The following is a 144179-nucleotide window of genomic DNA, read 5'->3' on the forward strand; positions in this document are numbered from 1 at the left end:
TATGTAACGACGGACGATAATATGTACCGTAAAGGTATGTGCAAAATGTGGTGGACAACAATATTACAAGGCTTGTTCGAAAAATTATTGAAATACTCGAAGTTTTCCGCTTTATAACTGACGCTGTGAATTGAAATTTGGCAAAGATTTTAAAGCAAGATATCTCTAGAAGGAAAGATTTGAATAATTTTGCCGGTTGATTAAACTATCGCAGTTATGAGTACCCAGCGCAGCTGTGAAGAATCAAGAGAATAACGGTATAACTGTCATAAAAAGTAAGAGAATGCGGAAGAATACATGAATGATGTAATGGTTGTATGTTTATTATAATGATATAACACCGTAAGGAACTACAAAATATAATAATGAAGTTGTATAAGTACTATGACATGTCAAGCGTGTCAATATTTGACACCCCCCCCCCCCCCCATTTCTAGTGCATATTTTTTCATTTACATTGTTCATTTGCATTGTAAAATATCATTTATATTGTATATTTTCATTTGTATTCTATATTTGTTATATGTAGTCACTGTGTCATTGTTCAGTAGTGTTGTATTCGAGGGATTGTTATACCCCCCGCAACAAGTTGTGGGGGGGTGGTATACTGGAATCAGGTTGTCCGTCTGTCTGTCCGTCCGTCCGTCCGTCCGTCTGTAGACGCAATGGTTTCCGGGCTCTAAAGCATTATCCTTTCCACCTACCGTCACCATATCATACATATGGACTACCCATGGGATGAAGATGTTCCCTATCGATTTTGGGGTCAAAAGGTCAAAGGTCAAGCGCACTGGACATCGAAGTAGCAATATGGTTTCCGGGCTCTAAAGCGTTATCCTTTCCACCTACAGTCACCATATCATACATATGAACTACCCATGGGATGAAGATGTTCCCTATCGATTTTGGGGTCAAAAGGTCAAAGGTCAAGCGCACTGGACATCGAAGTAGCAATATGGTTTCCGGGCTCTAAAGCGTTATCCTTTCCACCTACAGTCACCATATCATACATATGGACTACCCATGGGATGAAGATGTTCCCTATTGATTTTGGGGTCAAAAGGTCAAAGGTCAAGCGCACTGGACATCGAAGTAGCAATATGGTTTCCGGGCTCTAAAGCGTTATCCTTTCCACCTACAGTCACCAAATCATACATATGGACTACCCATGGGATGAAGATGTTCCCTATCGATTTTGGGGTCAAAAGGTCAAAGGTCACGCGCACTGGACATCGAAGTAGCAATATGGTTCGGTTTGTCATGTCATTTGTTTTTTACACTCAGAAAAGAGGTAGTTTATACCTATTACCAATACCCTTTGGGAGATTGGGGTAAGCGGGGGGTATTCTTAGTGAGCATTGCTCACAGTACCTCTTGTTTACTTTGGCTTGTTACAAAGGATTTCATTGGTTTAATCTGGGGTGATAATGTCTTATCTACCGAATTATTTTTTCTTATATTCAGACGTATATTCCTTAAACTGATTGATTTAGCTGATGGTCAAATTGTATTGTTTATCTAATGAACACTTAACATGTTTGTATTCTCTGTTTTCCCTTCCTTTCAATGACAATATTGTGTGTTATTAGACTAGAAGAAGAAGAACCCGTAAGTTGTAGTATGAACCTGTTTCTGGTCCTCTTGTGTATAGTACATGTATATACAATAAAATATGTCGAAATCAATCTTAAGTTATCGTATATCGCACTGTATAATGCTGAAGGTAGTTTAGATACTTTACATGAAGTCCAGGAGCCATATTTCGTAGGAAAGTACTAGTATATTTGGAAAAAGAGTACCAATTCATTTCCCATAGACCTCAACACAAACCTTTGGCCCTCTCACTAATTAAATTTTACACAAAAAGCGCAAACGTTTCAAAGTTCATTCCAAGTGCTGATAAAATAACAAAAATTATATAGGGTCCCGTTGCTTTTTTAGGCCATATTTGTATCTTCTTTTTTTTTACAACACATACCCGTAAATCCGGTTATTTTTGCTCTCGATTAATTTTTTGCGTTTTAGCGAGTCAGTTGGATTCGCAAAAATATTTTTCTCATAAATAACTCTACCGTAAAAAAAATTCTAGATCTTACAACTCGATGGTCAGTTGCATTAAACTCCCAGGTGTATAAAAAGTGATCAATACTGGCGATTCATTTGATATCACTCGTACATAACTAATCTGGCGGGTTATAGGTAGTTTATTGATGGTCAGTTTTAAGGAGGTATGCTACACCAGAAAAATTTGATGTAGATGAAAAGTGGAGGATATGTGCAACAGTATTTTGAAGTTGAAAATTTTCAAATTTACTTTATTTTGTCAAAAAAATACAGTTTTAGTAGAAGGTAATTGGGGGAAAAAATTTAAAAACCCTGCTGGACTCGAACCTGCGACCTACAGTTCATCAGTCGGTATTCTAACCTACTGAGCTACTCGGCTAGGTATTTGAATAGAAAAGGAAAAGTCAAATATTGCTGATATCGATTTTTTCATCCATGTTTTTAAAGGAAGTCGGCCATTATGACGATGTAGAATACTACCTTAACTCAGATTTTTAAGCCACAAGATGTCAATTTTAAAATACTTTAATAGAAAGGAGCGGCCTGTGCTTTTGACTGAAAATGCAAATAGTATAACAAGAACGCTGGTGAACGAGGAGTGAAAGATTCTACAGTTCGCCAAGTCCTAAAAAAAGGGGGGATATACACGATTTTAACAGATGAAATGAGAGCCAAAGTAGCCAAATATGCATTTGAACACGGGACACAGAACGCTTTGCGACATTTTAGTGATTTTAACTTGAAGGAGTCTACTGTGCAGCACTTATAAAATTATAAAACCGAGTCGTCCCGAAAAATTATAAAACCGAGTCACCCCGAAAAATTATAAAACCGAGTCGTCCCGAAAAATTATAAAACCGAGTCACCCCGAAAAATTATAAAACCGAGTCGTCCCGAAAAAGGAGACTAAACTTGACACAGAAGTGACTGAATTGCCGATGAAAGACGTGGTCGCCCCCTTATGGTAGGGGAGGTACTGGATAACAGAGTACAGAAATAACAGGGGGCATTATAAACACTCGTGCTGTCACCAAACTAAACAATGGGCTCTAACACTTCTTAAGTGCATGAAAATGGTCAAGCGACGTGGAAGTTCGACAGTGAAAATCGAAGTAAAAAAAAATTGGGGGAATTAAAAACAAAATTCTTGTCAAAATTTTCGAAGCTCGTCCAAAAGCACCCCCCCCCCCCCCCCCCTCAGCTTGTCATAAACTAAAATCATAATGGGTGCATCTGTTACCTGTGAGTAGATGGACTATGGCTGAAAAGGGTACCGAAAAGTGTCCACCGTCGGTTTGGATGACGTGAAATCACAGGTATGTGATGTTTTCATATACAGGTACATGCCCATCTGAGCTATAATTGTTTGTTTTTATCGTATTTATCGTAGCTCCAGCATAAATTCGCAAAAAATAAGAAACGCAAAAATAAATATATAGGCTATTTACTCAAATTTGCAAAAATAAATCGACGCAAAAATATTCAGATTTACGTAGCAATCTGCCAAATACAAAACATCTCGCACATACAAATTAATGAGAACAATATTATGAACCAGTCAAAATTAATTTACAGATCTATGTCAAGTATTTTAGAACCAATGCCACAGACAGAGTTTGTAATCCTAGGCAGACAACTTCTTACCGCTGCGACCCGAGTTCGATCCCCGTGATCGGTAGTGGTTACCCGCTCGGACACGTGGGTTTCCTCCGGGTACTCCGGTTTCCTTCCACATAAATGACCCCTAGCGCAAACATCCGTGCATCAAAGGATCCCATTGGAAATAAGCTTTCGAGCTTTCATGGGTTGTCTTTGATATCAATGTATATGTTTGTATGTATGTATATGCCGAATAAACATTTTTTTTAACTTAGGAGGGGGGGGGGGTAGTAAGTTGTTAGAATGCAGGGCCGTAAATTACATGGAGGCGGAGGAGGCAGCTGCCTCTTCCAACTTTTGAGCCAAAAAAAATTAAAATTTAAAGTTCATTAGAATTTATGTTGCTTCCAATAACTAAGAACATGATACCTCCCTTAAAAAGCATTCCAAATCTTTCTTTTAGAATGAGTTAGTCAAGTAACATCTTAGAAGGCCCTAGAATCAAGGATTTTGCACGAAACGTGTTCAGTGTGCACAAAATGTGCTCAGCGTCTGAGGGCCTGGGCGGCCCCCAGACCCCCGCCTAATTTCCTGCCTCCTCCAAATTGAAGGTTAATTTACGGCCCTGGAATGTGTTCCCAATCCTTTTGATTTGATCAATAAAATATGTTAAAAACAAGATAATAATTATATTCTACTGGAGATATCAAACACGCTACACTATATACAATTATATTCAAAACTTGATGAACACACAACAAAGAACGATAACTCTAAATGAAACTTGCATACACTATTTAAATATCAGTGGTGTTATACACTCTCAGACAATGCAGACAAACAATTTGGTAAATTACGAACCTTTGCACTATTCAAAACAAGATTCTGTAGAGAAAAATATTTTTCAGTAATTCGTAATCCTCATGTTTTGCAATGTTTCACAAATTTCAGAATCAGTTCTCATTCTTTGGCTATTGAAACTGGACGTTACACACAAACATATATGTAAATGAGAGAATATGTACTGTCTGCAAGTCTGACTGTGTAGAAGATGAATTCCATTTCGTATTTGACTGCATAGCATACCAACACTTAAGAAAACCATTCATAGAGTCCATGAACTGTGCAAGAATTTTATAAACCTGTGTAATAGACAAAAATTTATCTGGCTTATGAGCAACGAATGTAACAATATTATTGAAAAAATTGCCAATTACATATATAGCTGTTCATTACTAAGAAAAGTTGATTTATCATGAACTTGTAAATTTTATTTTTCATCTATCTTTTGGATAATCAGTCTTTTATGATTTATGTATATGAACTTTGTATTCTTTGTATGCCCTCTGGGCCCAAAATTGGAAATAAATTACTTACTTACTTACCATGTACTTCCATCAAAATAGTGAATAAGCAACGTACAGATTGAGATAGCAAGGCAACTAACATATATAATTATACACTCTATTGTAATATATATATATATATATATATATATATATATATATATATATTACATGGAGTGATTGGTTATAGATTCACTTTCGAATCTAGGACACAAAACATTATTTATAAGATCTTATTCTCATGACCACTTGATGTCATGATGCATTTGTTGGGAACTTCGATAACTGCAACTTTGTATGAGCATGCATTGGGCGCGCGTACACCATCTACATCCTGTACAGAACATGTGTAATTGCACAATAAAGTTTTTTCTCTCCTTTAGCTCTAAAGTACATATATGTAGGCTATGCGCATTAAAACTTTTTTTTAAAGAAATTTCATTTGGGGGAAAAAATTCCATAATTTTTAGACATTAAGACAATGAAAATATTATGTCAGTGAAATTTTAGAATATGTCTTTTTAAACTCTCAAATGATATTATGAATTTTTTCGTATAGTGCAAAAAGGTCATTATTTATTACCATTTTTTAAAACTGTATTGTTAAAAGACATGATTAGGTATCTCATTTTATGCAACGATTGATAATGTGATTGGCACCAACGTCGCAAACTACGGCCAATATGTCTCCCATCTTTGTCAGTGGCCTCTTTGATCTGGTTGGGGTATTTTGAGGTTCACATACATATGAAGTTCTTTTTTAAAAGTCCCTAATAATATCATCTCGTTCAGCTTTCAGACAAGGTATTTTCGTTCAAATTTCCTCGCTGGTTCGGGTTATTTTATTGCATTTATTTATGCAGAATTTCCCTAAATACCCGGTCCCCTTTATGTCTGCTTCTTGTAGTATGTAGGTAAATCTGTTATACACATCGGTATGATTTCGGTCGGTTTTCTTTTCTCAGCATATCAGACTATGCTTTGACACTGCCATTGCCATCCATTAAACTTTCGTTTCATTGGTTAAAGATGACGTCACGCGTCGTTCAAGCAGCCACAGGTAGGAGAGAGCTGTGACCGTGACTTGAGACGATGGGTTAACACGAACAGAGAAAGGTCATGTTTGGAGCAATGTAGCTCAATAACAAGCATTGCGACCCCAGTTATTTTGGGGGTTTTCCCCACTTTCTTAATTCTCATTCAATTAAAAATATACTTCCCAAGAAAATGACATTACTCCAAATGTCAACGATCCTCTTCATTTTCAGCTTCTCTCTCACTCACTCGTGCTTTGTTTATTATCTAATTTTCACCTTTAGGTTTCACCTGCGTATGAGGCAGGTTTCAAAATTCTAGGTTAAACTCTGACTAAATGTCAGGTGAGCGAATGTGTTATATTCTGATCAAAATTTGTCTGTCGTCTGTAACCACCATTGCTCGAAATAGCAAATATATACAATTATATATGTACATCTAATTAAGCATTTTGTTTATGTAAAATGTTATTTTGTATAAAATACCTTCTTTAAGACTGTTTTAAGATATTTTTGTATAATAATTATCTAGGTTTTATATTCTAGAAATAATAAAATTTATCATTATAAAGAAAAAAGACCAAATGTAATTATTTTTTTATATGCAGTGAAGTCTAGTGGTTTAAATTGATTATTGAAGTTGTCGAACGTAGTTGAGCGACGTCGGGATCGTGATTCATGAGGCTACCTGAAAGGAGAACATGTTTAGAAAGCAATCGGGAATATTGAACATTGCGTTGTGTAGGAAGAAGCAAGTCACATGGTTAAAAAGGTTTTTTTGGAGTTTGTTCTCCTCTTGTAATACAATCAATTTCACTTTGTAGACGATGCTGCCATTTGAGTGAGCTCAGTTCTACAGTAGTGCCAGATCATAGTACACATGTATACATATTTTGTAAAGTTCATGCTTTGATCAGGTTCAATTTAAACATTACATGTATCTACTTGCCAAATACTCGGTACATGAATGGAATTAGGCAGCAGAATCAGCTCTCCTAGGGTCATGACAATAGAGCAATATATTAGGTACTTGCTAGATTTAGATCACTCTAATTTCTAAAATATCAACCATTATGTTTGTAATGTACTATATATGCATTTATTTCCAAGCAATTGTTGCTTAAGTTACACTCAAAGCCATCCCTGGTAGACCCTTAATCAAGGGGTGAGATCAAAAGTTCGATGTCTGACAAAAAACTAAATTCACATAGTTTTCACCAAGACACCCCCCACCCTCCACCCCACCCCACTTCTCCTTAAAACTAAATATGATGAATGTTGAAACTAATCGATTGACAAGTAACGGTTATAAATAACACTCTATCTACTTTTTCTACTATTTATTCACAAATGAAAATGTACATTATAACTTTTTCATGAAATGTAATATAGGATTCCCCCCACCCCTAACTGTTTGAATTTCTATTTTTATCCGACATTGATCCTTTGGAAGTAACCTTATATAATGTAAAATTTAACTATCTTTATTCCATAACCTATGTAAAGGATATAAGCCAAAAACTGTCCATCCTGTGAAAGAAAGAACTGATCGAGGCCCGTAGTTCTTTCTCTCACAGAATGGACAGTTTGAGGTTAAAACATTTCCGTTAAGCAATCCTTTGTCTTTTTAGGCATTTATATAGAAGAAAGTCCACTTGTAGTGAAAAGATTACCTGTAGGTGTCCAATAAGTTGACAATTGCTGTCCATTATTTTTAAGAATGGACAGATACTGTCCGTTCTTAAAAATAATGGACAGTAATTGTCAACTTATTGGACAGTGCCAGGTAAACCCAATAACTTATTAGACATCTACAGGTAGACTGAAAATAAGAGAAAGACAATACATTTGTCAAAGAGATACAAATTTAAGTTTGAATTCCCTACAAGTAAGAATCAACACAGATATCGGAAAAATCACTGAAACACAAAACACATTTCCCCTTAGTAGAATTCTCTGCTCCAACTTTAAGATTCACAATTTTTTAAATTCCATTGGGCATTATTGTATCGCATCAAAACTTAAATCTGAAAGACATATTTCCATGCTGTATTTGAATTTCGCTGGAGACACATTCTGAAACTTCTTCACAACACTTTTTTATGTTTTCTTTAATAACATCCTATTTCTGAATCATTATTTTCGCTTTCATTAATCATTTCACGAGATAGGCGAATTGGGTTCTTTTGGCTAGCGTTAATTATTTCCTTATCCAAATATTCGAAAACACAATGCTTTTCAGATCAAAATTTGACTTCATAACTTTCTCACCCTCCATATCCAGAATATAACACTCATTAAGATAATATTTGCAATACTTTCATTATAATCCTTAAACTTTGATTGTGCAATGAAAATGCTCTCCTCATCAGAGGATGACATGTTGATATGGCTCAGTACTACATAGTGAGTGAATATAAAACCTGCAGTACAAGATTACTTACGTGATACTGTCAAATAAGTGAAGAAAAGAAACAGACTTCTATGCAAGATTGGTTATGTTGTCAGACTATTCAAAATAGCTTTATTCATAATCTGACATCATTGTCAATGTATGGGTTTACCTGAGCCTATCCATTCTTAGAACAAAAGATGTAATGTTTTAATGGGGAGAAGGGGATGAGGGTATTTTTCTCTGTCAAGGCATGATACACTAACATTGATAACTTCTCATACTTGTCGTGCATTTCAAATTTTTTTTCTATATGTGAAATATTAGATATCAATACATTTTATTTGTTTTGATTAGTATAACTACATTCAGTGACATTGAATTTACCATTTAAAATGATAAATAAAATACTGTACAGTTCTTTAAACCTTGTAAAAGTCTTATAAATACCCTAGTCATAACATTGCATTTAAAAAGAGATTTAATTCCTTACTAGATAAAAAAAAAAAACTCGGTAAAGTTTATCATAAAATAATAAAAAAATAAAACTATTGGACATCAACAATACTTGACAGATTCTGACAGATGTCGATGGTGTGGCCAATAGATCTCTTGTAGTATTTTTATTTTATGGTTATTTTTAATATTATTTTAAGGAGTGCACTGAAAAAAACCTTATCCACGATGAATGATTCCATTTTGAATGGCTACGATGAAATCCAGGTGGCGCTGATGGAGGAGAGGTGCATATTGACAGACCAGAATGACAAGGTCACAGGCCCTGCCACAAAGAAAACCTGTCATTTAATGCACAACATCAACAAAGGTGACATATTAACAGAATTCACATACAAAGATTTACATTTACAATGTTTTTGTCTGTGATATCTCATCTCTACAAATTGTAATGATAGCCATTTCCTCATGAATGTGTTGCAGTTGAAAAAAAAAAAATCCTCATGAATTTCAGAGAAATTCTAATGGTAGAGAATTCTGACAGAAGTGAAAATGGAATGTAAATATAAGAAATAAACTACTTCATGAAGTATACCAGCATAAAATGTCTGACTTACAAACTATGTCACGTGAATAATTTGTGTACAGGAAGACAATCTTTATAGATATTTAAAACGCCGAGTGCTTGTATTTTTTTATGCAGATCTGGTCTTTTAAATTCTATATACAGAGAGTACAAAAATGACAAAACATGTTGTATGTCAACATTAGGGTTGTATATACAATATGTTTACTGTAGAAACATAGACATTAGTCATATGTGCAAGAAATACACCTTGTTTTACATTGTTATTTACATTTGTTATTTAGGTATGCTGCATAGAGCATTTAGTGTGTTTCTGTTCAACTCAGAAGGAAATCTTCTATTACAACAGAGATCTGATGCTAAGATTACGTTTCCAGGTACCAGAAGCTTTCTCTGTCATGGGGTCAGTTATCGCTGTAATCCTTACCTGTATATAATAAAACACAGTTACAGCGGATCTCCAGAGCCAGCAATAAATAATTCGGGACTATTTTTAGGTCATTTTACGAACACTTGCTGTAGTCACCCACTGTACACGACCTCCGAACTGGACGGGGCGCTGGGAGTCAAACGGGCGGCCCAGCGGAAACTCCAGCATGAACTGGGGATTGACCCGATTCAGGTGGGTTGTTATGGACATGCTCTGATTCCTTTGATGCTGTTGATTGACTTTTAGTCAAAAATAACTTTATCTAGTTTCATTACCCACAGTATACTGCAGTTTGTCGTATGATACAAAGATTTGTAGAGTGTCAAATTTAAAGGGGTATGGACACGAATTGAGCTAAAAAAATTCCAATTTTATTGTTTACAATGTTTAACTAAAATATTTCTAATGGTCAATCAAAATTTTTAGATTTAGTTTTTAGTTACACATGAAATACAGCACTCACAACTCTTTGTTATGTAAACAAGGCTCGTGCCATGTTTTTGTTTTCATATAAATTGTTTAATAGAAAATAACATGCTTAAAGCAAAGTGAGATGTGCTTAACACTAGAAACTATTTAACTGTGTTCAGAATGAATTTGTAAATTGAAGAATCTGCTTTAAACAATCTTTTACTAATATATTTGTAAGACTCTAAAGTGCGATGGTCGCTCCAAAGTGCGATGGTCACGCCAAAGTGCGATGGTCTGCGCCAAAGTGCGATGATTTGTTAACGTTACAGATGCCAAAGTCCGATCGTACATAGTTCAGTAACATTTGTGACGTCATTCTTAACATCTTTCAAAATAAAACTGAAGAAATGCAACACGGACGACAGCAACAGCAAAGTATGTACAAGGTTGAGGATAGTGAGAACGGCAAAGTACATTTGTTGTCGAACTATCTACTTCGCCCAAACATTGTTTAATTCATGATCATTTATTACTTGTGACGTACACGTAATAAAATCCCGGGGATATGCTATAATGCAAAACATTCTTCACGATTTCGCGTTGGAAAATTTTGTGTTTAATAACATGACAACTAGATGGGGTAATGAAATAAGTTGAACTTCTTATTTTTATGCATGGATTTTGCACTGATATTTTGGTGAAACAACACACAGTTGGTACAGTCTGTACCACAACACTGTGTCGTTTACAAACCAATGGATTTCGGCGTGTCACACCATCGCACTTTGACGTGTCAGACCATCGCACTTTGGCGCATGAGTGTGGACCATTGCACTTTGGTGTGTCATACCATCAGGGTTTGGCGCAGACCATCGGGGTTTGGCATGACCATAACACTTTGGAGTCTTACATATTTAACCTATGTAAATAAAAACATGGCACAAGTCTTGTTTACATAACAAAGAATTGTATGTTCTGTATCTATCATGTACCTCAACAATTGACTTTCAATTTTGATGACCATTAGAAATACTTTACTTAAGCATTCTAAACATTAAAAATGGAAAAATAAAATTTTAATATTTTCAGCTCAAATCTTGTCTATGTCCCTTTAACAAGTTACCCTAAGTTGCTTAATGGCATAAAATGACAGACTTAAAATTTATTAGGATTTAATTTTGTTACAAAAAATTCAATTCAATGAATATTGCTCTATATTTTATATTGCAGTGATAACACCAGTATTTAATTATTTCAAACACTTTTTAACCTCATGATTATGTGATTTTGGTGATTAGATAATTATTGTCTAGCAAGATATAATTCTTCCCTAAATACTTTTTTACATTAAATAAGCGGTTATCTAATGTAGTTTTATAAGGTTTCTCTTGTTTTTGTATACCGGTAAAATAAATGTTTTGGTTATTGATATATATATATTCCTATGCCATTGAGATATTTTGAGAATAAAATGGTTGCCATCACTTTCACAGCTAATTCTCCTTTAATTTCTCTTCTGTGTCAGCTAAGGTTAAAAAATTCAAGTCTTGCAATATCATCTTTTTACACCACATTTGGAACGGCATTCTATATAGTGAATTATTTTTATACCCCCCGAACGAAGTTCTGGGGGGGGTATATAGGAATCACTCTGTCTGTCTGTCTATCTGTCTGTCCGTCTGTCCGTCTGTCTGTCTGTGCAGATTCGTGTCCGGGCCATAACTTCTTTGTTCTTTGACTTAGGCATACCATATTTGGCACACAGGTAGATCACCATGAGACGATGTGTCATGTACCTTCATGACCTCTATATGACCTTGACCCTTGACCTCAAGGTCAAAATTAAAGGTTTTTTACAATGGATTCGTGTCCAGGCCATAACTTTTTTGTTCTTTGACATAGGCATACCATATTTGACACATGAGTGTATCACCATGAGACGATGTGTCATGTACCTTCATGACCTCCATATGACCTTGACCCTTGACCTCAAGGTCAAAATTAAAGGTTTTTTACAATGGATTCGTGTCCGGGCCATAACTTCTTTGTTCTTTGACATAGGCATACCATATTTGACACATGAGTGTATCACCAGGAGACGATGTGTCATATACCTTCATGACCTCCATATGACCTTGACTTCAAGGTCAAAATTAAAGGTTTTTACAATGGATTCATGTCCGGGCCATGACTTCTTTGTTCTTTGACATAGGCATATCATATTTGACACATGAGTGTATCACCATGAGACGATGTGTCGAGTACCTTCATGACCTGTATATGACCTTGAACTTTGACCTCAAGGTCAAAATTGATTATAGGGTTTTGACATAGTCATACCATAAGACATGGGTGTATCACCATGAAACTATGTGTCATGTACATTCATGACCTCTTTATGACCTTGACCTTTGATCTCAAGGTCAAAATTATAGGTTTATGCCATAGATTTGTGTTTGGACTATATCTTCCATTTTCTTCTACAAATGCATACCATATTTTTACACTCAGGAAAGAGGTAATTTATACCTATTAACAACACCCTTTGGGAGATTGGGGTAAGCGGGGGGTATTCTTAGTGAGCATTGTTCACAGTACATCTTGTTATATTAGCCATATTCTGAGGATATTCATAAAGCACAATATTAACAGTAACCGTTTGTTTTACAAAGCTTTCATCAAAGGACCTCAAGTTTGTCACAAGGGTTCATTACAAGGCAGAAAATGCCCCGAATCCTGGGACGTGGGGCGAACACGAAATAGACTACATTCTCATAGCTCAGAAAGATGTAGATATCAAGCCGAATCCTAACGAGGTCAAAAGTCACCAGTATGTGGACAAACGGCAGTTACTACAGATGATAGGTAAATACTATTACATGTATTCTAGGAATATTCATGATACTTTTATTTTCTTGTCAATTCGCAAGATTTTGAAATTGTAGAATATTGCTTGTCACCCTAGTTTTATTGCTCTCTTTATGTTTGTTAGCTTGGTTAGGACATGATCGACTGTTCCAAAACTTCACGTGTAGATAGATAGTGTTAATTGTGCAAAAATAAAGTCTCATGAAAATTTCTGATAGTGCTGTTTTGTACTGGTGTGAGAATTATTTTTGTTCTGTGAGTACTATTTATATTCTGTGAGTACTGTTTATATTCTGTGAGTACTGCTTATATTCTGTGAGTATCGTTTATATTCTGTGAGTACTGTTTATATTCCGTGAGTACTGTTTATATTCCGTGAGTACTGTTTATATTCTGTGAGTACTGTTTATATTCTGTGAGTACTGTTTATGTAACCAGTCCTGAGTACTGTTCATGCACTGCTAGTACTGTTCATTATACAGTTGGACTCCTGGTATCTCGAACACCAATATCTTGAATTCCATGGCTGTGTCAAAGTGATTCAGATGTCCCAACCTCTTATTCTTTTTACCCTTGATATCTCAAATCCTCCGATAAGAAGTTTTTCTTGGTCCCATCGACTTTGAAATAACAAGGTTTCCAGGGGCGTAGCTTCGTTAGGCTCAAGTAGGCACGTGCATACACATTATTTTTCTTTATTTTCAAAACACATTTTTGTCCGTAAATGTTTGCAAAATATAAGTTGTTCATATATATTTCTAGTATTTAAAATCAGATATAAAATTATCATTCCGTCAGACCTTTTCTTTTTATAATATATTCTACATAATGGTTAAATATTTTTTCTAAGCTTTGGTGATCACAATGACTCGCTCTCGAACTTAACAGTTTAAATTTTTCAAAAGTTGTACAATATTTAATGTCTATTGCAATCATTTTGATGCTCAAAGTAGTACAAACGAGTCCTAATATTTCAAATTTTTCTCGGGGGTGACCTGCGACCCCCACGCCCCTCCTGCACCTACTCCCTCAGCGCTTCGCACCTCGGTGAAACCTTCAGTTTCATCTTTCGTGCCTACACATTGAAACAGTCCTAGCTACACCCCTGGTTTCACTGTATCGTGTATTGAGTCCAGAGTCAGTACAAATGTACCATTGTTCAGTACATCATATATTGTCTAAGTACCACCAGTACTATTTATTGACCATGAGTACCGTTTAAGTACCACAAATACTGTTTATGTAACACAAGTCTCATTTATATACCTGTGTTTGCTTACGCTCTTTATTCAATTTATAGGCACTCTTTTCTCACATCTTTATCACGATCTGGCATTAGAATAGGTCCTCAGTACCCCTTGCTTGTCGTAAGAGGCGACTAAATGGGGTGGTCCTTCGAATGAGACCACAAAAACTTAGGTCCCGTGTCACAGCAGGTGTGGCACAATAAAGATCCCTCCCTGCTCAATGGCCATAAGCGCCAAGCATAGGCTGAAATTTGGAAGCTCTTCACCTGCAGTGGTGATGTCTCCATATGAGTTAAATATTCTCGAGAGGAACGTTAAACAATATAAAATCAATCAATCAACACAATAGACAATGTCTGACCTTAAAGCTTTCCTGAGACCAGTAAATAATCAAGAGGATCTATATCATCATCTGTCCATTTTGTCAGTTGTTTAGTTAAGGCCAATTCAACTTAATTAATAGATTATCATCCAGGGTCAGCAAAAGGTATGGGGCAGGTGGGAGGATTTTATTTTTTAATTTTTATTTTCTGAGAAAAATATTAATGACAAACAAGTTTTTGTCAATGCCAGATGGATATCAATCTATGCTTATTTCACAGACGAATTCCAGGTTAAGCTTAATTAATTTCAAACACAGAAAGATACCAAACTTCTTTCAACATATGAAGAACATTAATCCCTTCCTTTCATTTATGCGTGTAAGAACACGAGAAATTAAAAAACCATATCTATTTCCTACACGTGGCTTTTCACGTTGCTATACCGGAAATGTAAATAAGAAGTGTAAATACCGGAAACTGCAAGTTTCGCAAAATAAAAAAATTTGGGGCGGGAATGATAATCTATCAATTAAGTTGAATTGGCCTAATGGGGGAAAAAACAACACTTGCACCCATAATAGAACAAGCAAAGAAGTAAAATTGAAATAAATCAATAGAAATGATTTCCAATTTCATTTTTACAAAAAGATGTTGTAAGAATGAAATTGGAGACTTGCGTCCCAGTATACCCACCGTGTACCTAATGATGTTTTAGATGAAAATTCTGATGTTATAGATGATGATGATGTAGAAAATTTAGAGAAAGCAGGGGTGATGACACGGATTTCTCTTATTATGACCCAGATTTATCACTGTCTAATGTTTCTGAATAAATCAAAATTCATGATAAAAACTTGCATTTCAATACATAAAGTTAAGTATATAATGCATTACATTTTATCTTAAGGCACTAGAAGGACATACAAATCCAGTACAGGACCAGCTAAGTTTGTATAGTTACCTGTATTGTGAACCAGTGAGTTCATAGTTACCTGTGTTGTGGACAGTGAGTTCATAGTTACCTGTATTGTGAACCAGTGAGTTCATAGTTACCTGTGTTGTGGACAGTGAGTTCATAGTTATCTGTATTGTGGACGGTGAGTTCATAGTTACCTGTATTGTGGACAGTGAGTTCATAGTTACCTGTGTTGTGGACAGTGAGTTCATAGTTACCTGTATTGTGGACAGTGAGTTCATAGTTACCTGTGTTGTGGACAGTGAGTTCATAGTTACCTGTGTTGTGGACAGTGAGTTCATAGTTACCTGTATTGGGGACAGTGAGTTCATAGTTACCCGTGTTGTGGACAGTGAGTTCATAGTTACCTGTATTGTGGACAGTGAGTTCATAGTTACCTGTGTTGTGGACAGTGAGTTCATAGTTACCTGTGTTGTGGACAGTGAGTTCATAGTTATCTGTGTTGTGGACAGTGAGTTCATAGTTACCTGTATTTTGGACAGTGAGTTCATAATTACCTGTATTGTGGACAGTGAGTTCATAGTTATCTGTATTGTGGACAGTGAGTTCATAGTTACCTGTATTGTGGACAGTGAGTTTATAGTTACCTGTGTTGTGGACAGTGAGTTCATAGTTACCTGTGTTGTGGACAGTGAGTTCATAGTTACCTGTGTTGTGGACAGTGAGTTCAGGGTTACCTGTATTGTGGACAGTGAGATCATAGTTACCTGTATTGTGAACAGTGAGTTCATAGTTACCTGTGTTGTGGACCAATGAGTTCATAGTTACCTGTGTTGTGGACAGTGAGTTCATAGTTACCTGTGTTGTGGACCAATGAGTTCATAGTTACCTGTATTTTGGACATTGAGTTCATAGTTACCTGTATTGTGGACAGTGAGTTCATAGTTACCAGTGTTGTGGACAGTGAGTTCATAGTTACCTGTGTTGTATACAGTGAGTTGATAGTTACCTGTATTGTGGACAGTGAATTCATAGTTACCTGTATTGTGGACAGAGAGTTCATAGTTACCTGTATTGTGGACAGTGAGTTCATAGTTACTTGTATTGTGGACAGTGAGTTCAAATACTTAGAACAAGGTACAATTGCGTACATAAAAAGGCCCAACATTTAAAGCTTAATCTGTGTTTTAAGCAAGTTAATTAAATATATGCCAAGTATACTATCTCAACTTAAATCAAAGTTGTTGCTTACTTGATAGCATTACTATGTCATAAATAAGACTTTGTGCCTTTTTTCAACAAGAGCGTGAAAACTTAAATTTTATCTAGATTATTGTTTAGGAAAAGGTGTGCCCATCTGTCGAGCAAAATGAAATTAATATATTTTGTGTGTCAATAGAAGATGAATAATGTAAAGGTAAACGCTTTTTCTGTTGTTTTCAGATAAATCTCAGATGGGAGATATTTGGATAACACCGTGGTTCAGACTGATTGTGGACCAATTCTTGATGTACTGGTGGGAGAATTTACACAATATAGAGCAATGTAGTGACCAAACTATACATAGACTGCTTGATTAATTATGTCAATGAGTTAATTAGGACCATATATATTGTAATGATATTACATGACTGTGCAATAAAATGTTTGGATGCAATTTCTTCTTGTTTCTTCAAACCTTATAACATTTTAATTTTGTAAAATTGAGCATAAGAAATATGAAAAGAAGTGAAATCTTAAAGACCAAGCACCTGCTTCTGGTTTTTATTTTGAATTGTTAAAATTTTGATTTTTAATTTCTTATTCTTGATATAATATCATATAGCTTGTAATTTGATGTCAGAATAATCCTTTTATTTCATTAATATTTTATTTTTATTCATTTATTTATTTTTTTGGTGGGGAGTCAGCTGTTTATTTTAGTGTTTGCTTTTATTTTCATAACGTAACGCACAATTTACAGACACATTCTGAACTTTGTGATGCAGGGTTGGAAATTAACCATAGACCGAGTCTATGTCAAATGACAATTGTAATTGGGATAGACCAAATTGTCTATGCCGATTTTCTAGGTTTAAAGCAATAGAGTTATCCCAAAAGTCGACGTCTGATAGACATTATGGGGAAAGGAGGACATTGTTATGGAAAGAAAAAATGCTTTCTGAAATAAATAACAATGTTTCAAATTTGTGTGTTTTTTGCTGGTTTTTTTTTTTCAATGTTGCGGTCTATGCCAATTCGATGAGGTCTATGTCATCTTGTTTTGGCATAGACCCGTGGTCTATACGAAGTTTTAAACCAATTTCGAACACTGATGTGTTGCATGCAAGCACCTGTTTTCTCTGGTCGGGCAGTAAAACAATAAAACCGAGACGAAACTTTTAAAATGGAAAAACTAAAATATGTCAGTGCTGGGACCAGAAACAGTCTGTTAATTTCTTCCAAACTTATCAAAAGATTGGTCATTCGAGGGGGGCAAATGTGGCTCGTGCATATACAGAATTATTCAAAAACTGAGCAGAAGAGAAGTTTTACACGCTTTCGCATATCGGCACATAGATTAAATATTGAAAGAGGCCGATACCAAGGCATTCCTAGACAAGATAGACACTGTACTAGATGTAATACCAATACGCTTGATGATGAAAAACATTTTTTACTGTCATGTTCTCATAATGAGGGAGAAAGAAATGTTTTATATGAATTGGTGAATAACTGCTGTAAGAACTTTTGTAACATGAAAAGTTGATCTGGCTCATGACAAATGAAAATGCACAAATACTCAAACAAATCAGTAAAATGATTTTAAAAACAGGGATATAGAATACTAAGGGTTGTATAACTATACTTGTATGTATAATTTACTCCTTGTCGCTTTCAAATAAACACATCTATAAATAAGCTGTCTCAAATACTTGGGGTACAAGACTGCCAGTCTGATTGACTTGGCAAAGGCACTGTCCCTTGGTACCCCCTGTATTCGTGACAACATTTTATAATATTGTTTTATTTTCCTACCCATGTAACATCCTTGTTTTACATCGCATTTTCAATCAGTACTATAAGCCAACTCAAGACAAACATCAATGTAGAAATGGTATACATCTGTATATCGTATTGTGTAGTTCTGTTTAATTGTACACAATACTCAAGTAAGCTGTCTTGAATATATAACATCTGTATATGGTATGCATGTGTACATATTGTGGTATCATGTATTTATTTTTGTGTATACTATAAATAAGCTGTCTTAAACACTTAGGGTACAAGACTGCCAGTCTGATAGACTTGGCTCAGGCACCGTCCCTTGGTACCCTCTGTGCTTGTGACAACATTTTATAATATTGTTTTACTTTAGTTCCCATATAGCACACTTATTGAGTGAATATTTAGTGCAAACTTTCAGAAAAAGAAGTGATGCTTTAAAACTGCAAAAATCATTATAGTTTATTATTCATATATTGGTATAATACTGATACTGTCCATCTACTTGTATATATACATGATTAGCAATTCATATATGTATGTACTTGTTTCCCCAACATGCTGCATCCACATGCAGTTTGCAATCTATGTAACCTGTAGTTAATGTGGTAAACTTTCTTTCTTTTTTGAATTTCCTTCTTTATAAACTGTCTTACTGTTATGCCCTCTGGGCCCAAAATTGGAATAAACTTATCTATCTTATCTGTACAGTACATTTCCAATCAGTATTGTGATGAGAATTCAATACCTATGTCAATGTAGAAACCCTTAACATGTATATGGTACACATGTGTAAATTGTATCATGTAGTTATAATGTTTAATTGTTAATTTGTATATGCCCCCAGAGGGCCCTTGATTGGTATGTACATGTATCGTGGTGAGAAAATCTATCTGAAACTCTACGAACTCTACGATTTGTGCAATCCACTTCCGAATGATATAATTATTTCACTGATATTGTTTTAATTACCTGCTATTAGGCAGGCTTCAAAATTCATAATATAACTCTGACTATAAGTCAGGTGAGCGAATGTGTTATATTCTGATCAAAATTTGTCCGTCGTCTATGAATTCTAATGCGTTTAGAATGGTACCAACTACTAATAGAAAATATATAATAAATAGTGTTTAATTTAAATTATATCGATAAGTAATTAAATTTTTCTTACAATTGTTTATTTTAACCACATATACATATAATAATATAGGATTTTTATTCTTGTGTAATGCGTACATTGTTAGGATAGACGGGAAAACGGAATACTTTTTGTATTATATATTGAAGTATCCATTGTTAAATGGGAAGAGGAATTGAGTTATCGGACGTTGCTTGTGTTCTCGGTGCTTTACGAATAATGGTGTCAAGGCATAAGGTTCCTGACCTAGATTTTGTTTTAAATTTTCACTGTTCAAATAAAAAAAAAAACTTATTGAGAACTATCTATTCCACACAAAAATGGTTTTCATTCAGAATTTCTCTTTGACATTTGGAACTATCTGCATCTTCTTAGAGAGTATCAGTTGTGCTATCCCTATAGAATAAAGGAAGTCTGCGAAGTTTGGATGATGAGTCAAAGAGGAACTTTTAGATTTATGAAAAAAAAATCCTTATACATGAAGTATCGATTTAAAAACAATAATAGATTCTATATTTATACATTTAACTTGATTTTATTGTTTTCTTTTCCGAGAAATTCAAGCCTGATCTCAGTTGAAACCATAACTGAAGCTTAGATTTCAAATCTAACTATCAAAACAAAATTTTCAGTACATATCAACATTTATATGTATATATATATATATATATATATATATATATATATATATATAAAGCACAAACAAACAATTATAACACCCAACCTTACGTTTACCCCTAGGATCTAAACGATACATGTGAAAATCAATTAATTAATATATAAAGCACTAAATAATCCAAAAATATCAACAATCCCAAACCACCGGCATATTTTTCCTATGGTAATCGTTTTCTGAATATAATTCATACCAAACTTAGACACACATGTATTTTGAATTACGATCTATATAGACGCAATATTGTTGATTCTCCGTTATGTTCCTGTGGTATGAAAGAAGACGCTTATCATTTCTTCTTTATTTGCAGTAAATATTCAAATGCTAGATATAAATTAATGGATAGCTTGCTGAGGTTAAATGATCTAGTTATTATCGATGTCCACCTTCTACTTTGGGGTAATAATACTTTATCTTCTGAGTTAAACAAGTGTATTTTTTCTTATGTTCAGTCGTTTATTCATGAAACCAAAAGATTCAATTGATGTTCAATTTAAAATGTTTTGTACATTAATTTTCTACAATAATATATTGTTATATTGTTAAGGAGAAGAACTCGTAAGTTATTTGAACTTGTTTCTGATCCTTTTGTATATTATGTATGTACAATAAAATATGTTCAAAACTAAATAATCACAACTAGGTACTGAAAATTTTCTCCCCAGCCCGGGGTCGAACCAGCGACGTACGGCACCCACCGCCTAGCAAGATTACGCACTGGTTTGACAATCTTGCTAGGCGGTGGGTGCCGTACGTCGCTGGTTCGACCCCGGGCTGGGGAGAAAATTTTCAGTACCTAGTTGTGATTATTTAGTGTTTTATATATATATATATATATATATATATATATATAACCGGCAGTGTTTTTAAACATCTGTACAAGATACATCATCATAATCTTATAGTCTTGAGTTTGGGTCGTCTCAATGTGACGACGATATGAGAAGGGGGTGGTTTTAATCAGACCGTGCTGTGTCTTCCGTCAAACTTCATATTCGCATACGTGGATCTAGGGGTGGAGGTCCGCCCACCCGGCCGCCCCCTCCCTTCCCCTCTGACTTTGCAAAGTATATACCATCATGAAATGTGAAAAAAATTTTATTACATTTGTGCGGTAAATGATAACAGAGCCAAATGACAAAAGTTAGGAAAGTTATACTAGATTGATATTTGTTTGCTATATATAATTTTTTTTCATTTACAATTTACATAAATAGCCTTTGCCATTTTGCCAACAACACCACGCATGCCAGAAATGGATATATAGAAGATGGAAATATTAATATACATTCACTATATACATGCACACACGTAATAAGATGTAAGGTATATATAAATGTTATTTTACTTATATAATGAAAAAATGTATATAAGGTCTGATTCAAACTTTTTAATTCGTTTTTGAAATATTCTCAATCAACAATATTCTTAAACAAAATAGAAATAAGCATAACTTTCTAATACTTTAAATATTCTAATTTAAAATAAAAATGCATAACTTCAGTCAATATTTACAATGTTTTAAAAAAATCTCTTCATGAATTTTTAAAGATATACTCTTTTTAGTTTGAAAAATGACTAAGTCCTTAAGAAGAAAAAAGCCTATAAATTGAAGAAAAAATTGTCCACTCAATATGAAAATATCAGGTGCACATCTTCATATGGTGAGTAATGAGTGTACAAATTTTCAGAAAAAATGCATGCACTAGTAATTCTTACAATATGCACGGACAAAATCATGTCCACAGACAGACGGACGGACAAACATGCTGATTCCAATATACCCCCTAATCTTCGTTTGTGGGTGTTATAATGATAAAAGTTTCCGTTTCTGACTTCTGTTAATTATCCAGGTATTTAGGATATACTCTGTGGGTTGTCAACTTCCCATGCATGGTGTTTATATCTTTCAACTGATTCGATACGCAAGAGCTTGTTCAGCGTATGATCAGTTTTTAAATTGAGGCAGGCCACTGACAAACAAGTTGATGTTCCAGGGGTTTCAACAGTTTCGTTTAAATTCAGCATCTTGCAAATTCTATTAGTTATGATGATCTAGTTCGCCAATACAATATGTCAGTGGGTCTAATCCTGTCTGACGTCATACCAATTGTTAGGCCGTTCTTGGCACACTGATTTTGATTACGGATTACTCAGTTTACCTGATCAAAACATATGACGGGTCGACAGGGGATGCTTACTCCTCCTAGACACCTGATCCCACCTCTGGTATGTCCAGGGGTCCGTGTTTGCTCAACTCTTTTTGTTTCCCATTTATAGAAATTTCTGGAGGATGGATCCTCCCCTTCAAAACTGAACTGGAAGAATATGGTACGTGGCAGAGTCATGACCTCGCATCTGTTTCAGCGTCAAATACGAATGTCGCGGAACCGGCGTGAATTTCTTTCTTTTATACAAATTTTCTCGGACTCAAAGCCTTAGTCTATGGTAAAAGCGAAAAACTACATGGAAATTAAACTCTGTAAGTTCATATGCAAACTGTGTACCAATACGTGCTCAATGGACCAATTCCAAAATTGCTCTCCGTGTGGAAGTTCTTTCTCTAATGTGTTTCAACTTTCATCTTGCGCATGTCCAGCAACTGTAATTATTAGGAACAATTGGTGGAACGTGATCACGAACTGTTTCGACATACGTCCATGCATGTACAGAGTTATGCGGATTGACAGAAAATAAAATGTTTCGTGTTCTTCTGGGGCGGTATACAATACACGAAACAGATAATCAAACCTTCCGCTTACTGAACTTCAATTTTGTTGAAAGTGCAGCTGCGCATTACCAGAGAGCTCTGGCTCAGTTACAGGTATCGCCTCCCTAGCTGCCAGGGTATTATATATATGTTTATTCTTCTATATTCGTTTTGTTTGTATATGTGTCTGTTCAAAATGCAATATTCATGTACATGTATATGTAATTGTATGTTAACTTACATTGCAATATCTCCACATTGAGGAAATAAAGAATGAATGAAAACGTGTCTTGTACTCACTGGCGGATTTAGGGGGGGGGGGGGGGTTACACACACATAGTGATGGGCAATCGGGAATGAAAAAAATAATCGACGATCAGATTAATCGGATCCACCTTTTCGATTGATTGATCGAAAATTACTCGAATTTCACTCATTTAAAATTTATGGCATAAATATATTAATTTACTTTATTTTTTACCCTAAATATTAAGTTAATTAGAATAAAATCATTAGATTTATTGATCTATCTTGTTTAACCTCTCTCTCTCTCTCTCTCTCGATCGATCGATCGATCGATCGATCGAGAGAGGTCTAAAATCATTAGAAATTTGAAGTTAATAATCCGATACTTTCGATTTGGTTTTCCCGGGATAGGGATAGATCTCTCGACTTTTGTTGTTGTTCTTGTGAGATCCGGGTTTGAATAGAGCCCTTCTTGTTGTAAGAGGCAAAATCCGAGGCCCGTGTCACAGCAGGTGTGGCAAGATAAAGATCCCCCTTCTCAAAGACTGTTTACAAGCGCTGAGCATAGGCCTAAATTTTGTAGCCCTTCACCGGCAATTATGACGTATCCATATGAGTGAAATATTCTCGAGCGGGACATTAAACAATATTCTAATTCAATCTTATCGGATGATTCAGTTTCGTCAGGCATTTTGATTTTATTTAAGTCAAGTCTGTTATTAAGGTCTTCCGTAACAACGGAAGACCTACTGATAGTGCTGGTTAAGATTATTCTTACCCCCCCCTCTTTTTCCTAGACGCTTTGTATCTTTTAACCTAAAAATATTTTGTTAAGACGTGTAGAACAAAAGTTGTGCAAAATGTCAAGAGCTTTCTTTGATATCCCTAAAAAGGGGCTGGCTCCTTAAATTAGGGATCTGGGTGGCTTCAAAGTTTTTACGCTTTATAACTAAAACCATCGAGTGTGAACCAGGGCATGTACACAAAGTAAACATTGCCGTCCTAAATATAACACAGAATGTCTTTACGGGGATGTATATGCTTGTTTATACGTCCCTGGTCTTACGTTTGATTTGTTTTAAATTCAAAACTCTAGAGCATTGAGTCAGGCATCAATTTTAAAATCTGCAATTTAATATACAGTTCGTTTTTCAATCATGTCTAATTGAATGTGTGTTTAACATCGGAGATTCATCGCTGCTGGACTAGCGATCTGTGATTTCACACTACTTTAACTAAACATACAAGCTTTACTCAGATTTTCATGTTAACTGAGGCTGCATTAGGACCTGACCCAAGGACATATGGTCAAGTTCAAGGCTTTTATGTCACACAGCTTTGCAACGAGCTTTGCTCTAGTTTTTTTCCTTTTTCCTAGACGCTAACTTTGAAGCTTCATATCTCGCTCATTTCTGCATGGATTTTGCTCAAATTTTCAGGGTTTATAAACTTTACAGAACAATTTTAAAATCATGTACTACATTTCAGAAATTCCCTTCTGTTCACGAGTTATTCCCCTTTGAATGAAATTTTAGGGGCTTTGGTTTCCAGACAAAGGCTCCGAGACTGTATAAGCTTGAGCAGAAAATGCATTAAAAATGAAAAGTAGGAGCATTGTAGTTGTGCACATCGTTTTTTGATTACAACGTTTGAAATGGTGGTTGACAGGGTTAAAAAATTAGGACGCCTGAAGGAGCAAAAAATTACACATATTTTCCTTTGTATCTTTTAAACTAAAAATCTTTTGTTAAGACGTGTAGAACAAAAGTTGTGCAAAATGTTAAGAGCTTTCTTTTGATATCTCTAAAAAAAAAAAGGGCTGGCCCCTTAAATTAGGGATCTGTGTATCTTCAAAGTTTCGCTTTATAACTCAAAAACGATAAATATTTCGATATGGCTTTCGCTGGAAAAGTTGTTCTTTCACATCTTATTGATCTCATAAACATAATATTTTGCTCGAGTATTGTGTTATATATGAGTAAAAAGCTTGACCCGCAAACAGGTAACCGTATCATTAGGTAGGTGAAGGGGGAAAATATGCGTATAACTTAAATAAACTTGCTTTAATTGATAAATCTGACTTCATGAAATGCTACATGCATATGAGCACCTGTCAATCAACACCACTCGATTTTGTGAACTTAGTCTGGTATCGCGGAATCCTTTCCCACGTTATAAAGTTTCCATATGATCAAAGAATATATCCTGGCCTTGACCCATGGTCACATTGTCAAGTTCACTTTTTAGAAAATACAAACCCTGTCCTGGCCATATCAAGTAATGAAGAAGCATTTAGATTTCATACTTACAACATATTTTCATGTTAACTGAGGCTGCATTAGGACCTGACCCAAGGACATATGGTCAAGTTCAAGGTTTTTATGTCACACAGCTCCGACGGAAGACCTCTCGTTGCTTTGCAACGAGCTTTGCTCTAGTTTTCAGGCAAAGCATCAGATAATTTACAAATACAGGTCTCGGCAGGAATATTCGTATTCTCAAAAAATATATCGACATCGGCGATTTACTATTTTCAAAACGACAATCGATTATTCAAATCGTTTCAGTTATAGCGACCGACAATCGAAAGTCGGCGATAATCAGTACAACACTACACACACACACCAAAAATTTTCAAGCTAGTTTAGGTTACAAATCAGTGCGTACTATAAAAGTAGGGAATATCAAATCATATCTATAATAATTGATTCTAAAAGGTGAATGTCTAATTACATAAAGTCCCTAATTCCGAATGTCATTGTGACGTCATTTTTCACCCAGTCCCGTGGGGATTAGGGTTAGAATAGGTCCCCAATACCCCCTTGTTTGTCATAAGAGGCGACTAAATGGGGCGGTTCTTCGGATGAGACCGCAAAAACTGAGGTCCCGTGTCGCAGCAGGTGTGGCACGATAAAGATCCCTTCCTGCTCAATGTCCATAAGCGCCGGGCATAGGCCTAAAATTTGCAGCCCTTCACCAGCAGTGGTGACGTCTCCATATGAACGAAATATTTTCGAAAGGGACATAAAACAATATTCAATCAATTCATCCTGAAAATCTGCAGTGAAATGCCGATAAATTATAACAGTCAATGCAAGAATATGTCAAATACAAATAACAATGAAGTACTATGTACATAATCTATTATATCCATCATTTTAATGTGAAATCAGCAAGCGCTTCCCCTATCATGCGTTATCCATCGATTACTGTGTCACAGCGACAACACGCTTATCATCCGACAGCCATTTCATGAAGGTCTATATGTCAAGGGTTAAAGTTGATGTACCATATTTAATAATGTGGCTAAAATATTTCAATTTTCGACTAGATTTGCCCTGATGCACTATACGTCTAGTCGGAAATATCTGTCGTTTTCCCGACTGTCGATACTTATTTCTTAAAATACAATTTAATACTTTTTTCAAATCTTAAAGAATTGTGTTCTCTGTTTACAAGTTTGAGAAACAGGGACCCCCCAAAAAATGTTTAGGCATGAGGCGTAACATGTGATGAAATGAGGTAAACGCAGGTGACTTAAAAAACAAAGTAATCAAATTTCTAAGTCCAAGGGCCATAATTAAGTGAAAAAATCAACGGACCGAGATGGCAATCGAACTTGAACTTGTTATGGCAAAGCAATGCACCAAAAGTCAAGTAAATATCTCTTAATTCTTCACTGACAATTCTCATATCTACCCTCCTTAATTCTTCACTGACAATTCTCATCTAACCCCCCTTTTCAGGTTTGCAACAACAGGGAGATAACTCTCGATATACCGCAGTGCACTTCACGCATTATGACGTCATAATGAAAAAAATGTGTATCGAGGGAATACGTCATAATATTTACTTGTTATCTACTTCCGCTGACAAGTTTGCGTCGTGTAGTATTTATACCACTAGTTGGAATAATAACAGAACTATTGTTTTTTATATTAAAATTTTTTATTATGTATTGCCCAGAAAAAACTCTTTCTGCTGTAAACTCCTTCCAGACAATAGTACACATATATTTACATAATATTAGCATTTATCATGCAAAACAGAAGGGAATTGTGTTAGCATGTCTTTTGTCACACACACACACATACACACGCACGCACGCATACGCACACACAAACACTTTCAGAAATTATCCAAGAAAAAAAAAATTCCAAATAACAAATACAGCAGCGTTTGTAATTAATTGGTATTCAATCTCTGTCAGATCCAATACTTCATCAACTGCAGTACAAAAGCTGCATCTTTTGCTTGGAATACATACTCCTATCAAATACTTGTGTAAACTACAAGGGTGTAATAATATTTCTGTAAGTTCCTCTGAAAACAAAATTTTAAATGCACATACAGGCATCACTTTGTGAAGAACCTCAAAGAACTATATGCAGCATTGGTCGGTCCTTGCCCTAAATTAAAGTTGGTCAGAGACCACTTACAGGGATCAACAAATTTGAGAATTCCGAGAGGAAATATGGTATTTCAAGTTGTTTATTTTTTAAATAGGTAACATCGATTGCTCATTATCATGTGTTCTAGAGGAAATTGGAGGTGGAAAATGCTGACAGTCTTTATTTTTAAAAAAGAAAATCAGGAAAAAGTCAGATTTTTGTCTAGTGTTTGAGCAATTACAGGAGAAGAGGGGTCAACTATGCGACATCATTGACAAAATATAAACATAAAATGTTTGCCTATGGCATGGTTTTGCTTTTGACATCGATTTCCCCCCTTTAAACGCAATCTAGCTTTACACAACAACAATTTTCAATTTATATTTCTTATGAGGAGTGAGTGGGTGGGAGGGGAGAGGTGTAAGTCCTTTTTGCATATAGTCCTTTTTTCATTCCCCTAACATTGCAAAAGTGTCCCTTTTTTATACAATGCATAAGATCCAAATGAATACATAGAAACTCTGTGATAGCTGAACCTTAAATCTGAATTTTAATATCTGGTTATGACATTCACTGAATATTTCACTTTAAAAACAGTATACATCTTTGATAACTGTGCTCGCATTCTACATGGTTAATTGAGTGAAAAGGGAAAAAACTCCAATTGTGTTTTAAAAGTTTAACAATAAGTGTAATGCATGTTATATTTTCCTTCTTCCAACTCTACTGCATAATTACAACACAAAAATATAATATAAAGAAAAATAAATTATAAAATAATCACAAAAGCACATGGAATGTAAAATAAACAAAATCTGAAAACTGATAAATTAACACGAAAAGGGGAACAGTTTTTAAAACAACAATCACTTACAGTATTCAAGGCAACGGGTCAAGCCAGCTAAATAATAATAAATAAAACTGAAGACACCAATCTAACGAGGAATTTAATAGACTGTGAATTCAACACTTAACAAATTGGATACTACTGATTGTCAGTGAATTTACTAAATAAATGAGCATGCAAATTTAGTTCCGAGAGTAACTTTGATGTCTTAAGTCACATATTCTCTTTTTGTTCGAGACCAAAATAACAGACTAAATGTACTGCCACAGCTATCCACTGCTTCGCTTCCTGAGGTAGTTCCGTAAAATGTGAGAATACCATGCGTTTTCTCCACAGCTGTTATATATTTTTGGTGATCTCTAAGTGTATATTAACTTCAATGGAATTTTTTTGTCAATGTCACTTTTAAAAATTTCCTAACCAGTACTGAGGAGAGCTAATAAATGAGACATGCTTTACCTTTAAACAAAACTTAAAACAAAAGATTTGCAAATTTTTTAAACAAAAACTTAAAACAAAAGGTTTTCAAATTGAAGTCAGTTTTAAACGCTGTTGAAAACACTGACACCAGAGTGATACATGCACAGGCTGACGTCAGATAAAACCATGAGACTTTCAAACTCCGTTAGAAATAAACAACAGCCAACCATACACGATTACAAACTTTAGCACAAATGAATGCTTATTCCATTGACAGTAGAAATAAACCATGGGAAACACAGATTATAACTAACACCATCCCTCTCATTCAACAACAAAGAAAAAAAAATACTTTAAAATGCTTAGGTAAAACCAGTGGATTTAACAATGAGAAATAATAATGTAATAACTTAACACAAGATATGCAATTAAAATACCCCACGTCTGCCCTAGCTGAAGAACGAAAAAGTCACTATCTTTTCCATTTTGTTTCTTTCACAAAGGGCAGGTGGAAATGCTTCACAAATGCTATCCATGTTCCCCTGACACAACCACACACATTAAGGAGTTTGAAGCGTTCCATACACAGAGAGCACATTCCACAGGACCAGCCAGGTGCAGTGACCCTGGATCACAGACACCGACGGTCTCTGTGCCACCTAGGTCTGCAAGTGGAAAATGGATTTTTCTCTCAACATAGTTGAAAATAGATTATCCCACACTGAGAGTGGATTTCTCTCCAAGCAGAATCTCTCTCTTGGGGTCGAGCAGGACTTCTCCATTTTTCTTTGTTGTATTGGATTAAGTTGTTCAGATTTCCAGAAAGAAATATCCATCTTCAAATTTCACCTTTGGTAGTCTTCTAAAGGTTTCACAAGTTCTTCTGTAAAGTACAATAGACAAAATCACTAATGTCACATTCACTGAAATTTAACACGTCAACAGATCAACACTTTCTTAAGAAAATATCTGACTATAATTTCTCATCATCTTAATTGCAGTCAATTATTTCTGTGTGTATAGTCTCATTTTTCTGGATTAATGCTTTAAAAAAATTGTTATACACCAATTGCCATTTTAATACTACCATAATGTGCTATAACTATCAAATTGTGCTGTTACTATCAAAATGTGCTATTGTTTACTATTAAAATGTGCTGTAACTTACAATTAAAATGTGCTGTAACTTACAATTAAATTGTGCTGCAACTTACTATTAAAATGTGCTGTAACTTACAATTAAATTGTGTTGTAACTTAGAATTAAATTGAGCTGTAACTTACTATTAAAATGTGTTGTAACTTACTATTAAAATGTGCTTCAACATACCATTATATACTTTCAGGATAGCTTCACACACAAATTTGTACTGTGTCTGCAAGACAAAGAATTTTCGCAATAAATTTGACCAGTTTCATAATAACTGTACATATTATAGAATGTGAATATCCTCCAAACGATATGTAAATAAATATTCTGTAATCTGGAGTATTTTTCCTCATCTGAATGAGTAAATTAAAAACTGGGGGAAATTAAAATTTAGTCACTATTCCAATATTGTAATAAATAATCTTTAATCAAGAAAGCATTGACATTTATTTTTGAAAATTGACTAAAAAAAAAAAAAAAAAAAAAAACTAGTTGCAAGGTTTTTGTAAAAATTGATTTCTCTGTCCTTGGTATAATATTTTCAAAATTGAATGTGTCTATACGTACAGCTGTTTGTATAAGCATGGCTCTTTGGTCCCTCATTTGGCGGACTATAGACAGGGGATACACGGGCTGGTTGGCTTCGATTAGACACATTGCAGTCTCCATGGTAATTAATACTCCAGTTCTACCAATACCCGCACTGAAAAAACAAAACAAAAAAAAGTTGCTTTTTGTGAAACGAAACAAATACAATGCAAACCAGTTCTGTTTAATACAATATTTTAAAGTTTCATCATTATTTATTGGAAAATAGAAAAGACCTTAAAAAAAAAATCAATCAAACAAATCACTCTAAAAATGTGATGAATTACTCTTTCAAACATTTCTATTGAAAATAATGACCATGTCTAATCTTGAACCACACTACCTCTGCAGAACACTGTCAAAACCACATCTACTGCATCAGGTTATATTTCTTTACAATACAATTATTTTAGGAGGCCCAAGACAATCATTATACGAGGCCCAAGAGCCCCAATGCTCAGCTGAGTCACCTTGGCCCTGCTTTTCTTCAGATTTCAAAACTGTTTTTAATCCTCTTTATTCCCATGTAAATTTTTTTCTTTTATACCCTGATTGATCTTTTTCATTCAGCAATAAAATTGGAGGAAATTAACTTGCGGTACAAAAGCTGATCCGAATTTTCAACATGCGTTACTGTATTGGGAACAGGTAACTGATAATCATTCCAAGATGGGAAAACTGTTTACCCGAGATACCTGTAAATTATTGGATTTTCCCCATCGCAGGAACGTGAAAAACAAACAGGTCTGTTTTGCCTCTACTGTGTTCTCGTGTACGTTTGTTTCCCTACTGTCTCTTTTACCCCTTGGGATCATGATTTGAAGAAATTTGAATCTGCACCACCCAAGGATACTTGCATATTACCTAACCAAAGCCTTCCTCTTCTTTAGAATGGTTTTTAAAAAATTATTTCCTTTATATTCAAATGTAAAACTTTGATCCCCTATTGTGGCCTATTGTGGCCCCATCCTATCTCCTGGGGTTATAATTCGAACAAATTAGAATCTTAACTTTGTCAGGAAAGTTTCTTATAAGTTTCATTTTTTTTTAGTTAAGTGGTGGTGCATGATTTTTTTTTTTAAATGAACCCACCCTATTTTTACTTTTTCTACATTATCTCCTTTTGGAAAGGAACATGGAAATTGTCCCAGTGGTTTTAGAGAAGAGGTTGAAAATGTTATAGTTTACAACCGGACAGATGGACAGACTTGATCAGAAAAGCCTCACTTGCTCAGTCGAGATGAAAATAAAAATAAATCATGAGAACGTAGTCCTCATAATCAGGAGTTTCTGATTAAATCTGCTTCGCTTCAGGGGCTAGTCTATATACATACCTACAATGGACCACAGTGGGCTCCACCATACCCATTCTTCGCTGGCGGACTTTAAGAACAAATTCCAAGAAATCGGCAGGGTCGTCCGGGACATTGTGGTCTGGCCAAGCTATGTACTGCATGTGTGATATGTGCCGTTCTTCACTTGTCTGCAGATACAAATTCAAATATTGTTATATAATGGACAGTTTGCAAAAATTGAAATCTATGAAGTTTGCCACATCATCATTCTGTCATAAAAATAACTTTTCACTCTGTTAATGTTTACAAGCAACAGGAGAATTCTTATCCAAACAATTCATTACATATTTTTTATTCATGACATTCACCTAAGCAAAATTTTTAGCGAGGATTTAATTTTGGCATTATTAGCGAGAGTGATGAGATCACCAAAACTGAATATCACTAACAATTTATTCCACATCGGAGGTAATAGTTTTCTTTCTGGGAATGATAAAGTCGCTAAAATTAGCTCTCGCTAAAGAAAAACAAATATCGCTAAATTTGTGTATCACTAAAAATTCCATTTCTACGGTATTTTTATCATCTCCAGACAATTGAAAACAATTTGTTTGGTATCACAGGGATCCCACAAAAACCTGCTCACCTCTACATGTGTTAAATTAAATTCCCTAAAAGCGAATGACGGGGTTTCCTCCTCTTTCACACAGGTGATTTGTAACAAGCCGTAGTCCATCGTCTCGTACATTTCCGGCCAGTACTGGTGACACTTAACGCGACCTTTCTCCACCTTGGTAGTTAACATAACTACTAATGATGAATGTTGTTCCCACACCATCTGCCAGAAGTCTGTACAAGTTTTTGGAAGCGGCCCTTGAGCAGCGATGTATCTGTTCACAATCCCACTCCCTGGAATTTCCATCTGAAACAAGAGACATCTGTGTATACAAATTTGGGACAAGATACTCGGAGACTTTCAGGGGTAACTCCCGTAAACCACCATCCCCCCCACCCCGATGTGAAAAATTAAAGAAATCTTGATGACAGCAGCAGACCCTACTCTTATCATGCCTGAGAGCAGAGACAAATAAAATTTACAACATCTCCAACCAACCACACAACATGAAATGTCATCAATGATGTGAAACCTTCCATATCAAAATGGCCACTGGAATTAGGAATTTCTGTGACTGACTTACGTTAACATAGTTGGCGTTGATGTAATCCCCGCCCGAGACATTCTGCTCCTTCAGGATCACTCGGGTCTGGTCATCTGAAATACAAGACGTGTGTTACATTCAGAGCTTTAATTTCATTCCTGCTGCAGACACGTACGTCCACCGGAATATTTCCTAACAAAAGAGGAGTTGTTTTGGGGTTGTTTTTTTTCAAAGGACTTCATAAAAACTTGTTTACTCGAGTGACTAACCGAGGCTTTCATGCTCTGCTTTCTGCAGTGCTCTTGTTTGTGTACATTCAATTCTATGCTGAAAACCTGTAGAACTTCCCCAGTCCCTGCAGTGCACACTTATGAGACAGAGTCGTTCTTGACTTCCACTACTTTTTAGTGGGTTCTACTGTATATACTCCTTTATAAGTAAGATTCTGTGGAGGTAAATTTTTGCTCAAAACTCTATGTCCGACTTATAAGCGAGTCTTAAAAAGATATTTTTCTGAACTGTGTATTGATTGATTGTATCTAACTTGTTTAACGTCTCTCTCGAGAATTATTCACTCATATGGAGATGTCACCAAGACCGGTGAAGGGCTTCAAATTTAGGCCTATGCTCGGCGCTTATGGCCATTGAGTAGTGAGGGTTCTTTAACGTACCACACCTACTGTGACACGGGACATCCGTTTTTAAGGTCATCTCTAGGGACCCGTGACTGTAATGTAGCACTTTTTAAACAACTCCAATTATGATGATTATCATTGTCTGGATATATCATATCTATTTTTTCTAAGATTATGCATAGTTTGAGTATTTACATATTTAATAATTTTATTTTATCTGAAGTGTATATCATTTATTTTGGATATTATTTTAACATAACTAATTCATTTAATAACTTGACTTACTGTAAATCTATCATTTATCAGTAAAACTGAATTACGAACCAGATTTAATTCATATGTACTGTCTAAAATATTTTTGACAAAAAGATTTAAAAATTGTTAAAAGATAAATATATAATTCACTGTCAGCTCGGGGTACATGTCACTAAGTAAACACAGGGTCAGGTAAGTAGTAAGTAGGGGTACGTGTCACTAAGTAAACACAGGGTCAGGTAAGTAGTAAGTAGGGGTACATGTCACTAAGTAAACACAGGGTCAGGTAAGTAGTAAGTAGGGGTACGTGTCACTAAGTAAACACAGGGTCAGGTAAGTAGTAAGTAGGGGTATGTATCACTAAGTAAACACAGGGTCAGGTAAGTAGTAAGTAGGGGTACGTGTCACTAAGTAAACATGGGGTCAGGTAAGTAGTAAGTAGGGGTATGTATCACTAAGTAAACACAGGGTCAGGTAAGTAGTAAGTACGGGTATGTATCACTAAGTAAACACAGGGTCAGGTAAGTAGTAGGTAGGGGTACGTGTCACTAAGTAAACACAGGGTCAGGTAAGTAGTAGGTAGGGGTATGTGTCACTAAGTAAACACAGGGTCAGGTAAGTAGTAAGTAGGGGTACGTGTCACTAAGTAAACACAGGGTCAGGTAAGTAGTAAGTAGGGGTACGTGTCACTAAGTAAACACAGGGTCAGGTAAGTAGTAAGTAGGGGTACGTGTCACTAAGTAAACACAGGGTCAGGTAAGTAGTAAGTAGGAATCTGACAAAAAATGTATTCCTGTCCTCCTTGATCAAAATGCATAGTTGTAAAAAGCCTTACATGGCGAGATGTCCCTGTAGCGATTTTTAGCGATGTTGATGTCCAATCGGGCAGCATTCATCGTCATGCCTGGCTTTTTTCTGTAAAGTTGCTGCAAAACAAATGGAGTCAATGACATAGTGGATCATATAGATTTTGCAGTTTTGTTGTGTATTTCGTTATGGTTTGAAAAATCGTTAAGAGATACCAACAAAATCCACGAAAACCCCATGAAAGCAAATAATTACACAATATCTCACTTGTGACTTTAACCTTTGTTTGACCCCTACCTCAAACTGTGCCAGAGCTGCTCCACTGTCCAGACTCTCCTGTAGTAACATCAGCGAGGCCTCCAGGGCATTGGTCCCGGTTCCCTGGGGTGCAATGATCTGGTAATTTTCTGGTAAATACTCCAAATTGGGTTCCTCGGGGGGCCCTTCTTCTCCAACATATACTGAAAATGTTATGTTTAGTCAGTTACCTTAAACATTGCTTCAATACATACAGCATGCATTTCAAATTTGGATTTTGTTTAGTTTAATTCAGTTTGCTCATTGTAAAGACGTGGTGGACATCTTACCATTGGGCCTAACTATAAGCACTAGTTCTCCTGAATGGGTTTCCCGTGAAGCACGGATAAACATCACAACCTGGAATTTAAATATGTCGGGGGTAAGATTTCAGTCCCGTGAAAAATACATGTACCATAACATATCATCATACCTGCCACACATCATATGTACCATGATATGCAATAGATATGACAAGTTTATAAACTTCATTGGAATTTTTTAGTTTTGTTGCTTTTTGAGTGTTTAACATAAAAAAACAAGAGGCCCATTGGGCCACATCGCTCACCTGAGTCACCCCAAACTGCATACTCGTATTATTCATATTCAGTAATCGACTTTATCATTTAATTTCCTAACAGACTGTCTTTAATTTCATTAAAATGGTCACATAGTTTACACATTTTAATATGTCTGGTTTCGGGTTAATTAACAGAAAATGTGTCTTTTACCTACACTCTAGCATACACTCAAAACTTTCAAAGTTTGACGAATTATTTCCTTAATAATTTTGCTTTACAAAATTCACAATTTATATTACACTCTCCAATTTCCATTTCCCATTTTTACATATTTGAGCTGTACCTGATCTTCGAACTTAATTGCAATACCTGTTCGTGGGTATGCTGGGACACATCGCGTCCATTTATAAATAGCACTTGGTCGCCCTCATTGAGGCGTGGGATGGCTATGTCGGCTGGTGTCCCTGGGGCCACCCTAGATACAATAATGGGCATGCCTTGGTCTGCTCCTCCCTACAAGAACATTGTACAATGCATTAGGTTTACATCATTGATTTGTTTGCCTGTGATCCTTCTACCCATTTTCTATCTTACAATTTCTATATGATTTAACATCTGTCAGTAATATTTGACAGTTGTCAGCAAGATTTAACATCTGTCAGTAATATTTGACAGTTGTCAATAAGATCTAACATTTGTCAGTAATATTTGACATTTTGTCAGTAAGATTAAACAGCTGTCCGTGAGATTTCAGTTTTCCATGAGATGATATAAAAAGTTCTGTGTTTCTTTTGATTTTCCTTTGCCTACCCTATTTTTCGATCCCCGACCATATTCTTTTTTAAGCTTGAGATCAAAATCCAGTTATCATAATTACATCATCTGCCCTTGCTTAACCAAAAAAAAAAATGTTGATGAAGTACTCTAGGAAATTTAAGCAACCATCATACATTTCTTGTATACAAATACTCTCTATTAAGTGCCAAAGAAAACAAGAAGTAATGACTGAATATCTTAAACAAGCATACGATTTACATACTATGTAAGTCTCTACACACAAGGCAGAATCTGTTGTGATTCTGTTAAAAATTTAAATTGTAACCGTAAACAGGTGTAAAGGTGCACTTTCGGATGGAAAAAGGAGTGGGTTCGATTCCTTCGGTCAGTCTACCAGTTGAGTAATCTATATTCCTCTAGAAATATTCAATTTTTTCCTTATTTTACTCTTATCAAGCTCGAGAAATATTCAATGTTTTCCTTATTTTACTTGTATCAAGCTCAAGAAATATTCAATGTTTTCCTTATTTTACTCATATTCCTCTAGAAATATTCAATTTTTTCCTTATTTTACTCATAATCTTCCTCTAGAAATATTCAATGTTTTCCTTATTTCACTCGTATTCCTCTAGAAATATTCAATTTTACTCGTATCAAGCTCGTCTGCTGCTGAATTCTACACCTTTCCTTCTACATTACTTAATAACATATGTGCACATAAATCATTCAGTTTAAATTTTACTATCAAACTACAACTGTCGTGGATATAACCCAGAAATAGCATATTTATACTGGGGATATTGGATGTAAAAAAGCAGTGAATGGAAAAAGATTTAGATAAGTCATAGAAAGAAAAAACAAAACAAAACATCCCTTTAGCAAATTTAAAGCTGTTTCCAGTATTGGGGCCATTTCCAATATTGGACACAAACTTGTCAGTGTGGAGTTTTATCAATATTTCAGTGTACATGGAAGGACATATTTAGATATAAATCACAGAGAGCAGACAAATAGGACTGCTTGAAGGCAATATGAATATCACTACTTCCCGTACACAGGAAATCAACAGCTTTGTTTTTTAAAACAACAAAATTACAAATCAGATTTCATTCAATGTTACATCTATTTGCCCCATTTCTTTTCTATTTATAACTATACTGACCTTGACATTGAATCCAAACCTTCCTTCATCGTCAGGCCTCATCCTGATGGTAACCAGACCATGTCCATCAGAGTGACTATTGCCGTTAGGCTAAAAATAGAAGCACATCCAATACAGTTTGATACCCTTACATGTAAACCACCTACTGTACAAAATGGTCATGTGTAAAATTAAGAATGCTGGACTGTGACATATATCCACACAGGCCTGAATCTGAGGTTTGAAAAGAATTTCAGTCAAGGTCAGTCCAAGGTCATCTGATGTAAAATATTTCATTCACCTGAATATGAAAACTAATAATATCCATCAAAATCAGTTACTTTCATATTCAGCTGCACATCATTCCAACCCTACAGAAATATTGTATACAATGACCAGGTCATGTATAGTACACAGTTCACATCCTGTATAACTGTTTATTTCTAGTGAGTGTACAAAATATTACTGCACATGTAATATTAATGAAATTGGTTGAACAAGCAACAGGATAATCCCATCATTGATTAACCAACTTGGAAGTATTAATGAACTAATCAACAGTGACCATAAGCAGATCCATCTGGTGTTGATGTTGTTGTGGTGTGCTGAAACAGATGCGATCATTACTCCGTTACTCCGCATGAAACTAGGAACTGTTGTACACATCACAGACAGTGCACGAAATCTTATACACATAGAATTGGCAAGATTACTTCATTGTACTGCAGATCTAGGAGTGAGGCTAGGGATAATATTACTTTTTGTATTTCATTTCTTTCCCTACCACTCATACATCTAAAGTGAAAAAAAAAACCACAGAAAAATACAAATATGCAAAACTCCTCTAAATAATAATTAGTAGAAGTCATATTAATTATTATTACTCATAAGAAACATATGTTTCTCTATAGCAATTCAAAAGAGTCATTATAGCTACTCTGCCAACCCGACCCCCCACTGACCAACAGACATTACTATAGTCTTTGTTGTGGACCATGATACTCTCTGGTCATTAAGACAACTCTACATTGAGTGTGTAATCCTAATTTACAATTCTTTCAACAAAAAATCATAATCTTGGGACAAGAATTCAATCTGTTTGTGACCTTCAAGTACTGGTTCCAAGACATTTACATACTCTCTAGTTTATACACATTTAATTACAAATTAATTAACTAATTACAAAGTTAAGACTATAAGATGGACAAGAAAATTAATCGATTTCCGCACTTTGTAGAAGAATTTATTTTCATGGGAGTTAAACTGTCATTATTTCTATGGTATGACCATATACCTATGAACTTAAATCCTTCATGAACATATTGTAGAAGAATTTCTTTTCATGGGAGTTAAACTGTCATTATTTCTGTGGTATGACCATACCTATGAACTTAAATCCTTCATGAACATATTAAAATGAATTACAATCATTTAGAGTCAATAAAGGGAAATTCTTTTCCACAACATGCCCTCTTAAAATAGTGTTTCGTGAATAGGAGAGCAGTACATCTATCACGGTTTATTGGATATTTATAATCATCAGGCAGGGTGGGGTGTAGGAGGGATAAGCACTTAATCCAGCCTTTCATCTTTTCACAAAAACTCCATTACGCAACATTACAACATAGTGTCTATAAACCAATTAATTCTCAACACAGAGGCTCTTACAATGAAAATTACCTGATTAGATGGCAAATCCAACTCATTAAAAGCAGTGAATAGAATCTCTTCATAATTAAACATGGAGCCTTGATCTTGCTTTCCTGGGGCTGCAGATGCTATACTTTCTGCGTGGCCTCCCACCTCACAAGGAAACTCGAACTTAACATTTTCCTCAATCATCACGCAATTGTCATTCCAACGGCATTTCATTGATATCCATCAAAACATTTAAAATATATTCACAACTACGACACTGCTGGACCGAGTGCCTGGAATAAGGGTTTCCAGGAAAAAAACCTCGTCAGGTAATGTCACTCCATAGAATTTCTCAGAAATTTCAACATGTGGTAAGTTGAACAAAATAATAGATCAGTGTTCTAGACAGGCCTGTATTACTACACGATATCTCACATTGAAAAAAAAAACCAACAACGAAAATCTACCTGGCAGTAACCAAAGTCTTGATGCCAAAGACTCAAAGACCTCAATTTAAAGTCATTATCAAGCACTAGTCTCCTCTTGTTACACACAGAATCACTGTAACCACATGGATGCATCCGATGTGAAATATCTGTTTCCAGTCCTTACTGTGAGTGCATGTGTACCTCCACATCACAGACAACAACAACCTAATGTATTAAGTTTTCAGTGCTTTCCTTCAACATGTCAAACTTTACGAATTTCCACACACATTATTCAAATAAAATTACTATGTCACCCAGATTGGAAAATCAAAAACAAAAAATAAAAATTTAGGAGTTGTTACGACAAGTTGCAAGTTATTGCAAAGAATTTTTTTTTTTTTCACTTCAAGAAACACAGTTTTAATCCAATCAGAGGGAATTCCTGTCACAGAGGGAGAAACAAAATGTAGGTTTCCTGCGCCCACACAATTTACAGATGTTGTAAACAAGGCCTCCAAATCCTACATCCATGCATTCCATGACAAAGACAATCAATTCTCCAAGTCCTTTCAATTTTCCTGTTACATGAGGCAGAATTTTCCACAAGTCAATAATGAAACTGTTTTAATTCACTGTGAAAAGGAAAACAGCTAGCAACAGACACTCCCCACAATCCCATTCCGTTCCTTTCTCTCCCAAGAAGCTGACAGATACCCATGTAATATCAAACACAAACATCCTCTCCATCTTCTTCATCTTCAGAAGAAACAAACCCCTCATCCCACAATCAATCCGCAATTCATGGCTTTACCAGCCACGAGATGTTTTGACATATGCAAGATATCCCTCATTTTATGAAGGTGGATTTCACAGGAAATGAGCCCATAAACAATTTCCAATGATCCTGGGCCTAATGAGGTTAAACACAAGTCCAGTTATATATGTGTGGTAAATATATGACAGGTGTAAATAGGTGTGTTAATGCTGGTTAAGAGGTCAGCTTGGTGGGTCATATTGAACAATAGAAAGAGAGGAGAGAGGGGAGAGAGGGGGCACAGTGAGAGAGAGAGAGAGAGAGAGAGAGAGAGAGAGAAATAGACATCTGACAGTAATTATAGTATATCATCTTTCAGCCACTTCATACCTTCACAAAATACCAGCTGTTAAAGAAATAATTAAACTATGGTTTAATTCGGAAAGGAATACTTTAATGCTAATCTAATAAAACCCTAATTAATTAGATTTCACCCACTGCCAAATAATCTATCCAATCTGAAAATATAGAATTTAACTGTGGGACAGGATTATAAATGATATCAGTCCCCATAGCAGAACACAAAAGTTCCCCTACAGGTACAGTGGGGGGGGGGGGGGGGGGGGGGGGGGGGCACCCCACTCCAACTTTATACCTCTAAGTATCAGCTTCTTTCATTCTTTTTTTAACATTACCGATATAACATTCAGGTACCAAGTGTTATTGGAAAGACATGATCATGATAAGTCAACTCTATAAAAAAGTATCTAGAAGTTTGAGGCTTCCTCTAAAATATCTTAAACCTTGTGCAAGAAAATGATAGTCAATGAAATGTCATCACTTTCATAAGACACACAGATGAATTACGAACTCTCCGCTTTTGAAGGTAAAAAAGTACTTGCATCAGACTTTCCCAGAGGTGACATGAAAGGAATGTCAACAATGTTTATGTTTATAGCAGAAGAGGCAGACATAGTGGAATCTGATATCATGCAAAAAAAAATTAGTAACTCATCCCAAACAGATTTTCCTGCTCATACAATAACATATACCAAATGCACGATTGCCTATTTCATAACTGTTCCTTTTAGTCTCAGATGGAATGTGTGCATTTCCACAAACATAATCAAAACACAGCATTGAGAGGGAACAATAGGAATTTTGTCTGCTGTTCCAACAGACTCGGAACCATTGTAGTCTCCAATATCAAAATTGTAAAAACCTTATTTCACATTAGGCTGACAAATAAATGTGCCACAATTAGGCTTCATTTTCAAAGAAAATATATTAATAATATTTACCAACCTCCCTTTCGAATGCATCCACCCTCATACAGAGAAAGGATTCTGAATAATGGGTCTACATAATTCACCATGTCAGAAGGAGGTCCACTTGCAAGTCAGTTTTACTGTGTCTAAATGCTTACTCCTAAGTCCCCCAACAGACATTTAGTAGTTGCCTTGCACACTTAATCAGATTTACAGATTAGTGACGGGGAATGGTCCGTACAATGTGCAGTGCAGGACAAGATTTAACGAGACTTCTACTGAATTATACGCAGCAGACATGACAATCATCTTCAAAAGGTCGCCATTACATAACACTAAACACATAAAAATTAATGTATGAATACCATGGATGAATGCTTCAGTATACCTGAGTGTATTACTTATTTTCTGGTTTAAAATGACAAGTCGGAGTTACTTACACTGGTTTTAAGTTGCACCAATCCAAATGCCAGGTTGGCCCCGATCAGGCACTGCCTCAACACAAGGGCACCTGCACCGCCAGATTCCGATGCTGTCTGACTAGCTCTCTGGTCATCATCAGTTTTCTCCCCTTTAATGGGTGTTCTTGAATGGTTATGGTTAATGTCTCCTAGATCTGATCGTTGAAAATCTTTGGCACATGCTTTGTCTTGTCTTCTTGGAGTGTGTGGATGATTGGGTTTTCTGTCGTTTGGGGTTTGTGAATTTAGTTTACTGTCACTTGGACACTCTACTATTCTACATGTAGATTGAAATTCTTTGGCACTTTGTAATACAGAGTTCTCTAATGGACCTCCCTCCACGGCTTCAGAAGCCCTACTTTTCTTTTTTCTGCTCATAGACAGTTGGTTACTTAACTTGCGTTGATAAGCAACAGCAGAAAACTTAGCAAACTTTTCTTTTAATCTACTGATACTGCTTGGGTGCTCCTTGGCAGCACGAAAAAGGTCTGTTTTGTTCCGACTGAGAGTCGACTTCTTTCTAACGATTTTGCTTGAGCCAGGAGAATTGGGTTTGTCCGGTTTGTCATTGTCCATCTTCTCAGCAGCTGCAGTTGTCTCAGGCATTCGTTTGATTGATACACCCAAGTCCCCTTTATCATTGCTCGAATTTGAGCTCCCCTGCGAGTCATCATCTTTCTCCAGTGTCCGCGACTCTGACCTACTGCGCAGGGACCGCTGGAGGACGTCATCCGACCTGCCCCGGTCGGACCTCGGATCCGGCAGCAGCATCACACTGTTACTCCGAGGATTATGCAAACTCTTGTGCCGGACAATACTGCTGGACCTTAACTTGTACAAAATCTTTTCTGAGTCTGTTATGTTGACCAAGTCTTCACGAGAATTTTCCCTCGACGATTTTTTCTTGACTATTCCATTATCATTACGATTATTACTGGAACGCCTAACAGTATCAGCAGATCTTCTGTCACAAGCACTGACACCAGTTTGAGCAATGGTTTTAGGATGACTAGAGCTTTGTAAGCCTCTTTGCCTACTTTCATGGTTACATATACTGTTCTGAGTGCTTCCTTTTCTGAGTGTACTTGTTTGAGATCTACTGTAGAGTTGCTGTTCACGTAATCTCTCAGAGTAATGTTCATTGTCCACTCGGATTTTTGTAGTTTGAGAAGTCCTTCTTTCACTATAAGATATTTTCGGTTCCGAGTGCTCTTTCTTTTTTAGATTAGCTCCCTTTGTTCCAGTGGACCCTTCTGGTTCCAAATCTTCACCTGTAGAATCACTACTCTGCACTGAATTTTTATTTGTGAAAGATTTACGTATCCACTCCTCCAACTCCACAGTCGAACACAAACTCCTCATTTCCTGGTCCAAGAAATGACGGGGAATTTCCTTTTGGTTTCCAATAACAATGGCCTTGATTCTCTCCTCCAATGAGATTTCTTGTTCCCCACCTTCAGCTAATCCATGTCCCATTGCAAGAGCAAGTTCTTTTGGTATTTTCTTGGTCTGGTGGGATTCCTGACTTTCACTCCGTGTCACTCTACGACGACGAATTTTACTGTGAGGTTCAAGTACGTTCGCAAGCTTCTCCTTATTTCTCCTAAATCGAGGTGAAACAGGAGCAGCCATGCAAACAACCATGACAGTTCGACTGCATAAGAAATTAAAACACTATTACACCACAGATTGAATAGTGTATATTTGAAGAAAAATATCTTCCTTGACCCTATAAAAGCTCAACAGTCACACTGCACTTGATAATTTATAACCACCGAATTCCTTTCAAAATATAGTCCATAAATTATTCAAATAAGTTTCCACATGCAGTATGAATTTTAACATCTTTCAAGACTTGATCACTTTTGCTCTCTGAAGTGTGACAATATCAGAAATATAAACCTGAAGTTCTGGTAAAATAAAATCCAATTCAGGAAAAAAGGAAAGGTTTCCTCCTTCACAAATTCCAAGCAAGAGAAATACACCTCAAGATTAAAAAAATCTTGATTATACACTCTTACATTACACACTTTCTTTTTAATCCAAAAGATAAAAATTGGAATCCATCTTAGTGGAGAAATAGGTAGAATATGCCCTCTAACCACGAGAAAAAATTCACACTTGCACAACTTGATCCACTTCTTTTCTTCTAATGACTGAATTACAAAAGATAAACCTCTCCCCTGAATATCAATTTAACGTGTCACGTCCTTAAATTCCAAATTCTGGTGTCAACACATCCTCAGCTACCATGTTAAAACATGAGATTGGTGTTTGGGGTACGACCAAATTTTTTCCCCGTCTACCAACCTGCACTGTTAGGGCTATCCTTTAATATTCTGCCAGGGTTCAAATTCCTCACTCAAGCGTCATGCGTATGAAATATGACATGGTGTTGAAAGAAAAATTAATGACAAATTCTCCTCACAGACAGTTCATAGCTCAGGTAAAAAAAATACTGTATAGAAATTAGGCAGTAAGGATTTAATGAATGCATCAAGAACTTTTATAGCAAGCACTTGAATATATTCAAATATATTCCTTTTTCAACACACTGAAGACAATTCACCGTTAAACATTGCGGATGTGATTTTTCAATTTTGTTAAACAATCCTGATTGATGAACTTTTTTTAAAAATTGCACAATGAAAAGTATGTTCACGCCACCTTGTCATTTTCTGTGATTGCTGTTTTATCCCGAGGTTTCAATATGATCAGGAACTCTGGTTTTAATCATTGTTCCCTCATTGATTAAATACCTTGCGTTTGTTAAAACCCTGTACTGTGCATTCCAATCTTGCTTTGCAGATAATGCATTGAATATTGGGAAGTTTATTTTTTTCTTCTTCTATCCTACGAGTGTGACTCATCCGGGTGAAAACTACTTCTATATCTTCCTTTCTTCAAATATGTGTAAACAGCCCCTCGCTTTTTAAATCTCTGTCTGCATGTATAGCATACCTTTAATGTCTTTTTAAATCCCGAGATATTAGAACCAGTGCAGCACACATTTCATCCTACTCTCCGACACCGACTCCAGAATGGATATCCTTCTATTCTCTGTGAAAAGCTATACAGAGTTTCACCTGGGAACAATAGTATGCATCTGACCTGCTACACAAAAACTGCTGTATAAGTTATTGCTGTTTTTCACTTGAAACAGACTCGATAATCCTCCAAACCTCCTTGATTTAAATTTCATCCAGACACATCACGTGGAAAGAGAGAGAGAGACCATGCAACAGATATTTCAGAAATTTTACCACATTCCCTTCTTCATCTTTGTGTCTCCCAGTCACGGTCCTACCTCGAAAAATCCTGCATATTTAATTAAATGCCACATCCCCAGACATCCAGAGAATTTTAATTTGAGACAATTACCTTGTCTACCTGAACATTTAACCCACTTTCATGGCTTATTTCAGAAAATTTCTTGGAAGACCATAAATTCTTTTTATAAACATAAATCTACTTCTAATCAGTTTATAACCCTCCATCCAAGAATGAAATTCTCTCCATAAGCTGAGAAAAAAATTCTCATCTTCTTTTGAATTTCACTGTAAAACATCTATTAGGCTTATCAGCAGAAAATATCCACACCAACGCCCATCACCTCTCTCCCCCACTAAACAATGCGTTTCTATGTAATGCAGTGTTTTAGCATGTACATGTAAAAATCAATGACTCAAAAATCCACCAAACTTTTGTCTTTTATCAAAAATGGTGTTTTACAAGGTCAGAGAATTTTTTTTTTTTTGATTCTCCATTGCCAAATCTGTGACACCCGGCTATCTCTAGTTTTTGCAGTTCAGTAATACAATCCATTTCTCCTTGGTGTCTGAGGTCTCCACTTGCAAGGGGTGTTACGTAGTATTTACATATCTATCGAGTCCACGAAACTTTGCATTCCTTTACATGCCCTTCATATCGTACAAGAGATTTACAAGAGTGTTTACCAACCCATGTTCCTGTTTGTAATTTACTGTCTTAATTTATTCTCACGTGCAATTCATACTTGGCTCCCTTTTCCTTTAAATTTAGTTTTCTCTCCCACCAGGTAAATCTAATAATATCACCAATCAGAAACTCGAGCTTGATTCTGTTCTCCAAACAATAAATCCCTACTTGGAGTGGTTGAAGCGGATTTCATAATTCCCATATTCCATAAAAACAATGAGCAAAAGTGATCTCCCCATTTCTTGTTGTTCCATAATAGCATTCCTACTCATAGATTTACTAAAAGATTCACTCCAAAGTACACCCCCCCCCCTCGTACGCAAAAGGCATGAATCCAAGGAACCCCCCCCCCCCCCCCTCAAACCTTTCATTAGATCTGTTGCTTCATATTTGAGAACTCCCATACCTGTTAGTGTGCAAAACAGTTGTATATGTCACATCCAGAGCAAACAATTTCCGGGGGAGGGGGGGGCAAGCAAATTTTCACAGATTATTTTTACCCTATGCATCGATATATTTATATAGTAATCTGTTTGACAACTAAATCATGACATTCCTGCTCCTTTTCAGTTTTGTAGCCTAGCTGGATAGCTGAGTGAATAATCACAAGTTTTGAGTCCCAAAGAGGTTCAATATATTTTTTAAACACTTCCCCCACCACTGTGGCAAAATTAATTAGAAATATATCATTTGGGGGGGGGGGGGGTCCAGGGTTTGACATTTACTTTTTTGAGCACTAGACCAGTCGGGCTACTTCAAATGATTTTTACTAGACCTGACCTTGCATCTACTAGCCCTGACCAACTTTTCACAAGGAAATTGATAGTTTCTCCATATTTAAATACATGTACTTGATTCAAATGACAAACATTAACTTTGAACTAAAATGTATTTCATTGTCTCAAAAAAAATCTTTAGTCTCCTCATTCAATTTGGTGCTATTTAATTCAAACATTTTCCCTTTGCTTAAATTCTATATGGCACAAAAATTCTTTGGTCCAATTAGAATAAGATGCCCTGAACCGTTTTTTTAAAAGTTCTATTTCATAAGCCCTGCTTTGTTTCTTCCCAACCTTTTCTTTTCTTTTCCACTTGGGACATCTTTCCTTGAGGACGAGATCGCGAGAAGTCGTATTTGAATATAGATGGAGACATTCCCACACACATGTCAACATCGAAAAATGGCTGTTTACGACGTAATTTATTAATTCCATAAACACTTTTGCAAATCATTTTTTTAAAATTTGAAATGAATTCAATTTATATATATTTATCTGAAACATAACTTTTCACACATTAACATCGAGTAGATGTTGTAAAAGACCACTTCCGACCGCGGCCAAACTAAAAATAGAGATTATGTCATCACGCGGTTCAACTCTTTAAAGTTATTACATAAATAACTTATTATATTAGTTAAGAATAAGATATCTTATGGTTTTAAACTAAAGTTTATTGTTTATTTTTTCAACACGACCAGTCGGACTAGTAAATGGACATTTTACCCGACCGGACCTATTATTTAGTAGACTCAGTCGGTCGGACGTGTCTTAGTGTCAAACCCTGGGGTCCTTCTAAAATTCATCACCTGCCTGATTTACCCAACAAGTAAAAAGTTTGGCATTCTGTATATTAAGGGTTTGAGTCCCCACAATGGATTTAATTAAAAAAAAATTCTATTAAAGATTTTATACTAAAACCACAATTTTTGATATTTTAGAATTCCAATACTATAACTGAGCTTCTTACTACAAATATTCTATTATGTATTATAGCTTCCATTTCAGGCCCTCAGTTAATCTTAATCCATTCTTCAATACCAACAAACTACATGCAACAACAGACAATCAAGAGAAAAATATTTCCATTTTGATTCAGAGGTTGACCTTGACCTTGAGAAGCGTGCCAGGCCCAAATGATGCCAGTAATGCAGCAATAACTCCGGGATACACAGAGATCTGTGAGAGGTGGATCTCAAAATTCTCTCCTCCTCCATCCACTTATTCCAGTCCTGTCCATCAATGAAATACATCTCTGACTTAGACAGGCATCCTAAGTCAGCTCCATAATGCAGACATTTCTCCTCCATTCTGTTGATTTGAGTGTCTCCCTCCTTCTCTGAATTAAACAGACATCTCTCTTCCACTCTGTCGATGATAGGAAGGCCTGTTGTTTTTAAGTGAGCTTCACTCACCAGTTTGGCCAGGTTTTATCAAAGGGTGAAGTGAGTAAACTATAATTGAATAATTGAACAGTGCTGACAATTCACTTCCATTGGCTGTGAAAAATCTCAATCTCTCTCTCTCTCTCTCTCTCTCTCTCTCTCATCATAGGAAAAACACTCTGCACACCAAGAAATTGTTCTCCATTCAAAATACAACTGCAAGCAATTTTATTCAGTGTATTAACAATATAAGTTTATCTTTTGCACCTGAGCAAGCACTTGAGTAACTTAATAATTCGAATCCATTGATCAGATGGCAAAAAGAAATTTCCTTTACGACATTTAAACAATCTTAGTTGATGCACATGAACTAACCCATATGGATTATTTCCTGCCCACGCAAATCTGTCTGCATTTTATGGCAAAGGCCCATGCAGCAGACTCTTTCATCAATAACGTTTCATGTCAATTAACCCAGAGTCCATTTTCTTCTCCATGTTTATTTGCAATAAATCAAACAAGATTCACTCACAAGTAGAGACAGAACAAAATTAAACCATCACTTCTAATTAATGGCTATAAACAATCAACTATGGACTACCTTCAAAATCAATAGCAAATCTTCCCACAATGAAGGTTGTACAAGTTACCTCCCTTTGAAATTTCTACTTCTATACAGCAAGTGAAATTGGTACAAAGATGGGCTAGTACAATAACGGATATTGAACTTAATATTCAGTACCCATTGTTCAGTGATAAATAGAGCTAATGTTCACTGATAGTGGTGAGAGGGCAGATGAATGTTGAACTAGAGAGCTGTATTGTTCAGTGACAGTAGTGGTGTGGGGGCAGATGAACGTTGAACTAGAGAGCTGTATTGTTCAGTGACAGTAGTGGTGAGGGGGCAGATGAATGTTGAACTAGAGAGCTGTATTGTCAGGGACAGTAGTGGTGAGGGGGCAGATGAATGTTGAACTAGAGAGCTGTATTGTTCAGTGACAGTAGTGGTGAGGGGGCAGATGAATGTTGAACTAGAGAGCTGTATTGTCAGGGACAGTAGTGGTGAGGGGGCAGATGAATGTTGAACTAGAGAGTTGTATTGTTCAGTGACAGTAGTGGTGAGGGGGCAGATGAATGTTGAACTAGAGAGTTGTATTGTTCAGTGACAGTAGTGGTGAGGGGGCAGATGAATGTTGAACTAGAGAGCTGTATTGTCAGGGACAGTAGTGGTGAGGGGGCAGATGAATGTTGAACTAGAGAGTTGTATTGTTCAGTGACAGTAGTGGTGAGGGGGCAGATGAATGAATTCACACTTACAGTAAAACAGTTACAACGAATATCCTTACAATGAATTCACACTTACAGCGAAGTGATTTTTCATACTCTGTAGATTTATAACGAATTACGGTTACAATAATGATTCAAAATGTTTGTCCCTAACACTTCGCTATAAACGTATTTTACTGTACATATCGACAAATAATTCCTCTTCCTGTTCACTGTTCTATCAAACGCACATTTCACTGACAAGTAAAACGTAAATCACTACACACCACGGACAACCACAAATAAAAGTTCTTCACTTTAGCATTATAACTGTGTGAAGTTCAACTGATTTCGTCATCAGTTCTCATTATATATGTATAGTTTACACAAAGTCAATTGTCATTAGTCAAAGAGGTCAAAATGGTTTGTAGAAAATGGATTCCATTTTCGGTCAAAGAGTGTTAGAATGGACTTCCAACTTCATATCATTAAAATTATCTGCACAGTAATTAAAGGGGCATGGACACAATTTAAGCTGAAATTTTTCAAAATTTATTTTCCCCATTTTTAACGAGCAGAATGCTTAACTAAGGTATTTCTAATGGTCAACAAAAATTTAAATGTCAGTTGTCGACATACTGGGAGATATATAGAGCTCACAATTCTTTGTCATGTACACAAAGCTCATGCCATGTTTTTTGTTTACGTAGGTTAAATATATTAGTAAAATTTTCGTTTGAAGCAGAATTTTTCAATTTACAAGTTAATTCTGAACTGAATTAAACAGTTTCTAGTGTTTGGCACAACTCATTTTGTTTTAAACAACTATTTTTTTATTAAACCATCTATATGTAAATAAAAACATGGCATATGAGCCTTGTTTACATAACTAAGAATTGGGAGTGATATATCTCGCTTGTCACTCAACAACTGATATTCAAATTTTGATTCACCATCAGAAAAACTTTAGTCAAGCATTGTAAACAATAAAAATGGAAAAATAAAATTTTTGAAATTTTCAGCTAAAATTGTGTCCAGGCTCCTTTGAAAACCATTAGAAGTTGACACCTCTGGATTCCAGGACCTGCTGAAGACTGATTCATATCAATAGCAACATTATGACATATTAAACAATGCAAACCAAGCATGCAAGAATTATGAAAACTGGCCAAGGTGATATGAAATTATCATTAAAATTGTAGATAACACATATAGCAAAGGTCTAAAATTTGGCGATTTGCTAGCTCAAAGGTGTGGTAATAATTTCAGCAGAATAAATTTTGGCAGACAAGGAAGAGTTATCTCTCTTGCAAATATTTGGCGAGGGAAATTTTTAAAATTGGCGGAAAGCTATCCAACCGATAAATAACCCAAATTTATCACCCACAGTAAAACCCGCTATCGGATGCAGTATTATGTCATAATGTACAACAACAACATAAGCTATATACCATTCATGTCCATAGGAGGTCAAAGCTGGTCAAATACATAAATTCTACATTCGTATTTCCATCATATGTTGTTTTTCCTGTTACTATTGATCAGACAACAGACCAGGTTCGATTGGATGTCATGGTAACTTACCAGGTAGTCATCGTACGCAGGAAGTTCGCTGTTGGTATCAATATGGTTGTCCTTGTCGGGGATGTTGACATCGACAACTTTGATGGGAACAGGTTGAGGATAGGTGTTCGGGATCTTGTGTGAAATGAAGCCGCCATCACTGAAAAATAGAGAAGTCAAAGGTCAAATCACTGTTACAAATATACACAAATCGCAGCAGTATTTCTCTATCAAATCACTGTTACAAATACACACAAATTGCAGCAGTATTTCTCTATCAAATCACTGTTACAAATACACACAAATTGCAGCAGTATTTCGCTATCAAATCACTGTTACAAATACACACAAATTGCAGCAGTATTTCTCTTTCAAATCACTGTTACAAATACACACAAATTGCAGCAGTATTTCTCTATCAAATCACTGTTACAAATACACACAAATTGCAGCAGTATTTCTCTTTCAAATCACTGTTACAATACACACAAATTGCAGCAGTATTTCTCTTTCAAATCACTGTTACAAATACACACAAATTGCAGCAGTATTTCTCTTTCAAATCACTGTTACAAATACACACAAATTGCAGCAGTATTTCTCTATCAAATCACTGTTACAATACACACAAATTGCAGCAGTATTTCTCTATCTCTGATTTTCAAGGTTTATGTATTGTGAGGCTAACTTTTGTTGTTTCTTTGGTATGAACATACATGAATTCGAATCGACATGAGAAAATGGATTACATTATAGAATGACAACTCTAGAAGCAGGAAATAGAGCACATCTGTGGAGACTTGACAGTAGAATAATACTGTTCTCAGATTCCTCATCTATTGGATGAGGACAGTAATGACGACAGCCTACAGTTACAATGACAAAGCCTTCGCTGGCAATATGTCTCTGTGGCATTTGAAAAGCTTACCAGAAACTCGAACCATCTGAGATCAGCTTGCTACACACTGAACCAATCATAGAAAACCATTTTCATCCATTATTTTTCACAAAACAAAATAAGAATGCACTTATGCAATTTTCATCAACATCTACTGCGGAGCCATTAGGGGCTCAATTTTCAGGGATTTTGTGAGGACCCTTATCCCACGAATTTCAAAGTACAGGAGCAAAACACAATCAATACAATATTTTAATGCACAGAAACTTAATCCACAAAATTACACCTCAACCAAACTGTAAAATCTCCATAAATCACAAAACCTAGCCCTGTAAAATTTAAATGATTCTATAGTATGTCCCCCATATGCATGAAATAAGTTTTACTTGACGATTTTTAATGAAGACATAGTTAATGATTTTTAATTAATGATTGGAATGTTGATGGAGACAAAATTTTTACAAGAGTACTGATCTCCTGATGAATTTATTTCAAGCTGCCTTTGAATCACCCCAGCATGTCATCAAACACAAAATCAATGAATTATAGTTAGTCATCACACCACCTACTACAATCAATGGCCCTAGTATTTTACACCAGTAAAAATACATTCGGTGCATTCAAAATCCTTTTTACCTTTCAGATTGTGAACTTCCTCGAAATAAACATTTCATACAACTCATGAAAAGTTTAAAGGCATCAAAACGTGGATTATGAAATGCCATTATGAGCGAGGGACATCTTCAATATGCCATCCTTAATGCTCCGCAAAAACCTTGATTCTGATGCCACAAGTCGGATATAGATCCATACAAATTATTCTAATGACAGCAACTTTAAAACATGTAGATCAGTATCAACAATACTCATCGCAAGAAATATAGACATGTATTCCCAAATCCGTAGATTTTTCTTCCACACAGTTCAACACTGACAGTACAAAAGTCAGTTTTCAGATGTGCGAGGGATTCATTTCTTCATTTAAGTAGTAGCCCGTTCACATGCTTATAAAAATCACAAAATTTCCCTGAAATCATGCAAGATTCTGATTTTTCAATTGACTGGCATCAATTTCCAGATAATAAAAAAAACAACACATTGGAAACACACGCAGTCCATTTCCCCCTCCAACTACAAGATACTGCCAATGGATTACAGTACTCTATCGATATTTCAGGATCTCCGACATCCCAATTAGTCATGAAACCACAATGGGAAGGAAAGGTGCACGGAGCTTTGTATTAAATTCAATTTTCTGCCGTTTACAATATTCAGCTTTGCTAAATGGAAATCTTCAATTCTTTACATCACAGAACATATGAAACTAACTGCAACAAGACCACAGTTCATTCATAAAACAAATTGTACTTTCTCATCTACAGAACAACGCGACAATAGTATCAGCTATGAATGCAAATATTTTACACAAGTCAGAAAATGACCTCATCTTATTATTTGTAACTGTGGATCAAGTAATTTTCTGCACATCTAATTCTGTGTAGAGGCCTGCATTGCCCACGTTATTAGACATCCATCATACTGTTTGTATGTGCAATTGCCTTTTCAGTCTGTATTACAGAAGATATGAACTCCGACCAATTCTAATTTTCATGATGTGCAAATGAAAGTAAAATGTGTATACAAGAAGCGTTTGTGAAACTCTGATGCCCCAGTAAAATGTGTATACAAGAAGCGTTTGTGAAACTCTGATGCCCCAGTAAAATGTGTATACAAGAAGCGTTTGTGAAACTCTGATGCCCCAGTAAAATGTGTATACAAGAAGCGTTTGTGAAACTCTGATGCCCCAGTAAAATGTGTATACAAGAAGCGTTTGTGAAACTCTGATGCCCCAGTAAAATGTGTATACAAGAAGCGTTTGTGAAACTCTGATGCCCCAGTAAAATGTGTATACAAGAAGCGTTTATGAAACTCTGATGCCCCCAGTAAAATGTGTATACAAGAAGCGTTTGTGAAACTCTGATGCCCCAGTAAAATGTGTATACAAGAAGCGTTTGTGAAACTCTGATGCCCCAGTAAAATGTGTATACAAGAAGCGTTTGTGAAACTCTGATGCCCCAGTAAAATGTGTATACAAGAAGCATTTGTGAAACTCTGATGCCCCCAGTAAAATGTGTATACAAGAAACGTTTGTGAAACTCTGATGCCCCAGTAAAATGTGTATACAAGAAGCGTTTGTGAAACTCTGATGCCCCAGTAAAATGTGTATACAAGAAGCGTTTGTGAAACTCTGATGCCCCAGTAAAATGTGTATACAAGAAGCGTTTGTGAAACTCTGATGCCCCCAGTAAAATGTGTATACAAAAAGCGTTTGTGAAACTCTGATGCCCCCAGTAAAATGTGTATACAAGAAGCGTTTGTGAAACTCTGATGCCCCAGTAAAATGTGTATACAAAAAGCGTTTGTGAAACTCTGATGGCATCTAAGTAATTCTGGTACCCAAACAAATGTCTCGTCACAAGGAATACACATTTTACTGGTACCCAAACAAATGTCTCGTCACAAGGAATACACATTTTACTGGTACCCAAACAAATGTCTCGTCACAAGGAATACACATTTTACTGGTACCCAAACAAATGTCTCGTCACAAGGAATACACATTTTACTGGTACCCAAACAAATGTCTCGTCACAAGGAATACACATTTTACTGGTACCCAAACAAATGTCTCCTCACAAGGAATACACATTTTACTGGTACCCAAACAAATGTCTCCTCACAAGGAATACACATTTTACTGGTACCCAAACAAATGTCTCGTCACAAGGAATACACATTTTACTGGTACCCAAACAAATGTCTCGTCACAAGGAATACACATTTTACTGGTACCCAAACAAATGTCTCGTCACAAGGAATACACATTTTACTGGTACCCAAACAAATGTCTCGTCACAAGGAATACACATTTTACTGGTACCCAAACAAATGTCTCGTCACAAGGAATACACATTTTATTATAAGAAAGTTCTAAGACTAACCATTCATTCCAAAGTTACGGTCAAGTTTTTCTGAAGTAGGCCAAACTTCAAAATCAAGATCAAAAATTTTGTCACATATTAGCTATGAAAAATATAAAGAGGTGAAATCTCATATCAGTGCATTAAGAAAAATTGTAGCTTTAAAAAAAGAGACATTATATACATGCGAGTTATATTTGAGGTCTTAATTGTCACAGATTAAGGAATACATGAAATATGAGAGCCCTCTGAAGTTTATTTCTTAAATATAATGTGGTAAATTAACAAAGTTGCTTTGTAAGGAAAATGAGGTTCTTGCAAGTAATTTAGTGCGTGTAGTACTGTTTACGAAAATTATGTCTCACTGAAAAATTCAACAAAGTAAGATCACACACTGTCTAGCTAACTATAAGTGAAATTACAGTACAAATCAAGCTAACTATAAGTGAAATTACAGCACAAATCAAGCTAACTATATATAAGTGAAATTACAGCACAAATCAAGCAACATTGTACACCAAGCTAACTATAAGTGAAATTACAGCACAAATCAATTAACATTGTACACCAAGCTAACTATAAGTGAAATTACAGCACAAATCAATTACATTGTACACCATTCTGTTCATAGTCCAAGTACTTGCCTGTATATGTATATACAAAATTTGTGCATGCAAATTGCAATCATGATTAATACTGCTGAAATGCTTGTTCGGGGATTCTTTAGATTAATCAACTGAAAACCCATTACTACAGAGGAAAACAAACAACTGTCAGGGGATAGAAAACCGCAATTTGAGAATTAATTAGCACTTCATTAGGGACATATGATGAGGAAATGTTAGTTTTCCATATCAATACTCATGGATTCTTAATTGGCATGATATATGACTCATTAAAAACTCATTGCCCATCACCATAAATCAATGCTGAATGACTGAGGGGTATCACAACAATGAGGTGTGTAGACGTCTAGGAATGACTGAGAAGTTAAAGATTTCCAGGACTGACTGAATGCAGACTTCACCTTCAGAAATTACACCTTACAGAACACTAGCTTCCTGCCTACCTCTCTGTTTTATATTGTCTAAAATTAGTTGTATATTGTATAACAGAGTTCTTGAAAAGTGTCGGTAATGTCCGATTATCCGATAAAAGTAGTAAATGTCCGACACAAATTATTTAATTGTCGGTCCTGATGGCCGATAAAAGATCGGGATCGAAGTCCGTTTTTTACCGGGAAAAATGGCGGCCATGTGGCCCATAAATTTTCAAACCGATGCTAAATCCGGCAAGACATTGAAACGTAAATGTGAAGAATCTGTTGTGAGAACTACGAGGAGAAAAGAAACCGGGAATCTGGGAGACAATGACTTTTGCTTGATGCGGTTTTACCTATTACTAGGTGACACCATCTGCTCAAAGTCGCGAGACCAACTACACCCGGGCCAAAGTGAGAGAGAGTAATTTAAACGATTGCAGAGGAAGATGAGAAAGAAGTTGAGATGAATAGACAGGATAGAGAGAAAAGTGGAGGGTGAGAGAGAAGTGGAGGATGGGACAGAAGTGGAGGATGAGAGAGAAATGGAGGAAAAACGTGACTCGGTGAATTGAAGAAGATTCAGAGTGTGAGGAAGATGCGTAAGGGTATGAAAGGAAAATTTATGAACGTATAGCTGAGATGGAGATTGAATACAATAACACATGTAGTTGATTATAAATAAAATTTATAAAAACCTCAAAAGCAATGCATTTTTTTCTAGACTGACAAAATTTTGTTTGGGCTGACACTATTTCTAACGGTATCGGACCAAATGTCTGACACTTCAAAAGAAATTTCAAGAACTCTGTTGTATAACATCATGCTCCAGAATTTTTCATTCATATGGAAACGTCACCATTGCCAGTAAAGGGCTGCAAACTTTATACCTATACTTAGGGTTTAAGGCCCTTGAGCAGGGAGTGATTTTTATTGTGCCATGGATCTTGGTTTTTACAGTCTATAAATCTGAAGGACTGCCCCTGTTAGTCACCTCTTACAACAAACAAGGGGTACTGAGGATCTATTCTAACCCAGATTTAATGTAGATGTCTGCCCCACTGAACAATATACTGAATTCTCGTCAGGCGTGGGGATGCCATGCATTACAAAAATTGCCAGAACTTCATTTCTTTTATAATTCCTACACCAGTATACTTTTGACCGATGTTAATGTCCCATTTTGTCAAATTGTAAACTTGTTTGTTTTGATAGAGAAGGAGATTTTCAAAGGTGATCTTTTCCCCCGACTGAATCTATTCTGGTCCAATCCTGGCCCTAAGTGAGATCATGGAAGTTAGAGTCTATCCTCTGAACACGATGCTGATCCATTGATACAAGTTTTAATATCGATGATAAACTGACTTTTTCTCCTATTATTAATTCACTTTTCTCATAACAATCCGTGACCTTCTATTTAAGGAAAAACAAAAATTGTGGCTCTCCATTACTGCGATTTCATCTACTTTCGTGGGCATCAGGTGATTTGGATTTGGCCAAAAATACCACTTCATCGATACATAATTTCGTGGAAAGCCAGTTACTGTTACAGATATTGTTCTTCCTCTATAAAAAAAAATCTGTACTTTTGACATTACTTGATTTCGTGGTCCAGCACAACCACGCAAACAAGACAACAATTATTATTGCACCTCATGGGAATTACACCACGATAATTGAATTACTATTGGTTGAGCAAATCATGTAAGTGCACGAGTCTACAAACATCATATACGCTTTCCCTCGCTGGGTCTCGGGACGTCGTGTACGGCATCCCTCGAGGAATCTTAATTGTCTGTTTTACATAAACTTTACGTAAACCATGATTATTGTGACATCATAAAACACCAGAGCCATATACTCGTAAGTGGATTCTCGTACTTTGTAAGGCGGAGAACGATTTTTCATACACAAATTTTATATGTTTCATCACTGATTGTATTTGTAATCAGACTCAGGGAGTAAGGAAACACAATCAAATGTGATCATATATCACTTCAATTTGTAATGTTTGTATATTCTAATAACTTGACAGTGGGTGCTAATGTTTGGGCTTTGCTATGCACACATAAATGAGGTATTTTTTACTTGCAAATTCAAATGCATTCTCTGTAGTCTTGCTTTGTTTCGGTATAATAAACAATTAATTGCATGATAGTGAGGGAGATGTGAAGATTTATTCACCCAAGCAAAATCATATACCTTAATAAAAATCTCACCAATTTGTTGTTTAATGAAGATGAAAAGAATAAAGGGTAGCTATTCAGTATACTGCACTTGTATTTGTTAGTAAGTTGCATATTATCATGCCCTCTTAGTTCTTGCCCTCCCCCCAAACAAGACTTAAATGAAAAGATATCATTAGCTCCAGTTTTGATAAGTCTGCAAAATCTATTTATCATGGTCACTTAACCTATAAGGAGCCATATTTACATGCCAATATAAAAAAATCAATGAAGAGAGAAAATTCTGTTACAGGAAATTAGAGATTCTGAGCAACTGGCATTGATCCTGTTCAGTCCGCTGCTTTGGGAAACCTGATATGTCACTTCAAGACATCTAACCAAAAAGAAAATGAATTCAATAAACTTGGTCATGCTGAATTTTCCTTCATCTGTCTCCGACTTAAAAGTACAGTAAAACGCGACTGTAAAAGAATTTTGTTACTGTAGACTCATCTTACGCGAGTACTTAATATCGCGAAATGACTCGTACACATCAAATCGCGACAACATAAATTCGTGAGAGCTCTGTTGAGTTTTTACATGTATTTTAATGATATAAAATTAAAAGCAAATAATTTTATTTGACGAGTGATAATAAATTCCTCCCGTATATCTAGGAATCTACAGTTTATAGAAATTTCGGAGACATGGAATAAATAAAAAATCTCTTGCAACATCCTTTTTTAATCTAGCTGTTGCAAGAAAACATAACTCAATTCTTAGCATGAAATCTTTCATATAAGGAAATACATGTAGGCATCCCTCAGGAATTCCATAAGCAAGTTGACCCAGTTTCACAAAAAAATGATCGAATTTAATTGATAGCTAACGTCCAGTTGAAGCTGTGTAAAAGTTCCAAGTTAATAGCAAGTGAATTGCCAATTAATTAATATTAACTTACGTTTGTGCAAGTAGATTCTTTGGCCATAATTCATTTCACATTCATCATGCTTTCTGAAGCAACACTTCATTGTAGTTATTATTAAATGAAAATGCAGGGTCATTGCATGGTCTTAATTTGTGTTAGTCCTTTGTTATGGTCTGTAATACTTTAACAAAATTCTTTTTATACCAAGACAATACTAAAGAACCTTCTTTTATCCACAGGAAATGATAATGGAAATTATGAGTATTTAAACTAAGGTTTCAAAAACAGTGCTATAGCCACATCTAACCTAAGACCGAAACATTGGTAGTAATTGCTCCTTATTTGCCAAATGCAAGTGAGAATCATGGGTCTTTTGGATATGACCTTAAAAACAGAGTTCCCATGTCACATCAGGTGTTGGCACTGAGCCTTCTGATCGACACTGCTATTGCCCTGAGCACTAAGCTTAAGGTTTATAAATTTGTGGTACTTCATCTACAGCTCGTGACGCACGTCTCAATAAGAGTGAAAAATTCTCGATTAGACGTAAAACAAACAACCAACCCACCAATCACAAGCATTCTAATGTCTTGCAGGAGTTGTCTCTCTTTCATAGAGATGGCTGTCAATGAACATTTTAACAGCCGCCACCTTAAATTTTACACAACTCTAACAAATCTAGTAGTCTCTCAGCATTTATTTCTTTTTACAAGGGGTGTACCAGACAAGTGAAAAATTAAGCTTTATCATATACAAAAGAAATAATATTTTTAAAAAATCACTTTGCCAAATGTGCATTTGAGTACCATCAGCAAATTCACTGTAATAAAGTGAAAAGGGGTGGGAAAAAAAAAAAAGAACAATTGCTTCTCATCAGGAATTAATGTTATATCAATCATAATAATCAAAATGACCTTGTTCCTAGAGAATAAAAATCTAATTCAATCATATCTTGCAGAATTAAAACCTAATTGATCATATCATATAAAGAAAGATAACTCTTCCTATCTTATACTGTGTTCCATGTTCAATGCTTTATAATATCATTCATTGAATAATAATCGATTGACTGTAAAGCCATTAGACATTGAATAACTTTTGCCATTGTTCTGTAAATTCTCCATGTACCGGTACAAATATACAAACTGTACTTAAACAGCCAGGATATCACTGTGTCAGAGAGGGTGTGTTTTAACATCACTAAACAGCCAGGATATCACCGTGTCAGAGAGGGTGTGTTTTAACATCACTAAACTGCCAGGATATCACCGTGTCAGAGAGGGTGTGTTTTAACATCACTAAACAGCCACGATATCACCGTGTCAGAGAGAGTGTGTTTTAACATCACTAAACAGCCAGGATATCACCGTGTCAGAGAGGGTGTGTTTTAACATCACTAAACAGCCACGATATCACCGTGTCAGAGAGGGTGTGTTTTAACATCACTAAACAGCCAGGATATCACCGTGTCAGAGAGGGTGTGTTTTAACATCACTAAACAGCCACGATATCACCGTGTCAGAGAGGGTGTGTTTTAACATCACTAAACAGCCACGATATCACCGTGTCAGAGAGGGTGTGTTTTAACATCACTAAACAGCCAGGATATCACCGTGTCAGAGAGGGTGTGTTTTAACATCACTAAACAGCCAGGATATCACCGTGTCAGAGAGGGTGTGTTTTAACATCACTACAGCCACGTAACTTGGTTTTAATGAAGAGCCAAATGAGACAGCATTTCTCCGTCTATACATGTATACGCAACTATATATATAGTATGTGCTTAATTTCAAAGGCTTTGAGCATACTAAGGTCATTTCCCTACATTACACACGCAGAGAAAATAAATCATATCCATGCCAAGTTTCATTGAAATCAAAAACAGCAAAAAGACTAGCAATGAAATCTTTTGGTGTGTGTTTCAGGATAATCATCTTAGTAACCTATTCCTTTAACTACTGGTACCACTGGAGAAATGTTGTCACGGAGATTAGACCTGCACCTAGTATCAAAGCCCTCTCATCTTCTTTCTAAAGTTGCAAGCACTGGGAAAGGTTGTCAATGGTGCTTAGATTACGAGACCACCATACTGCTAGTGAACACTAATTTTCACATATTCATTGAACATAATTGATTCACTGACAGTTAGTACTGTCAACCTGCCCGATTCTAAAGCCCAATTAGTTATTTTCATGCATGAAGCATATTTCAACCTGACATCAGATTTTAAATTACATATAGGGTAATCAGTTCCGTACTTTAGAACCTGAAGTCCAATTACTTTATCCTCTTTATATATTTTTTTCATACATGAGGCATATATCAACCTGACAATGTCGTGGAATCCACGATTGATCACTTTCTCATACAAAAAATCCTAACCCTCTATAGCTACAATGAAATTTCATCATATTTATCAAAGAGCGTTTCAAATCCCAGCAACAGTAGTCATAATTCGCGGCAACAATGCAAGAGTCACTGAGAGATTCACATAGTCAATATTTGTTCTCTCCTAAAACACAAAACACGGTCTACTCAATAGACACGATGGAAAAACTCCGAAAAAGTCTTGTCAACAAGTCAGTGCCAAAAGTCAACATCCACCTATCAAAGACGAGCGTGCTTTACTGATCGTAAACTTCAATCGAGATCACCATTTGTGGATACTTAACAACCACTACAACTAAGCCCAACTCTGTTACAGTCTTAAGTTCTCTATATACTGAACAATTATTCTCTCCAAACAATTTTAACATCCACTCAATTTCAGTTTGGCAAATATATAAATTCCTTAAAATGGCATAAACTCACAGAATATTTTCCAACAAAATCACTTGAAATTTTTCTTCAATAGCCACTGACTATAACTTTACAATGCATTTTATTTACGTAGCCATTAACACAAGATGGTCAACACATTTTTCAGGGAGCATGAATCTCTGCATTGACTAGAGCGCAAACAGCTGGGAAGAGTCCTTGCAGGAATCTTTTAATGTCCTCATGTGATTTTCAAGGAAAAACTTCACACACTATAATTATTTTTCCAATTACAAAGTATATTGATAATTTTCTTTATGTTCTATATAATTTACTTTTTACGCTCATTCTTTTTATAGAAGAGTAATGTTAGAGGGTGCAATTTAAATATCAGGTCTCTTATGATATGTTTTTTATTGATGAATTGCATTAGACTGGTGTGTATATATTGGAGAACTGTAGGACCATTAGGCATCTATGTCGCTGTCGTAAGTATTTCATAGTTTTATCAAAAATACTGCAGGCGACCATGAGTTCAACATAGTCATCCACAAATTCTCAAATACGATGACTTATCTATTCCATCAATTTTCCAACCAAAAAATTCTTATCTTGATATTTAATCTATATATATACTCTTACTTTGACAAACAGTAAAACCTTCCGTTTTCCTTTCTCCTTACACAAGGTCCTCAGACATCATTAAAAGCACCACCCACTCATTGCCAGGCTGAAGGACACATCCCAATTTCTATTTGATAAATTTAATGTCATAATACTGAAAATGCTTGCTGCAGACAGTACGAGATAATTTAACACATCCTCCTCCTCAAAAAGTCCATACAGACAACAAAGTCTTACTTCTGATGACTATGGCATTGATTACCAATGTCTGGCTGTTTCTAATGACAACATTCAACAAAGACTTTGTGGAGGAACACAATTGCCTGTCTATCCATCTTTCAGATTGATTAAATATTGTTTAACGCCCTCTCGCGAATTTTTCACTCGTAGGAGACGTCACCATTGCCAGTGAAGGGCTGCAAAATTTAAGCCTATGCTCGGTACTTAGGGCCTTTGAGCAGGGAGGGATCTTTATCGTGCCACAACTGCTGCGACACGTACGGGACCTTAGTTTTTAGTCTCATCCGAAGGACTGCCCCATTTAGTCGCCTCTTACGACAAGCAAGGGGGGTACTGAGGACCTATCCTAACCCGGATTCCCACGGGAATCCATCTTTCAAAAGTTACTGTCTCATAACAATTGAATCACAGCACTTGCTCTACAACTGTTCTTTCAAATTTGTTTCTGTTAAAATATATAATTATAATGTAAAATAGAATTGCAGTCTCCCATTTGTTTTTGTGTGGGGTGTCACTTAAACTGTGGTTTCATCAATGTTCACCCTTCACCAGATATTGAGTGGTTTAAGCTTATTTCTTTCTCAGATTCTTCTACGCTCGTTCTCCCTAAGCTGCCTCTAAGCTTGCTCTTCCTCTAAGCTCATTCTCCCTAAGCTTCCTCTAAGCTTGCTCTTCCTCTACGCTCATTCTCCCTAAGCTTCCTCTAAGCTTGCACTTCCTCTAAGCTCGTTCTCCCTAAGCTTCCTCTAAGCTTGTTCTTCCTCTACGCTCGTTCTTCCTAAGCTTTCTCTAACCTCGTTCTTCCTAAGCTTCTTTTAAGCTAGTTCTCCCTAAGCTTCCTCTAAGCATGTTCTTCCTCTACACTCGTTCTCCCTAAGCTTCCTCTAAGCTTGTTCTTCCTCTACGCTCGTTCTTCCTAAGCTTCCTCTAACCTCGTTCTCCCTAAGCTTCCTTTAAGCTCATTCTTCCTCTAACCTTTACACTCATTCTTCCTAAGCTTCCTCTATAAGCTTGTTCTTCCTAATCTTGTTTTTCCTCTAACCTCTACGCTCGTTCTTCCTAAGCTTCATCTATGGGAAAATGTTGCATTTCATTGAACACTTGATTTCTTATTCTGAGATACAACCACCAAAAAAAAGGAAAAGGAAATTTGTACGCAACAAAATGCAATGGAATAATTTAAGATATAAACCTGTTTCTTGCTTAATATATATATATCACATATGAATCCTAAATTGAAAGTAGAATATGATTTTTATTTGTATTACAGATTGATTGAGTGGCCGACTTCTAATGGTGGATCAGATATCTAAAACTTTGTCCTGCTTTTAAAAAGATATCCAGGGCCAACAGCTGCACTGCCTTAATTTACACCAGGAAATCAACGAGGCCTTCAGAAATATTTACCCAACCAAAGGGGATACTCCGTAAATCTTCATATTATGGAGCCATGTCTACTTATTGTGTGAGCTCTTACACACACACCCACCTGCATTATGTAACATTGATATATAATATCGACAGAAAATTTAATCAAGCCCACTAAAAATAAATTAAAACTCCCATGAGGATAAAGCAGGAGTCACAGAGACAGCATATCACTTCAGAATATTGAACAATTTATGAAAAATAATTAAACTCTTTTAAGATATGTCATTTTTACTTGGCACAAAGACTATGGAAAGTAGTTTACTCCTGCGAAGTCAGACCTAGGAAATGAAAACTAATTGGTGCCATTGAGTACACATAACTCATTCCACAACTTTATTTAACTCTATAATCTCCCATTAATTTCATTTCAGTTGTAATAGACTATTTGATTGGTTGATTGGCATTCATCAAACAAATTTCCATCCTGTCCATTAATTGGTTGGATACTAATATTCACAGATTTTCAGTACATTAAATTGCTATAACAATACTGCTCTATGTTAAATTTTTGTGTTAGAATTAATTACATCATTCATTTTGAATAAATATTAGATGACTAAAAAATGAAGCTAAATTTTTATTATTTTATATGATATAAGCAGCTTTGGATGGAGCATTTTGTTGGTTTTAATTTAATTTTACATTTTTTAAACACATAAACTGACTAAAACCATAGTGGCATATATAGTGACACAAAATTACATTGACCGGTATCGATGTAAATCAGTATTCTTAGATCATGGTTAACATTTCTACAACTAGCTGCAGCCAAAGTATACAGCTAGCAACATGAAAAAAAACTTTCATAATTTATAAACTTAGTAAAAGATCAATCCCTCCAAGGTTCAGTTCAGAATTCCACTTTTCTCATTGATGCATAACGCACAAATGAAAGGCTGAGTACATAATGCTAGTCTGTATTTAATGGCAGACTGTCAGGACCATTTTCTGTGAGTGAATTAGATCAATAAAAAATATTTTGTGTAAACATGTACTAGCTGTTACATTTCCTGAAAGTGAAAGTTAACACCATGTCACGGTCATGTACGGAAAATAACATAAAACTCGTTTCAAAACATCCATCACATTTCACTTTGTAATTAGAAACCAAAATAAATCATCGATGAAAAGTATGTGGTACACTGTATGTACAATGATACTTTAAATCAGAAATTTACCTAGTATGGAATAGTGCAATATGTTTCATTGAATTATAAGTAACTTTGAAAAACAGTAATGCAGGACTCAAACTCGCAATTTAGATATCGATCAGAAACCCTGAACATTAATTAATTCATCAATTGAAACAGGAAAGATATACAATACCACTCAATTTTCAGATTTTTCTATAAAATACATTTAGGTCTGAGGTAGGAAAATAAATCAAAATAAAATATATCTAAAATTTTAACCCCCCCCCCCTCCCTATATTTTACACCATGCAATGTGCAAGCTAGTATAATGCAAATTGGTTTCTATATATACATGGAAGTGCTTCATACAAATTCCAATGTTGTGATGATTGGGTAGAAAGCATGTAATTCTAAGAGTATAAATATGGAATCGTCATTCGAACAATAATTTCACGATGATAGGACCAAAAAAAAAGATTATATTTTATTCTTATTTCAAAATTGGACATTCACGAATTAAAAACTAAGCATCTCTTTTCCCTCGATCAGGCAACAAAATCTAATAGAACATGTAAGTATGACTGCTTTTTACTTAAATATCCAGTACTGCAAAGTATACTCAAAACCTCAGTCTGCCGACATACATTCTCCTACACACAAACCAGTCAATTCAAAATGTCCACTAAACCGTCTTAATACTTTTTAATCATTCATAAGTTGGAGCAAAGAATGGCTAATATTAGCAACTACCTTTAAATATGAAGATCAATGGATGTAAAAAATTCTTTATGCTACGTTTTTAATTTTACCCTGTTCACCTCTTCTACAGCTCGTAACCCCCCCCCCCCCCCCCCCAATGTGAATCTATCATATAAACTTACCTTAAATGTAACATGTTTATAAACTCAATCACCTAAAATCAGTAACTATGGCAACCTGTGGTCTTCATCTGCATAGTAGGCTCTTTTTCCTTTGCTTTATATGAACTAGATTTTTATTGCGTGTTACTGCATGTACTTAAATAATGAAATAAACAAAAACAGCAATATGGCAATATGGCAGTTTCATTGCTAAGAAAATTTTAAATTTATGAAATAGAACAAATCTTGCCTTAAAAACTTAACATGGGCATTAACAAGTGACTCTAATGGTGAGAATTAAAACATTTCCCTTCTTTTTTTGAAAATTGGGTTTGTTGTTGACTTATAGCTATTAATAGTTGGTATGACTTGAAAGCAAAACTTGGGGGTACAATGGAGATGCTTTCAAACCATTTTCCTAACAACCCCCCCCCCCCCCCCCCCCCCCCCCAATCTATCTACTAGTTCAATGATATTGTGTCTGTTAAATGTATCCTAAGTATTAATTCCTTAACAATTTGAAATAATTAAATATCAAGACACCTTCGACGATTTTGCTGATTTATCTTGAATATATTTGTTTATCCACCTCAAGCATCGGAAGGCTTGGGAAGTCAATACCATCAGACACATTTATTAAAATGAGATGAAAATCAACATCATTCTCACCAATTAATTACCACACAAATAACCATAAATGAATACCCTGGGTCAACATTTCCTGATATGATATTTTCCTCCCCCACTAAGAAATTGCTAAGCTACAGGGCCATATTATACAATTCTGCAAACATTCACAAATACTTGGAAGTGCATGTTATATTTAATATATCAATCACTAAGAACAAGCCAATCTAACACACACCATATAAAGAAAATAAATCAATGAAAAATTGCACCATCATATTCTTCTTCTTGAAACCATCCAGAATTGTGAGATCAAGCGTAACATATAGAGCACAGGCAGAGACTGCAAGCAGCCATTGAAGGTACACCTATTTGGAACTGAATGAAAGTGTCAATAATTCACTGCATGCATAAGAACAAGCAGTTATGAACGTTGAATTCAATTTCTTCAATTTCTCCAAAATTCACGAATAGAAATAAACACCAACACCCCCAGCAATATGCCATATTCACTTGTGGCATATTTTACCCTGACCTTAATGGAATGACCTTGATCTATTTTGACCTTGATTTTTCAGTTCACAAAGTAGGACATTCCCATCTTGTGAAAATTCACGAAATATGTAATTCTTAATTTTTTTTCTTCTAAATACTGTATGAAAGGTGAAGATCGAACAGTAATCAATCTCATACAGGGAAATATTTGCCGGCGTTTTCTTTTTGCCCCTTTTACCCATGTTGTCACTGGGCGAATTTAAGACTGGACAAAACCATTCCTTCTATTATCTCTCTTTTCACACAACTGAGTGTGGGCGAATTTAAAACGGGGTGAAACCATCAGCAAGTGTAGAAAGGTGAAAATAGCCCTGTATACAGAAGTCCGACCTGTCCACTGTAACAGAATAGCCCTGTATACAGAAGTCCGACCTGTCCACTGTAACAGAATAGCCCTGTATACAGAAGTCCGACCTGTCCACTGTAACAGAATAGCCCTGTATACAGAACCTGTCCACTGTAACAGAATAGCCCTGTATACAGAACCTGTCCACTGTAACAGAATAGCCCTGTATACAGAACCTGTCCACTGTAACAGAATAGCCCTGTATACAGAAGTCCGACCTGTCCACTGTAACAGAATAGCCCTGTATACAGAACCTGTCCACTGTAACAGAATAGCCCTGTACACAGAACCTGTCCACTGTAACAGAATAGCCCTGTATACAGAAGTCCGACCTGTCCACTGTAACAGAATAGCCCTGTATACAGAACCTGTCCACTGTAACAGAATAGCCCTGTACACAGAACCTGTCCACTGTAACAGAATAGCCCTGTATACAGAAGCCCGACCTGTTCACTGTAACAGAATAGCCCTGTATACAGAACCTGTCCACTGTAACAGAATAGCCCTGTATACAGAAGTCCGACCTGTCCACTGTAACAGAACATGGGCCACATGTGACCACTGATGCAAGACTATTTTCATGTAAATGCCACATAAGATTTCAAAATCAACTGCCAACTGTAGACTAATATCAACAGCAAGTGTCACTGTCAACTGTACACTAATATCAACAGAAAATGTGAACTTTCACCTATCCTACTGACTCTAAAAATCCATATTTATCTCTCAACAACCATCACCTACCTCTGTACCACATCAAAGTCAGTAAAAATAATGGGAATATATCTTATCACAAAAACATTGAGAGATATAGCTGGTAGGGGGCAATAATTAATGAATTCCACATAAACATTGACAGACAGACATTCACTAGTACGGAATAACAATCAAGAGCAATGCTCATGCTGCACAATATTGGAATATATTCAGCAACGCAGTAGTATTCAAAGAATGGATAAGCATCTAAATAAATAATCTCTGAAAGACCCATCAACCAACTCTGCTTACAGACACACTGACAGACAGGGGCCATACCATAAAACAACCCCCACTATGACAGATGTATAAAAAGTAGCAGTCAACTGCTTGCTTACAAAAAACTAGTGGTCTAAGAGAACCTGTGATGATAAGAAGAAAGTGTATTTTCAAAATTGTGTTCATTTTATCATAATGCAATACACAAACTGCTTCCATTTAACAGACTGGACTTCACTGCTCTGCTGGTTTTAACAGAAACATGTATAATTGTCTTATCTACTATAAAATGTACATGACCAGCTTATCTTTCAAATATACCCAAAAGCACTCCAGCAGAAAATAATCCCACTCTATATACATCTTGACAATCATCTGGGGGTGTCTTAACTTGACAAGGTCTTCTAATGGAGTCTTTGTTTAAACTGCCCCTGCTATCAATTGATCAGCTCCGATAGCTAACGATTTTTGTAGATTTGATAACATCAAATTCCAGAAATTGGTAATTTGATAAGGATTTAATTCATTTGATATTATACCCTGTAATGACACATCAGTAATATCAAATGTATTGAAATGGTTTTGTCCGAGAAAAAAAAAGGATTCCCATTTGGTGGTTGGAACGGCAAAACGTAGGACACAATCTCAACCACACCTTACTGTAACATGAAAATTCTGCACTTCATATCATCTTGGAGGAACAAAATTATAGATTAATGCATGTAATCCTGTTTATTATAATGTGGTCAGAGACTGTCTATACCAATTTGAAATGTTTTATATAACAGTTTTTTCTTTCTCAAGAGAACACTGACCCTTTTCACTAAATCTTATTTATCTGCAAAGAAATGAAGAGACACGATTGCAATGTAATTGCAATGTAAAACTTATACGGTACCAATTTTGATGCACCAGATGCGCATTTCGACAAATAATGTCTCTTCAGTGATGCTCAACCGAAATGTTTGAAATCCGAAATAACAATGAAGTTTTAGAGCTATTATAGCGAAAAACAATGTGCCAAAAAAGTGGAGTCAAATTCGTCAAAAGATAAGATACATTTTAAAGGGAGTGAAATTTTTGACAGTTCAGTTTTATATGAATCCTGTTGTTTACTAGATTATTGCAAGATCTGATCTAATCTCGATTTAATCCGAGATCTAGAATCCCGTCCTATTTTAATATTGTAGTAATTATAAACTGAAGCACACGTTCAGAGTGACACACAGTATACTCAATATTCCATCAAGTCATAAAACCCACTCCCCTTGTACCTTTGTAGTACAAGCATTCAAAAACAAACGAAGCAGAAAAACGTCCCCAACCAAAAAATTAATTCCATTACACTTCCACTTCTAAGCCATAAAAATCAATGTTACACTGGCTCTTGTCTTCTCTCTATAAATGTTACTCTGTCTTCCTCTTATGGTCCAATGACATTTGATTGGATCAAGATGAAACTTGTCATGACTACCAACTTTTAATTTCTTGGTTTTTATTGTATTCATTGAATCCTCACAATACATAGGTTTATTATATTCTTATTTCATTTGTGGCTCTGAACTTCAATGAATTCACAGTGTGATCAAGTTTCCATTTGACATGGGACTCGACTTGCACCAATTCAATACCTGAATGACTTCAGTTCTTATGTTGATTAGGACACTCTAATTTCTAAATACAGATTACATAAATTAAAATTCATGAATAGGAAATGACAATACCCATCTGAAATAGTCTACTGTTTCTAAGTCTGACAAACATCATCCACCTATGTAAGAAAAGTTTCTATGGAAATACATTCTAATTGATTTTAATTACCTTCCACAAATGAGACTAGGCGCTTTCCCCATTAATATCCAATGTGAAAATTAGATTCGCTGTGGCAAGCAGTCAGCTAAGTGTCCACAGACAGCCATACATACAACAGCCAAAGTTGACACTTTCAAATCCAACACAAATACAGGGTTTCCAAACGATTTACAAATAGCACCTGAACAATATACTTCCAATCTTCTCGTGTATCGGAATTGTTTTTCTTCGGTTGTCAATCAACGAGGTGAAATCAAAAGGAAGAGAAACGAAGAATTTAAAAAACCTAAAGAGATCCTTGTCATAAATAATTATCCATGACTATTTAACCAGCGCGTGTTTCACAAGTTAGGTAGATAATAATGGTAAAATAAAAAAAAAATTCACTTGTAACACAGGAACAAAAGAGGCTCGGATTATCTACATGATCAGGCCCACTGAATGGGAAACTCTCCTCTACGTATTAATAACTGCATATTGAACATCGACATTTTTAAATTCCCCTTGGCATGGACTAATCTATTTAACATAGTAATGAAGTACTCTGTCTTTGAACACCAGTTATTTAACAGCAAGGGGTGCTCAGGTATACTGATGGAACTTTAAACGCCACCTTTTCAGGGGTCGTCAATAGTCAATATTTTTCCGATCATAACAACACTGTAACTTTTTCAATGAAATGCTTGCAATTCCTATTCAGTGAGGAGAATGTCTACCTCCAAAGTGAGAAATTTCAGCAAATGTTGACAGAAAATGAATGAACTCCATCCGAGTAGTTGGACTTGGCCATCACCATGGAAATAAAATCCACTGAATATCTGCACTATACCCACTTTTTACTGCATTTCTCTAACACTTCATGGTTTTCAAAGTGTTGATAGAGGCTAGACAATCTGCCATTAACTAGCAATATCGAAAAAGTCAGCCCTTGTATCTCAGCCGAGTGTTCTCAGTTAACTTTATTACAGATGATCCATCAGATCAGCTCTAAGTTTTTCTCTGAGAGAGTTCCCTTCATTTTCTATAAACTTCCTCCATAAGACTACGTAAAACTAGTACGGAATTAAGTATAATTAAAAAACTGCAAAACTTCAGTGTTATAAGCATCACACCATTCCTGTCATGCAACGCGCCTCTTTGATTTTTCCCCCATCAAAACTTGATTTCATGCAACATTCATGAAAGCAATCAGCCAAGGCAAGGCTCCCCATTACATATATCTTATTGTTTCAAAATCAATACCCCTTTTGTGAAAAAAAAATTTTGCCTGCAAATTATTGATAAATTTGCTGATCAAAGAGCTTTATATTCCGAGACTGAGATGCTGGGAAGTATTGGTAATCAGCAACAGTTCACCTGTGAAATACCCCAACAAATACCCAAACCTTCCTCTACTATCATTTAATTCATACTGGAAGTTAGCTGAACACAAATCAATGATATCACCAATAAGTTCATTCTTCCTTATCACTAAAAAAAAAATCAATTTTTCCTTCAAGTCTGCAGAGCTAACCATCAATTAAGAAAAAATTAACTGGCATCATTATACCATCCCTGTGTTTATAGGAAATTTTATGAATGTTTAACAAGAAATAATATCCTATACATCGAATTCAATCCGATTTTCATTTGTTTGTCAATGAGTTTCTCAATTTTTGTAAAAATGATTTGACTCTGTTCCTCATCATCTAAAGTCTAGCTAATTTATCAATCTAAACATCATTGAAATCGCATTCAAAAGCTTGACAGTTTATCTATAGAACTTTTAGATATTCATTCACAAGATAGCACGTCATCTCCTTAGAAGAAATCTAATTTCTTCAATATCCTAACACACAGGAATAATACTCGCCACACAAAACATGCCTACAAACGCACAAAGGAACGTGTTAATATGACACAATATCACACCCCCGGCTAGCGGAGGCTTTCACGGAGATATTTCAGTCGTCAGTTGGGGCGATTTTCTGATGCATTAATAAACTGACTATAACAAAAGTACCCCCTTACTTTATATTGATTCCACGCATTCTGTAAACAAAGACCTGTAAACAAAGATGTCTGAACCATGGCCGACTCCTTTTGATACCTCGTAGCTGGCCATCTATCATCTTAGGGTTCCCAGTCCATTGTATCTCTATAAAACTTCTGTAAGAAAGCAGATCTCTTGATCTACTCCAGATCTTTCACTTAGAACCCAAACCATCTGCCATCAAAACCCTCTTTCTGGCGAAACTGATTTTATGCAATTTCATTTGTACAAAAATAAAAAACAAAGAGTATTTCTATTTCAATTTGCTTGATCAAACTATTTGGGCTAAACTTTATCAAAATGAAACCTCTGAAGTCTTTTTGAAAATGATTTTGATTACAGAGCAATTGCGGGTTGTCTAGAAGGCAAAGTTTGTAGAAACAATGGGGGTCTTTTTCATTGGGTAATGTAACCTTTGTCTTACTGAACGGAGTACTATAGGTATCTTGTATCAAATAAAACAAGAGGCTCACTAAGAATAACCCCCGCTTACCCCAATCTCCCAAAAGGGTGTTGTTAATTGCTACTTCGATGTCCAGTGCGCTTGACCTTTGGACCCCAAAATCGATAGGGAACATCTTCATCCCATGGGTAGTCCATATGTATGATATGGTGATGGTAGGTGGAAAGGATAATGCTTTAGAGCCCGGAAACCATTGCGTCTACAGACGGACGGACAACCCGATTCCAGTATATCCCCCCCCCCCCCACACACAACTTGTTGCGGGGGGTATAATAAATTAACATAACATCGAAGCAAAGATATATACAGTATGGATATTTTTACTCTTATCTTTAAAACAATTTTTGCATTAAATTTTCATGATTCCAGGGGGAAAAAATCATGTCATTATCTGATTTATGTCTAAAATATCATGAAATATGAGAAACTTTTCTTAAATAAATGATCAAGTTTCTAATCGTCAATTTCTAATAAGGCACAACGATCAACACCTTTAAAGACTATTTAAACCTCTAAATACAAAAGATTTCAATAAGTAGAGCAGGCATTATAGGGTACAAAAATTTCATTAGTATTGAATTCCTGGGAGAGAGAGAGAGGGGAGGGGGAAATCCCTCACTCAACAATGCCCATGATTGGAGTCCTCTGCTTATCCTTTTAAGAGTTTTGATTTCCTCTTTTAGTGTATTGATCACACATAGCCACATACTATCTGGCCTCCCCTTACCACCATTCCAATCCTGATCTCTTCTCATTGATTCAGAACAATAACTGCCGCCTTATCTCGCAAACTCGTTGTCTAAACAGTCCTGTAAAATCGTCCCCACATCCTATATCGGGATCTACACTAAGCTTGTATAATTGATATTAAGTGACCCGACAAAAACTTAATCTCAATTTTATTGCTTAAGAGAACTTTAATGTCTTGCTTAATCAACCCTGTGTAAAATTTTATTCAATTTCCTTGCAAACTGCTCGACTTAATGGGAAAATATTCTTCCCTGCTGAGAACACTGTGTTAAAGTCTTTCTTGATCAAATTCCTTCAAACTTGTAATAAAGTTTTCCTTACTTAACCTCTTAATAAAAATGTGGACTAAACAGTGTGTAAAATTGGTTTTCAATTTGTCATTTGTAGATCCAGGGCACAGTCATTTAATACACGCTTTAATTTACAGATCATTCCTAAGTACCATTAAATGAAATGCACAAAATGCAAATCCAGCTAATTTAAACTTATTTCATACTTCAACTATAATTGAAAATAAAATGAATGCCTGAATCTTTTGAAGTAGAGTGTGCCATTTGTCATTTTCTTCACATTGGATCAGGAGACAAGAAGAATTATGGTCTAATAGCTGTTCTAATTTAGCTTGCTATCATTTGTAGCTGTTGTAACTTAGCTTGTTATCATTTGTAGCTGTTCTAACTTAGCTTGCTATCATTTGTTTCATCTGATTGTCTGGCAATATTGAAAGGAACGTACAATATCATAGATCTCTACGCAAATAAATATTGATACCTGTTAGAGAAAGTAAAAACTCTTTATTTAAAATGCCTTGAAGGGACCCGTTTATTGGACAGTGATATCAGACTGCATCAAAATCATTCAATCCCATCTGAATTAATCATCATGAAAGTTATTGTATCGAAGGTAAAAATCATTTCTCCTAGATACTTCAATCAACCAACAAAAAATTCCAAACAATAATGTCTGACAAAAAATCCTATATGGACCATGTAAAATCAATGTATTTTGTGTGTGTGAGGGAAGGGTGTCAATTTTCCTTGGGTATCCCTTTCCAACAAATTTTAAATCTCTGTGACATACACAATTCTGAGAATTCTGAAACACAATAAAAACCACACAATTCTGATAATTAAGTCACATTTCGAAATACATCAAAAATTGCACAAACATCCCCACCCCTAATTTAAATCACCTCACAGAAGTCTTGTAGTCAAAGCAAGTATCAAAATATTGACATGTTTATTTATATACATGTAACGTGCTTATATATATATATATATATATATTTAAAAAATATGAAAAGAAAACACAGAAATCCTCCGTAAAGCTTTAGCGCTTTCATTACATTATATATATATATATATATATATATATATATATTATATATATATATATCTTTTGTTGTTATTTTCAATACATTTTATTTTCATCTTACCTCATTTATTTAATTACTGAGGTTATATCATAAGCAACCAAGAATCTTAATTATACAAGTACGATGGATGCATTGCCCTCGACCAAGTGAAACCACTTACAGTTTTAAAGTGCACACCTACATTTCTGAACTTAAACGAAATTATGCAATAATAAATTTCTTGTGTATATTCAAGAATCTATCATAAAGGAACTGCATCGTAATATGAGATGAGTAATATGAGATATCCAATCACTGACAGACATAGTCTTTTGGTGTAACCAATTGGATAGCTCAATGGTTAATTTGTTAACTATATATAAGCCTATAATGTCATGGGTTTGAACTATGCTCATGCAACTTTATGAATTTAGTAACTTCATCTGTTGTTCAAAAAGATCACCTTTTGATACTAGAAAATTTCAAGCACATGATTTTCATACAAATGACTTTTCTTCCGGAAAATCCTAGTCAGACTTTTTTAGAATTCCTTCACTCTCTAAGCAAGAGGATATGGCATCTTTGTTCAATCATAAATCATGACGAAGCTGACAGATACAAACCAACAGTGTCCTCTTAGAGAGAGCTGAATATGACCAAGATTGAAACACACAAGATAAATAAAGCTTTTCATATCACATCAGAAAATTTATGATCACATTTTTACCCCCAAAAGTGAAAAGTCATCCAGTTCACAAGGCTATTAAGTGCTCTATGTAAAGAAATCCTTAATAGCATAATCAATATATATACTCATATAAATGACACATTACACATCACTAAATTCTGACTATCATAAAAAACAAAAATTTAATTTGATTTCATCTTTCTAATGCCAGATCTCAATTCATTGTCATTGAAATCTCATCCAGCAATATTTCATTAAAGGGTAAAATTAGCCACAATTGTGCTATGCAAAAAATGGCTGTGTGTATAAATTTACAAGAACATGATGTCTCTTTAGGGGTTTAAAAGACACATCATCATATGATAAAACAGACCAAACAAACCCCTGAGAAGATGTACAGGTGATATGCATGATTCGACAGGACCCCCTGATGGTTGAACAATTCAGTTTTAAAAGATAACATAACCCTCTACTCGGAAAGGTTGTCCTCCTAAATTCAATATTGAAAGTATTTAACACAAACATGAAACGAAAATTGAATCGAAAATCTAACTTGGTGATAAAATAAGTTAATGTACTACTGTCACGTGACGCAAATGCTTCTCAATATATTCTCAATACATTAAAACTAATTCTCGCGACTTCTTGCAAATTAAAAGTGCAGTGTTCACACCGGTCAGACAATTTTTATGTCCACAGGGTAATACGTGTTTGTTATCTGTGGAATTAAATTATATTGAAGGCCCCTGCCAAACACCACCTGAACCCCCTTATGCTTTTCTTCAGACAGGAGATAATGTATAATCATTATAATGGACAAGAAATGGACATTCTTATCTAGATTTACACAAGCTCTCTTTAGGTTTTGTTGACATAAATGTGTGATAAATAAGAAACTCTGTGATAAAAGCACTTCACAAACAACTGTCATTTTACTTCACCACATCACAAACACAAGGGACTCCTCTGGCCATTTAAATACTTCTACTCTAAGCCTTAGCCCCCCACAGAAATGGAAAATGATTGCCAGTGCTATTTTAATGTTTTAAGTCAATATAACATTTCCCTGACATCAAAGATGACACTTTGCTGCAAGTAACTATAAATTTTCGCTGTGTAGCAGTATTGTCATATTCTACAAGATGAATGAGCACTGTACTTGACAGTAATGGCACAAAGCTGTGTCTAACAAATTTTGAGCACTTTGTATTCTTACATTACAGCTGTGTCTCCCTCCAGGAGAAGCGCCCACTCAAAGGGTACACGATCGAACAGTGTCTGGAACTACATATACATGGACAGGGGCTGACAATCCCCGCCCCCCTCCCCCCAAGATGCATTAACTGACAAACTTTGATGGTCCTATACTTTATAGTGTGCAAGACATGATTTTGATGCATGTCTATTTCGGGGTCAATACACTTTTTTCTCCCAAGATGTATCAGCTGACCAGTTTGATAGTCTAGCGCGAAAGATTCGACTCGGACACAAAAAACGCTAACAGGTGAACAGACAATGGGGAAAGCCCATGTCACGATATTAATGCAGTAAAATGGTCCACATTGGTCGACTATTAAGGTAGCTCACTACACCAAGGCTTACAATCTTTATAACACTATGTCATAAGATGGCGATTTAAATGTTTCGTGAAATTATTTGTATCTATCCGAATTCTTTCTCTATCATCATAGCTAAGTGGTTAGAGCATTGGGTTAATGAAACACAGATCCGTAGCTCAAATCCGCCAGAGTCTTTTGTTTATATGTACTGAAATAAATTTTAGAAAATCATGTTTTTTTTATCCAAAATTGCATTCTGCCTTTTTGACATATGTGCATTTATCTTATCTCCATCATATCTTTCATCATTAAATCCTTTTGTGCTGATTTGAGAAACTCTTTTAAGGTGTAGCGAGCCACCTTAATCGCAGTGAAAGCATGTCAGGAGCACTTCCACGTAGAAACAGTACGATCGTAATAAAGACCTCCATTTGCCAGACTGCTTGGTTTCAATCCTGTTCTGGTCACGATACAAAAATTTATCAGATCGCAGCCTAGGACTATCAGCAAGATCTTCATAAGGATGTAGTGCTGTGTGAACAGGGGTGGTGATGGGTGGGGTGTTGTCAGCATTCCAATTGTCTCTGTGGATTCATGTTGTCTTTTTTCTACCTCCATCCAACCCCCCCAACCCCCCATGCAGACAATAAACTTGTGGACCGTGACTAAAAGGACAACTGAAATACAAACGATATACTTACTCATCGGACTTTGATGAGTGGAGAGACGACCGTGATGATGAAGACCCTATCTTGTAATCGTGAGGAAGCGTGGCCCGTTTCTGATTGCTGATGCTCTCGTAGCGGTTGAACGAGTGGTTGACGCAGTTGCTGCTCTTTGGTCTCGAATTTGATGGCGTCCCTTCGAACGTCTGAGACTTGGGAAGATTACGGAGTCCATCTATGAAGTTGCGTTCCTGGATGATTTGGTCTCGCGTGTGGCCACTGACCGTCCGACGGGCAAACGTTTTACTGGGAGACCTACGAAGAGAACCCCACTGTATTTAGGATCAAGATATACAGGATACGCTCGTATGACAAAAACCTTAATAGGTAAATACTACTCTACGAGTTTTAAGTTTATGTTTTCACATGTTGATATCTATAAAGTGTTGATTCTTTGTCAATGAAACTAAATAAAATAACTAAATACAACACAGTTTAGATTTAGTTTCAGAATTTGTAACAAAGTTTTTGAAGCCCCTGAGAATAAGATAAATGGAATATTGTTGTCTGAATATCGTTTTCTGTTTGTTTGTCCTGAACTATAATCATTGCATTAACTTTTTAATTTTTGCCAAAATAGACTTCTTACTCAGTCAAGATTAAAGTCGCTGTAAGGGTTTTGTCATGGTCATATAAGGTCAAATTGTCAAATACAAAATCTGTCGCAGAGAACAGCGTTTTGTTTCACGAACAGTTTTTTTTTAAAAATTAAATTTCTGATATCTAATGTAGTACTACATGACAGTTACTTTTCTTGGATACATTTTATATATTTGTGTACAGCATAAACACTTTGACAGTACATTTACTGCTCATAAATGTCATCACACTTTTAAAATACTTCTCAATGCATGATCTCATAAAAATGATAAATTTCATTTAAGAGATTTGATATGATTTATTCATTTACTAGGAGCCTAATTTACCAAGTTCACATTTTGTACACAGGAACCCCAAAACTCACACCCGTCCTCGTGCTAGATCTGCTGACTAATCGTATTTTGTACAATAACACACTAGCAGAAATTCACGATGCAAACTATAAGGTCTCTCAATTAAATTTTGACAACTATTACGTTCATTTTCAAACAGTAATCAGACTTTAAGACTAATTGAATTAACAATGATATATGCTGACTAATGAGTGCATACGTGTATTAGTGGAGGAATAAAGGAAAGCTGTAAAGAGAAAAGTTTAATCCAGGCATCCATAAACTAAAAGGAAGGGAAACTAAATAATGAGGGAGAGGGGGTGGCGGGCAAGCATGCAGATCTCTGTTAGAGAGTTAGTGTTGCATAGTAAAATCAAAACTGCATGTTTTTGACGGCAGATTCAGGAATGCTGGTGATAGGAGATTTTCGTAAGACAATGTTGTAAATACTGAGACTTCTATGGAGTCTGCATTAAAATCATGATACACAAGCATCCCTTCAGGAATCTGCAGGGTGTCCGGAGCGTCTACTTGCTGATATGTAAGAACTAGTTTTAGATAATGCCCTAAAGTCGAAGTTTGGTCAGCCATCACTGGTAGACAAAGGAAAGCCTCACCTGGAGAAAGTCCGCTCAATTTTAGCTCGCCTCTTGTTCTCTTCCAATGTTTGGAATTCAGTTCTACCACTGTAATTACAATATCAAGTACTGTAATTACAATCACTGGATGTATGGATGTTCGCTACAATCACTGGATGTGTGTATATAAGTTACAATCACTGGATGTACGTTAATTACAATCACTGCATGTACGTTAATTACAATCACTGGATGTGTGGATGTAAGTTACAATTACTGGATGTGTGGATGTACGTTACAATCACTGGATGTGTGGATGTACGTTACAATTACTGGATGTGTGGATGTACGTTAATTACAATCACTGGATGTGTGGATGTGCGTCAATTACAATCACTGGATGTACGTTACAATCACTTGATGTGTGGATGTACGTTAATTACAATCACTTGATGTGTGGATGTACGTTAATTACAATCACTGGATGTGTGATGTAAGTTACAATCACTGGATGTGTGGATGTAAATTACAATCACTGGATGTACGTTACAATCACTGGATGTGTGGATGTACGTTAATTACAATCACTGGATGTGTGGATTACGTTACAATCACTGGATGTGTGGATGTACGTTACAATCGCTGGATGTGTGGATGTATGTTAATTACAATCACTTGATGTACGTTACAATCACTGGATGTGTGGATGTACGTTAATTACAATCACTGGATGTGTGGATTACGTTACAATCACTGGATGTGTGGATGTACGTTACAATCACTGGATGTGTGGATGTATGTTAATTACAATCACTGGATGTACGCTACAATCACTTGATGTATGAATGTAAGTTACAATCACTGGATGTACGTTACAATCACTGGATGTGTGGATGTACGTTACAATCACTGGATGTGTGGATGTACGTTACAATCACTGGATGTGTGGATGTACGTTAATTACAATCACTGGATGTGTGGATGTAAGTTAATTACAATCACTGGATGTGTGTATGTAAGTTACAATCACTTGATGTACGTTACTTACAATCACTGGATGTACGTTAATTACAATCACTGGACGTGTGGATGTAAGTTACAATCACTGGATGTGTGTATATGAGTTACAATCACTGGATGTATGGATGTATGTTAATTACAATCACTGGATGTGTGGATGTAAGTTAATTACAATCACTGGATGTGTGTATGTAAGTTACAATCACTTGATGTACGTTACTTACAATCACTGGATGTACGTTAATTACAATCACTGGACGTGTGGATGTAAGTTACAATCACTGGATGTGTGTATATGAGTTACAATCACTGGATGTGTGGATGTAAGTTAATTACAATCAATGGATGTGTGGATGTAAGTTAATTACAATCACTGGACGTGTGGATGTAAGTTACAATCACTGATGTGTGTATATGAGTTACAATCACTGGATGTGTGGATGTATGTTAATTACAATCAATGGATGTGTGGATGTATGTTAATTACAATTACTGGACGTGTGTATGTAAGTTACAATCACTGGATGTGTGGATGTACGTTACAATCACTGGATGTGTGGATGTACGTTAATTACAATTACTGGATGTGTGGATGTAAGTTAATTACAATCACTGGATGTGTGGATGTATTAATTTACAATCACTGGATGTGTGGATGTATTAAGTTACAATCACTGGATGTGTGTATCTATGTATTAAGTTACAATCACTGGATGTGTGGATGTACGCTACAATTACTGGATGTGTGGATGTACGTTACAATCACTGGATGTGTGGATGTAAGTTACAATCACTGGATGTGTGGATGTATTAAGTTACAATCACTGGATGTGTGTATGTACGTTACAATCACTAGATGTGTGGATGTACGTTAATTACAATTACTGGATGTGTGGATGTACGTTAATTACAATCACTGGATGTGTGTATCTATGTATTAAGTTACAATCACTGGATGTATGTTACAATCACTGGATGTGTGGATGTAAGTTACAGTCACTAGATGTGTGGATGTACATTAATCTAATGATGGATTAGAATGTACGGTCATTACAATCACCGGATCATATAACTGTATCTAATGCCATGTGTTCACTTGTTGTAATAAAGCATTAAAATCATAATTACAATCACTGGATTATACGTATGAAATGTAATAAGCTATGTTGTTGTTATAATGATGTATTATAATGTAACCATAGGCACTGTTTTATGTATGTAATGTGATATATACAAATATCATAACAATGTATATATAAAATACTAAGAAAATCACGGTTTTTTATGCAATGAAAAATGTGAGATTTTAGTAATAACTAATGAAGGTGTACACAATATAATCTATGTTTTATATGTATGTAATGTCAAGATGTTGTAATAGTATGAAGGGGTGGATCTTTACATTTATAGTGGTGTTGGAGAGGATTTCATCTGTAGGGGTGGATCTTTACATTTATAGTGGTGTTGGAGAGGATTTCATCTGTAGGGGTGGATCTTTACATTTATAGTGGTGTTGGAGAGGATTTCATCTGTAGGGGTGGATCTTTACATTTATAGTGGTGTTGGAGAGTATTTCATCTGTAGAGTACTTCCACACTCTAGTCGCAGTTTTCAAATTTTCCGAGGGGAAGGTATTTGGTGTTGAAATAATCAAATGTAGCAATTAATTTTACCGGTGTAATTCCTATTCTGTTTCCATGTAAGAGATTATGTGTGGAAAAAAATGTTCCTACACCTTTTCTATCTAACATGTCTTTGATGGTTATCAAAATGTTCCAAAGACCATCTACATATTAAAGTGAAACTAAATCTATTTAAAATTAAAAAAAAAAAACAAAAAAAATCTGTGGAGTAAGATTGTTCCAGAACAAAGTGAATGAAATGAGAAGGATCATTGGAAACTACACATCAATCTTTGTGCAAAGTCCAACCAAATTCTGGCAGGCTAATTCAACCTCCAGCAAAGGGAGAGAACTCTGCACCTTAAAACCATCAATAGACAAATTCTGATCAGAAAGGTCATTTCATTGGTTTGATTTAAGTGGGTCAAGGTTACATAGATGCCTGGAAGTACTGTAAGGTACTAGTGTCCATAGAAACAGATAGAGATCCTACGAGAAACTCGCTCAGCTAGTGCTACCAGAATACTGCAGTGCTTCCTAAAGGATTACATTCCGACACAACTCCTATAGTTCGTTCCCTGTTGCCTAATTCGTTACTGTGATAATATTTGTGTCATTAAAAATGTGGGGCAAACACAAGGTAAAGGAGACACAAAATCATGGTGATGTGGATCTACAATAGATATCACACGCCATGCATAGGTTTACACAACAAATTCAACAATTCAGATCAAATGTTTTCAAGGAAATGGAAAAATTCTCCCCCCCCCCCTCCCCTCAATAAATTCAACGTTACAAAGAAATTGAAAAACGTGCAAATATGGGGGAAAGTATACACTTCGTAAGGGTAACCTATACAACAGGAAGCTACCGTATTTATTAACTAAGGGTGATGAGGCCCAAGAGCTGCCTCGTACACGAGATATTTAAACAGACAATGTATATATTCAACATATGCATGGAACAATTACAATACGTCATATATAATTTAAGGATTCAGCATAAAAAATTCACACAAATATCCAGAGAGACAATGGTATTTCCATTCAATGAATTTCATATATTCGTTACCAGAAAGATCAAAGCATCCATTTTTGATTAACCAAATTGTTACAAACGCAGTCATGTTAACAACTTTGTAAATTTTGTTCGTCAGACGTACGTCTTTATATATCGATATTCCCTACATATTGACAAATACATGTGCCTCAAATTATCACAGTTTTGCTTGCATCTTCATATACCATAGGTTTGGGTCGAGATGCACTGTTTTCACAACCTTATGCACACCTAGTCTCGACTCCGACAGCAGGTCCGAGTTACTTGTAGCAGTGACAGTGAAACGTTCAAATCAGTCAAGACACAGACAATACAAGGAATATGTCGAAACACGGAATTAGATACATATTTCTGTCGCATTCAGTCAATTTTATTGTACATTCTTTGTGACAATGCCCCGAATTGTCTCGAAATCACCATGTTCCTATAGCGTGTAAACATCACACATGTTGGAAGATTTATTTGCAAATTCATGGGCAAGATTTATTCGCAAATTCCAAAATTGAAAAAAATAACGTCAAGTATTCTTTTAAAAGTTCATAATGTCAAATCAGATGAAAAGTAATATGTCACACTATTTTTCAAGCATATGATGAAACTAATGAACTGAGCATTTTGTTGCCGATATGACAGTTATAAAGACTACTGCTTGTGATGTTTACAAAATAGCAAAACCTAGAAAAGTCTTTATCCAATTCTTAAGACCATTTTCCACTTAGTGCAGATTAATATTACAAGGCAATTAGAACCGCTTACCATCTTAGCGTGTATTAATGCTGTTATTTCTCACCGTTCCTAAAATCCCATAACCATAAACCCAAAAGTGGTTAGGTCTATCGTCCTCTAATTTAAGAAATTTACATCAAGACAATCAGACTAATTCCTTCGTATGCTAGATCTTCTCAAAAGAATTCACTGAACAGGGAGATTACAGAAATTTCAACAAATAACTGGAAAAGCTACAGCTAACAAGTTTTTCTTTCCTACCTTAAAATGACATTGAATAAAATTTGTATATTTCTCAATCAAAATATCTTTTTAAGATGGAATTCAAAACTTCTATTTGCACACAACACAGCACCTCACTCTGACACCTGTTCAGGTGTGTTATCTGACCCTCACCTGTAGCGGAACTTGGACCCCATGGAGAAGATCTTCTTGGAGGGTGGATTAGGGACATACAGTCGGAAAAATGTGTGATGCTCCACACAGGATTTCCAGAGATTCTTACACGAACGGTAGCTCACCATGTTAAATCCGATCAGATTCTCCACAGAGTCATTCTGTAACAGAACAAAACCACATAGTATCAAGAGTTTGAGTGACTAGGTCCCATTCTGTAACAGAACAAAACTACATAGTATCAAGAGTTTGAGTGACTTAGGTCCCAGTCTGTAACAGGACGAAACCAAATAGTATCAAGAGTTTGACTGACTACACAAAGTTTCATGTCATTGAGCTAAACATTAAACACATGATACTATACCTTCAAAAGAAAAGAGAGAAAAAGAGTTCAATACTAGTAATTCAGAAGGGCTACAATACAATATAGTATTATATACTTTCAATTTCACCTCTTCTTTTTTCTTTAAAAGTTTGCAGTATATATCACAAGATATATGCTCGGAAACATTCCGCCTGCAAACATTACGTCACAATCAATACACAAGCCGGAACGACTACGGCGTTATTTTTCAAATTTTTCATCTTTTACACAGTTAAACCAATAAAGATATTGTTGAAAATAAAATTATTAGTTTCTAAATGAAAATAAAAGTATATAATAAAAAGTACCAAATAAGTATTGGTAAGATATATTCTTTATCATTCACAAGAAATTTATTCACATGATTTTCTTCCCTATTATGTTAGATACCTTAGAATATTACTAAAATTAACCATTAATGTACAATTCTTCATTTTTGTGGGGAACATTCAATGTTTTCATAACACTGTCACACCCAAGAATTCAAGTCCTCCATCAACGGGAGGAAATTAAATATCATAAATAAAAACTCCCCAATCAACAATGATCAGTCCCCAATCTAGTACTAGCTCGTGTCCCCACAAACATAAGCTACATCTAGTACTAGCTCGTGTCCCCACAAACATAAGCTACATCTAGTACTAGCTCGTGTTCCCACAAACATAAGCTACATCTAGTACTAGCTCATGTCCCCACAAACATAAACTACATCTAGTAGTAGCTCATGTCCCCACAAACATAAGCTACATCTAGTATTAGCTCATGTCCCCACAAACATAAACTACATCTAGTAGTAGCTCATGTCCCCACAAACATAAACTACATCTAGTAGTAGCTCATGTCCCCACAAACATAAACTACATCTAGTAGTAGCTCATGTCCCCACAAACATAAGCTACATCTAGTATTAGCTCATGTCCCCACAAACATAAGCTACATCTAGTACTAGCTCGTGTCCCCACAAACATAAGCTACATCTAGTACTAGCTCGTGTCCCCACAAACATAAGCTACATCTAGTACTAGCTCGTGTTCCCACAAACATAAGCTACATCTAGTACTAGCTCATGTCCCCACAAACATAAGCTACATCTAGTAGTAGCTCATGTCCCCACAAACATAAGCTACATTTTGTAACTGAAATCTGATCCTACAGAAATAAGTGAGTCTATATAGTCTCAATAATGTGTGGTTGTGGAAAAAAAGCAATTCTGCTTACATGTGATTCACTGCATAGGAACAATTTCATGAAGATGAGTTCAGTACACAATGATAAATTAAGGAATTTGCTATACCCCCTTCCAACAATACTTACCACTTCTCTTCGAAGTTGAATAAAAAACTGTTTCCTTTTAAATGATATCTTTACAATTTTTGACCTGAAAAGTAAACACACAACATTAAGATTTCATGTCCCAACTGCTTGACACTGTATATTTAAGAAATAAATTTCATTTTAGGAAATGCATGAGGGTATGAACTGTGATGCTTCTCACCAGTATACTTTATGAAGCATGTTAGCACTTCATGAAAAGTCGCCTGTATGTTAGCACTTCATGAAAAGTCGCCTGCATGTTACCACTTCATGAAAAGTCGCCTGCATGTTAGCGCTTCATGAAAAGTCGCCTGTATGTTAGCACTTCATGAAAAGTCGCCTGCATGTTAGCGCTTCATGAAAAGTCGCCTGTATGTTAGCGCTTCATGAAAAGTCGCCTGTATGTTAGCGCTTCATGAAAAGTCACCTGCAGGAAGCATTGCAGTTCATACCCTCATGCATTTTCAAAAATGAAAATCATTTTTTTGTATTTTACTGTCATTTCTGTTGGAATTCCAAACTACTGAAATAGATGTACTATATTTATCAAGATTCATACGAGCATTATTCACACATCTGCAGCAGCATTCATGAGAAAATGGCTACCATTACAATTTGTAAAGATATCGAACGCATAAATAATGGAAATGTAAATATAGATACAGTACAATACATGCTTATTATAAAGTGCTGGGGGCAAACAATTTCAGTGTAAGTATGAATGCATTGTAAGTGTGTTTGATCTAACTGTGTTTTACTGTGTGTGTGTGTGTGTGTGTGTGTGTGTATATATATATATATATATATATATAATATTGTATTAATACATAGATCTATTGATTTCATAATGTGGCATAGTGAAGTATAATATGCAATGTAGATTCTTCAATACGTCAGTTTCTTGATAAGAGCTCTCCTGTGTAGAAGGTACATTTAGTAGAACTTTGAGTGCCTAATTGGGACAGAGTGAACCTACAGTCAGTCAGGAAGACGATAAAATGTATTAAAAGTGGCCTCTCTTTAAATATGAAAATGTAGGAAATTAAACAAAATACTGTCAAAAAAATGTATTACTTAAGTAGAAAAATAAAAACAAAGTCTTATTTGAAAGTAATATCCTGGATATGATACCTATGACCAACGAAATAATGTGATATGATAAGAAATCCATGAATTCTATTACTCCCTGAACACTTCTCGTTTACTTAGTGTGTGTATCAGTTGAACTCGGGTGATGAAACAGTGTATGAGAAAAATACTATGTACATTTCCTTATGCAGTGATGAATATTCATCCCACTCTCACATGTAAACAAGTTGTTTCGCGCCTTACTATGTACGAGAGTTCTTCAAAGGGAAGTAATTCAAATGTATCTCAAAACCGGAGTATTCGATTTGACCACTCAATTTGCAACACATGGCTTTAACAACACTGAATTGACAGCTAGGCTTTGGTGGATGCAAAGTTACAACATTACTGACAAATCAGACCATGCCTGCAATTATGTAAAGATGGTCAGCTTTGCATATATCAAAGTCAACATAAAAGATTGAAAAGGATATAAGAAAAATTGTTATAAAAAAAATGATGGTAAAAACAAAATGTGATAGTTACTTGTTATGAAAAATAACACTACACATGGCAGAACTACACTCTGGGTTTACAGAGTCGGCAGTGCTCAAGTTATAATTCCACACAAGTTAGCAGGGTTCTGATTGGTAAATAGCACTCCATATTCATAGCCTAAATTACCCACAATGCAGTATTCAGATCCATGTGAAGCAAAATCAGTGGATAAAGGGAAGTAATCTTAATCAGATGGTATCATTACAGTATGTGTATTCACAGGGGGGGGGGGGGAATTCAATTTAGCCTTCTTTTTTTTTATTACTGCGCTATTACCGCTGATGGAATCTTTGATAATTTCCTATTTCAAAAATCTTGAAATGCTTATTTGTAGTTTTAATTTTCTCCATTTCTAATCATAGTATCACTTTAATGTGATGCATTATATTCCAGGTGAATGGGCATGATGACAATGTACTCTTAAATACCATATATACTTGCCTATAAGTCAGATTTTTTTGGAGTTAAATTTTGGTCCAAAACTCTATGCCCAACTTATAGGAGTGTCCTAAGAAGATTAGTATTTTTCTAGACAGCGTAATGTATAGCCTAGTATCTTTTAAACAACAAAAACATGGACGAAATAAACAAAATAGTAACTGTTTAATATCTTCAGATTAAAAAATCGATGTCATATCCGAAAATATTGTTGGAACACAAATAAATACATAAGAGTATTGATATGAAATTGATTTGTCAAGAAAAATATCGGCACATTTCTCAAAATATTATTTGGAACACAGGTAAAAACATCAGAGCATTGATTTGAGGTTATCAATAGATTTTTTTAAATGTTGGACCGACTTATAAATGGGTCAATGGCAATTCCCTCCAGAATGACCTAAAAACTATACAACCGACTTATAGGCGAGTATATACAGTAACTCTTAATATTGCCCAATATATTCTCTTATGCTGACTTCTCCATATTGTTCGATTTGTTGTGACAATTGTGTTCTGCTCATCTGTCAGTTCGTGAGTAAATTAATTATTATCACAATATTCAAATAATCCTATCTCCAATTAATTCATGTTATTTGCAACTTGAAATTTGGACTATAAAAGTGAATATAGACTCGTGGTCCAGCACATTTTTCTATTACGGAATGCTGTCACACAACCTTGTTGTAAACAGGTAAATCACGTGATTTTTAATTTTAGGAACATGACATCAGCTTATACCCACCGCTTCCCCTTGTGGCATGCTCTGCATTATTTATAGAAATGTGGTAATTTGGAACAGTGAAACAGTGCACTTGTAGTTGATTATAGAAATGTGGTAATTTGGAGCAGTGATGCAGTACACTCGTAGTTGATTAAGATTTGGGAACAAATATGATTAAAATCAGATCCTTTTGTCACTCATATGGAAAATGTTTGAAAAGTCCCAGAGTTTAGAGAGGGTAAGTATCAAAATGAGAGTAACACTTTAAATAATGAGCTTTTGTTTCTTTTAAGGAAGTTCTACCCTCAAGTCACTTTGACACAATGTGGATTCAAACCAGAAAAACTATACTATTTACTGCTTAATATACAATAGTTAAATTCAATCAATAACCAAAGAAAATGTACATGTTGTCACCTGTTGTTATCCACTTCAGAAAATTGCACATTTCCGTTAAACAGGTCATTAAAAAGTACATAAAAATGGTTAAAATGACAAAAATTTAAAGTTAACAATTTCAAAGAACTGCAGCTACTTTATAAATATTTATAAATTATTAACTGTGGATATCCGGGGAATCATTGTATAATAGACACACAATGGATACCAGTATAGGAGTTATTGCCCTTGAACAGAAAACCGGTGATACATGGGCCAAGTTTGATCATCAACCACAGCAGACGTCTAGTTGACTTCCGAAACTTAATCATGCATGTCTAGCTTACAGACCTTCAAAGTGCATGTCTGGTTACTAAAGTCTAACCATAATTCTGTAAGCATAGGTTGCTGTTTGGTAGATAATTCTGTAAGCATAGGTTGCTGTTTGGTAGATAATTCTGTAAGCATAGGTTGCTTTTGGTAGATAATTCTGTAAGCATAGGTTGCTGTTTGATAGAATATTCTGTAAGCATAGGTTGCTGTTTGATAGATAATTCTGTAAGCATAGGTTGCTGTTTGGTAGATAATTCTGTAAGCATAGGTTGCTGTTTGGTAGATAATTCTGTAAGCATAGGTTGCTGTTTGGTAGATAATTCTGTAAGCATAGGTTGCTTTTGGTAGATAATTCTGGAAGCATAGGTTGCTTTTGGTAGATAATTCTGTAAGCATAGGTTGCTGTTTGATAGATAATTCTGTAAGCATAGGTTGCTTTTGGTAGATAATTCTGTAAGCATAGGTTGCTTTTGGTGGACCAGACATGGGTAGTAACACCTTTATCAGTTTCGACCAAAGGCAGTTTGATTGTACTATGGTTCAACTCTAGTTACTATAGATGATGATCGAACTAGGCCATGTAATCATAGTATACTGTAGTAATATAGTCTTTTCCACTTACACTGAAGTTGCTTACATTGAACTGTCTGTTATATTGAAGTAAAAATAAATCCCCAGTAACTTCATACAGTTCAATATCGGTTCTATTGAACTTTGGATATCGTGAATAATTCAGATCGGTTCCCTGAATTTGAATATATCTGGAGTAGATTGTAAATTGAACAATTCAGGTCGGTTCGCTGAATTTCAATACATCTGGAGTAGACTGTACACGTATATAATATACTGCTTGTGCATAAAAGATAATTGACAGGTTATCTCAACATGTGCAAGGATCATATTGTAAACTACAAACAAATCTACCGTACTTGTGCATTTTGAAGAAGAAGAAAAAAAAAAAACAATCAACAATTTATATCAATAAATCAACCTATCCATGATTCTGAACTCTATATAGACTCCTACTTACGGCAACCATTTGTTTGCCCTCTCCTGCAGACAAAAAAACCCCACCTGACTTAAAACTTTTTTTTAAATGTCAGAGAAATTATTTCTTTTAACATTCTCAATTTTTTTTAAATCCAGTCTTAATTTTACATCTGCTACTTCTCCCATTGAATTACTTAGATCAGACTGAGGTAACTTCATGTAAAGCATCTTTGTAACCAATAATAAATTCAAAATGGCTGACCTAAGCAACAACAAGTCATGTTGCAGTGCCTGCAAAACAGACATTTTAAGTTGTGCTGCCTGTATGTCCCCATTGTAAAGTCATGAGGTGATATTCCAAAATGCCAGCCAAGAAAAACCTTGAACTTTAAACACTGTCAAAGTCACTCCACTTTGCATAAAATTTCAATGACTTTTTAAAAGTTTAGCATTTTCAAAATGAAAAAAAAAATTCTTCCTACCTATCAACCCAGTTTTGAATGCTGTCAGGAGAAGGCAAACAATCAATCTGAACATCCTTAACATCTGAAACTTACCAAGGGAATGTATTGATTTTAACATTATTCTGAAAGACTACAAGTCCCACTGAACATCCTTAACATCTGAAACTTACCAAGGGAATGTATTAATTTTAACATTATTCTGAAAGACTACAAGTCCCACTGAACATCCTTAACATCTGAAACTTACCAAGGGAATGTATTGATTTTAACATTATTCTGAAAGACTACAAGTCCCACTGAACATCCTTAACATCTGAAACTTACCAAGGGAATGTATTGATTTTAACATTATTCTGAAAGACTACAAGTCCCACTGAACATCCTTAACATCTGAAACTTACCAAGGGAATGTATTGATTTTAACATTATTCTGAAAGACTACAAGTCCCACTGAACATCCTTAACATCTGAAACTTACCAAGGGAATGTATTGATTTTAACATTATTCTGAAAGACTACAAGTCCCACTGAACATCCTTAACATCTGAAACTTACCAAGGGAATGTATTGATTTTAACATTATTCTGAAAGACTACAAGTCCCACTGAACATCCTTAACATCTGAAACTTACCAAGGGAATGTATTGATTTTAACATTATTCTGAAAGACTACAAGTCCCACTGAACATCCTTAACATCTGAAACTTACCAAGGGAATGTATTGATTTTAACATTATTCTGAAAGACTACAAGTCCCACTGAACATCCTTAACATCTGAAACTTACCAAGGGAATGTATTGATTTTAACATTATTCTGAAAGACTACAAGTCCCACGGACGTGACGCCCAGCTGGATATCTATATTACTCTGGTCCTGAAATAAAACAAAATACAAGTTAAATGGCAATGTATCATCATATTTCTAAGTAATTTGACACAATTAGGCCCAGAAACAAAACAAAAATTCACACAACTTTATCACAGAATGTCCATTACATAACTCTCAACACAAGTGGAACTTCTAGTATTCTGAATTCAAAATTATCTTTTTAAAATTTTACGATTTCTCTTAAATATTTTACAGCGTGAAAAATTTGTTAGTAGCGGGTGAGAAGAATAGGTTAAGTGAATAAATCCAATGGGTACAATTACTACCATCAAACATAACTATCACCTGGGAATGTACAGTCTCTAGAAATTACTCTCAGGCATAAAAACCATCAACATACCCATCAGAAAACAAATACACTCAATCTCAGACTGGAAGTGTATTTCATTAACAGACAACTCAAAAATGCAACTTTATAGTTTGACATGCAACATTCCGGTCAATTCCGTGCAAGTATGTATTCATAACAACACAGTTAACACACTAATGGATGGATACTGCTAATTTTTCTTTCAATTTTTTGACATCTAAACTAGATCTGATTTCATTATAATGATTATTATAATATATGGGGGGGGGGGGGGGGGGGGGGGAGTATTAAAGAGAAAGTCCCAATATTATGCAATTGCATGTTACATGTTCTTAACAGTCAATTAGGATGTTTAAATTTTGGAACACACCATTATCCATCCATACTACTTTATTTTGACAATATTCAAATACAAGGACATTGAGAATAGAAAGTTGTGAGTGCGTGAGGGTTGTCCCAGAAAAATCACAGATTTTCTTATCTATACATTCATTCAAATTCTTACAAAATTCATTATATCATTTTGAGAGTATCTTTAAATTTAGCTGTATATGTTACATCATAAATGTTTTATGTGGTATCAATCATGCATGACCAGCAAGTACCAAGAACAAAGAAAACGGTGTGATTTAAATGAATCTGAAAAATACTGGACATATGAAATATATCTAGAAATATTATCAACACACGATAATCTTGCAACCACTATGTTACATAAATGCTGCATGCCATGTTTAGTTGCCTAGTGTTATCGTTTTGAACATTTAATTTCAAGCAATACTATTCAAAAAAATTTGTTAAGCTTTTTCTTTGAAATCTGTTAGTTTTTGAGCAGTCTGCAATGTCTATGACTTTTTTTGGGGGGGACAACCCTTTTTTGACAGTTTTCAAAACTTCCAAATTATATTTTCTTCAAGAATTTGATGAAGAATATATACTGTAACTTAAAACTTCACCAGAAATTCTAACAAGAGATGTAAAAACAAACATTAATTGGCAATTAGTTGTAGGGATAAAATACTAACAAGGCAGAAAATGACTACAGACTTCGGAGGATACACAATGAGTCTATACATCAGATACTAGTCCGTCTGAAATCACCAAATGCACCAACCAATCAGGTATTTCATTTGCTGGACCAATCAGACAGCGGCTTTGCTGACTAGTTGTGTGTCGTGCACTGTGATTGGTTATACGAATGTTAGGGGGTTAATACAAATGAATCAGCTGTTGATGAGAGAACCCCTTTACCAGTGTTATAGCACAAGAGAGAAAACATACTAACTAGTATATTGCACAGTCTCTGTTCATTCGCATCAATAAACATGCCCTACAAAAACAGAGGTCCGAGGGTGTCAATGTATGTCAAAGCACTGACCAAGAAGAACATAATCCGGCACTCTACTACAAATACGTGTGCCACTTCCGAAACAAAAAATATGTACACAGGTAACGATCCTCTGTACTATTCATTTTGAGAATACTTACTTACATATGTATGTGAATAACACACAATTATGCAGAAAAGTACTTTACATGGTATCACAAGAATTACAAGACTACATTTGTATATGATTTCTCATTTTAAAATCAACAAGGCTTTCAAAAAATCTAAATCAAGCTTCAAGGCAAGCAGAAAAGCTGGAGAGGGTAGAGAAATGTCTCTCCTTAATAAATCTAACATATGTTTGTCCACTTCATTAAACTACCAAAAAAAACCACTCCTGAAAAACAATATCAACTTTCAAAATGCATTCTTCAAACATTTCATTCCATGTTAAGGTACAAAAGTCTGTAATGTTATTTCATTCACCAAAGTGAACAATGGACCACGGCAAAACAAACAGCATTCCTTGAATATTTCAGATGGATTTCATTTTTTCTTTTTCTTTTAGATTTCATGAAAAGATAACAATTTTGAACAAGAAAGAACAAACATGCTTTTCTAGAATGATTAATTTTAAAAAAATATATCTATATATAAAAATTTCATAAACATCTTCAGAGTGAAATTCAGAATTATTTTCAAACCAGTAAATCATTCAAGATAGATATATACACCATTCAAGATGTAATGAATGCAGAAAAAGCCACGTTCAGGTTGAACCTGGGATTAGCAGCACCCTACTTTGTGTTGACAACTTACATAGAAAGGGGAGTTAACTGGGATCTCCCGATCATAGGACACCTAGAAAGACATCGATCACAATCACACACAGTCTCCTCAACTAATCACTGTGTCGCATCGTTTTCTTCATTTCTCAACAACTGTCTTTGAATTGCAATATAATACATAATCAATAATGTTTGTTCTTGTTACTTCAAAGGTGAGAAACTAAATATTTTATCCGTTTAGTCCAGGATATAGATATTTTATCATGATGAGGTAAATTATAATTCTGGGAGGGGGGGGGGTTGACAGAGCAAAGACAGGAGGACCAATACACAAACTCACAGGAAAACTTGCCTGTCCATCACGAAACCACAAGCTTTATGGTGTACATATCTAAGCACTGTGTATTTTCTCCAAGCTGGAGTTACTTCCCTTACCCTAGCATTATGAAGGTCCACTCCGTACATTTCCAGTCGTTTGGCTTTATCCAGGTAATGGTACTCCGCATCAGCAGGTGTCTGTCCCCTGAAATGATCAAAGTCCGGTTAGATGACCTGTACTAAGCTACATTACCGTGGAAACCCGTTATTACGTGTCTCATTTTTTCATAATAAAATAAGGTAATACTGGGGAAACATGATAATATGATCTGTACTAAATTATACTATGTCTCATTTGCTCTACTTTATATGATAATATGATCTGTACTAAATTATACTATGTCTCATTTGCTCTACTTTATATGATAATATGATCTGTACTAAATTATACTATGTCTCATTTGCTCTACTTTATATGATAATATGATCTGTACTAAATTATACTATGTCTCATTTGCTCTACTTTATATGATAATATGATCTGTACTAAATTATACTATGTCTCATTTGCTCTACTTTATATGCATACAATCATATGCAGTTTTACTGATAATATGATCTGTACTAAATTATACTACAGTGGAACCCCGTTATTACGTTCCCCCTTTATTACGTTAGTCCGCATATTACGTTGGAATTTCAAAGCACAAAACCATTTCTTAACAAACCTATATAAAATAGACCTCGTTATTACGTTGTCCTAAAATGCCGGGACTCGGTATTACGTTGTAAAAATTCCGACAAAAACGTAATAAACCCCTAATTATTCAATAGTGATTCTCAAAATAATAAGCCATTCACACCTTGACTGCCTGAGGCAGTCACCACGTAAATTTCCTGGTCTGTTTGGGGATTAGAGACGCTTGACTGATCACGCTTCGATAGATCTAGCGACATCAATACAGGTGAATACCCTGTATAGAAGCCAGTGATAAACAATTAAATAATGTTTATTTAGAAATTGTACTCTATGAAATTTACTTCATTTTTCATATTTTGATAACCAAAGAAATAATTTCTCAACCACCTGCGTGTTCAGCATAGTGTGATTACCTTCGCTATTAAAACTCTATTCACGGACAGCTTTGGTACCAAACAAGAAAGGCAAGATTTATCGTAGCAATGTTACAACCGCTTGGGTAACTGCTTGGACATAGGTGACTAAAGGTGTTCAATTAAAAAAATTGTTCGTTGTTTGGACATGCAGCTTGGGTGTTCGTAAATCTCGTCCATACATACACCAATCTATCGGCCAATTCGTGCACGGCATTTACCTCAGTGAATATTTTAAAATCCCTTGATGCGCACGTGATTTTAGTGTCATCATTTAGCATTATAAATGAAATCTTCGTGCATCATTATATTTTTTTATGTGGATTGCGCTTAAATTGTTCTCCGTGCATGTTTATGTTGGTGAGAAGTGTGTAAGTGTTGGGTATCCTGTGCATTTTGTGTCTAGAGTTTTGTTGTTTTTTTGGGTGGGATTTTTTTATTGTGTTGTGTATTGTGTAATTAGAGAACTTAATAAAAACGATGTTTTGTTATTTTTTTAATACGAATGTTGAATATGAACCGGAACGAGTTATTGAGAGAAATTTACATGAACGCATTGTTTTAAAGTTGAACAAAATGGCGGTCCAAACGAATGCAGAAAAAGCAACGTTTATCAAAACATCCTTATGTATCCTACACCGAAATGAAGAAAAGGGATAAGAACATGAAGAATTATGGACATTAAAGATAAGATGTAAATAAAACAAAGTATCATAGTCTTTTAAACAAAGAAACAGTAAAGATATATTCACACACCCCTTCACGGAGTACCAACGGACGATATACAATTTCCAAATGATAATTATAACGGATTTCACTGGGAACGTTTATTACGTTGCCCCCGGTATTACGTTATTTTATCGTGACAAAATGGAAAACGTAATAACGGGGTTCCACTGTATGTCTCATTTGCTCTACTTTATATGCATACAATCATATGCAGTTTTACTGATAATATGATCTGTACTAAATTATACTATGTCTCATTTGCTCTGCTTTATATGCATACAATCATATGCAGTTTTACTGATAATATGACCTGTACTAAATCATACTATGTCTCATTTGCTCTACTTTATATGCATACAATCATATGAAGTTTTACTGATATTTCTTTCCATAAAATTAAACAATATAAAAATTTGTGAGTATGAAACCAATCTGGAGAGTAGAGTTGTCTCTCTCTCTCTCTCTCTCTCTCCAAACCTGTGCTGTTTATGGAGCTCAGAGACTTGTTTCTCAAAATCTTCTGTTTGATGTGGAATGAACCTGTAGTCCGAGATATAATTCCCCTTGTGTTCATCAGGATTATAGTCCCCAAGTTCAGCTGTAAAACAAAAGTCACATAATCACTGTTGAGAAAAACAATGAAATGAAAGAACTGCGTGATTGTGGGTACCCCCCCCCCCCCCCCACACCCCCCCCCCCCCCCCCCACACACACACAATGAGACATGCACACACACACACACTCTTCCCTTATTCAATCATAAAATCACATTCAGTAATACCTAGTAAACACAACTCTAAAACTGTGCCTCCATAGAATAATTTATTGATTTTATTTCCACCATAAAAGTCACAATGGCTGACAAATAACAATATTTATCTACAACTTGGCCAAACTGTATACTTTAAATGGTTCAAAACAATAACATAAGGAAGTTCCGTTAAATATTTATTGACTGTTCTTCTAGGTCAATATACTGCCGAAATTACTATAAAGGAAATGTCTCTATATCCGACACTATCGTGTCATACACTAGTCTATCTAAAATATGGAAATAAAAATCACAAAATTTGTCAGATTTTAAACTTATCACTATTGTTTAACACATTGTTGTTCTCTTGTACTGTGAAATCCAACCCTCATGTAACTCTATAGGCGTGATATGGTTTGATTGATAAATTGAATATTGATTTACGTCCCTCTTGAGAATATTTCACTCATAAGGAGACATCACCACTGCCGGTGAAGGGCTGCAAAATTTCGGCCTATGCTCGGCACTTATTGACATTGAGCAGGGAGGGATCTTTATCATGCCACACCTGCTGCGACACGGGGCCTCGGTTTTTACAGTCTCATCCGAAGGACCGCCCCATTTAGTCGCCTCTTACCACAAGCAACAGGGTAATGAGGACCTTTTCTAACCCGGATCCCCATGAGAATGTGATATAGTTTGCCATATATATATATAGGCAGTGCCTGCTGTCCGATCCTATTATGATTTATCATAAAATACTGTTTCAATTTAATATGGTTTGCCAAATAAATATTATTACATGTTCTATGGACTCTTATGAATTGTGGCAAATTTGTTGTTAATCTAAATTTGACAATTTTATCAAATTGTTAAAAAAAAATTTCACCCTTCTTTTCCTCTACTTAAATACAAAGATGTTGTAGCTAAACATACAGCATAAAACATACAGTTGAGACAGATTAACAATGGAAAAAGCAGACAACAGCACTTCAGAACCAGGGTATGAATCCATTTTTTCTGTTTAATAAGTGCTGTGTCATTTTCCCTCAATGACACAAATTTTGCCACTTAAGAGTATAGAGTGATTTCCCTTACACTGTATGGCAAAACTGGCCAGCAGGGCGGCGGTACTGGGTGGAGTGACTAGACGGCCTTCTAAAATGTCTCTTTTCACTTGCAAGAAAAAGTGATACCTGGAATGTACAGAGAAATAGACTACATTAACAACAAATGATGACATAATGGATATAATCAACAACAAATGATGACATCACAGATTTCATCAACAACAAATGATGACATCATCAATTTAATCAACAACAAATGATGACATCATCGGTTACATCTATGACAACATGGTGGGTCTACAAATTGAGTATACCCTCTGGCGGCCTATACAGTGAACACTCCCTCTGGAGGCCAATACGGTAAGCATGCCCTCTAGTGGCGAACAAATTAAGCACTCCCTCTGGTGATCTACAAATTGAGCACTCCCTCTGGTGGCCTATACAGTTAACACTCTCTCTGGTGGCCTATACAGTTAACACTCTCTCTGGTGGCCTATACAGTTAACATTCTCTCTAGTGGCTAACTTAAGCACTCCCTCTGGTTAGCACTCTCTCTCATGGTCTACAAACAGAGCACACCAACTTACCGTGTATACTCTTCCCCCAGCTTACTAGGATCCGAAACATAAAACTTCACTCGAAAATAAAATTCATAAGGAGGACCTGTAGAGAGAAATGTATTCTATGTCATAATTCATTCAATCAAAAACATTTCAGGTTTAAAGTTAAACCAAATGTACTTGTGCTTTTCACATGTAACCAATGTGTTCTAGATACATTCCACTGATTAATCAACATCAGACAAAATCTATAATTAGATACTGTAGATTCTTTACCTTACGCGAGTACTTAATATCACGAAATGACTCGTACACATCAAATCGCGACAACATAAATTCGTGAGAGCTCTGTTGAGTTTTTACATGTATATTGAAATAAAATCAAAAGCAAATAATCTTAGTTCTTGCAAACTTACGCGACAATAAATTCCTTGCGTATATTTAGGAATTTACGGTATACTTACCCCTGCACTGTTTCTTTATTGTCTTTAAGGGGTCGAGCCATCTCTGAAACACAAACTTATAGTCAGACAAAATGCTACAGAAGAAAATTAACTCCATAGGACATTCCATGTGACTTACAATTGCCATGACTAAAGCAGTTACCACTACAGTATTTACAACCTCATAGGTAATAGTATTCTATAATTGTCTGTGTGGTTCATCTACCACTGAAATACACAGGTAGCACCTCTTACTGCAGTAATGGTAGAAGAAGTACACACCACTGCATAGAAAGTTAACATTCCCTACAATGTGATACCACCTCTTACCATTACGTAAGAACATACCACCACTTACCACTTCATAGTTTTTATCACTTAGACATTACCACTCACTCTTAAGTAGGTATTACTTACCACTATGTAGTCCTGTATAACCACTTACCATTAAATAGTTATAACCACTTACCATTAAATAGTTATAACCACTTACCATTAAATAGGTATAACCACTTACCATTAAATACATATAACCATTTACCATTAAATAGTTATAACCACTTACCATTAAATAGTTAAACCACTTGCCATTAAATAGGTATAACCACTTACCATTAAATAGGTATAACCACTTACCATTGCGTAGGGTCCCACTGGGAGGTGGACATGACTGACCATACCATCCGGGGCAGGGGAGAGGTCCACAAACTGTAACCCAAAGTAATCTTTTTCCACCAGCTCAAGGTGACCAAACACCTTATCTAGCAGCACTTGGGACTTGGCTTTTTTCTGTGAAGATAAAATTTACCTGTATATATATATCTGGAATATGAACACCGAGGCTTTCTTATTAACAGATAAAATATACCTGTATATATATATCTGGAATATGAACACTGAGGCTTTCTTATTAACATTCATTCATTTACACAGACAACTATTCGTTATAGGGGTTGAAATGAACTTTTTCTGCCACTAGCTACAATAAAGACCTAGAGCCTAAACTTAAAAGAATGAATTAGAATGCTCTTTTAATCACGTTTTATCTAAATCAATGATTTCTTTCCCCATGATTACTGAGCCCATTGGGGCAACAGACAATGTTTAGAAGTCATTGATGTGGGTCGGATGTTGCAATGCTGGGTCTTTAATGACCATCATTCCACTCATCCACCACATGTTTACTAAAGGTCAAGGTTCAAAGTCTTCCATTTTCTTACTACACATCTGTGTTTGTGATAATATATAATTCAATGTGTAACCTTGATTCTGAATAAATAATCATAAAATTTGAAAAACATAAAAGAGACAGATAAAAACAGTTAATGAAACATAAGCATTTGTGTGATTCTGAGAGCAGGTAAATGATGCATCACTAAGAAGAAAAAAAACGGATTTGTAACGACCATGGTTTGTAAATCACCACTCCCTATGATTTTCGGCTGTCAACTATTTTTCATTCGCAATTTTTCAAATTTAACTTGCATTATTTCAACACCTGTTCAAACAAGAATCTTAGTCCAATGAATATATATTCTGTATCTGAAATCCTTTTATTCTGAAAATAATATATGATAACGATCATTAGGAATGAAAACTTTAAGTATGATGAGGTCTCCATCAGTTCCCACTGTGACCATTCAAACACAATGTTTTTGTGCTGCTGTTCAGCCTTCCAGTAATCCACTCCCCCACTTATTTTGGATCCACCATATAAAAATTTTGAACCGCAATAATCATAGGTAAAAAAAACAGGAAAACGTTTACGAGTTAGTTACCTGAGACATTTTTATGCATAGGCATACAGACAAGCAAGTTGATTACTGCCGATTACTGATTATTGCCGATTACTGATTACTGCCGATTACCGATTACTACCAATTACTGATTACTGCCGATTACTGATTACTGCCGATTACTGATTACTGCCGATTACCGATTACTACCAATTACTGCCGATTACTGATTACTGCCGATTACTGATTACTGCCGATTACTGATTACTACCAATTACTGATTACTGCCGATTACTGCAGATATAAAGGCAGTACAGTACATTCCTTAGATTACACAAGTACTTAACTCAGCAAAATTAACAATCTCATGAATTCCCATTTATAAATGTAAAATTATGATTGCTATCCTCAGATAGCCGATATCACAAAAAATACCTCTCACAAATTAGCAACACTATTGATTACAGTAAAACACAGCTATAGCAAACATGTTTATAATGAATTCATGCTTACAGCAAAGTTATTTTCATTCCCTTCAGTTTTAAAACTTGTTTTAAACTAATTAGATACAACAAAATCATGTTTATAGTGAATTAAAATTGTTCGTCCTCGGCACTTTGCTATAAGCACATTTTACTGTATCTGTATATTTACGGTTATTGACCAATCAGATAAAATCCTTACATCGACTTCGAAGTCCTGTTGACTGTCGTCAAGGAAGTGGACCATACAGGTGACCATTTTAGGCTGTCTGTCCTGTAGATGGGATGACATCTCAGAGGCTCGGACATTATACGTACCGCCAGACACTAGCCTCATGGACATGCTGTGCAGCTCTGATAAAAAAAAAAAAAATCCGCCATCAACATCAAATTATGCATAAGTTAATAATACACTTAAGAAATAAATAATAATAAAGGATTCAAATGGATATTAATAATGGGATCTGATACCTTCACTACCAGAACTCAAAAACCAAAACCTGATGTACTTCATGAAGTATGTCAGTGTGAAGTGCCACAGTTCATACCCTCATGATGTATTTTCAAAAATGAAATTCATTATCTATTTCTTAAATATACACTTAGCAATATCTAAGTGTGTTCAGGAACTTGCACCCCACCCCCAAGAAATTATTTTAGTTTACAACTCTTTTTGGCTATTATCTAAATAGCCTCAACTGTGTGACAATACCCTGACTGTGTGATAATGTACTGACTGTGTGATAATGTACTGACTATGTGATAATGTACTGACTGTGTGATAATGTACTGACTGTGTGATAATGTACTGACTGTGTGATAATGTACTGACTGTGTGATAATGTACTGACTGTGTGATAATGTACTGACTATGTGACAATGTACTGACTGTGTGATAATGTACTGACTGTGTGATAATGTACTGACTGTGTGATAATGTACTGACTGTGTGATAATGTCCTGACTGTGTGATAATGTCCTGACTGTGTGATAATGTACTGACTGTGTGATAATGTACTGACTGTGTGATTATACCCTGACTGTGTGACAATGTACTGACTGTGTGATAATGTACTGACTGTGTGATAATGTCCTGACTGTGTGATAATGTACTGACTGTGTGATAATGTACTGACTGTGTGACAATGTACTGACTGTGTGACAATGTACTGACTGTGTGATAATGTACTGACTATGTGACAATACCCTGACTGTGATAATGTACTGACTGTGTGATAATGTACTGACTGTGTGATTATACCCTGACTGTGTGATAATGTACTGACTGTGTGATAATGTCCTGACTGTGTGATAATGTACTGACTGTGTGATAATGTACTGACTGTGTGATAATGTCCTGACTGACTGTGTGATAATGTACTGACTGTGTGATAATGTACTGACTATGTGATAATGTACTGACTGTGTGATAATGTACTGACTGTGTGATAATGTACTGACTATGTGATAATGAACTGACTGTGATAATGTACTGACTGTGTGACAATGTACTGACTGTGTGACAATGTCCTGACTGTGTGATAATGTACTGACTATGTGACAATGTACTGACTATGTGATAATGTACTGACTATGTGACAATGTAATGACTATGTGATAATGTACTGACTATGTGATAATGTACTGACTATGTGACAATGTACTGACTGTGATAATGTACTGACTGTGTGACAATGTACTGACTGTGTGATAATGTCCTGACTGTGTGACAATGTACTGACTGTGTGACAATACCCTGACTATGTGATAATGTACTGACTGTGTGACAATGTACTGACTGTGTGATAATGTCCTGACTGTGTGACAATGTACTGACTGTGTGACAATACCCTGACTATGTGACAATGTACTGACTATGTGATTATGTACTGACTATGTGATAATGTACTGACTATGTGACAATGTACTGACTATGTGATTATGTACTGACTATGTGATAATGTACTGACTGTGTGACAATGTACTGACTGTGTGATAATGTACTGACTATGTGACAATGTACTGACTGTGTGACAATGTACTGACTGTGTGATAATGTACTGTGTGATAATGTACTGACTATGTGACAATACCCTGACTGTGACAATGCCATTGACTGTGTTATTTCCAACGAAACACAATTTGAATCCTAGGGGTTTTCAACCTCTCATTGTTTTCTGATGAAGTTTTAAATATAGAATAGCATTGATTCTAATCTAGTAAGGTATTCTGAATTCTTCACAAAATGGAAATACACATGCATTCCCTTTGTGGTTTTTGAATCCATTTTTACTATGAGCATTCACTTAATAGGAAATCAATTCACTTTATATTTATAGTACAGTACCCTTGTATTATATAATGAACATCCCCCTTCAAAAGCATCTCAACCAATAGAAATTAAAGTGTCCCCTAAATTCCTAAATTCTTGCACTGTAATGCCCCCCCCCCCCCCCCCCCCCCCCTGCACGTAATCATTTCCACTAGAAATACAGTGTCTGTACTGTACGATGAGCTTGAGTGTGCTGTGTGTTTACGATGAGCTTGAGTGTGCTGTGTGTTTACGATGAGCTTGAGTGTGCTCTGTGTTAAAGAAAATTCAATAGTGTCATAAAATACACAAAAATCAATGGCCATTTCATTCTTAAAACCGCTACTCCCTCACAGATTAATCGGCCATTAAGTCCCAGAAGCTAGTTTCAAAGAGACCACCACATTCTCTGATATCTACAGTAATGAGGAACTTACAGCATTATCTAATATTTCACTCCAGACAAACTCTTTGTGAATGCAATTTCACATGGTGGCAAATTCCCGTTTCAATATTTTTGCATATCGTTGAATTATCAATTTCACTGGAATGTAATTCTAATTGTTTTCACCTGTTGTGTGGATTAAGCACATTATCAAAAGATTATACCCCGGGCCAACCTCAAAATCCACACATTCATCAAACTGCTCACTTAATTCTCTCAAACCACAAAAATCGGGCCAAACAAAAATAAGTGATATTCTACTGCAACAGGTACATGACATTTCAAGGATCCTCAAGATTCAAAATGAGATGTTTTAAAATACTCTGTAGAATCTGTTCTGATTTCATGAAAATTTACTTTCATTTTCTAAAACTATTCAAACCTTACTTAATTCCAGTTAAATATGTTTATGGTAATAAAGGTTCAATAATGAATGGCATTGCATTCTGACGGCTGAAGCCAAGGGTGCTTAAACAATACATTGTTATTGATTGCGAAACAATTTACCTCCATAAACATGCAACTAATGTTTCAAAAAAAAATAAGTTCTCTGGTGTTCAAGAATGTGTGAAAATCCGCATGCTGAGTAACTGTAACAGCAAAAAACGGCTCCAACTGAAATCAGTCGCTTTACCTGTTACAAATATTCACCAGTATTGAATAATTTTATTTTACAAATATTTTACAAAAATGTTGAAGGTTTAAAATATCCGAGTAATTCTGACATAACGATGGGTATAAAAGTAAAGAAATATAAGAACAAGTCACTGATATTCAAATAAAATTGTGTACAGTGTATAAAGGCTATTCTTTACACATACAGGTAAACTTCGATATCGAGAACTTGGTAGGACTGAAGAAAAACTTCGAGATATCTGAGGGTTCGAGAAATCGAAGTTAATGAAATTGACACCAATATTATGTAATGTTTTATGTCGTTCTATTTGACAGGCAAATAAACACACTTTAAGCGGTAATAGTTTTAGTTTGAAGTTATAGGGATTTTCAAAAATATGTTTGCATTTGCATATATATATTGAGTATCAATTACTTTATTTGATAATGCAACACTTACATTTTACGAATTTCGGTCGGTTTTAATAATGATAATCACCGTTATTACGTTCAATTCTGTATTTCTGATACACGGATTTGTGTTACGCTTTGTAAATGATAAACCGATCACTGCAATAATTATGAAGACGGAGACGGGAAACATCATTCTATAATAATTATTTAAAATTGTTAATAAACGTAAACAAAAGCACTACACTTATAATGATGAATTTGTTTCGACTGTATGAACAAGAAGTTCCCTTTTTACATCAGTGCAAAAAAGTCTATAATTGTTTAATTTCTTGATGACCATATCAGTTTAATGTGTCCAGTGGTAACTTTGATCTGTAATAGCATGTGTAAGCGTGTATTACGACAAAATTTCAGTACTCTCCCAAAGCTGCTTGTTTAATGTCATCTTATGTATAAGTGGACATTTCATGATCACCTCCAACCACCCAGTCTGCACAATTAGACAACGCCACCCAATCAACAGCTTGGGGCTAATAAGGCGTGATTATCAGCAATAGTCCCATGAAGCCCGTGCTAGACCTAACGAAAACATCCAACAGACCGTAAAATTAGAATCATGGGATGATTGAGTACTTCAGGTGTGAATTCAATGGAAAGAGAAAGTATTCGACATATAGGTGTTCGAGATATCGAAGTTTACCTGTATAGTGTTAGATACTGAGCATATAATGTCCAAGTTTTTCCCCATGGCCTTCAGGATAAGACAATGTTCTTCTGCAACAACTTCATCATTGTAATTCTGACCTTGTTAATTTGTCTGACCCTGTGAATACTATCACCAATGATACAACCATGCAGATCAGGTCAATCTCTCTCTCTGTCACTACCTCTGTTCAGGAAGAGACTGACTTAGTGCCTGCCTGTTCTCCCTCATCTCCAACACGTGATATAAACCTGCAGATCCCTGGAGCCATCTGTGTCCCTCCGAAAAAACCAGACTCATAAACAAAACACGTCTATTGATCAATTGAAGCACACAACTGCATGTAACTGCACTTCATTGAAAATGAGTGCCATTTCCAAACCCATTTTTCAAATGAGCAGCTAATTCCCCTCCCTGGAATCCTTGTATCAACAACGGATATCAAAAACTGAGCCCCATCTATCACCGACTCCTGCCAAAATCATAATTCTTAGTCAATCCTTTCCACTGCTACCCATTCTTTATCAAAGCTACCTAATAAGACATCCGCAAAATATTATCAACCAAAGCCACACCAACCGCTAACAGCTACCTAATAAGACATCCGCAAAATATTAAACACATTTAGCATCTTATTGAAATGTCATCAAAATGAACTATATAATAAAAATTTCAGCAGTCCTTTAAAATTGGGGGCCCCATTGAAATTAACACTGTACAATGTCAATACTTGTACAGCAGTATACAGAGTAAGTCTTCTGAAATGGTGAATATGTTGTCATAGACCTGGAATATGTCAAAGAATTTTTTTTTTTTTAAGAAAGGAATGAGGTCATATTTAACTAGAGGGTGTAGCAATATACTAATGCAATGTCTCGTACAGATGTTTAACTGTCCAGTATTAATAGGATACAAAGGACATTCGACACAGAGACGGGATCGACAGTAAGCAATTACGCTGGGATCAACGTCCATAAAAAACATCTATAAAAACGATGAGAGACTATGTCTGCTAGTAAAAGCCAACTGTATGGAACATTAACATTAAGAAACAAATGGTAAAAATGCTACTTGTAAGCCCTGCTCAGAGAGAGTCGCATCTTCAGTAGGACATCAAATTTATTACTTCATTTAGCTCTACAAACTAAACTTTAATAAACAAAACAGGTCCATGGACCACATCAATCACCTGAGACACCTTGACCCTGCTGTTGTTCAGCTGTTGTATTTTCTAAGATAATTTTTCAATCTTTATATTTTCCATGACAATGGCATTTTTGCTTAAATGTCATTAACACAGATAGAGTTTTAAGTACTAAGTAAGTTTGAAATAATGCAATAATAAAAAAAAAATGAAAATCTGGGAAGAACAATTTCAAGGGTACTTGGCCACTTTAATTTAGAGTTAATATTCTTGTTGATTAAAAAGCTGTCAGCTGCTAATGGAAAAGAATGTTTTAATAAGAACATTAACAACTTTACAGGATTTAAAAGACAAATCAATAGAATGATGTTACGACAAAATGAAAACAAGATGTGCTTCTGAAACACCATCCCCTCGTGGCAACAAAGATCTTGTGAGATCATTTTTTACAAAGTATGACACGCCTACCAATATGATATTGCCAAGGTTAACTTCTCTTAAAAGTATGTCAAACTCCAAGGTCAGGGTCACAAGGTTAATAACTTTGACACCAAATGAAAGGTCTTTACAGTGTTTTTCAAACATTCACAAAAATTGCCAAACTTTCCCCAGGAGAAATTGAGGGAATAACTATCTTCTCATTTAATTGTTATTTGTGACCTCTGATGCTGATTTATAAGTCGCAAACTGAGTTTTACTGCAACATGTTAGAAATACAATTTATGCATTTTCTTTGATAAATATCTTACTTCCTCAAGTTTATATAAAATTCAACACATGTCAAAATGTTGACGTTTGACATTATTTTTTAATGCTCATTTATTAGCATCAAACATCAGCATGATCGGTGCATTAGCCAATCCAAATGCACATTACAAAACAGTGGCATTAGAAAGAAACCTTTACTTTACTTTTTCACAAGGATTTGCACATATCAAATAGGAGTCCTATCTCTACCCATTCAATAGTTATGAACAAGCTTAAGAAACAATACACCTTTGATTCTTAGACATGAAACACACATTCTGTTGTTTATCTTATTAATCTAATGAGTGAAAAATTGCCATGACTAAAATAAATCCAAAATAATGTATGTCACTAGTATAAATATTGTATGTCACTGGTATAAATATTGTATGTCACTAGTATAAATATTGTATGTCACTGGTATAAATATTGTATGTCACTAGTATAAATATTGTATGTCACTGGTATAAATATTGTATGTCACTAGTATAAATATTGTATGTCACTGGTATAAATATTGTATGTCACTAGTATAAATATTGTATGTCACTGGTATAAATATTGTATGTCACTAGTATAAATATTGTATGTCACTGGCATAAATAAAGTATGTCACTAGTATAAATAAAGTATGTCACTGGTATAAATATTGTATGTCACTGGTATAAATAAAGTATGTCACTGGCATAAATAAAGTATGTCACTAGTATAAATAAAGTATGTCACTGGTATAAATATTGTATGTCACTAGTATAAATATTGTATGTCACTGGTATAAATATTGTATGTCACTGGTATAAATATTGTATGTCACTAGTATAAATATTGTATGTCACTAGTATAAATAAAGTATGTCACTGGTATAAATATTGTATGTCACTGGTATAAATATTGTATGTCACTAGTATAAATATTATATGTCACTGGCATAAATATTGTATGTCACTAGTATAAATATTGTTTGTCACTAGTATAAATATTGTATGTCACTGGTATAAATATTGTATGTCACTAGTATAAATATTATGTCACTAGTATAAATATTGTATGTCACTAGCATAAATATTGTTTGTCACTAGTATAAATATTGTATGTCACTGGTATAAATATTGTATGTCACTAGTATAAATATTGTATGTCACTAGTATAAATATTGTTTGTCACTAGTATAAATATTGTATGTCACTAGTATAAATAAAGTATGTCACTGGTATAAATAGTTTGTCACTGGTATAAATATTGTATGTCACTGGTATAAATATTGTATGTCACTGGTATAAATATTGTATGTCACTAGTATAAATATTGTTTGTCACTAGTATAAATATTGTATGTCACTAGTATAAATAAAGTATGTCACTGGTATAAATATTGTTTGTCACTAGTATAAATAATGTATGTCACTAGAATAAATAAAGTATAAATATTATAGAAAAATCAGGTCAATACACAAGCCCTCGTCATAACAGACATATGCCCAAGTACAGTCCAAACTATTTCATCTGACACCTGTACAATAAGATTCACTGTATATTTTGACCATTATCTGTGTATCACACTTCTATTCCCTGTGTAACCCGACATCCTGTCTAAACCAGAGCTTGTTCATTTACACAGGTTCTACTAAACTAATAACACTATCCCGACAAAGGGGACGTAATGTCCATTTCCTGGCATACTTCAAAAACATGCACAAAGACAATCAAGTCTTTAACAAATTAATCAATTTCGGTTAAAACCAAAAAGAAAAAGGTTTGCGTTTAACTTAATGATAAACAAACTATACTCAAAGATTGCTGTACCACTTAAATTAATTGCTTTCTTCCAGGAAGTTCAAATAGAAAAAAAAGAAGCGATTAAGAATATCCTCGAGTTATTCTTCAACAGAGGAAAGTAATTAAATCTTGTATTTTTCACTTACGTTAGAGCTTCATTTGATACTTGCTGTGAAGGAATGCGTTACTCATAACAAAAAAAAAAGAAGAAATTTGGGGCTAACAAATCGATAGATCGAGATTGAGAGAGAGAGAGAGAGAGAAAGAGAGAGAGAAATAGAAAAGAAAGATTACAAATGAAAAAGAGTGAGATAAAGAATCAAACAAAAGTACACATCATGTATACAAAAATAAAAAAATATCTTCTTTGTCCTTTTAAACTCTTTCACTTACTGGTAAGCCCAGCGGATACTTCTGTGTTCGAATCCCCAAAGTGGTTTAATTTTTCCCTATAATATGGCTCTTTTTTCAATACACCAGACAAACTTTAAAATTCCCATCACCACTTATATACTACACCCTTCAATCAAGACAATATAAATGGGTGTCATACCTCCTTAAGCTCATGGCCATTAGGTAATTAATTATGATTAAACGAAGCTGTAGCAGTTGTATGATTCCTTTTTCGTGGACGAAAAAAAAATTCCTATCCCCCTTGTTATCCTGGTTTAAATGGTTGGAGTACACACAAAATGTCTGTTTGAAAATCTACCACTGGTAATGAATCCCATCACCAGCTTAAGGACACTTATACATACAAACAAAAATAGATGCATGCATGGCTAATAAATAGATGTTTTGGCTTAGTATGGGGTGTAATAAGTACAAATAGAAAATTTCTTTTAAAAAAGACTTTGCTATGATTTTTCAAAAGCTGAAACATATTACCCCTCCCTATATGTTTTGGAAATAGAAATCAAGGGAATAATTTAATTACATTCCATATAGTAAATTGTATTCATTTTACATATAATATCAAAATATAGATTTAGTTTTCACTTTCATCATTTTGAAAAAAGTTTGTAACTAGTGAGAAGTGAAGGAGTTGTGAACACAGAAATCTAACCTCTATGTACTTAACAAGGCACCCTTTAAGGTGGCTCACTACACCCAGAAATAGTTTCTCAAATCAGTATGAATTGATTTAAATATAAAAGATATGATGATATACAATAAGTATATATGCCAAAAAGGTAAAAACTATAAAAACTTGGATAACAATATAAATTTCAAAAAAATTATTCCAACACATATGAACAGAAGACTGCGGGATTTGAACTCGAGATCTGTGGTTCACCAGCCCAATGCTTTAACCACTGAGCTACGATGATAGACAAACACATCCATCGATACAAGTAATTTCAAAAAATATTTAAATCGCCATCTTGTGACGTCTTGTCATACAGAGTATAAGCTTTAGTGTAGTGAGCTACCTTACACTGCAAAGACACTTTTTTTGACTGCATTTTTATCTCCCAGTCCTGCAGTGAATAATGGTTCATGTCAACATGTCACACAGTACCACGAAATGACACAAGTAACTATCAGCTTGTATAGAGAGACCTTGACCTCTGATCAGACATACCAGCTTCATCCTCTACAGGGATTTCCTTATCCAAAGGAAGACAGGAGTTTCCGGCATCCATCTCTCTCAAATCTCTAATGGCAGATCAGAATATTCCAAATTCACCCACTTCCACAATCAAGAGGGAAAATCAAGATTCATTATCAACCAAAACAAATCTCCATTTCACATCTACACTACTCCATTTTTCCATGTCGTCATCTTAAGACACCTCCTCCTACACACAAATCCTGGACCCATAGTTCATTCAATTTCTTCGATGATGCAAAAAAAACACATAAATTTAAACTTGTATATATATATATATATATATACACACACACACACTAGCTATAGACAACTAGCACTTTTCAATATCTTCATAAAAAACACCACAGATTGTTGAAAAACGATCCACTCTTGGCCTTTGGTATTCCTGCGTTTAACTCACTTCAGCATGGTAAGATTGCAGGACCGTGAAAACTCTCTCTTTAAAAATTGATTTCTCCTGAAAAAAAAAAACATCCATGGCTCTCCAAACTATAGACTGTGGAGGAACACTCTCATGAGAGATCACAGATGACAATCAACAGCGATTAATATCTCCAGAATAAAAAAAAAAATATCCAAAAAAATAGTCCATCACAAAACCGAGAGTCCTCAGCTGATTGACATTCACTGGGTCTCTGCTGTCTCGCCAAAACAGATTTCATCATCATAAACCATACAACCACAGATGCACAAAATATGTTTCAATAAATTATCCATGATTGAAGGACACAGTCATATTTGTTGCTGCACAGTGCACTTATTCACAGTGACACAATTTACGTTTTTTTTATGTAAGGCTCATGTAGTTGGTTCTACGTTATGAAATCCTACACGAGGAATGCTGTCTATAAATCTAGCCAAGATATTCTATTTAGGCCTATCTTACACTATCATTCTAATGTATCTTCTACATAATTAAAACGAAAGACAGCATGCAATTAATTAGATATTACTATGTGAACAATACTTACATGAGAGTAAAATTTTCCTCCACCTTAAACTCCATTTTCAATGTGCGATTCAAACCTTCAAACCTCTAAATCTCAAATCCTCAATTTAAAGCAAACAACAGCTCTGCGATGCTCTCAATTCTCCAGAATGTTAACAGATTCAGAATCTACAGATGTGTGTAGCCAGCTAATAGAGTCAATTAAAACTGGAGGGTTTTCACTTGAAACAATTCTGATATTCTCTTTTTTGTCTTAATGTAAACAATATTCTTTCTAGGCAAATGCCACTTCTGTTTTTCACTTTTTTATTCATCATCACGTGGTTTTCATAAACACCAATACGTTTCCCCCTAGAAACTCATTTCCTCCAAAAAATGTCATCAAAAGATAAACTACTTTAGCCTCGCAGAAAGCACTCAGAAATTTTAAAACTTCTAAAATATAGTTTTATTGTGACCTTCACTTGTCTCAATAAATGACCTTCATACCAAAATCCATAACCAGATAAAAGAGAAATGCCATGTAATGGCAAAATACAATGCACATCAAAAATTCTTAACAACCTTGACCTTTGCCTTTGGAGCCAATGAACATCAAACCCATAGTTCATTAAGCTATATTTCTGATCAACAATAATCTGTATCATCAATCTGAAATGAAATTCCCTACAATGGCTGGGATGACCATTTCACAAAAAGTACACAGGGTTTTTTGTTGTTGTGCAAATACATTATAAAGTAACCATCTGACATTCCAAATCAAAATATAAAGAGTCGGCACTCTTGCCCATAAGAATATTTTTCAAGACAATTCGAATACTCTGTGTTGTTTAGACTTACTTGGCTCCTTAGAACGACTTCCAATTCTTAAAGCAAAAAGCATCATTTTGATAATAAAGTGTGAGCACCACCTTCTGATATAATAATTATGTGAGCACCACCTTCTGATATAATAATTATGTGAGCACCACCTTCTGATATAATAATTATGTGAGCACCACCTTCTGATATAATAATTATGTGAGCACCACCTTTTGATATAATAATTATGGCATCATAAATGTATAACATACTTTACCCAGAGTTTGTAACTTTTTGATTACAAAAAGTTACAGTTACAAAAACTGGACATTTATGTACAACCTCTTTTCCCCCAAAGCTTGAGAATCATCAACATTCAAAACTTTAATTGTGCCTCCCCCCTGATTTTTCTCCAACCGACCATCCCAAAAGCATATAATCACACCAGCAAACTCTTTCAGTACGATGACAACATACAGAGGCAGATCCAGAATTTTTTAAGGGGGGGGGGGACAAATATGAAAGTCAAGTATTAGCCAAAATACTCCGTTATCTTGTGTGCCAAATTTGGAATTCTCATTTATATACATGTGTGTTAGTAATGCCTTGTTTAAATTTGTAAATTTACCACGGACATATGCCCTCAGTCATAATTCCTTAAATGCACAAGTTCAGGATATGCATGAAGAATTCGGAGACATTACGGTGGTTTTTTTTGTTATTATCGATGCTGACACAGGTCTTCTCTATCATGGTGTATGGGAGATTGTTAGAGACATCTTTTAAAATTGCCTGTTTGTCTCTAATGCATACATAAGTAATAAAAGACCATTTTTTTTTAAAAAAAAATCACAGGCATTGAAGTGGGTCATGCATGATTCGATCACATGTACAGGATTCGATCACATGACTGCCCCATTTCATATTCCAGTGACGTTTTTGAACTGTCTCTAACAACCCCCCATACACCATGATAGAGACCTGTGTCAGCTTCGATAATGAAAAAAAATAAGGGAGTGTCTCCGAATTCTTCATGCATATCCTGAACTTTCTAGGACATGAAGTAATGCTGCAAACTGTTACTACATGCATTACATGGATGTTTCAGAGTAAACTTGTCTGTGTGGTTTTACCTGAGAATCTCCTTGGCAACCGAGGGCTGTTCCAGTGTCCTCCCCTCAAGGACTCCAGTTTTTCTTCCACATGGGCAATAAATCTATCCCATAATTCCCTCCATGAGTGGGACGTTAACAAAGCTGCCATATTGCATGTATAATCCAATTCAAATTTTAATTAACGTGTACTCTGATGTCCGCCATCAAATTCCTCCTCAGCACAACACAAAAGATGAAAAATCGATGTCTTTTGGTCTACCCATGTAAAAACCTCAATGGTGCACTTTGGCAATGTCGCTCAAACTTTTCAGAATCTATTAAAATCCTACTAGACCCCCAAATATCATCTATCCAAAACGATAAAAAAAAACTATCTTCCAATGAAATATAAAGCAGCAACCTGCTAATCGTAAAACATATGCATATCCAGTTACAAAATCCCACCATCTGCATTATCTTCTGCATAAATCTCACATCCAGTCTTCATAGCTACCCATGTTTTTCCAGACTCCATAGACCAAAGTCAATTTCCAATTAAAACACTTGTACAATAGAAAAAGAAACTTTCCTTGTTTTGCATGGATAGCACTGTCTCACATTCTGTGCTACACTCGCACCGGTTTGACATTACAATTCCCTCTCTGTATCTATTCCTCCGCTGGCACGTGTGAGCCCTAATGTTTAATAAGATAGATCTATACTGTGACAGTTTAATGCTAAGTGCTTATAGACTTGGACAGAAAGCAGAAATTTCCACACACCACAAGATTTCCCTGTACAGCCTACCCTTCCTCTTTACTTCAAAGACAGACAGAAGGTTTTAATTCACAAACAGTTAGCTACAGACAGATGCTTTCTCATAGTATTCACAAATTGCCTGACAACTCACAAACCTAACCATATGTATCAGTTGTCTTAAATAACCTACAGATAGAGCAGGAAATCAACAACCAGGACAAGTTCAAATGTGATACAAAACTTTTTTTCCTCGATGGACTTTTGTCTAGACTCCACACACCAAACCCATTTACAAATAATATCTGTCCCTCATCAAAGTCTGGCATTAACCAACGAACTGGAATTCTAGTGTCGGACAATATTATTGTTTACATGTTTGATCCTCATGGTTACAATGACATCATGATCAGATAGTTGTCCAACATCTACTCACAAACAGTACATACCAATCCTTCAATGAAGTCATCAGTTCCATTAATGTACCAAATCTTAATTCACAAATCCTATCCTTTCTCATCACAGACACAAAACCCAAATTCAAAAAAAGTGCAGATGCTTAATCATGATGTAGCGTATGCAAATCCATGATAAGACCTCACAATTATTGATAAATGTTAGTGAAAATTCCCAGTTTTACATCCACACAGACAAAACTTAAAACACATGAAAACTATGCCTTGTATAATAATGCCCTTCTCTAAACAAGCAAGATTTCACTACATTCATAGGCTTTATCCGGTCACTGCCTTGCCTTCCAGAAGACACTGCCACATTTGTAGTTTGCCATCATTCATCAAACATCACACTATGGAGTTATCTCCCCTCCAGGCCAACCCTGTCTCCATGGTAACGAGGTCACACCTGTCATCACCAATGTTACGTGGTACACATCAGCAGGATTACCTTCTCTGATAACCATCAGCTACCACTGAATCAAGATACGCCCAGAGAATATTTATGGGGAAGATATTTTTTATGCACTTTAAAGACCAAATCAGTTTGAAGAATCTACGATTTGGGGGGAATTAAAGTCACGTTTTACAAGGCATACTTTTCAAAATAGCTCTGTCATTGAAAAACCATTGTACTTTTTTGTTTAACACATTTCCTTTTCAGCATATATTGGGTTTAGATTTCAGTGTCCTCGAAATGATGACTTTCTATACCCCTTATTACCCACCAGTAACTCAGTGTCCCCGTCCCTTCAGCTTATTACCCACCAGTAACCCAGTGTCCCCATCCCTTCAGCTTATTACCCACCAGTAACTCAGTGTCCCCATCCCTTCAGCTTATTACCCACCAGTAACTCAGTGTCCCCGTCCCTTCAGCTTATTACCCACCAGTAACCCAGTGTCCCCATCCCTTCAGCTTATTACCCACCAGTAACTCAGTGTCCCCGTCCCTTCAGCTTATTACCCACCAGTAACCCAGTGTCCCCATCCCTTCAGCTTATTACCCACCAGTAACCCAGTGTCCCCATCCCTTCACTACCACCAGTAACTCAGTGTCTCCATCCCTTCACTACCACCAGTAACCCAGTGTCCCCATCCCTTCACTACCACCAGTAACCCAGTGTCCCCATCCCTTCACTACCACCAGTAACCCAGTGTCCCCATCCCTTCACTACCACCAGTAACCCAGTGTCCCCATCCCTTCACTACCACCAGTAACCCAGTGTCCCCATCCCTTCACTACCACCAGTAACTCAGTGTCCCCATCCCTTCACTACCACCAGTAACCCAGTGTCCTTATCCCTTCACTACCACCAGTAACCCAGTGTCCCCATCCCTTCACTACCACCAGTAACCCAGTGTCCCCATCCCTTCACTACCACCAGTAACTCAGTGTCCCCATCCCTTCACTACCACCAGTAACCCAGTGTCCTTATCCCTTCACTACCACCAGTAACCCAGTGTCCCCATCCCTTCACTACCACCAGTAACCCAGTGTCCCCATCCCTTCACTACCACCAGTAACTCAGTGTCCCCATCCCTTCACTACCACCAGTAACTCAGTGTCCCCATCCCTTCACTGCCACCAGTAACCCAGTGTCCTTATCCCTTCACTACCACCAGTAACTCAGTGTCCCCACCCCTTCAGCTTAAACAAGGAACAGGTGCTGTCAGTGTAAGTAAATTATATATCTGGATGTTCGTAACACTATAGAGAGTTCGAAGATTACAAAATATTCCTCAGAAAAATGACTACCACTGAATTTTCAGTTGATAATATAAATTCTGTTTTGCCTATTCTAAGTGTATCTTGTCACTTTGGGGAAGCTGTGCCCTTTGTATCATGGTGCATATACAGTGTAAGTCACACATTACAGGCACGTTCTTAAAAAAATCACAGGTTTCTCAACCATGACTAAGATGAATGCTACAATCTAATCTCTTCCATTGTGATCTAGGGGAGGGGTACTGGAATTGTCAACTCCCCTTTAACTGGACAGGGTTGTAAACTCCCCTTTAATTGGACAAATTTAACATCAAAAAAGCTTGTTTTGTCCTTTTGATATATTTGTGGGCCTGTAAGTCCCCCTTTTGGGATAGAAAAAAGTTTCTAAAGTTGACCTCCACCCACCCACCCCACCTTCTGACTCACCTGAAAATTTAACTAATGAAATCAACAAAATCATAACTTCATACATACACTCTTCTCACTATGAGAAATTCTGTTAAGGATTTATCTATATTAAGGTACTCTGCTAAATCAGGACACCTGTTCAGACATTGTTACATGTTGAAAATACCTCATACAGAGCAAACATTCTTCCATCAAGTCTCCAAACCATACACATATATATATACAGCATTCGAAAATGTTTTTACATGATGAAGGTCATCTTCTGGGTGCGACCTGTGAGACTATTCCTACTCTTATATGACCTTTAACCTCTAGTCAGCAGTTTTTTCCCCTTATATAACTGGTACTGATAAACGGTACCATTCCCAATGCCAAAAACCGTTGATTTTCCCCAATTTTGAGACTAAAAATTCCCCCCCCAATTCATTTGCCGAAAAATAGACCGCTGACATCATAATTTACTTAGTCTGAAACGTACGAGGCAACTAAAATGTTCACTTCCGGTATTAAATCGAAATTGATCATGGCAGTGCACGTATTGTTGTAGAGCTACGACGATTCTAGAATGAAGCTACGACGATTCTTACGTCTCACAACAGCAAATATTACCATTGTTTTGTTCTCCATTTTGTCTTTTCTATAGTTGAAATCATTTACCAGTACATTGGTAGAAAATTCTCAATTTGTTCGATTTTGACACTATTTTCCCCATTGAATGGGTACCCAGGGCTTAAAGCTAACTTTTTGTGTCACCAGTCCAGCCAGACTGATGGGGTATAATTTCAACCAGTCCGCAGAAAAATTTACCAGAGCAACAGAGTGTTCCTGAAATAATTAAACATATTTCGTTAATGTTATTAAAATGAAATTTAACTCAATATGCCTCAGACAATATTGTAACACTTAAATGTGGGATTTATATTTAAAAATCAGATTCGTCTGATATCTACATATCGAAGCATGCCAAATATGTGAATAAAATTTCATAAGTATAATTTCCAAAATAATGCTTTAGAAAATTAACCAGTCCCATCGGACTGACTAAAACAAATGTCAGTCAGTCCGCCAGACTTTTAACCAGACACAGACTGACGGGCATATGTTAATTTCGAGCACTGGGTACCGGTACCAGTGGGTAGAAAAAAAACGCTGCAAGTTCTGTCTGATCTCCCACAGTACTCAGTAGTCCATTACACAAACATGCTCAGTGTATTTATAAACAGTTTCCTAATTTTTTTTTCAGTATAAATAAACCTATGCTGTTTCAATGCATCTATGCCTCAATGAAATCCCTGACCCATTAAACTTGACATAAAAACCTATATATTTATATAGGTTATGGGGAATTGAAAAAAAATGGAAGTATGGATAATTTCTGACATAACTGGCTTTCCAAATATGTAAAATACCCATATTGCTGCCATGGTTTTTATACCCTCAAAATACAAAAAGCCTAGATGTTTACTCATTAATTAAATGTGTTTTGTACACGTATGTATGTAATATGTTTTCCGTACTGCTTACAAAATCAGTTGCATTTTTCGTGCATGTAAAACTTCAAACTACATCAGTGTCACAGAGTAGAACTCTGGGGCCATTATATGAAATGGGGATGCTTGCATATCAACTGCTATCTTCATGAATCATGAGAGGATTTCTAAACATTTTTCCTAGATACTGCTAGACAAAACTTCAAACCTTATTGTGGTGTCATCCTGGATTGAGGGGGTAATATTTTGAAAAGACTTGATTTTTGTCAAGATAGAAAGTTGTCGTGCAAGATCTAGTTTTCCTTGTACAAGCTTTAGGGTTCTTAAGATTAAAAAATTTTTTTTTAAATTAAGTACTGTCCCCATTCCATTTTTATTATTTCACAATTACCACCCCTTGAAAAGGAATGCGGTCATTCATTTAAACAAACGCAAACTCCCTTCACCTGTTCACCTAAGGAAGTAATGAACCAATTTTTCCTATTGGGACCACGAAAAGGTAAAAAAAAAATGTGAGAAATTGAAAACAATGTGAATCATTTTCAGGATTCAGGAATATATAAAAGTCTGACACCTTTCACAATTACTTATCTTTTAAGCCATGCACATAAAATCAGCTGCAGTTACCCACTAAATATCACCACATCCATCCATCAACACCATCCCCTGATTCCTTCACTACAGGAACATCATCAATGTTCCCAAACATGTGTCAGACAAACACTTCATATGATTATTAATGTCAGTATTTGCATCACCATACACAAATATAGACTGCATATCAATTTAGTGTAAAGCATTCTTACACAAACCAGTGGTGGGGTTGTTTTTTCTCAGCAATTTGGGAACAGGGACCAGGTCCTCAAGAGTTGGAAATTTCGGCATAAATTTGGTGTAATTGGAAATTTTATCAAACCCATTCATATGAAAAGCAATGTTAAATACCATCTTTTGTGTCTTTTACAAACACCATTGTTGGTAACAATTCAAGAACAATAATGAAATGGCTTATCACATAACTTATAAATGTCAAGAACAATATTGGTATGAATTATCTAATTTTGATTGAAAAAATCCCACATCAACTGATCAACAGTCCTGCTTGAATTTTATTTCTAAACATGCAATCAACAAATTGATTTTTATCTCACACTTAGCAAGTCTGTCTTTGGGAAAACCACCTCATTTGGGGAAAATATATATATATGTAAGCAGTGTTCGAAATTAACCATATATACCGATAGATCGAATCCATGTCAAATGGCACTGGTCTATGCCAATTGTAATTGAGATAGACCAAATTGTCTATACCGATTTTAAACTTTATGAGGAAAGGAGGACATTGTTATGGAAATGGAAAGAAAAATGCTTTCTGAAGTAAATAACAATGTTTTAAATTTGTGTTGGGTTTTTTTCCAATGTGCGGTCTAAGCCAATTCAATGAGGTCTATGTCATCTTGTTTTGGCATAGACCTGTGGTCTATACCAAGTTTTAAAACAATTTCAAACATTGTGTAAGTAAATTTTTGATTCAAAATGGGACCAAATTTCAGTCCCAATCAGCTCTTTAAAAAATTTCTGCATACCAAGTGTGAACACTTATACCCAATGATGATAATCATATACTTGGAAATGTATGCTCAAAAAATGGAAATTTAATGTCAAAAAAAAAAAAACCAGGGGAGCACATATCACATGCTGAATACATTGATTTCCCAAGAACAATTTATGAGTGCAGTGTCCATACTTAATTTACACACAACTGTCATCAGATTAAAGTATGTCATGTGACAAATTCACTATTCCCCCATCTAATAGTGTAGGTACTTCAGACAGTGCTATGGTCATCAGAACCTCTAAAAGAAGCCTGGGAAACTATCACTTCTTTCACAGGTAAATTTTGATTTGCATGCACAAAAACACCCAATTGTTCACCTCTATGGATTTCATATAATATAACCAATATTGGTTCATTTCTATCACAGACAGAACAGACTTGGACTCCCATTATTAAGCATCGTCAATAAACTTTTTGTCAATATGCCATCTTTATTGTTTACATTCATGTCAAAAGGGAGGTAATTCACACTCGCGATATGACTCACTCCAAATGCATCTGGGGGTGACCAGACTGGCAATATACCTCTGCGACACTTACACCATTAAGAAAACCTCTAGAACATTGCTAAAATCAACTCATCGTGGCAAATAATTATATTTACCGTCGTCAGAAATAACTTATTCACAATATACACCTTGTGTATTGGGTACTACTGAACATTTCACTGAAATGCATTTCCACACATTGTGTCGGAAATTTAAAAAAAAAAAAATAGGAACAATTTTCAAACTTAACATTTGTAATCGATATGTTAATATGTAAATTCAGTTAAAAATGAAATAATTCATCATCTTAATTGAATCCGCTACCTTTTACACGTGTACCTTCAAGGTATGGTATATATCTACCAGTACTAGCCCCCCTATATGTGCACAATCTTTATTGAACACTCCGTTTAACAGGTGCCCATTAAGCGATATTCCTGATATATTTTCAGCAAACAAACCTGTGTCTGGTGCGACTTGCTGCTGTCTATCAACAAGCCCCCTTTGTCCTAGTCAATCCATCTTCTCTAACTTGGTTGCAATTTTTTAAACATGATTTTCGGTCTAAATCGGAAGTTCATTTCTTCGTTGAATCCAAGATGGCGGATTGATTATTAATAACAAAGTCACGTGACTTAATTTTCCAATTGTTATCCGCTAGATGGCATGACCACGCACCTGTTAAAAGAATGCGGCCTCAAATACTTTAGATATATTAGATAGTTCAACGTTTTTATCTTGGATGAAATTAGCAATGTAATTGAACAACGAAAGATGACATCTAGCCTCTAGAAAAGTATTAGTTTTTTTTTTCCTTTCTCTTTTGAATCATAAACATTTAGCTAAAACATATTCAGTGTCAATGAAATCATGGAATTTCACGTTATCTAACTTTACATCACTCGGAAAGCAGGGAGTGTTCACATTTCACAGACAATAAAATTCTAGAGATTAGAGGACATGGGACAGGTCGAGAAATCCAACGTGAAAAATAAATGATAAATTTGTTCACCTGGTTAAAACAAACTTATTTTTGATATAAAAAGGGCCCGGGGGGGGGGGGGTGAAGTTGTGTAGACCAGGATATAAACCCCACAAATTGTTTATACAATATGCCGTTACTATAAACAGCCAGGCTTACATTTTCATTTGATTTGAAATTATTGAGATTTCATATAATTATATAATCCTTTCCTTGTATCTTGAAATTATCTCTCTCTCTCTTTCTCTCTCTCTCTCTCTCTCTCTCTCTCTCTCTCTCTCTCTCTCTCTCTCTCAACCAGTAACACTCTGCATCCAACGTTTCGGATCTGGTCAAATAAAAACGACACGTATTTCGAATTTCGGGACGACCCCTTCAGACAACAGGAGAGAGAGAGAGAGAGAGAGAGAGAGAGAGAGAGAGTATTTCCTTTTTTTTCTTGGTATTGTGCGGCTACACTTGGTCGAGGAGAACCTTGCACATTCACTACATAAACAAACGTGGGCTGTAACAAAGAGTTTAGTGCTTGATGAATGTAGTCCAAAACTAACATATCTTATTTTGATATTTGTTAACTTCTGAGAATTAATATCAGGGTTGAGTTCTAAGTTAGTTTTGGTGTTCACAAATCTTACATTCGGCCAGAGGTTTAGAGGTTTGGGCTAATATTATAGAAGAAAATCCTGCATGCGAGCTATTTTCAAAGAACGATTCAATTCTACAGGTTTCGAGAGAGGGGGGGGGGAGGGGGTAAAACGTGTAAAGTGAGGACAAATTTTAACCAATGGACGGAAGGTGTGATGACAGAATTGCACTATGAGGACAAATAAAAATGTCCTCACAATATTACGTCTTCATAAATGTGAAAGATGTAGATACAAAATATTAGCTTAGTGAGGACAAGTGGTGTGAGGACATGTCCTTACTAATATTCTCTCTCAAAAACTTTTTTTCTCTCCATAATTTGAAAGAGAGTATTAGATCAACTTTTATAGGTATCCCTATAGATATACATAACTTTTTTTTGCCTTTAGAATAGTATAGGTATGTATATCTTCTACACATTGTGAGGACATCCTCATTTAGCAGGTTTGGTCGGCTAGAGAGAGAGAGAGAGAGAGAGAGAGAGAGAGAGAGAGAGAGAGAGAGACTATATTTATGTTGATAATATATTTCAGATCCCCCTTCATTGTCGAATCCATTGTGGAGTGGAGCTAAGGGTGGGGGGTCAGATTGGTTCGGAACTCCCCGTAATATTGGCATTTTCAATATGAAAATGCACATGGAAAAATATTTTCGAATTTTTGTTTTCGGGATTCTTCTCGGAACCCCTTCGCGATAATGATTTGATCCGTTTAAACATTCCCCATGGTTGGGTGACTTGCGTTATCGTGATGAATCTACCATCCACACTGCATTAATATATTAGTATTCATAAAAAATCTTGTAATAAGGTAAAAGTTTGTTGTCGGGAAGAAATGCATTCCCATCTGTAGATTTCATCAAAAACACATTATGCGCAAAAACATGTACATGCATGCAATACATCATAAGCACCGTTAGAAGGTTAACACTTACTAATTAACATTAAATTAATCTGAATTGTTCGCTCACTAATTAAAGTTACATGAATTTAAATTGTTCACTTACAAATTAAAGTTGAATGAATTTAAATCGTTCGCTTAGTAGTTAAATTTAAATAAATGTAAATTGTTCGTTTAGTAATTAAAGTTAAATGAATATAAATTGTTCCCTTAGTAATTTAAGTTAAATGATATAAATTGTTCGCTTAGTAATTAAAGTTCAATGATATAAATTGTTCGATTAGTAATTAAAGTTAAATGAATATAAATTGTTTACTTAGTAATTAAAGTTAAATGAATATAAATTGTTCGCTTACTAATTACAGTTAAATGAATATAAATTGTTCGCTTATTAATTAAAGTTAAATGAATTTAAATTGTGCCCTTACTAATTAATGCACTGTGACACAGCACTCTGGATGAAGAGGATAAGAAGCAGCACCTGCGTAGCCCAGCACCTGAACCTCTCAATGGCGAAGTCTGTCGTCAGTTTCTGAATATACAGGTGTCCGTCTAGCCGTCTGTGCTTCCTCTTTTTTGGATGAATCAAGCCACCACCAGGGAATTGGATAATTACAGCTTCATTGAATGCCCGTTCCTTTGGTATACGCTGGATAAACACAGAGAGATGAGGGTGGAGATACCGACACATCGTGTTGTATATTGGGATGAGGGATTCTAGTTGTCGGCTACACCACACTTTATAACACATGAAAACGTCCACGTTTAAGGCATCCAATGGCTGTAAGAACAAATAAAATCCAATTAAGAATCCTGATTAGCAACTACATCAAACTGTTGGCCGTCCACATTCAAAGCATCCAATGAACACATAAATCCAATTAGCAATTTCAATTTTGTGACACGTTCTTCGCCCACGTTTAAAGCATCAAATAAAACTGAATGAACCTGCAAACCCATTTGACGAAAATGATGGCCAGTATTTAAACAAGGACTAATGCACTTTTATTAATTTAGACCATATCATAAACATCCTCCTTAAGGCTCGGTCACACCGAGCCTAGCGACCTGGTTACGACTTAGCTGCGACCGAATATTGTATTTGGAATCGTGGGCAAATCGTATAAAGAGCGCACGACTAGTCGCAGCAAGGTTGATGACCATGTTCAAATCTTGGAACCTGCGATTCCACGTCGCACACAGGTCTTGCATGGTCGTACCACCAATAGTGCAAGCTCGTGGATCAAATTGTCGCTCGATTGGTTATACAACTGGATTTGGCACCTGACGATTGGTGGTGCCACCTCTCGTACAACCTCGCGATCAGTGGTGCGACTACTTACGACCTAACCAGACTGGTTGCACGACCTTACTTATTTGTGGTGCCATCAGTCTATCTCGCAGCCTAGGAATTTTGGAGTGGCTTCTGGATCGAGTTTTGGTCATTTTCTTCTACTACGCTCGTATATTGGATATCTGGATATATGTTCAGGGTTATAAGGATCTATTTTCCAAAGGAGTTACTGACATCGATCATTATACTGAGGCTAAACACAGGATAAATTTATTGGATTAAACTCCCTTTAAACAAATGTATAGACAAATCCCACCACCTATGACAGATGAAGATAGAAAACATGTTGAGGACATCCTCATTTAGCAGGTTTGGTCGGCTAGAGAGAGAGAGAGAGAGAGAGAGAGAGAGAGAGACTATAATAATTAGGAACTCAAGTTCACCTTTTCCATCGAATGTTGTTCTTGTGCAAAAACAGAGATGACAGTATTAGATTGATTGATTGATTGATTGTATATTGTTTAACGTCCCTCTCGAGAATATTTCACTCGTATGGAGACGTCACAATTGTCGGTGAAGGGCTGTAAAATATATCGGTAGGCCTATGCTAGGCGCTTATAAATGACCTTTGAGCAGAGAGGGATCTTTATCGTGCCACACCTACTGTGACACGGGACCCCGGTTTTTACGGTCTCATCCGAAGGCCGCCCCATTTAGTCGCCTCTTACGGCAAGTAAGGGGTACTGAGGACCTGTTCTAACCCGGATCCCGGGGTGGGATGGGGTACTGAGGACCTGTTTTAACCTGGATCCCCCCGAGGGGTACTGAGGACCTGTTTTAACCCAGATCCCCCCGGGGGATACTGATGACCTGTTCTAACCCGGATCCCCCCGGGGGGACTGAGGACCCGTTCTAACCCGGATCCCTATGGGGGGGGGGGGGGTACTGAGGACCTGTTCTAACTTGGATCCCTATGGGGGGGGGGGTACTGAGGACCTGTTCTAACCCGGATCCCGGGGTGGGGTGGGGTACTGAGGACCTGTTTTAACCCAGATCCCCCCGGGGGATACTGAGGACCTGTTCTAACCCGGATCCCCCCGGGGGACTGAGGACCCGTTCTAACCCGGATCCCTATGGGGGGGGGGGGTACTGAGGACCTGTTCTAACTTGGATCCCCCCCGGGGGGACTGAGGACCCGTTCTAACCCGGATCCCTATGGGGGGGGGGTACTGAGGACCTGTTCTAACCCGGATCCCGGGGTGGGGTGGGGTACTGAGGACCTGTTTTAACCCGGATCCCCCCGAGGGGTACTGAGGACCTGTTTTAACCCAGATCCCCCAGGGGGATACCGAGGACCTGTTCTAACCCGGATCCCCCCCCCCGGGGGGATACTGAGGACCTGTTCTAACCCGGATCCCGGGGTGGGGTGGGGTACTGAGGACCTGTTTTAACCCGGATCCCCCCGAGGGGTACTGAGGACCTGTTTTAACCCAGATCCCCCCGGGGGATACCGAGGACATGTTCTAACTCGGATCCCCCCGGGGGGACTGAGGACCCGTTCTAACCCGGATCCCTATGGGGGGGGGGGGTACTGAGGACCTGTTCTAACCCGGATCCCCACGGGAAGACAGTATTAGACTATGTGCGTAGATTACATGATGCTCTAGAAGAGACTCATCAGAGATTGATATGCGTGGATACATTCCTGGCATGCTTTCAGGGTCAGGGTATTTCTCAGTTCAGGATCGGAAATCTGGATATATCACCAAATTGAAATTGAAAAAAAGTCATGAACACTGATATAGCATTCCCCCACTGGATTCTTGTCAACATTTGATTAAGAGATTTGAATATGAAAATATGTCCTATATTTGGACGATTTAATAGTTTTTTCGGATTCGGATGAGTACAGTCTTCCACATCTGCTTTATACTTAAATATTTTATTTAGCATAAGTGTTATCGGCAATCTAACAAATGAACTGTATGACTAACGGGATGACTCCAGCTTCTCCATCGTCAACGTCCCATATTTATGAAGAAATATTTCAATATCACCTGTGTACGTCTCTCACTTGATTTGATACAGGAGAGCTTGTTCATAGCAATTGAGGTCGTTCTTTACATACTGATTTTGACTACAGATTACTCCGTTTACTCAATCGAGATATAGGGCTTATGATGGGTTTGACCGGTCGACAGGGGGTGCTTACTCGTCCTAGACACCTGATGCCACCTCTGGTATGTCCAGTGGTTTATGTTTGCCCAATTCTTAATTCTTTATTCGTTATAGGAGATACGAGATTTTCACTATTCCTTATCTTCACCTTTTCATTTAGAGAAACATTGGAAATCATATTAAAGGAGTGCAATTTCAAGTTGAATCACAGAAAAGTAATTTAGATATTTTACTAACAGCAAACCAACAATTCAAGTTCTCAACAAACCATCACCTCAGTCCCTCCCTATTTAAAAAGGAGTGACGTATGTCGGTATCTTTGTATCAGATGAAGCTATATTAGGTAAGAAAGGTTTTATAATGGTCCACTCCTACTCACCCTGTTGGATTTATATGATTTTAACCCCAACCCCCCAATAAAAAGTTATTAGACTTTTGCAGGAAACTATGCCTCCACAGAATCAAAGAAAGAAAGGGTTAGAACAGAAGTGTAAGAATGAACTTGGGGTCCGCAGCACGAAGCAGCATGTTGCCTCATTTATTTGCTTAATTTGACTAGGCTATTTAGTGATTAAAGCACCTATTTTGGCTTACGCAGATTATAACGTGGCATTTTCAAGAGCTGCGCGTAGATACTGGTTCAGAAGGTTTAGAAGCGGTTCTGAGCCAGGAACAGGATGGCCAACCGCGGATTATTAGTTATCCAATCAGAACACTGCAAAAGTCGGAGGGAAATTATCCTGCCATGAAGTTGGAATTTTTGTGCTTGAAATGGGCAGTTATGGAGAAATTTTATGATAATCTCTGAGAACTAAACGCTCATCGTGAAGACAGGCAACAATTCTCTAACATACATCGGTTCATCAGCAAAGTGAGATGCCACAGGCCGAAGATGGGTTTCTGCAATATCAGGTTTTGGTTTTGATATTATAAACTGGTTATTCTTTTGGAAGAAAACCTATATTGTCGTTAGATTTAATAGCATTAGGGTTACCATAGAAACACAACGAAATAGAATTGTCATTAGATTTAATAGCATTAGGGTTACTAGAGAAACACAACTAAATAGAATCCTGTAGCGAATTTATTACAGAATTAGGGAATAGAATAAAGGCAACCTTTGGAAGTTTAAAGTCAGCATTTCGCAAATTCTGTGGTCGTTATAACGATCTAGTTTGCCAATACAACCTGTCATTAAGGCAAATGCTGTCTGACGTCAAATGCTGTCTGACGTGCTTCATACCAATCTGGAGGTCGTTCTATACACATTGGTTGTGACTACGGATTACTTGCTCAAGATATAGGGTTCACAGCGGGTGTGACCGATCGACAGGGGAAGCTTACTCCTCGTGGGCACTTGATCCCACCTCTGGTGTGGCCTGGGGTCAGTTTTTGCCCAATTCGTTATTTTGTACTATTTATAGGAGTTATGAAATTTATCGCTATTCTTTATCTTCACCTTTTCATTTTTTAACGATGTTTTGTAGATGCCTCGTAGCACTGCCGAGACAGAGAGCGTACAACTTTTAAAAGCATCACTGATGATATTCCGAAATATCCGGCGTTTTCGTGGCTTTTTTTATGATTTTGATATTTGCCGTGCCAGGAAGGAAAAAACCTGGCACAGTAAATATCAAAATCATAAAAAAAGCCAGGAAAACGTCAGATATTTCGGACTACATTGATGGTTTGGCCGTATAAGGGGGAAATGTTCCACGGTATTTACAGATATCGTTTGACTGTCTCCTTTCATCCACACATTCACAGGTATATATAACACTGTAAATAGGGTACAGAGAGCGCATAAAAGTAAGTAGGCGACCACAAATGTAATATTGATGTACAATCATCGCCGTATACTATATTTCTAGATAGCTTAATTTGCTGTACACAATTTTTTTTCCTTTCTGTATTGATCTTTTGATTGTCATTTTTTAAGTTTGTATGTCCGACAGGGCCCAGAATTAGATTTGTAAATAAATATACACATGCCGGTATTCATATTCAAGTTTCTGTGACCACTGTGCCAAGAGGAATCTTCATTATTAGAGGACCAAAGTTTGAGACAAAATCATTAACAATCTTTTTCCTTTGTAAGCCGGGGTAGAGGTTCTGACCCCAGGGCGAGGCCAAACTTAATAAATTGAAACTACCCATCGGTAAATAAATATTTAGAAGGAGTAGGTAGTCCTTTACCAAAATTGTAAATTTCACGATTCTAGAGGGTAAGGGCTTGATTTCAAGGTGGAGCCAAAATTCTTATGCGACCATTGTCCTTATCATTTGAAAGACCTCTTAAAAGTACCAAAATTGTGAATTTGACATCCCCGGGGTTTCGGCTGTGCATACCCCCCCCCCCCCCCACTCCATTACACACACAAACAGATTCAGTTGTTTGACTCTTGCAAATTAAATTGGGCCTTAAATCGAAATAATAATAATAATAATGATGTCCTGGGCAATTCTTCATTGTAAGCCACTCCGATGGCTCGTTTGACGCTAGAATTTGTTTTGACGCGCGAGTCGACTAGTGTTATCAATGACATTGGATTTTTGAACCCCCCCCCCCCCCCCCAAACCAACCAAAAAACACAACAGTCCTAATTTATTATATATAAAATTACAAATAGAGAGTGCCAAACACCACCCTTTGCTATCAGTAACAGAGTGACAGGAGTTGTCACTTGTAGGAATTGTCACTTGTTTTTCAAGATTTGATATAAATAAAATGTACAGGAGATATGGGGTTGTGCTGTATATCATCAAACCAAAACCGTAAGAGTAGGTCAGGTGCTTGTGATTACATATAGTACTCCGACTTCTTAAACTATCCATGCGTCATTGAATATTTTATCGTTCTATTATACAAACCAACCAATACAATTTACAAGCATAATTTGCAGAAAGTTATAATCTTTGAAAATCTATAAATTCTAAAGATAGAAATTATATAACTAATTTAACATTTCGTATGGTCTCTACTTGCATAACTCCTGAATCAATAGAAACTTTTTTTTAATTCAGAAAGGGATTGTTGTCGGAAAATGTCAAGCTTATTAAGTTTCTTAGTGTTGACATTTATAAATAAAGAATTATGGAATCTTTCATTATTATTTTCGTTGTACCTTAAATCTAAAAGAAATTGTTTGATGATTATTTTCTAAAAGATCGATGATTATTTTCTAAAAGTTTGATGATTATTTTCTAAAAGTTCGATAATTATTTTCTAAAAATTCGATGATTATTTTCTAAAAGTTCGATAAGTATTCTCTAAAAGTTCGATGATTATTCTCTAAAAGGAAAAATCTTCTCTTCAAGATAACTAGGGCGATGGTTATTCATATCAACATGCATTCATTCTCAGGTAGTGAAGATTTCAGTTTGTCATCATTATGCAATCATCCTAAGATACCGCAGATTAAATTTTCTTCAAATCATGGCTCTGAGTAGGATGGGGGCCTCAATAGGGGATACAAGTTTTACTAACCACTGGTTCAATACATCAACATACAAACATTACAGTATAGTGTAGATTCATATTAACCAGACGTGGCTTATATAGGAAAATCCGAGATTTACATGGCACACTGATTCTAACTGCAGATTACTCCATTTACCTGCTTACGAGGATGTGACCGGTCGACAGGGGATGCATTCTCCTCCCAAGCACCTGATCTCACCTCTGGTATGTCCAGGCGTCCGTGTTTGTCCAGCTCTTTATTTTGTATTCTTTACAGGAGTTATGAGATTGATCGCTGTTCGTTATCTTCACCTTTACAGGAGTTATGAGATTGATCGCTGTTCGTTATCTTCACCTTTACAGGAGTTATGAGATTAATCGCTGTTTGTTATCGTCACCTTTACAGGAGTTATGAGATTAATCGCTGTTTGTTATCTCACCTTTACAGGAGTTATGAGATTGATTGCTGTTTGTTATCGTAACCTTTACAGGAGTTATGAGATTAATCGCTGTTTGTTATCGTCACCTTTACAGGAGTTATGAGATTAATCGTTGTTCGTTATCTCACCTTTACAGGAGTTATGAGATTGATCGCTGTTTGTTATTGTCACACTTTCATGAGAATATATAAAATTTGAAAAAAGAAATAGTTTCCCGAGTAGCATGACTACACTAAATCATATCAACATGCAAATGTTCTGTATTCAGATTATTTTCCTCTCATGGACTCCGGGGTTAGTGTAGGGCTAAAGTTTCACATACCGGTAATGCATGAATGTATCAGGGGCGGATCCAGGAATTGCGGTTACGGGGGGCACCACTTTATGAGGCAGTGGGCCCAGCCCTGGTGGGGGTCCAGGGGGCAAAGCCCTGGAAGCTCCTGGATTTTACAGATTTTATGGGACTTGAAATATTTCTCCTATTTAGTCATTTGTACTATTTTCTATCATTTTAATAAGGTGAAATTAATAAAATGACCCAAATTTTAATGGGTTTTGGGAAAAAATTAAGTTCTCCCAATAAAGTAAATCAAGAAATCAAAAGATTTTGTCATTTATTTCTCTGGGAGTGGAAGAAATTATTGCTTCTTTTATGGTTTAGTACATTTTCCTAAACAAGATACCGCAATTTACCTTAAATTTGAAAATTTAAGTGGTGGTGGGGGGGGGGGGGGGGGGGCGCCCCCTCTAAATCCGCCAATGTGTATACTACAGAGGGAAAACTCATTTAAAAATTATCATTCTTGGACAGAACAGCAAGGCCATGTTGGTCATATTGGTTTTGAGACAATCCCTTGTTGTGTGGATGCAAGTTCGCTTAATTAAGTCACAATCCTGTGCAGCAAGGTTGGGGCCAATATTTGTCATGATGTTATAGAGGGTGAAGATCTTGTAGAAATCCTCTGGTCTGGAGGTTATAAAACATTTAACTTGCTCATACTCGAACTCAGCCATGTTTGTTTTGAGTACAACCCTGAGCAAGCTTCCAAACATACTCGATAAATCTTGAGGATGTACTCTGTTTGAGTGCGAGAATGATTTTATAAGTTTTATAATCTTCACTTTTGAGTATGGGTATTTAGAGCAAAGTTTGAGTGTGAAAATGCCAGGTAATAAACAGCATGGTCAAGTGTTGTTGCCCATAGACCACTTGTTCTGCTAAATGTTTAGGAGCAAAGATTTTAAAAGATAAATAAAACTGCCCTATATAGCTCTGTCCTGTCCCGCTTACCCTGACATCATGAATTTCATAGAACTGCAGATAGAGGCCTCCATGCCCATTATATATCAAATCATTCAGTCTCTCTGTTACATGCTCAGGTATGTAGAATATCTTATAAAGGTTTACAGGTATTATATTTTCTGAAAATGAACAATCTAGTCACTTGTTTATTGACCAAAGGATCCCATGGCTCATGGATTCACCATGTACAATACAGGCAAATAACAGAAAACTACAATAGAGAAATATCACTATTCATCATTACCTTGTACTCTAACTCATTGCTGACGAGGACCATAAAACGAGATAATATCTATAAAGTAGCTTCAGTTTGATTGGATGAGTTCTGTTTCTGGTCTCAAGATATCTAAAAAGTAGCTTTTGATGCTTGTTGACATCACATTATTGCAGTACAGACAACTCTGTATATTTGTACTTCAGTTTGATTGGATGAGTTCTGTTTCTGGTAGCTTAGATTAGCAGTCTTTTAAAAATTCTCTATTGTAATCTTCATAGCCTCTATGCAAAACAAGTTCATTTGATCTCAGAACAGAGACAGACCCCAGAGAATGCCCCCACACTGTAACTACCAGTGCTCATTTCCCTTTCTGAGCTCTCCATCACAAACCTCAATTGTACTACCCACAGCCAGTTTTGTTTCTCTAGAAATGTACAACAAATGTAAAAAGTCTACACATTAGTATAAATAGACAATTTATTGACATAATAAAATATATGGACAAATATCACAGATTTCTTTAAGAACTTGGACGGTTGGATTTTGGATTGAAGCACTCTCAAAAGTTCACTGAATAAGTGTACTCACTAAACAAGTGTTTCGTAAATCACCCCCTCTTACACAGGACTTACATCAAATTTTATTTATGCACAACATTAAATCAAAATAAACTTAGTAGAATTCAGTTTATAAACATTTTCCCAGTGGAATAGAAAATATCAAATATGCTATTGTGCACAGACTTTCAATGTAAATGTGTTGCATGTCTCATAGAAGCACACAGTTTTCACTTCAGTAACAAGTTTGGATCTGTCACTAAATTCGAGAGAGTCGTGTTCCGGGTCTGAATTTTGGATCCGAGTCGGTTATATTTCTTGGTCATGAAAAATTCCAGCTCTTCTTCCCTCTTTTCCCTGAAATTACAGAAATAAATGCATCATATCTGAATAAACATTTTAACAACAACAACAAGAACAACAACAACAACCCCCCCAAAAAAACCCATGAAATTCCAGCTCTCTTCCCTCTTTACATTGAAATTACGTAAATAAATGTAAATATTCCAATAAACATTTCCACCACCCCCCCAAAGCAAACAAACAAGATGAGTTTGTGAAACATTATGCCACTAATGACAACAAAGAAAATCTCCAAGGTGAAGGTCATGAGGTCAAGACCTGAGGGGGAGGGGGGCAGTAATGGTTGATTTTACCTTGGAACAGGCCCATATCCTGACACTGGAATGTTTGTTGATGGCAATTTATTTCCATGTGGGAAGGCATCACTGGAAAAGAGGCAAAAACATCATCCATAAACAAATTCTCATTAGCTATACTGGGCTTATTATTTGATGAAGACCAGTTTGGGTTGTTTTCGTAGTTGAGCAAGATCACAAAAGTTGTACGTTGTTAATAAAAGGAGAAAAACAAAGTGAGCTGTTTTATATAGCTTTGTATCAATGATATTGTATTTCATAAGTGAAACCACAAAATATGATGCCAATGAGTATGAAATGAAACTAAACCATTAGTTTAAATCCAGTGTATCTTCTGCTATGAACAAAATTTGAAATAAAATGTTCAATATTTTCCCATCAAAGGGGAATAAATATCACTTAACAATAAGCGTGAATTTGTTCTATAAGCGAGTTCGTTATAAGCAGGTTTTACGGTAAGCATGTTATACTGTATAGGAACATAAGTACCCATTTTCTGACATAAGTAAAGTTTACTTTGCATGTTTTTCATTGTCAAAGACACCTACAGTTGAAATTCTATAACCTCCCTGGCTGGCCAACAGTCAGGTGAGTGTTTTCAATCCTCCTTGTTGTAAGAATTATACGATAAAATTCTAGTTATACTCACGGTGCCACTTTGTCTTCCGTTGGAGCTTTGGGATCAACCAGTGCGAACTGGGCAGAAACCATCTCAGGAGTCAAGGTCATTTCAACATTCTGTGTAAGATTGTCATTTTCCTCACTGAAATATGAAAATGACATTTGCTGTATAGGGCCATTTATCTATAGTGATAATGACATTTGTTGTATTGGGCCATTTATCTATAGTGATAATGACATTCGTTGTATTGGGCCATTTATCTATAGTGATAATGACATTCGTTGATTGGGTCATTTATGTATAGTGATAATGACATTTGTTGTATTGGGCCATTTATCTATAGTGATAATGACATTCGTTGTATTGGGCCATTTTAATATCTATAGTGATAATGACATTCGTTGTATTGGGCCATTTTAATATCTATAGTGATAATGACATTCGTTGTATTGGGCCATTTATCTATAGTGATAATGACATTCGTTGTATTGGGCCATTTATCTATAGTGATAATGACATTTGTTGTATTGGGCCATTTTAATATCTATAGTGATAATGACATTCGTTGTATTGGGCCATTTATCTATAGTGATAATGACATTCGTTGTATTGGGTCATTTATCTATAGTGATAATGACATTCGTTGATTGGGTCATTTATGTATAGTGATAATGACATTTGTTGTATTGGGCCATTTATCTATAGTGATAATGACATTTGTTGTATTGGGCCATTTATCTATAATGATAATGACATTCGTTGCATTGGGCCATTTATCTATAGTGATAATGACATTCGTTGTATTGGGCCATTTATCTATAGTGATAATGACATTCGTTGTATTGGGTCATTTATGTATAGTGATAATGACATTTGTTGTATTGGGCCATTTATCTATAGTGATAATGACATTTGTTGTATTGGGCCATTTATCTATAGTGATAATGACATTTGTTGTATTGGGTCATTTATCTATAGTGATAATGACATTTGTTGTATTGGGTCATTTATCTATAGTGATAATGACATTCGTTGTATTGGGCCATTTATCTATAGTGATAATGACATTTGTTGAATTGGGCCATTTATCTATAGTGATAATGACATTTGTTGTATTGGGCCATTCATCTATAGTGATAATGACATTTGTTGTATTGGGCCATTTATCTATAGTGATAATGACATTGGTTAAACTGGACCATTTATACAGTGATAATGATATCTACATTGATGCGACAGTCTATCTGATATAAATTTACACTCAGAATGTCGTGTTAAACAATTCCATATTACAAAACTTAAAATTCAAAAGAAACTTTAAAAAAAATATAAAACAACCTAATTGTCATCATCGGAAATCCATGGTCGGTCGCACTTTTTTTACCTCCCGTGGGAGACAATGTCAATATTTTCACATAACTCATTAAAATGCATGACCTTATGTGACCCAACGAGGACCAATCGTGGGAATCCCTGTAATTATTCCCAGAACTGTAAGTGTCAGCAGTAATGGTGGTGCCCATGAAAGTGTGGTTTTTGTTGTTGTGCCACTATCAAAGACCAGGGTTACAGGGTTCTGTCGTCAAAACCTTCACTTGAACAGTACAGCTATGCTTTAGAGTGCCTAAAGTTTCACCCAACAGATGCACCATTTGTGTGCAGCCTTTGTACAAATAAATTAAATTGGGTATGCAAACTGAACGAGTCAGTGGTCCCGAAAGTGGACCAGATAAAGAGTGGTCCCGAAAGTGGACCAGATAAAGGAGGAAAGAGATAAGTTGTTAGACCTGTATGTTTATATTTTGAATAAAATTAATTTGAAAACAAACTGGCAAAGAAGTTGTAAAGCATTTTGCTGAAAACTTTGTAACTTGTCCAACTTAAACGTTGTCAAAATCTTCGCTTCGAAAGCCATGTTTTTCTATGCTCCCAAACACTGGAAATAAAGGGCTTTTTCATTGTTGAATATTGCAATAAGGAACAAGAGGTACTGTGAGCAATGCTCACTAAGAATACCCCCTGCTTACCCCAATCTCCCAAAGGGTGTTGGTAATAGGTATAAACTACCTCTTTTCTGAGTGTAAAAAACAAATGGCATGACAAACCGAACCATATTGCTACTTCGATGTCCAGTGTGCGTGACCTTTGACCTTTTGACCCCAAAATCGATAGGGAACATCTTCATTCCATGGGTAGTCCATATGTATGATATGGTGACTGTAGGTGGAAAGGATAATGCTTTAGAGCCCGGAAACCATACTGCTACTTCGATGTCCAGTGCGCTTGACCTTTGACCTTTTGACCCCAAAATCGATAGGGAACATCTTCATCCCATGGGTAGTCCATATGTATGATATGGTGACTGTAGGTGGAAAGGATAACGCTTTAGAGCCCGGAAACCATTGCGTCTACAGACGGACGGACAGACGGACAACCCGATTCCAGTATACCCTCCCCCACAACTTGTTGCGGGGAGTATAATAAGGAATGGTAATGCGACCAATCGCATAAAGAAGCCGAGACACACCTTCCAGCAAAAACATCGGTGTTGTGTCCCACGAATGGTAAAAGAAGTGTAACCGACCATGGGTTTCCCACGATGTCTAATTGTTGTAATTCCTTATTTCAGTCATATTCATATAATAGTGCTCGAATCCAAGTAATTGTAAAAGTGCTCATCTATAATCACCAAGAAAATAGGACTGGCTACGAATCGCATTGAGAGACATAAAATAGGACTGGATACAAATCGCATTGAGAGTCATAAAATAAGACTGGATACAAATCGCATTGAGAGACACAAAATAGGACTGGATTCGAATTGTACTCATTTGTTAACTGCATTAAATTGTTTCAGAATTGAATTTGATGCTCACTGTTTTTAAGGTATGTACAATGTGTATAAGACTAATAGAATCTTTCATTAGTATGAGTGTGGGATAGGGAAATTCCACTGTGGGAACAACAATCGCAGTCTGCAACCCGGCAAAGCCTCGTCCTAGACTGTGAATCTTGTTCCTGAGGTGGAATTTCCCTATCCTACACGAGTAAATGATACAATTGATTTTTTCACCATGTAACATTGTAACGTAAATCAAAGAAATGTAACATAAATCTTAGAAAATATATGACGTCATAATCAATGACGTCGTAGCAGTACACGACATAAAAATCTCATATGGTTTTCTTATGCGAGTATAATAGAATCCTTTATTAGTATGAATGTGAGATAGGGAAATTCCACCGAGAGGACAAGACTCGCAGTCTACGACGAGGCTTTGCCGAATCTTAAACAATGAATCTTAAACCAGAGGTGGAATTTCCCTATTCCACACGAGTAAATAATGAAGGGTTATTTTTCTCACATTTTACGCAGTTTGGTGCATAAATTCAAGAGCTTCAAGAAAATTAAAAATTATCAAATTCCTCTTTTGTACTTCAATGCAAAAACTGATTAGACAGCCAGAAAGAGCATACCCGAAAATGGTTTACACTATAATTAGTGTAAAGTCAAAAAAAAAAACACCAATGCAGTCCACCAGAAAAGCTATATCAAATTGAAATTTAAAGAAAACAATACAAAATACTTTACTTCACCATGTAACGTAAATCTTCACCGTGGAACGTAAATCATAGAAAATATGACGTTGCAATCAAATGACGTCGCAGCAGTGTGAAATAGAAAAATCTAACATGGCTGTCTCACGTGGGTAAAGTCGATCTCACACTGGTGATAATGTGAGAAATGTCCGTCTGACACTGGTGTTAATGTGATAAATGTCCGTCTGACACTGGCGATGATGTGAGAAATGTCCATCTGACACTGGCGATGATGTGAGAAATGTCCGTCTGACACTGGCGATGATGTGAGAAATGTCCATCTGACACTGGCGATGATGTGATAAATGTCTGTCTGACATTGGTGATAATGTGAGAAATGTCCGTCTGAAACTGGCGATGATGTGAGAAATGATTATTTTAGATACAGACTCGTACTCTTTGATGTTTTGTCTATTCATGTCATGATAATTTAAACTACAGATCCGTACTCTTCCATGTTCAGGCCGTCGTCCTCGGGTAGTTGGTCCAGCAGCACGGGGACCTCCTCCGGCAAAAGGTAATTTCCAAACTGGTCATCCCTGCCAAGAACAAACACATTCACAATTACTAATTGTACTTATTCTACAAACATTTAAGCTTTGGGGTGAGATGTAAAGATAAATGTTGGACACAAATTTAAAATTCAAGTAGTGTGTGTGTGTGTGTGTGTGGGGGGGGGGGGGGGGGGTCCTATCAATTTTTGTCATCTGACATTGATTTCTTTATTTTTTCTGAAATTAATTAACTGTTTTAAGATACATTCAAAATGACAATAAAGGACTACACTTTCAATTCTGAATAACACAGTAGTAAAGGTAAAGAATGTTGCAAGTGCTTGTACCTGATAAAGGATCAACATTCATCCTATAGGGGTGGGAAGGTCTTGATTTAAGTTTTTGTCAGACATTGGATTTTTGATCTTGCCCCTTATGTAATCATGAAAACATACACACAAATAAGTACACCTGCAGGATACAGTTATATAAATTGGACCGTCAGACTAAATTCATTACGCTAGATCACGTGTAAAACACTAAATGGTAATTAGATATGCACAGATCCATTACTTGCTGGTAAAATGACATGTGGGGAAATATGCTAAAATGACAGTCACGTGGTCAGCACTTGGCTTGTTTTAAAATGAAAGTGTGTAGAAGGACAGACCACATTTTGAAATGATTGTCATTTATATCTCTACAACTGTCATTTTTGCATACATGTTTAACAGAGTTTTTTTGGCTTCATTTTATTCAAATAGAATACAGTACAATTGCTATCTTTATTAAAAAATCTAACATAGAATTGCAGCATATGTACCTGTAACGGTTATCGTTTTTCACCAGTAAATGTGAATGGTACTTTGATACCGTTTCTATCGGATGTTTAGAACTGACTTACCATCGAGGGACCCACACGTTTGTTAGTGTAGGGGTGTTGGCAAGAGACGTCAAGCCCTGGGACGGGAACTTCTTCCAGCCCATGATTCCACGGATTGTGTCCTGCATTAGATCAACAAACAACACAGTTAAAGACTGGGTCTACGAATGACTTACTAGATATTGGAGTCTGGGATATCTAAGTGACCCATTTCTCTGTTTAGACACTGGAGTCTGGGCCTCTGAGTGACCTATTTAGATACTGAAGTCTGAGGCCTTTGAATAACCTACATCTCTGTTTAGATACCGAGGTCTGAGGCCCAGAAGTCACATACCTCCCTGTCTAGGTACCTCCTCTGATTAGGTACCGAGGTCTACAGAAGTCACATACCTCCCTGTCTAGGTACCTCCTCTGTTTAGGTACTGAGGTCTGAGACCTCTGAGTGACTTATTTAGATACCGAGGTCTACAGAAGTGACATACCTCCCTGTCTAGGTACCTCCTCTGGGTGGCTGAGTGTGGGTTGGTGGCATGGTCTTTCTTGAAGTAGGTGGGAATAGGACAGAGGTGGAAGTCTGAGTCCGTCTCCGAGTATGGAACAGGGGCCTGGAACACCTGTAGACCTGGAGCTGGGTTCTGAAACAATATACACACAAAATGAGGAGAAAATTACACAGGAGGAGTGTCTATACTTATCCAGAAATGTATTTTAGAAATATGGAAACTGCTTCGAAATGAAATATTCAACTTCCTATTGTTTTTTTTAAAGAAAATTTTATGGAAGCTCCTGCAAAGCTTGTAGTAAATGTTTTCTGGCAAAAGAAATTGTATGACCTTGACCTATGACACTTTAACCCAAATATCAATATGTATCGGGCTGATATGGGGCTACTCAGGCTGATATGACATACGATATGGATTTTAGCATGTAATATTCTCTATATATCACACCCCTACAGGCAGATACAAGTGAGATACATATATATCGCACCCCTACAGGTGAGATACAAATATATATATTACACCCCTACAAGTGAGATACAAATATATATATTACACCGCTACAGGTGAGATACAAATATATATATTACACCCCTACAAGTGAGATACAAATATATATATTACACCTCTACAAGTGAGATACAAATATATATATTACACCCCTACAGGTGAGATACAAATATATATATTAAACCCCTACAGGTGAGATACAAATATAAAACACACTCCTACAGGTGAGATACAAATATATATATATATATATATATATATATTACACTCCTACAGGCGGCTTACAAATATATGTAGAGATGGGTATTCTATTGGTTGGAACAGAGCCTTTGGTGGTACTAGGGCAGCCACTGGTTGTGGCTTTTTCACAGCTGACCCTTCGCGGGTCACTTCTTGTGCGACATCTTCTACTGTCTGGCCAGCTGGGGAACTCTCTATCTCTTCAGCTGGAACTGTGATTCTGATGCTTTCATCCTACAGACAGACCAAGTTTCATGCAATTCAGGAGTATAATTTTTTTTAATTATATAACCCAGGAAAAAATCAGTTCAATTGTAAATAAAACTCTCATAACCTTATAAATAACATGGTGATGTGTGAAATTAAGAGAGATAGAAAGAGTGATTCACTTTTCACTAACTTTAGTGCGAGAGAGAGAGAGAGAGAGAGAGAGAGAGAGAGAGAGAGAGAGAATAACTTTTTCACTTACTTCAGCCCCTGTCCTGAGTGGACGGGCCAGTTTTGGGGCCACATATCCCCGCGAGGACTCATGCACCAGATGCTTATTGTAACCTAACAGTGAGTAGTGTTTAGGGACTTTGAGGTTAAAGTAAGGCACCTTTCTTTTTACAACAACCTCAGAGGGCTTATAAGGAACTTTTCCTAGTGCATCTGGGGCCTGTAATGAAAAAAAAATAAAATAAAACTCTTGAAGACTCAAAATCTTAAAGAAAAGATATTTTCAACATGTTACAAAGACTTTCCTGTTATATCCTTCACAAGACATTTTTGTTTGCATCACGTATCGTGATTTAATGGTCGGGAGAACAATAAGCTAAAGAACATTATCTTAAGTGGACACACTAATGTTACAATGAAGTCAGCACATTACTGTAAAGGTGGTTATTTACATGTGGGGGAAATTTACACCAATCAGGTGGTCATGTAATAAGCAGGTAAATTTCCCCCATGTGTAGTTTTAAATATTTGATACATACACTAATCATGTGGTCATGTAATAAGCACGTAAATTTCCCCCATGTGTAGTTATAAATATTTGATAACATATATTCAGTTACCGCATATTTTACCCCCACACATAATGTTGGACGTGGAAAATCGCATACTTGACGTCAGCGTAAATAACCACTTTTACAGAATACCAACATAAAAATGTCAGCGTAAATAACCACTTTTACAGAATACCAACATAAAACTGTCTCGTCTTCTGTCTCTACATTTATCTCACCATGTCGTCCTTGACGTTTGGAGGGACGTAGGTAGGGAAACCATATTTTTTAATTTTGGCTGCGGTTATCTGGATATCATGAGGAATCAGCTCCATCTCTTCTTCCTTCTCCTTCTTCTCTAACAGGGCTGTAAATTTACAATCAACCAATCAAATGTAAGCTTAAGGGCTGTAAATTTACAATCAACCAATCAAATGTAAGCTTTAGGGCTGTAAATTTACAATCAACCAATCAAATGTAAGCATTAGGGCTGTAAATTTACGATCAATTAATCAAATGTCACCCCCAACATCAACCTCTGATCCTGCCCCTTCATCAAACACAGACCCCACAACCCTGCCTCCTACATCATTCTAACACCCTGCCTCTACATAAACCTCAGATCCTGTCCCCTACATAAACCTCAGACCCTGCCCCCTACATAAACCTCAGACCCTGCCACTTACATCAACCTCAGACCCTGTCCCCTACATCAACCTCAGACCCTGTCCCTTACATCAACCTCAGATCCTGTTCCCTACATCAACCTCAGATCCTGTCCCCTACATCAACCTCAGACCTACCCTACATCAATTTTAGATCTCGCTCCCCACACCAACCTCAGATTCTGTACCCACATAAACCTCAGATCCCGTCCTCTACATCAACCTCAGACCCCGCAACCCTACCTCCTACATAAAGTTAACACCCTGCCCCTACATCAGCCTTAGATCCTACCCCCTACATAAAGTTAACACCCTGCCCCTACATCAGCCTTAGATCCTACCCCCTACATAAAGTTAACACCCTGCCCCTACATCAGCCTTAGATACCACCCCCTACATAAAGTTAACACCCTGCCCCTACATCAGCCTTAGATCCCATCCCCTACATAAAGTTAACACCCTGCCCTTACATCAGCCTTAGATACCACCCCCTACATAAAGTTAACACCCTGCCCCTACATCAGCCTTAGATCCCATCCCCTACATAAAGTTAACACCCTGCCCCTACATCAGCCTTAGATCCCCCCCCCCCTCCCCCCGTCCCACACTTGGACACTGTTCTCTAACCTATCTTAGTTTCTTCGTTTCTCTCTTGCTCCTGGAGATCTTGAACTACTCCCTTCAGAACTTTACTCTTCCAGTCAGCTCTCATGTGTATAATCACCTGTCAAAACAGAAAGTAGAAAATTCCCATCTGTCAACACAGTCAATCACTGTATATCACATTTCATTCACGAGAACTTTATTTAAGTTTTTGCAAGACTCGTCATTCGTGAAAATTTAATTTTCGCCAAAAAAACCCCTCTTAAATATACAAAATTCACACAACGAGTAATGATTTGTGAAAGTAAATACATCATAGTATCTTCATGAAAATAAAGTCTCACAAAATAAGAGAGATTTACAGTAAATTCATGCTGCACATCGTAATGGATTTATAGTCAATTCAATGTTTTAAAGTACTATTCTCATATCAAACAAAAACTCTGGTCTCCAAACAGGTAAAACAGGAAATATACACCTGTGTTTAAAAATAAACTTTGTCTGGAGATTGACATTTCTTGAAGAATATTTCATTCAAACAGATCAGTTTTACTTTATTAACAATTTACCTTCCGGACAGCTTGAGCAAATTTTCCAAGAGCAGCATGGCGTGTGGCCCACAAGTCATTGCTGTAGGTATCAAACATGGCTGTCTCTGGAGCTAAATTTGTGAAGTCCCGAAAGGTCCGCCGAAACGTACACATTGTCTGTGTTCTGCTGTGTTCTTCCTCCACTACTGGATCCCCCCGTCTGTCATACTGTCGCAAAATGAAGATGTTTGTAAACCACATTTCATACAAAATTCAAATCGTTTAGACTAAATGTACACCAGACCCGGAGGATATAACACATTCAAACTTGGACTTTGTGCTCTAATTCATACTTATAGTCAAAATTGAAGGTTGTAAAACTTATAAAATCATTCTCATTCTTAAATGTAGTACACCCTCAAGATTTTTCGAGTATGCTGAGGATCTTGCTCAGAGTTGTACTCAAAACAAACATGGCTGAGTTTGAATATGAGAACAGATATGCAGGGTAAAGCCAGAAGACATGGCTAGTGTCAGATCAAGCGAGCTACTGGCACTCGCTATTGGACAACTCTCACTTGCAATAGAACAACTCTCACTAGCTATTGGACAACTCTCACTAGCTATAGAACAACTCTCACTAGCTATTGGACAACTCTCACTTGCAATAGAACAACTCTCACTCGCTATTGGACAACTCTCACTAGCTATAGAACAACT

General features: G+C 36.0%; 3 protein-coding genes across 19 annotated transcripts in view; 1 reads left to right on the plus strand and 2 right to left on the minus strand.

Annotated features, from left to right (window-relative positions):
• The first annotated feature begins 6688 nt into the window (after positions 1-6688).
• LOC125666025 (isopentenyl-diphosphate Delta-isomerase 1-like) lies at positions 6689-17329 on the plus strand. 3 transcript variants are annotated; one of them, XM_048899101.2, is made up of 6 exons: positions 6689-6806; positions 9092-9261; positions 9762-9854; positions 9975-10099; positions 12991-13183; positions 17116-17329. In XM_048899101.2, exons 1-6 carry the CDS (start codon positions 6745-6747, stop codon positions 17250-17252), a joined length of 780 nt encoding a protein of 259 aa, XP_048755058.2. In that variant the 5' UTR covers positions 6689-6744; the 3' UTR covers positions 17253-17329. The 3 variants fall into 3 exon arrangements, with proteins under 3 accessions (XP_048755058.2, XP_048755057.2, XP_048755059.2); XM_048899100.2 differs by having other exon boundaries at positions 6693-6815; XM_048899102.2 differs by having other exon boundaries at positions 6709-7069.
• A 10027-nt stretch (positions 17330-27356) lies between these two features.
• Positions 27357-116068, minus strand: LOC125666021 (tyrosine-protein phosphatase non-receptor type 4-like). Of its 14 annotated transcripts, none has more exons than XM_056151280.1 (27): positions 114288-116068; positions 101838-101989; positions 100054-100206; positions 99439-99481; positions 99002-99077; positions 98443-98540; positions 97071-97191; positions 94869-94956; positions 94465-94506; positions 93604-93648; positions 91905-91993; positions 86163-86226; positions 84485-84645; positions 79701-79769; positions 78128-78406; positions 51231-51369; positions 37732-37821; positions 36162-36305; positions 35562-35631; positions 35272-35435; positions 35003-35093; positions 33317-33390; positions 32764-33039; positions 32157-32305; positions 30802-30937; positions 30415-30460; positions 27357-29968 (listed from the first exon to the last, which is right to left on the minus strand). In XM_056151280.1, the coding sequence occupies exons 1-27, from the start codon at positions 114415-114417 to the stop codon at positions 29931-29933; spliced, it is 3027 nt and encodes a 1008-aa protein (XP_056007255.1). In that variant the 5' UTR covers positions 114418-116068; the 3' UTR covers positions 27357-29930. The 14 variants fall into 14 exon arrangements, with proteins under 14 accessions (XP_056007255.1, XP_056007256.1, XP_056007260.1 ...); XM_056151281.1 differs by having other exon boundaries at positions 30392-30460; XM_056151285.1 differs by having other exon boundaries at positions 111375-116068.
• Positions 116069-133066: 16998 nt separating this feature from the next.
• Positions 133067-144179, minus strand: part of LOC125666032 (cilia- and flagella-associated protein 221-like) — a 19045-nt gene continuing 7932 nt past the window's right edge. For both annotated transcript variants that reach the window (XM_056151293.1, XM_056151295.1), the window contains exons 12-22: positions 143499-143687; positions 142954-143050; positions 141901-142028; positions 141142-141330; positions 140718-140906; positions 139905-140057; positions 139444-139544; positions 138495-138584; positions 134473-134586; positions 133821-133892; positions 133067-133521 (exon numbers count right to left, since the gene is read on the minus strand). In XM_056151293.1, coding sequence (XP_056007268.1) covers positions 133395-133521; positions 133821-133892; positions 134473-134586; positions 138495-138584; positions 139444-139544; positions 139905-140057; positions 140718-140906; positions 141142-141330; positions 141901-142028; positions 142954-143050; positions 143499-143687 — 1449 coding nt within the window. In that variant the 3' untranslated portion in view covers positions 133067-133394. The remainder of the gene's footprint in view (positions 133522-133820; positions 133893-134472; positions 134587-138494; positions 138585-139443; positions 139545-139904; positions 140058-140717; positions 140907-141141; positions 141331-141900; positions 142029-142953; positions 143051-143498; positions 143688-144179) is intronic.

Source organism: Ostrea edulis, chromosome 10 (genome assembly GCF_947568905.1).
Source record: "Ostrea edulis chromosome 10, xbOstEdul1.1, whole genome shotgun sequence".
NCBI classification, from domain to species: Eukaryota; Metazoa; Mollusca; class Bivalvia; order Ostreida; family Ostreidae; genus Ostrea; species Ostrea edulis.

Bases quoted from the DNA above. Each gene is read 5' to 3' on its own strand.
- LOC125666025 (XM_048899100.2), top strand. From the start codon at position 6,745: ATGTTTAGAAAGCAATCGGGAATATTGAACATTGCGTTGTGTAGGAAG. The intron at 6,816-9,091 runs GTTTTTTTGGAG...TATTATTTTAAG, and splicing joins CAAGTCACATGGTTAAAAAG to GAGTGCACTGAAAAAAACCT. The intron at 13,184-17,115 runs GTAAATACTATT...TGTTGTTTTCAG, and splicing joins GCAGTTACTACAGATGATAG to ATAAATCTCAGATGGGAGAT.
- LOC125666021 (XM_056151280.1), bottom strand. From the start codon at position 114,417: ATGGCAGCTTTGTTAACGTCCCACTCATGGAGGGAATTATGGGATAGA. The intron at 86,227-91,904 runs GTAAGTTTCAGA...TTTACTTTTCAG, and splicing joins AAAATCAATACATTCCCTTG to GTCAAAAATTGTAAAGATAT. The intron at 35,094-35,271 runs GTAGGGGTCAAA...TTTGTTTTGCAG, and splicing joins CAGCTCTGGCACAGTTTGAG to CAACTTTACAGAAAAAAGCC.